Here is a 121299-nt window from a genome sequence, read left to right on the forward strand (position 1 = left end):
TTTTTTAAAAAAAAATTAGTCGAACTAAGCCACCTGAAACGTTGAAATTATAATATAGCCAATGTTTCGTCCAAATTTTCACTATAGCAAAAAATGATGATGTATCTTAATTATGTAAGATGTTAATTACTCTACTAGAATTTGGCTTAAAAAACTTGTAGCCCACGTTTGATCATTCAAAATTTTCGAAATTAATACACGTGTATATATTTCGAATTTAAAAAAAATATATATATTTGGCAAAGTTGGTTATTGAGCGTTTATTTATTTAATGAACATTATAGCCGTGTAAGCAAATACAGTGTAAATGTTTGTAAATTTTTGTTAATCTCCGCTGATTTGTTAATTTCTGTTAATTATGGTAAATTTACATATGTGCACGTAGAGCCGATCAATGCCCACCAGTTTGAAGTTGTCGATGGTATTATCAATTGATATTTCTTTCATTTCCTTTAATACGCATTTAATACGGTGTTATTCACAAGCCGATCAAATTTTCAATACGTATTTATTTAGTTGACTTCTACAATCAATTAATATTTCTTTCATTTCTTATTACATTAACAAATATCCTTTTATGTATTCAAATTCACCAAATTTCAGCCACGTGTAGATTAGAATTCCTTCAAACGTTGGCTACTATTTTCTTCCATTAAATTTGATCAACAATGGTATATTAGGTAATTCATAGCTGTAAATTTCAGTAAATTGTTAGATTTAAAAATTTACCAAACGTGGGCTAGAAACAAAAAACCACGTTTCAAAATGGCTACATTGCTAGTTTGCCCTTTTTTTTATGTATAATGAATTTACTTTTCACTAGACAAACTGCCTCCAGAGTAGGTGATATTGCACCGAATTGAATTATCATTATTTGTGTTATTTACTTTACACACTTCTTTACATTATTTATTTATTGCTTCAGAACATATATATCTAAACGGAATTTCACTCAATAGTCCTTTAAATAGACTCGGGGAACGGTGACAAATCACATACAACATGATCAAACGGTCAAATATCTAGAAAATGCAGAAACATACAAATATTTGTTCTTTTTCCCTTTCTATCTTCTTAGTCTAGTTACAAAGACTATCTCTTGAGTTGATATAAGTTTAAAAATAACACAAAGCATGTTATGTGTGGAATAAATAAATGAACAATATACTCTCGCATAACATTAATTAATATATACAGATATATTATAATTTATATGTATTGATCTTCCTTTCATATATATGTCATATATGTAATGTTCCAACTATGTATTGAGAATAAGGTTGTGTTCCTTATTTTATTGAATTTTAAGAAGGTCAATAACGCTGTTGATCCATAACCGTTGCCCTCCGATATTGGAATATAATTAACTAATTAGAATGCCGTAGTTTAATACGTCACATAACGAAAGCGAAGCAGTGTGCTGGATTTCGCAACACAGTACTTGACTTTTATATTTGTTCTTTTTAATTCTTTGGAAGAATTGATTATGTGGCTTTTGTATTAATCTAAAAAAATTAGATACAAGTCCAATTTGAAATATATTCATGTTATGATCACATTTATAATAAATTAAATACTATTTTTATTTTTAGTAAAATTTTAATAAATATATCAAGACCTCTATTTTTAATAAATTTTATACTAATATGAAACGTACGATTATTTTGATATCATAAAATTTTATTTATGATAAATCGTATATATTTAATTATGATTATATAATAATAATGAATGAATAAAAAATAAACTCCATACGAGTTCAAAAAAAAAACAAAACAAAACAAAAAAACAAAAACTGGACATTTATTTAAGGAGGAGGAGTACAAGATAATGTGAAATCATCACACACACGTGCGCACACAAACAAATGAGAAAATCCCACAAGATCTCAAATTCATCCCCAATTTCTTAATTGGCAACACTCTCTTCTTCTGCCGGATGGATTGGCCTGGAAACTCGCACTACATCGACATATACGTCCAAACAAGAGACAGATATCGGTGTGACATTAGTTACTGTTGCTGGAACATTAGTCCCACCGGAGCTTGTGACTGTCAATCTGGTTATTGTATCCCTTGGAATGTAAAATCACTTCATGGTTGATTTCTATAAATGTTGATAGTATAAATAATTAAATAAATAATGAGAAGCTAAGGCTTACTTATTCTTGATAGTCATTTTTGTTTGAGCCTCTCTATTAATTTTAAAGCACTAAACATATTTGCTTTTACAAATCAAGGCAGATCCCCCCATGCTGGTAATAATTGATGAAGTACTCATCATTTTCTCGTAAGATATAGTATAATAATTTCTCTGTGTTAAATTAAAAACTAAAAGGCTAGGGTATTAAATCAGGAAAACTATAACTTTCAAATATACAAATAAATATTCAAATAATTAGCAAACTAACTGTATTTACACTTTTAGATTGCTATATAGCTAACATTTAGTAAATATTTGGTAAATAACCGCAATGACTATGTGATAGTACATGGATGATTTACGGTTTCCAAGTTTGACCTACTGATTTCATAAATAACCTTTCTTAAATATTTTGTAAATATTATTATCTTATGTCTATTTACCAAATAGTTATCAAAGATTGGCTAAATAGCAAACCATACATGTACATATTTGGTTTTTTTTTTTTTTATCAAAGCCTCATTAAAACTTCTTTAACAAAAACCAGATGTGAAAACCTCTAAAGAGGTATTAAGAGTGCTTAAGATTTCATTAATCATTGGTCTTGTTGTTGGGAAGTCAGATGGTATCAGACACGAAAAATCGGAGGCATGTGGTCGGAGCTTCAAAGAAGAGACAACGTGAGAAATAAAGAGAGAAAGTGAGAAATAGATAGGGAAAGATGGAAATAGAAAGGGAGAGAAACTCACCGGTAGCGTGGACGACGGCGAGAGGCACAGAGGGACAAAATTGGTCGGAGATGAAGAAGAGGCGAAGAAGACGAAGTTACGTTTTTATATTCAGGTCTAACAATTAGAAGCGATTTTATAAGCGACTAAATTTGCAGCCATTCAAAACGACGTCGTTGCGTGAAAAATGAATATTTTAGCGGAAAAAAAACAAAGCACCAAAATTTTTGGGTACATTGAAGCGAATAGTCGCTTCTAATTGTAACCAATACGACGTCGTTTTGCGAAAAACAAGGCACCAATAAATTTGGGAACATAGAAGCGACTAGTCGTTTCTAATTCGGGGGAAAATATTAGAAGCGACTTTAGAAACGACCAGTGTTAAAATTTTGAATTTTTACGTACAGGCTGCTTTGATTTCCATTGACTAGGCTGGAAGCGATTAGTCGCTTCTAATGATCAAATGTTGCTCCTAATTAGAAGCGATTAGTCTCTTCTAAAAGTAGGCGCCGCTTCTAAAAGTACTTTTTGTAGTAGTGATACCAATTGTTGGGTAAACTAAGGTTGTTAGTATCAGACACGAACGATCGCTTCGATGTCATTTGATGGGTATATTACTTCTATAGGGTTACTTACGGTTCCCATGCATTGAACATAAACAATCGTTTCAATACTTCTTATTGGGTAACCGATCTCTTAATCCTACAATATTTTTACAAATGCGAAATAGAATAAACAATCGCTAATCTTTAAAGTAAACAATAATTGCCAAGTTAATCAAAAAAATTATTCAATAATAATAGATCTATAATTGGGACAAGCACAATCAACATAAACCATATGAGGACTTAGTTACATACCTTTCGATACGGATCCTCCACGCTCCTAGCTTTTGGGTCTCCTTGCTTCTCGGATTTCTCGGTTGCTCCTTGCTCTTTGGATCTTCAGATCTCCAAGCTCTCTGACTCTTCGGTGACTCCTCGCTCTTTGTATCTTTATATCTCTAAGCTCTCGGATTTCTCGATTGCTCGTCGGTTGACCGATACCACAATCCTCCAAGATGTAATCTCCGGAAGGATAGAGACCAAAGTATGGGCAAACTCTTTTATCGCTAATTACTATAACAAGGTGTCGGAATAATTCTTTCTTTCTTTGAGAAGTGATATGAACGAATTTCCAACCCCATGAGAGAGTAAAAAGTCCAAGACCAGGGGAGAGGGGTTGCCAAAAATTTCGAGTGGGGAACAAGGCTGATGGGCGAAAATTCTAGAGTGTTTTGCACTTCGTTAGATGATTCTTTCAATTCTCCAAGCCCATATTAATAGCTTTCTAGGTTTCTAAAAACAGAATATACACTTACTTGATTTTCTTTTATCATATTCTAATTAATGTGAGAGATTTATTATAGAAATATATAACAAATCAAATATCTTCAAGATACTTTAATTAATAAAACATCCGGTTCATTTATGATATTTATTTACTTCTCACTTTAGAATATATAATCAGGTAACTATTAATATGGAATATCTCCATAATATTCTTAATAAATAACATCATTAATATATTATTTATTTCTCATTATAGGATATACTATTCCATAAAATGAAAAGCAGATAATATTTTCATGATACTCTCATAAATAATTACTACATTAAATACTCACCAAATCGGATCATACTTAATATATAATATGGGATTATTCCTATTCTATGGCTTGTACCATGATTTTGGACCAAAATCTACTAAACCCAAATAAATCCTAAACTATAACTTAATGAAATAAGTAATTACATATTTATCCTTCATATTTAGTTTATTTTTATTAGTTAATTAATAAAACAAAAACAATTATTTAGTTTGTATTATGAAAACAAACATCATTACAAAAACCCGGAGAGCAGCCCTGGGAATCTCCGACGCTGAAGCTCCTGGGAACGACGGTCATGGCCGCCGGAGAGCAGCCCATGACCATCCCGGTGGCGGCGACCTCGAAGTGTCCGCCGGAACAGCCCGCCATGGATTCCGCGTAGAATTTTTGTGGTTTTTAAAGTTAAAAAACAAAGAAAAAACGATTCTCGGGATTCTGGATAATTTTGAAAAGTTTCTGAAAATTTCTTGGTTTTCGTTGAAGATTTATTGACGTTGATGTCAATAAAAATGCATATTTATTGACATCAATGTCAATAAATCTTCAAATGAATTTTCCAGAATCGTTGAAGATAAATCTTCAACGAAAACTCAGAAACGTTGAAGATTTATTTACATTAATGTCAATAAAAATGCATATTTATTGACATTAATGTCAATAAATCTTCAACGTTTCTGGGTTTTCGTTGAAGATTTGATTCTGGATAATTTTGAAAAGTTTCTGAAAGTTTCTGGGTTTTCGTTGAAGATTTATTTACATTAATGTCAATAAAAATGCATATTTATTGACATCAATGTCAATAAATCTTCAACGAAAACCCAGAAATTTTCAGAAACTTTTCAAAATTTTCCAGAATCCCGAGAATTGTTTTTTTTTTTTTTTAACTTCAAAAACCACAGAAATTCAACGACTTAAACACTTTGAATAGGATCAAATTTTTTTCATGAAAATCTAACCCTAAACTAAAAGGACAAATTGAAAAAACAAAGATGAACCCAAACAAAGATGACGAACTGAAAAACGAAAAGAGAGAGTGGAAGAGAGCTGAACCCAAAAGGAAAAGAAAGTCAAATAATTAAATAAGAAAGAAAATCAAATATTATTAAAAGTAAGGGTATTTTTGTATTTAGTGAAAATAGGTAGTCATAGTTTAGGATTTATTTGGGTTTAGTAGATTTTGGTCCAAAATCTTGGTACAAGTCATAGAATAGGAATAATATTTATTTTCTATATGTGAAAAGCTTTAATATAATTGGGCTTTTATCATCCAAGGCCAACAAATCATGATGCACATGACTACCACAAGCCCTATTGGACCTTGTGGGCTGATTTAACTTGCTCTTTTACTAATTCATTTAAATATTAGTGATATTTCGAAGTTACTTAAACAATTAATAACTTATTCGTAAAATAATTTATTACGAATGCGAAAGAAATTGCAACCAGATTGAAATAGTGAGAGTGTAATCAATTATCTAATGACTGAAGCTCCTACAAATCGGAGCAAAATAGATGAATTCTCTGTTTTCTCTTATTCATTCGATTTGTCAATATCGACGTCACTCCACAAGATAAGTCGATACTGCACTATTCTTGTCACTAGTTTCGGCTACCGAACAATATTAAAAAATAATATCTTGGCAAGAGCATGGGCCACACCACTACTAACTCTATAACAAAATTTAAAAATAATATCTTGTGATAATAAAGCGGAGTTTCTATTAGTTCTAAGAAGATATACAAAGAGACAATTTTTAATAAATATGTAGTGTTACAAGCATTGAGCGATGAATTATTGTCAGAAGTACGTAAAAATTTAAATTTTTTATTTTGATAATCTATTTCACGTCTTTAACTGCAGTTTCATAAATAAATATTGTAAAACATATTCAACATATTAGATATTTTGCTTCTTTCTCATGTTCTCATGTGTTGGACCAGCTATTAGAGGCGACACTAGAGTTAGCGACAATATGTTTCTTCTAAAGTATCACTTCTAAAGTTTAGAAGCAGCATAGCTTTTGAGTCATTTAAAAGCGGACTTTTTTTTTTTTTTAGTAAAAAAGCGAGATTTGAGTCATTTAAAAGCGGACTATTAGAAGGTTCTTAATTTTTAAAAAAATATGTGTACATTCCCTTTAAAATAAAACCACATAAGCTTGAATAAATAAATAAAACTACAGAGTATGTGCAATGTTCACACACACACACAAATGAGAAAATCCCACAAGATCTCATGGATCTCTTCTTAAATAAACTACTAATTTAGGCATATATATATATAAGTATCATCAAATCAGGGAATCATTTAATTAACGAATCCAAAAATAAACACAAGATATGCTTTATAATGGTAAGCAACTCTATAAATACCAACAAGGAAAACACAACTCAATAATCTCATACATAAACAAATAATCCTCACAAGTATTACTATGATCATGTCAAACTATGGTTTGAACACAAAGTATGCTGTGACAATCACAACGGGGTTATTATTAGGGCTCATGATCTCAGGCGCTGTAAGCCAAGAGGTGAGAAAGTTACCTCAACCGCGGCCCCCCACCGCCGTCACCATCAACAACAAGTTGTTCAGCGGAGCTACGCTTTCAGTCCATTGCAAGTCAAAGGAAAACGATCTCGGTCGACATTTCTTGGCACCGGGCAAGGGCTACAAGTTCAGTTTCCACCCCAATTTCTTCATTGCCACCACACTCTTCTTTTGCAAGATTGAATGGCCTGGAAACTCGCACTACATCGACGCCTATGACCAGAAAAAAGACCAGGATCGCTGTCGCAGGGACTGTTGCTGGAACATTGTTCCCACTGGAGCTTGTGACTGTCACACTGGTTATTGTATCCCTTGGCATGTAAAATCACTTGATCGTTGATTTCTATGTATGTTGATAATAGAAATATAATTGAATAATGAGAAGCTCATAAGGTTTTTAATTAATTACTCTTGGTGGCCATTATTGTTTGAGAAAACCTAGTGATGACGAATATAATCATAATAATAATAATAAGGGTAATTAAGCTAAATGGCCTCCCGAAAATAAGCAATTTATTTTTAGCCCACATTTAGTTAATTAATGGTAAATAGCCATTGGGATTTATTTACAGTCAAAATGGGACGGGATTGCCCTTTGTTATTCCCGCCCATTTTGTGATCACGGTTATTAAATATCATCAGCTCAAATATTTGGTCATTAATGATGGCTAAAATCGAGGAAGGTCATTATAACCGTATCTCTGCATTCACACGCTATTTACTGCTTTTCAGAAGAAAAAAAAAAACTGGCCGCCATCAATGGCCGAGCCCGAGCACCCCCCTCCTCTCTCTCATCGTCATCGTCTCCTTCATCTCCTTCTCCTATCTTCTTTTTCATTCCTTGAGCGCCATCAATGGCCGAGACCAAGCACCACTCGCGCGTGTTCCAGCCGAGAAGACGAGGACAGCCACGAGCCGCCGAGGATGCTGGACCGAGAGGAGACACCGGGAAACGACGCAAAGAGCACCGGAGAGTTGATTTCACAGCCTTAAAGGTGATAAATCTTCTTCTCCAAAATGGGTTTTAAATTTAGGGTTCAAGATTAGGTTTTTTCTTATTCCGAGCGTAAATCTTCAAATAGAGGTTAGATTCGGGTTGTGAATTGCTGGATTTGGTGGTTATGATTTGATTTTGGCCGAAAAATGAGAATTGGGGTTTATGAATTTGAAATTGGGGCTTTTTGGATTGAGATTGTTTGTTCTTTCATTTTTGGACGAGCTTGGGTTTAAATTTGGTCTTGGCCATGTGAAATGGTTCTGGCCGTGCGTGCGTGTGAAATGGTTCTCCCCGCCTCCAAGCTCCGCGAGAGGCAGCACCTCCTTCAGGCCGCCGCCACCACTTCTAATCACGACCACCACCACGTCACCAACGCCGTCAAGCGTCACTTCGTCCTCCTCTCCGCGATCTGCGTCCAAGGTCCCGATCGGAATCATGGACACCGCGAAGAACAGTTTTTTTTTTGGTTGTTGCTCACATTAATAGTATGTTCGTGTAAATAGAAAACATATTTACAGTATATTCGTGTAAATAAGAAGCATATTTACAGTATATTCATTGTAAATACAAAACATATTTACAGTATATTCATTGTAAATACAAAGCATATTTACAGTATATTCGTGTAAATAAACTGGAAAAAATTCTGGAAATATGAAAAACAAAATAATATCAATAAATGAAGAATATTTTCCAAATCCACACGTCCAAAATTCAAAAAACCAGGTTAACTACTTTGCTAATCGGTTTGATTCAAAATTTAAAAAAAAAATGCCTAAATGAAACAAATTAGTTAAGTCAACGCTGAAATTTCTCCATATCCACACGTCCAAAAATTCAAATACTTGCCGAATTCATTTTCAAATTTTAAACAAAAAAACTGCCTAAAATAAGAAGTTACTAATCCGAGTATACAAGGGCAAATCTGTAAAAAAAAAATCCTTCATAAATGTGCAGCCACGTAAGCAACTAGGCTATTTACGGATTATTAACAAAACGTTGGCCAAAAATAAATTGCTACACATTCTGTGGCTTAAGCAGCTAATTATTTGTAATCATAATACATGATGTGATATAATCTTCATCTTCCATCGTATGATTTAGCATGATCTCCTAATATGTTAAATTAAAAAACTAAAGGCTGGGTTTTTTAAAAAGGCCTCGTTAAAACCTCTTTAAAGAATACCCAACCGGAAAACTTATATATGTAGTCAATCACTCCGTCAACGGTGTGCTGCGCGGAGATGAGGAATCCCTTGTAGTAAAAACATATTCATAATCCCCTATATTTTCCCACCAAATTATCAAGACCTGTTCAATAATCGATATAGGCAAACCAACAATAAAGTCCAAATAGAAAGTTGAAAATCGGGCCACTCACAAGGTGTTTTAACCTTGCAACGAGAGGCAACCCCAAAGCGCGAGAAAAGTACAATCTTCCATTAAAAAAGAAATCCAAACGTTAGTAATTATTTGGAAACTGTTAACCTTAGGAGGGATTTTGAGTTTCCATATTGTACTCCACCAAGGACAAGGACCTGTGTTGGTAACACACGGCGGAGATTCTATAAACATTCATTTGCGAAGAGAGAATTATGAAAATTATTGTGCTAGTAGAGAAAGAGGATTTTCTAGTTGTCGTTTTTCTGTTATTTATTTTGTCGTTTTCTTACTGTTGTTTTTCTTTTTGTTGTACGGTGTCGTTTTACTAGACGGTGTCTTTTCTTTTCGTCGTTGTTTTCTGTTATTTTTCTTGTCGTTTTTATTTTTATCCTTGAAAGATTTTTTTTTTCTGATTTTATACCCAAGCCTTTAGTGTTTAATTTAAACATAGGATATAATCATACTATATCTTACGAGAAATTGATTACTTCATCAACAATTATTATTATTATTATTATTACATCAGCCTGGGGCATCTGGCTTGATTTGTGAATATTTGTAGTGCTATAAAATTCTTGAATTAGGAAAGAGGGCATAAGTTATTTAATTTTTCGAATTTTTAATTCGAATTATATAGTTATTTTATATTTTTACGACCCCTTAAAATTTATAAATTAGCTCTCCCTACAAAATAAATTCATTAAAACCCCACCAAAAGTTAGGAGTCTGATCACTCCGTCCCTATTTGTAGTGCTATAAAATAAATGGAGAGGCTCAAACAAAAATGACAATCAAGAATAATAAACAAGCCTTAATTAGCTTCTTCTCATTATTTAATTATTTCCATAATCAGCATATATATAGAAATCAAGCATGAAGTGATTATTTATTCCAAGGGATACAATAACCAGAGTGACAGTCACAAGCTCCGGTGGGAACAATGTTCCAGCAACAGTCGCTGTGACAGCGATCTTGGTCTCTTTTCTGGACGTAGGCGTCGATGTAGCGCGAGTTTCCAGGCCATTCAATCTGGCAGAAGAAGAGTGTGGTGGAAATGAAGAAATTTGGGTGGAAACTGAACCTGTAGCCTTCGGTCGGTGCCAAGAAATGTCGACCGAGATCGTTGTCCTTTGACTTGCAATGGACTATGATAATCGCTCCGATGTTCATCTTGTTGTTGATGGTCACGGCGGTTGGGTCCCGCGGATTAGATATCTTTATCGGCTCTTCGCTAATTACAGCGCCTGAGATCATGAGCCCTAATGATAACCAAATAATTGTGATCGTCACAACATAGTTTGTGTTGAAACCATACATGATCATAGTAATATAGTTATATACGATATTTCACTTGTGTGGCTTATTTGTTAATGTGTGAGCTTATTCGAATATGTTGTCCTTGTCCATATGTTGTTGGTATTTATAGAGTTGCTTACCGTTACAATTCATATATTTTTACGTTTGGATTCGTTGAATAATAAGAATTCCTTTATTTCATGGTATTTATGTATATTTATGCCCCTATGATCAAGGTGATCCTGTGGGGTTTTCTCTTTTGTGTGCGTGTGTGTGTGAAGATAGCACATAATCTTTGTACTTCTACTCCTTAAATAAATTTCTAATTCTTAATTCATGGAGTTAATTTTTTATATGACTATGATTAATCAAATATATATTACGTATCAGAATAGAGTTTTACGATTTCAAAATAATATTTCAAATATTTACACTAGTATCAAATTAAAAAAAAAAATAGTGGTCTTGACTAAAAATAATGCCTAATGTGTGAGCTTATTCGAATATGTTGTTCTTGTCCATGTGTTGTTGGTATTTATAGACTTGCTTACCGTTACAATTCATATATTTTTACGTTTAGATTCGTTGAATAATAAAGAATTCCTTTATTTCATGGTATTTATTTATAATTATGCCCCTGAAATTAGTAGTATAGTTAAGAAGAGATCAAGGTGATCCTGTGGGATCTTTTCCTCTGTGTGCGTGTGTGTGTGTGAAGATGGCACATAATATTTGTACTTCTACTCCTTAAATAAAATTCCAATTCTTAATTCATGGAGGTTTTTATATGATTATGATAAATCAAATATATATTACATATCAGAATAGATTATATAACTTTTTTTTTCAGAAATCAGTATGCGTTTATTAGGGAGAAGTCCCAAATGACGAATTCTAATTATCACGTTTCTTTTTTGAATTTTTGAAAATTAATAAATTAAACTAGGCAGTTTTTTTAAGTAAAGACAAAATCGGTATTTTTAAGCGCTAAAAATTTTGACACGTCAGTAAATGGCTATTTGACTAAAACTTATGAAACGTTGGCTAAATTGAAATTTTAACGTTTCGATTTGACTATTTTGTTAGAGCACCATTATGTTCGTCATCACTAGAGAGGCTCAAACATAAATGAGCACCAACAGTAAACAAACCATAACTTCTCATTATTTATTTCTATTATCAACACACATAGAAATCAACGATCAAGTGATTTTACATGCCACGGGATACAATAACCAGAGCGACAGTCACAAGCTCCTGCGGGACCAATGTTCCAGCAACAGTTAATGTGACAGTGATCTTCACTAGTACAATTGATAGCATCAGGTGCGACAAAAGTCGCACCTGAAAGCACCACAGTCGTACCTGAAAGTATCATCAAGTGCGACTTTAGATGCCACAAAGTCGCATCTGAAAGTCCGCACCTGATGATATCAAATGCGACTTGTCGCACCTGAAAGTCATTACTATCAGGTGCGACATTTTAGGTGCGACTAGTCGCACCAAACGTCGCACCTAAATATCCTCCAAAATAAGATATTAAAGCGGGAATTATAGTATCAGATGCGACTGGTCGCATCTGATTGTCTGTAGTTTTTTTTTTAATTCTGATTCTAATAGAATCAGCCTATTAATTATTTAAAAATTATAATTCAAAAAATTATTTAAAAATTAATTAAATAATTTTTTTGTTAAATTAAATAAATAATTTGAATAATATTAATTAGAATAATTATATAAATAATTTAATAGAAATTCTAATATTAAATTCATAAAATTTGATAATTTACGTTCAATAAATTAAAAAAATTACAATCTATTCTTTTTGTTTCCCTGTTTCACTCGAAGTCTGCCAATTCTGGAATGCACGGCCTCCTCTTCCGCCAGATCTTCCTCGTGCGCCTTGGCGGCCTGGTGCGCTGCCGCTCGAACGATGTCGCTGAAATTCTACCGAACCTGGCGTCTGATTAGCATTTGGCATTGAAGCGGATGGCGGCGTCTGAACATTTGGCATTGAAGCGGATGGCGGCGTCTGAACATTCGGCATTGAAGCTGATGGCGGCGTCGTCCCAGGGTGCAGCATCGCGGGGGATGTCTGCATGGGAGACAGATGCTGCTGTGTGTAGGCAAAGAACTGTCGCTGAAACGCCTCAATCTGAGCTCGTTGCTCACGCCTCATCTCTTCCATTGCAGCCTGTTGTGCGACCAACGCTGCTTGTAGCTCGCTAACCACTGGATCTGGAACGCGCTTCGATGAAGAACTTGAGGACGAGCTGTCGTCCTGAGCCTGAGCCAAGAGATACGAGGATCTCGGGACGCGTACAACCACTTCAATCGATCTTTCAGGGGAAAATATCGCAAAATCTTTTGCGGTATCATTTTCTCAGTTGGCTTCCATCTGCTCTCGTTGCATACTGGGCACACGTCGACTTCCGCGAGATCTTTTCGAAATAGGACACAGTCGTTAATACACGCATCGATCATCTCGTATCCCATGCCAAAACGCTTCAGCTTCGCCTTTGCCTCGTAATGCTTCTCCGGAATTCGATTACCAGCTGGATGAGACTTCTTCAAGAGTTGCAAGAGTTCTGTGAACGACTTGTTTGTCCAATGGTTCGTGACTTTGAGGTGCATCAACGAAACCAAGAAGGACAAAGAAGAAAACTCTTTGCATCCAGGGTACAATTCTGCTTCCAACTCGGCGAAAAGGTCTTCCACTTGCTCCTCTGCACGCACCTCGCTCTGGGTCGGCTCCGTAGCATCGTCGAAATCCTCGTGATCCCTGATATCCTCCACAGCACCGTGCAATCCTCCTATTCCTCTCTGATCTGTTCCTCCGATGGAATCTTTTTCATGAGGAAGGACGACACGCTCAAGCTCGCCGTGATGATACCATTTTGTGTAGCCTGGGGTAAACCCCTTGTTCAGCAAATGATTCCTAACAACCCCGATGTCGTGCCATCTCACGTTGTTGCAAAGTTTGCAAGGACACCGATATTTGGCTTTTTCGTTAGGGAATCTTCTTGCAGCGCGAATAAACTCGTTAACACCGGTTTTGTACTGCAATGTCACCCGATTATTCTCAGTGATCCAATCTCTACTTGGATTGGACATTTCGCTGAATGAGAGCGAGAAATGAAAGTTTGGAAGAGTTATTGATAAAGGACGACGGAGAACAAAATGAAAGAGAGATTATGAATTCTATGTTATTTTGAGCTCGGATTGAATAAGTTGGGAGTTTTTAAACTAATTAATTCGAAACTCTAACGAAATTTCGGCAGAGTTTCTCCTATTATACTGACAAACCAAAAACCTGCAAAATTATTTAAAAACATACACAAACCATCCAGAACTATCCTATAAATTAGCTCAGCCCTAAACCGAACCTCCGTGGTTCGATCACAACATTTATAAATGAAAAATCGAAATAAACAAAATATCACAAACTATCAAAACATGTCACAAACTATCAAAGCATGTCACAAAACTATTTTTCTTATTTAAATTACAATTCCATTACATGTTAAATCAACTATACAAACTTATCACAAATTAATTAACTAATTATAAACTAAGCAACATAAATGTAATTATTAAACTAATTACAATTTCTAGGTAATAATTTACTTACAATTAATCTAAATTAATTAAAAGAAATTTTTTTTAAAATGTCACAAACTATATATCAAAACATGTTAAAAAACAATTAAAACTTAATTTTAACCTAATTAATTTACAATCAATTTAAACTTTTAACCTAAACTAATAGAATTATTAAACTTAACAAAATCACTAAACATGTAAAATTATCAAATTAATACTAATTAAGTTACACATTAAAACTTATCTAATCTAATTAAAACTACTTAACACAATATATAAATTATTTATACATATATTATTACACAAATATATGTAAACTAAACACAAATATATCTAAACTAAACATACACATATAATTTAGATATAAACTTATCTAAACTAAACATACACATATATATCTAAACTAAACACAAATATATCTAAACTAAACATACACATATATACATATATTATTACACAAATATACCATATTAATACAAAACATATATATATATATATATATATATATATATATATATATAATACTTATGAAACAGGGAAAAAAATCAGACTAACCTTGCGCCGCGCGTCGGAGATTGAGCAGGGGACGGCGGAGACGGTGAGGTCCAGTGGCTGAGGCGTTGTCGGAGATGGAGCAAGCTTGGTCTTTTTTCTGGTCGTAGACGTTGATGTAGTGCGAGTTTCCAGGCCATTCCATGCGGCAAAAGAAGAGGGTGGTGATAGTGAAGAAATTGGGGTTGAACCTGAACTTGTAGCTTCCGTTCGGTGGCAAGGAATGTCGACCGAGATCGTCGTCCTTTGACTTGCAATGGACTACGAGCCTAGCTCCGTTGCCCAACTTGTTGTTGATGGTCACGATGGTGCCGAGCGGCGGACGAGGTATGTTTATCAGCTCTTGGCTAACAACGCCTGAGATCATGAGCCCTAATAATAACCCCATTGTGATTGTGACAGCATAGTTGCTGTTGAAACCATAGTTGGACATCATCGATCCTAGTATTAATAATACTAACAATATTGTGAGGATTATTTGTTTATGTATGAGATTAATAAGATGTGTTTTCCTTGTCCATATATATTGTTGGTATATATAGATTTGCTTATCCTTACAAAACATATCTTGTATTTAATCTGTTCGGATTCGTTAATTAAAGAACTCCTTGATTTGGTGGTATATGACTAAATTAGTAGTTTTCTTAAAAATATATCAATTGTATTCATCACCTCATTGTAACGACCAATGATTAATGAAATTTTATGCACTCTTTCCTCTCCAGAGATTTTTTCGTCAGTTTTCATGAAAAAAGTTTTAAATGAGGCTTCAAGAAAAAACAACAATAATATATTTATTTTTATCCTTGAAAGATATATTTTTTTTTTCTGATTTTATACCCAAGCCTTTAGTTTTTAATTTAAACATAGGAGATAATGATAGTATATCTTACGAGATATTGAGTACTTCATCAACAATTATCATTATTATTATTATTATTATTATTATTATTATTATTACATCAGCCTGGGGCATCTGGTTTCATTTGTGAATATTTGTAGTGCTATAAAATTCTTGAAATAGGAAAGAGGGCATAAGTTATTTAATTTTTTGAATTTTTAATTCGAATTATATAGTTATTTTATATTTTTACGACCCCTTAAAATTTATAAATTAGCTTTCCCTACAAAATAAATCCATTAAAACCCCACCCTAAGTTAGGAGTCTGATCACTCCAGACCTACTTTTAGTGCTATAAAATAAATGGAGAGGCTAAACAAAAATGACAATCAAGAATAAACAAGCCTTAATTAGCTTCTTCTCATTATTTAATTATTTCTATAATCAGCATATATATAGAAAATCAAGCATGAAGTGATTATTTATTCCAAGGGATACAATAACCAGAGTGACAGTCACAAGCTCCGGTGGGAACAATGTTCCAGCAACAGTCGCTGTGACAGCGATCTTGGTCTCTTTTCTGGACGTAGGCGTCGATGTAGCGCGAGTTTCCAGGCCATTCAATCTGGCAGAAGAAGAGTGTGGTGGAAATGAAGAAATTTGGGTGGAAACTGAACCTGTAGCCTTCGGTCGGTGCCAAGAAATGTCGACCGAGATCGTTGTCCTTTGACTTGCAATGGACTATGATAATCGCTCCGATGTTCATCTTGTTGTTGATGGTCACGGCGGTTGGGTCCCGCGGATTAGATATCTTTATCGGCTCTTCGCTAATTACAGCGCCTGAGATCATGAGCCCTAATGATAACCAAATAATTGTGATCGTCACAACATAGTTTGTGTTGAAACCATACATGATCATAGTAATATAGTTATATACGATATTTCACTTGTGTGGCTTATTTGTTTACGTGTGAGCTTATTCGAATATGTTGTCCTTGTCCATATGTTGTTGGTATTTATAGAATTGCTTGCCGTAACAATTCATATATTTTTACGTTTGGATTCGTTGAATAATAAAGAATTCCTTTATTTCATGGTATTTATGTATATTTATACCCCTAAAATTAGTAGTATAGTTAAGAAGAGATCAAGGTGTGATCCTGTGGGGTTTTCTCCTTAGTATGCGTGTGCACATAATCTTTGTACTTCTACTCCTTAAATAAATTTCCAATTCTTAATTCACGGAGTTAATTTTTTATATGACTATGATTAATCAAATATATATTACGTATCAGAATAGAGTTTTACTATTTCAAAATAATATTTCAAATATTTACACTAGTATCAAATTAAAAAAAAAATAGTGGTCTTGACTAAAAATAATGCCTAATGTGTGAGCTTATTCGAATATGTTGTTCTTAGGCATGGCAATTTGACCCGTTACCCGCGTTCCGGCCCGTTACCCGATTTATTCGGGTCGGGTAATACCCGTTCTTTTTGGGTAAACGGGTAATACCCGTTAAGGTTTTAACGGGTCCGGGTACGGGTAACGGAATAGCCATCCCGTACCTGGTTACCCGGGACCCGACCCGTTAACTTTTAAATATTTAAAAATATAATAAATCATATGTTTACCTAATTAGATGATATATTTTAAATATTGTTTTTAAAAATATAATAAATCATATGTTTACCTAAAGATGATATATTATTTTTAAATTTTATATTGTTGATGGATTTTTATTTTATAAACGGGTAAGCGGGTCTACCCAACCCGCTACCCTTTTTTTAACCGGGTAAACGGGTAACGGGTCCAACATTTTTAACCCGTTTACCCGGCGGGTATCCCCGTTACCCGGCCCGTCTCAAAATCCGGGTAAACGGGTCCGGGTAACGGGTAAAAAATTATAGCGGGTACGGGTAACGGAATAGGTGTACCCGGCCTTAACGGAATAGGACAACTTGTTCTTGTCCATGTGTTGTTGGTATTTATAGACTTGCTTACCGTTACAATTCATATATTTTTACGTTTAGATTCGTTGAATAATAAAGAATTCCTTTATTTCATGGTATTTATTTATATTTATGCCCCTGAAATTAGTAGTATAGTTAAGAAGAGATCAAGGTGATCCTGTGGGATCTTTTCCTCTGTGTGCGTGTGTGTGTGTGAAGATGGCACATAATATTTGTACTTCTACTCCTTAAATAAAATTCCAATTCTTAATTCATGGAGTTTTTTATATGATTATGATTAATCAAATATATTTACATATCAGAATAGATTTTTTCGATATCAAAATAATATTTCAAATATTTATACTAGTATCAAATTAAAAAAAAAATAGTGGTCTTGACTAAAAATAATGCGTTATTTTAGTCTTTATGAAAGTAATAGTAGTATTTGTGAGAGTAAAATTCGACCTTCTTTAATAAAATGACATTGGACCATCAAGCCAATAATCCTGTTTTGTGAAACAATCCATTAAATGATCAAATGACTTGAGATTTCAGTCGTTTATCGTTTGTTGTCAACAGAATAATTACCACGAACTCAGGGTGCCTTCGCCAAAGATCACCACGAAGTCGAAATCAGCGTAGGAGATGCGATCTTGGCTAAAAAACCGGAGACGTCTTCCACTGAGCCAATTTAAACGAAGGAGCGATAGGACAAAAGAAAAGGCAATGAAGAGCGCAGTCGCAAAGACGTGTCTCCGAAGATATCGCACATCGTCATAGTATAAATTCTCTTATTCACAGAAGATTTGCACGTTCTTCATTTACATCCTTGTCTCTCTTTTTCTCTCAATTGTATTCTTGAGTTTGTCAATTGGATTATACTGATCGAGCTCGACCAAGTGTATTTGAGATCGGATATACAATAAAATCGTTTACATTTCTATTTACTTTTCGCAGATATTATTAAAATAATTAATATTCATTTCTATACGATGTCTTTGAGATCCACAAATAAATTAAATCGAATAAAACACCTAAATTCTAAATTGTTTTTTTTTCGTGATCACAAGCTTTGATATACGTTACAATTGGAACTTGTATCAAGTTTTTTTTTTTAGTGCATTGTATTAATCCAAAAAGAAAATTGAGCGTTTGAAATGGTGCATTAAATTCATTAACTTAACTTTTGAACATTAAAGCTATATATCATAGTTCACGCTCACTATAATACACCGAGCACCCCGCTAGAAAGCGCGATTGGTGATTGGTGTGTTAAGCGTTAGTACAATATTTTATACTTTTGGTGTGTCTGTTGTTGAGGATGAATATGTGTGTATCTAGTTATTTAATTGGCTCTTATTCTACTAAAATTAAAATTTGCATGGACATTTATTATTATTTTATTTTAAATTATGCGGGATTTATACTCCTGACATGGCTATGAGTTCTTCCATATAATATATACATACAGGGCCAGAGCTAAATTCTAAACTTAAGTGGGGCTAAAGTGAAAAAATAAATCAGAAGGAGCTAATTTGTAAATTTTTAAGGTAAAAATAAAAGAAAAAGAAATTAAATTTGAGTAAAATCTGTTATTAAAAATAAAAAATTTGAGGGAGGGCTTATGCCCCTTGTGAGCTTGAGCTGGCTCAATTTTTCTGCATATATATATATATATATATATATATATATATATATATTATACATGTACTACGCACGTATTATATTTTGTGCTTTAAGCTTTTCGCTCTAATATGTGACGTAAAACATGGATTTTAGTATTAATTATGCCACTTCAAACGTGTAAATTTTAATCTATATAAAGTTTAGAAAACATTAAACAAATAGTCAACATGCTGTAGAAAGTGAGGTCATCTATTTGTATACCTACTATACTCTTACTAATTAGTTAATTAGATTTATTTTTTAAAGTAAAAATCCAATTTAATTTCAAAATCCCTAATTCTGAGATCTCTCTCTCTCTCTCATGCAGTATTCGAACAAAACATCGAAATTTCGCAAACCCGTTACCCACGCCGTTAAAATAAACGAGTTAACGGGTATTTTACTAAACGGGTACGGATATTGAAATAGGTACGCCCGTTCAAACCTATACTCGTTACCATTCCTAGTCTCAACTCAACAACATAAGGACGTCCATATCCGGACTTGCTGATGTGGCTTTAACCAATACAGTTATAAATACTTAGACCCAACAAATCTTTTGAATTATACATAATTATTGTCAAATATGTGTGTATCTTTTAGATTTTGTTTTATACATGCTTTAACTAAAGTCGTCTTTGGGTAGTTGTCAAATATTCTCCTTCGTTATTACAAATCGTATTATTATTGCGTGGGATCTCAGTTGAGATGTACTTAGCACAACAATTTCAAGGCTTGAATTTCCTTTCATATACAAATTGATCACGTTCTCTAACAATCCGTCAAACCTAGCAAGCACAAAACGAGGTGGCTTTTTGTTTTCTGTGTAGTAGTTGTATGATGACTATGATCACAAGTAATTAATCTGTACATTAAGCATTCTCTTGCACATTTATTTTCCTTATCCGTACGTTGGGCCTCTTGAAAAAAATAAAAATTAAATAACAAGTGTTTCTCAATTTGGAGGGTCGTCGCATGTCCCTAGAGTTCCTCGAGCCTTGGCGATGGCTTCTAAGATTTAAGAAAACAAATTTATAAAAATCATATAACGTTGGGCTAAAATTATAAGAGTTTATCAAAATATTAAGGTAAAAATTAGGGAGGCATTTGACTGCTAGAAGCGTTTCTTTAAAATTTTAGACGACATTCTGCATAGTATGTTTGGTTGTTTTTTATTAACCGGTAAGAGTAATTTGATAAACCGAGTATGTTCTCAGAACTACGTGTGATTTGGATGTCTTCTATATTCGATTGAAAAGCAAAATTTCGTACTCATTTCTTTAATGAAAGATCTACTCCGAAGGACTTGATCACTAGACTAAAGCATACGCACACAATGAAATTTATATAAATTTTCATTCAAAACAATTAACTATTTACACAATGAAGTCATGGCTTTTATTATAAAAAAAAAAAAAAAAAAAAAAAAAAAAAAAAAAAACAATTAACTATTTACATAGTTTAGATAAACGACTTATATTTGAGAATTTTTCCGTTTATGTTTTCTTAAAGTATTGTTGACTTATGTTTGAGAATTTCTCAAGTAAAATAATTAAACTGTGACTATTTTCTTAAAGGGCCTGAAATATGGACAAAAGCAGATATAGTTAAGGAGCTAAATATGCCATATCTTTAATTTTTACTCCTTAATCGAAGATCAAAGATCTAACCACGGACGGATGGTCGACTTTTGATTAGCAATAATATAGCTATTAATATTATTAGTTGCCTTTAGAGGTTATAACTTTTGTTGTTGTAGGGTGTCATGACCGATCTTCATCTCCAAAGATTTAAGCAATTCGTTAAACAACTCTAGGTCACCCTTTGAGTCGTCCATCCAAGCTGAGCTCGAACAAAAGCACTTAGGTTCTTGACGGGTTGAGATCTTTATAGGCTAGGTTAGGATGGAGCTAGACTGTAAACTTAAGTGGGGTTTAAATGAAAAAAAAAAAATCAGGGGAGGACTAATTTGTAACTTTTTAAGATGAAATAAGAGGAAAAAAAAATTGTGTAAAAAATTAAGGTCCATCATGGGCTAGGTCGATCAAGCCCATCTCGGCGTGTTTCAGCCGCGAGCTCGGTCCCTACAAGGCCCATAAACTCGTTTTGCTAAAAAGGACCAAATCCTATACCACACCAGTACCTTGAAAGAAACAAATTTTAATACGTCGATTTAAGTTTAAAAATAATAACAAAAATAAAAACTAACCAAGTTTACTTGATTAAAGCTTTCATTTATATATATTTTTTTATTTTAACAGTTTTATTTTATTGTTAACAATTAACAGTTTCAAATTAAGAAGTCGATATTTGATTGAAAAAAAGGACATTCTGTATTTTAAAATGAATAAAAAAAAAATTGTTATCTGCGAAATAATCCAGATGCTAAAAAAAATATTTCTGAAAAATTCAGGTAAATTTTATAATCTGAAAAATTCAAGTAAATTTTATAATCTGAAAATTCATAGGCCGTGTGATATTCTGAGCTTCTTTTTAAGGTACTCTAAATTTTAATGTTAATTTTTAAGATTGAAACTTTATCGCAACTTTATAGGTATAACCTAGAAACTGGCGTAGGAACTGTTCTAAATTCGGAAAGTACTAAAATCCGTGTGATTAGTGAGAAAGAAAGTACCAAGCCAAAACTAGGATTAACCCACCCGAATTTGCTTCCCTTGTTTTCCATGCCGAGGCTCAAAAACAAAATTGTTATGCTGATTTCGATCAAACATTTGAGACTTGGTTAACATTGAAGAATCGAAACACTTGTCCCTTAATTAGAAAGGTTCACATAAACAGTCTTGTTAATACACATTCAAGATCATTTCCAAATCCTAGACCTGGCCCTAGTAATTCTCAACCCATCCCGATTGTGTATTTTGTATTTTAGATCCGGTACAAAATACACAATCGGGACGGGTTGAGAATTACTAGGGCTATGTCTAGGATTTGGAAATGATCTTGAATGTGTATTAACAAGACCGTTTATGTGAACCTTTCTAATTAAGGGACAAGTGTTTCGAATCTTCAATATTAACCAAGTCTCAAATGTTTGATCGAAATCGGCGTAACAATTTTGTTTTTGAGTCTCGGCATGGAAAACAATGGAAGCATATTCGGGTGGGTTAATCTTAGTTTTGGCTTGGTACTTTCTTTCTCACTAATCACTAAGATTTTAGTATTTCCAAATTTAGAACAGTTCCTACGCCAGTTTCAGTTTCTAGATTATACTATAAAGTTGCCATAAAGTTACAATCTTAAAAAATCCCTTTTTCTCCATGGCAAGAACTGTTAGAAAAAAAAAATACACATCGAGTAAGTATGCTAACCATTTCTAATATAAAAGAAGAAAAAAAGGTATATACCTGAGAGGGCGGCGAGTAAGCTCAGCCGACGAGAGAGAGAATGTTGACGGCGAGTAAGCTCAGACGCGACGCTCAATCGTATCGAAACCCAGAGAGAGAGAGATCGCAAAATCAAATGGGCATGATTGTGGTCTCGTCATGGTTGTGGTGGGTGCGTTCATCAGTTGAAATTGAACCAAATCCTAATCCAAATCCAAGAGGCATGGACACATCATTCCAAATCTCCTCTTCCTCCTCCTTCTCAATCTTCTAGAACTTGAATTTATTGCATATATACACAAACATATATTATTGTATATATATACACATACAGAGACAAGGACAAATGGCATCGCCGCCTTTGATTCACGCGCGCTGTTGTTACTCTTCATCCTCATCTTCTTCCCTCAGATTCTCTGCCAGTCGCAGGAACGGCGGTGTGACTTCGTCGTCGTCTTCTTCTTCATCGTCTTTGGGCTTCTCTTCCGGTAATTCGGATTAATTGAGGCAGAAGCTTCTAGACAATTTCAGACTCACCTTACGTGGCATTATGCGCAAAAGCCCACCCAGCCACAAAAGAACGGCCCAGAAGCCCAAATCCTCCTCTCCTCCTGCCACGCGCCCGCCCAGTCGCGTTGAAGCTTCTGCGCGCGTGAGTACCACGATCCCGGCCAACCCTATTGCTTTCTGCCCTACTCACACTATTTCACAAGATTTATCATTGTAAAAATTTAAAAGAAAAATTGTCAAATTTTTTTAAGTGGGGCCAAAGTGAAAAAATAAATCAAATGAGCTAATTTGTAAATTTTTAAGGTAAAAATAAAAGAAAAATAAATTAAATTTGAGTAAAAACTGTTATTAAAAATAAAAAATTTGAGGGAGGGCTTATGCCCCTTGTGAGCTTGAGCTGGCTCAATTTTTCTGCATATATATTATACATGTACTACGCACGTATTATATTTTGTGCTTTAAGCTTTTCAAACGTGTAATATGTGACGTAAAACATGGATTTTAGTATTAATTATGCCACTTCAAACGTGTAAATTTTAATCTAGATAAAGTTTAGAAAACATTAAACAATTAACTATTTACACAATGAAGTCACGGCTTTTATTATCAAAAAAGAAAAAAAAAAAAAACAATTAACTATTTACATATAGTTTAGATAAACGACTTATATTTGAGAATTTTTTCGTTTATGTTTTCTTAAAGTACTGTTGACTTATGTTTGAGAATTTCTCAAGTAAAATAATTAAACTGTGACTATTTTCTTAAAGGGCCTGAAATATGGACAAAGGCAGATATAGTTAAGGAGCTAAATATGCCATATCTTTAATTTTTACTCCTTAATCGAAGATCAAAGATTTAACCACGGACGGATGGTCGACTTTTGATTAGCAATAATATAGCTATTAATATTATTAGTTGCCTTTAGAGGTTTTAACTTTTGTTGTTGTAGGGTGCTATGACCGATCTTCATCTCCAAAGATTTAAGCAATTCGTTAAAACAACTCTAGGTCACCCTTTGAGTCGTCCATCCGAGCTGAGCTCGAACAAAAGCACTTAGGTTCTTGACGGGTTGAGATCTTTATAGGCTGGGTTAGGATGGAGCTAGACTGTAAACTTAAGTGGGGTTTAAATGAAAAAAAAAATCAGGGGAGGACTAATTTGTAACTTTTTACGATGAAATAAGAGGAAAAAAAAATTAAATTTGTGTAAAAAATTAAGGCCCATCATGGGCTAGGTCGATCAAGCCCATCTCGGCGCGTTTCAGCCGCGAGCTCGGTCCCTACAAGGCCCATAAACTCGTTTTGCTAAAAAGGACCAAATCCTATACCACACCAGTACCGTGAAAGAAACAAATTTTAATACGTCGATTTAAGTTTAAAAATAATAACAAAAATAAAAACTAACCAAGCTTACTTGATTAAAGCTTTCATTTATATATATATATATATATATATATATATATATATATATATATATATATTTATTTTAACAGTTTTATTTAGTTTTTATTTTATTGTTAACAATTAACAGTTTCAAATTAAGAAGTCGATATTTGATTGAAAAAAAGGAATTTTGTATTATAAAATGAATAAAAAAAATTGTTATATGCGAAATAATCCAGATGCTAAAAAAAATATTTCTGAAAAATTCAGGTAAATTTTATAATGTGAAAAATTCATAGGCCGTGTGATATTCTGGGGTAGAGTTGGGGAAAATCTGGGGTAGAGTTAGCCCGAGAGCTTCGACGACGTCGAAGAGAAGAGAGTGGATCGGGAACCGAAGTCCACACGATTCCAACCAAACCTCATAAATACAGCAGTACCCCTCGACTAGGGTATCTGCAGTAGCGAACGGTGGTGGAAGGAGAATCCCGATCTTGGGGGCTATCTTGTATTTGTGTCGGATGCCTGGAAGGTCCGAGCTCTTGACAGCCGAAGGCATGAGGATGTTCTCATTACCCAAGGGATTGGGTCCTGACTGAGGAACCCCGGACCCAGACATTTAATGTTTAAGTATTTGGAGGTTTGAAGTTCGTTTGAGTTCGCTAACCGAACTGAAGGCGAAGTGTTTAAAAAATATGAATCTGTTTGAGTTCGCAGACCGAACGGAAGGAAATTCAAAGCCGAATTTACGAAAAAGCCGAAAGTCTACGAGAGAAAAGAAATAAGTATTTCGAAGAAAGTGAAAGAAGTGAGAAGTTACCTTTACGCCGAAGCTATTCGAAATATAAATGAAGTAAGAAGTCTTTTCGAATTACACTTATTTATAACCATTTATATTAAACCAAATTCCGATAATATGTAATGATTACGAATCAAATCAAATATTCGGTCAGTTAAAATAATATAAAATAATAAATGACATCCGACTCTTCGATTTCGACTGCTGGAGCGCGGCTGACATTGCGCCACGTGTCGAAAGCGTTTCGGATATGCGCTCCACACGCCAAAAGGGAAAATTCAAAAATTTTCTCCCCTTTTATTCCGAGATTTCGAAAGTTTTGCTCAAGTATTTTAAAAAAATATTCGAAACATTTTCAAAATACTCGGGGGCTAATTGTGGGGGTTAAAAATCAATTTTCCAAAATTAAAATCATTCAAGTTGGGCTTCGGTTCGACCAAAGCCCAACAGCAAATCCAACCCGACCCTCAGGACTTATCTGGGCCCAGCTCGACCCCTAAAGGTCGAACTGAGCCCATATAGAAGCCCAATTCGTCAAAGAAAGGATTAGTCAGCCATGTTGACCCAGTCGAAAGAATCAGTCTTGATCAAATAGAAGATCTCGCCGCGAAGACCGAATCTGAGATAAATTCGACTATCGACGTAGCAGAGCCGAACTAATCGACACGTGTCCGCTTTAACGAATCCTCTCCTGCTATAAATAAAAGCTGATATGTTGATTTTCGCACACACGAACACTCACATTTTGTACTCAATCTCTCTCTCTCTTTTTTCTTCTCTGAGTTCGCATGTTTGAGTCCGGCACTTCGTCCTCTGATTGTAATACATTTGATTATCAATAAAAGTATTAAGTTCTTATATTCGTTTCCATCCATTTCTTTTTCAATTCCTTTTGTTTCTTACACGAGACGTCTTTTGAGACCCGTACTTAAATAAATCAAATATATATCATATTATAATTTGAGATTGTTGAAATCGACATCAACAGCCGCTGCACATTAGACCATCCAGTATTAAATTATATACAATCTCTAGGGTTTAGTAAGAATCCAGTTTTAACTATTTCGTTTTCGGTTTTTAAATATTGTTTCACTTTTAGTTCCGAAACAAATATATTATCTATTTACTAATCTAGTGACCAATATTTTTAGAGTCTAACATAGCCTTAATTTTTCTAACGAAAATATAATCTAGTGACCAATTTTTATAGTCTAGCAAAACCTTAATTTTTCTAACAAAAATATGTACCTTGAAATATAATTTAATCAGGAGAAACAAATTCTAAACCCATTATCGACATTGGGGGGGGCTACAACTTAACTTTCAACTATTGTCTTAAAGTGAATACTAAGCAGTTCGTTGGACAATATTATTTATTTATTGTAGCTTCTTGGTTTGTTTATCATAAAGATTAATTATACAATTGCCATTTCTTTGCATTACCATGTATTATACTCTCTTTTTTGTGCTTAAAAACTAAGAAAGGATAAGTTTATATATTGAACTCAAAGAAATAAAGTTTGCGAAGAAAGTGTGTGAATATATTAAATCAATGCCCGATTTAAAAAAAAAAATGTAAAAAATATTTAACAAGTGATAGTCAAATAGCCAAGAAGGTCCACAACAAAAAAACGCCATTAATGACGGTGCGAATTAACGATTATAATCCCGTTATATCAGCTATTCCTTGCAAGTTCCCATATTAAACTCTAGTTACAACCGTCGGATGAAAATACAATCCAATAGCGTAAGATTTAAGCGAGAGTTAATTGGGCACCAAGTCTGAAGTTGTTATAAAAGGGCTATCTCTTACCTTCACCGTTTGAGTTCGCAAAATTCTTTGTTTTCCTTGGGGAAAAAATGGTCGTCTCTTCTCGCTCCCTCCGAATCGCTCTCTCTGCCTTGCCACCAAACCCCGACGCCGTCCCCGGATTCGCAAGGCCGAGCTCGCGTAGACGATCTCCATGTTCGGCAGTGGGGTTTTCAATCTTCTGCAGAGCCTGTCCACCACCAGGTCTCAACCTGTTAGGGCCGAGTTCCTCCACCGTGTTGGGCTGCCACCCACCTTAGTATGATATTGTCCGCTTTGGGCTCAAGTCCGCACAGATTTGTTTTTGGGTTTCCTTCCCAAAAGGCCTCATACTAGTGTAGTTAGGTGGGTCTCTTATATCCAATGCATTCTTTGTATTCACTTCCGATGTGGGACTTTGGTTTGCATCCCAACAATCATTCCCTCAAACCAAGGACCACATACACATGTCCTTCCCTCAAGCGAAATCATCTTGTACCGCCGTTTGGACGCTAACGGGACCCGCCGCCTGACCGGCATCATTGTCAGGAAGACTTTCGACACAAGGCACACCATCGCGAGGTCACCACACAGAGAGATTCTCCTTCCACATCGCAAGCCCAACCCAAACTCCCAGTCTCCTGAACCATCGGCTCTAAACCCATCGCCTCCCATCGTTTTTCTACTTCGCTTCTTCTCCACAAGCCGCACTCCGTTTCAACAAGAAACTGCAAACCTAGAAGCTCTGATAACACCGAGCTCGAGGTGAATCAGCAGACTCCGATCACCGAGCTGCGGAGATCGACAAGAGTCAGAAAACCGGTACACAAGTTTTCTCCGTCTCTCAACTACATCCTCCTTACCGACAGAGGAGAGCCGAAATGCTATGAAGAGGCTATGGAGGTCGACGCCTCGACCAAGTGGGAGATCGCCATGAAGGACGAGATGGATTCATTGATCACGAATCATACTTGGGAGCTGGCGGAGTTACCAGCTGGGAAGAAAGCACTGCACAACAAGTGGGTGTACCAGATAAAGGAGGAGAGCAATGGAAGCCAACGGTTCAAGGCGAGGCTGGTGGTGAAAAGTTTCCAGCAGAATGAGGGAATCGATTTCACAGAAATCTTCTCTCCGGTCATCAAGCTCGTGACGATTAGAACCGTGCTGGGGTTGGTGGCCAAGGAAAATCTGCATCTGCAACAGATGGACGTGAAGACCGCATTTCTTCACGGTGATCTCGACGAAGAGATCTATATGAGGCAACCCGAAGGTTTCGAGGTGAAAGGAAGAGAGGAGCTCGTGTGCAAGCTCCAGAAGAGTCTCTACGGGCTGAAGCAAACTCCACGGCAGTGGTACAAGAAGTTCGACATCTTCATGAAGCGAGCTGAGTTCGGCAGGTGTGAGGCCGACCACTGCTGTTACTTCAAGAGACTTGAAGACTCCTATGTGATTCTTCTGCTCTACGTCGACGACATGCTGATCGTAGGTGCTAACCTACATGAGATCGACGAGCTGAAGAAGAGATTGTCCGAAGAGTTCGCGATGAAGGATCTAGGAGCCGCGAAGCAGATTCTCGGGATGAGGATCAAGAGGATGAGAGAGAGCATCGAGCTCTCACATGAGGAGTACGTGAAGAAGGTGCTCCAACGCTTCAACATGGAGGATACGAGGTCGGTCAGCTCGCCGCTGGCCAGCCACTTCAAATTGTCCAAGCAACAGTCGCCAGTGACAGAGGACGAGCTGGCGTACATGGACAAGATCCTTTATGCTTCGACCATCGGAAGCTTGATGTACGCAATGGTGTGCACGAGGCCGGACATTGCTCATGCAGTGGGAGTTGTGAGCAGGTTCATGAGTAACCCGGGGAGAGAGCACTGGGAGGCGGTGAAGTGGATCCTCCGATATCTGAAAGGCAGCTCGACCTCGGCATTGGTATTCAGGAAGTCCGAACTGGGACTTCAAGGTTACGTCGATGCTGACAATGGGGGCGACATCGACAGTAGAAAGAGCACGTCCGGTTACGTTTACACACTCGGAGGGACGGCTATCAGTTAGGTGTCGAGGTTATAGAAGATTGTTGCCTTGTCGAGCTGCGAAGCAGAGTACGTGACCATCACCGAGGCCACGAAGGAGATGATATGGCTGCAGACGTTTCTGGGCGAGCTGGATCAAGACCATGAAGGGAGTGTGTTGTACAGTGACAGCCAAAGCGCCATTCAGTTGGCGAAGAACCTAGTGTATCATGCGAGGACCAAGCATATACAGCTGAGATACCACTTCATCAGGTCGGCTCTGGAAGATGGTATATTGGTACTTGAGAAAATCGCAGGGAGTCAGAATCCCGCCGACATGTTTACGAAGTCTGTGCCGTATGACAAACTGAGGTTGTGCTCGACCTCAGTTGGACTCCTCGTCTGATGAGTTGAGTCGCCGCTGCAAGAAGGAGACGCGTGATGAGATTAGTCTCCAAGTGGGAGATTGTTGGTGGTGGATGTTAGTGTGGAGCCTAATCTAAGGAATTGGAAAAAGTCTCACATCGGTTAGGGATAGTAACTTTGTACAATTCTTTAGTATATATATAAAAGATGCTATGTGTTGTATTCCTTTGTACCCAAAAATAGAAACACGTGTACTTGTAAACTTTCCCAATTGGGTTTATAGTATTGCAGCGGCAAAGTGGACGTAGCTTTCTCTTTGAAAGTGAACCACTATAAATCTTGTGTTCCTTCTTTTATTTTTCGTTTTCTGTTTCGGGAGAGAGAGGTTTTGACAGAGTTAACCCAACACGTTTGGGCGAACTGACGAACTCGACGAGGTGACGAGAGCTCGACTCGACGAGGTGACGAGCTTGACTGCTCGAAGTGACGAGCTCGACTGGACGAAGTGACGAGGTCAAAATCCCAACACAACCCTACCGCTGGACCATCGGAGCTTCTGCGGAGACGCCTGAGAAGAGCGTGTCGGCGATGGGCTAAAAGCGCCGGTGGAGAGAGAGATTCGCTGCGGAGAGACAAGTCTCGTCCCATTCCATCCATCAAAGTCGATTACAGTATAAACCCTAGATACCCGAAACTCAAGTTGATAGTCTCTCTAATTCCCTTCCTAGGGTTTCGTTTTGACTCCACCGTCGGCCCGCCGTCGCATTCCCCAGTCGCCGCCGGAGTCTTGCGGCTGATCCGTCCCTCTCAGAAGCTCGCTAGTGCGGTCGCGCGTATTAGTTACCCGTCCCGTCCGTGGAGCCTCTGCTTGGGATAGCGGTGACGCCCGAGAAACTCCGGCGAGGCTTGGCTGGAGAGCGACGCTCGGGTGGAGCAGAGAGACAATGTCCTGTCCCAGTTCTCTGATGTCTCACAACCAGTCCCTCTTTGCCTTATCGCCAAACCCCGACACGGTCGCCCGAGTCGGATAAAAGCAAAGGTGGAGAGCCAGATTGGCTGTGGAGCAAATAACCTAGAAATCAAGGCAATGGATGGGGGGATGTGGGGAGTTTTATTGTCGTCATTTACATTAAGATGTTTTGTTGTCGTTTTCTGTTATATTTCCTGTCGTTTAATGTATTACTATCGTTTTGCCTGTGATTATACAATGTCGTTTTGCTATAAGGTGGTGTTTGATTTTCTGGAGAAAATGGCATTTATTGCCCATTTCCCGATTTTTTGTTTGATACAATTGTCGTTTTTATTATTATTTTTTTTTTTTTTGCCTTTTGAGGTTATCTGATGGTTGTTTACTTGTTTTGCATTTGATACGTGACAAGCTGTATTCCCGCGCTTTCTAGCGGGTTGCTCGATGTATTTAAGTGAGCGTGAACTATGATATATAGCTTTAATGTTTAAAAGTTAAGTTAATGAATTTAATGCACCATTTCAAACGCTCAATTTTCTTTTTGCATTAATATACAATGCACAAAAAAACTTTATCAACTATTGGATTTTCGCAACACAGTACTTGACTGTTAAATTTGAACTTTTTTAATTGGTTTTTTGGAAGAGTGTACTACGTGGTTTTCGTATTAATTCAAAATAAAGACGAAATAACTTGATACAAGTTCCAATTGTAACGTATATCAAAACTTATGATCACGATTTTACTCATGTAAATATTGTTGATGTCGTTTATGAGCCTCAATCATGAAAAAAATAATTTAGGATTTAGGTGTTTGATTTGATTTAATTTATTTGTGGATCTCAAATGCGTCGTATAGAAATGGATATAAATTACTTTTAATTATATATGTGAAAAATAAATAAAAATGTAAATGATTTTATTGGATATCCGATCTCAAGTACACTTGGTTGAGATACAATTGACAAACTCAAGAATACAATTGAGAGAAAAAGAGAGAGATGTAAATGATAATAGAGAAAAAGAATGTGCAAATCTTCTCTGAATGAGACAATTTATACTACGACGATGTGCGATATCTTTCGAGACACGTGTTGGCGATTTCACCCTTCATTGCTTTTTTTTTTTGCCACATCGCTCCTTCATTTAAATTGCCACCTCATCGTGATCCTTGGTGAAGGCATCTTGAGTTCGTAATTGAATTTGGGTCAGACTCAAATTATTCTTTTGACGACAAACAATAAACAACTGAAATCTCAAGTCATTTGATTATTTAATGGGTCGTTTCACAAAACAGGATTATTGGCTTGACGGTCCAATGCCGTTTTATTAAAGAGGTAGAACTTTACCCCCACAAATACTATTATTACTTTCATAAAGACTAAAATAACGCATTATTTTTAGTCAAGACCACTATTTTTTTTTATAAATTTGATACTAATGTAAATATTTGAAATATTATTTTGATACCGAAGATTATGTGCACACGCACACAAAGGAGAAAACCCCACAGGATCACCTTGATCTCTTCTTAACTATACTACTAATTTTAGGGGCATAAATATACATAAATACCATGAAATAAAGGAATTCTTTATTATTCAACGAATCCAAACGTAAAAATATATGAATTGTAACGGTAAGCAACTCTATAAATACCAACAACATATGGACAAGGACAACATATTCGAATAAGCTCACACATTAACAAATAAGCCACACAAGTGAAATATTATAACTATATTACTATGATCATGTATGGTTTGATCAACACAAACTATGTTGTGACAATCACAATTATTTGGTTATCATTAGGGCTCATGATCTCAGGCGCTGTAATTAGCGAAGAGCCGATAAAGATATCCAATCCGCGGGACCCAACCGCCGTGACCATCAACAACAAGATGAACATCGGAGCGATTATCATAGTCCATTGCAAGTCAAAGGACAACGATCTCGGTCGACATTTCTTGGCACCGACCGAAGGCTACAGGTTCAGTTTCCACCCAAATTTCTTCATTTCCACCACACTCTTCTTCTGCCAGATTGAATGGCCTGGAAACTCGCGCTACATCGACGCCTACGTCCAGAAAAGAGACCAAGATCGCTGTCACAGCGACTGTTGCTGGAACATTGTTCCCACCGGAGCTTGTGACTGTCACTCTGGTTATTGTATCCCTTGGAATAAATAATCACTTCATGCTTGATTTCTATATATATGCTGATTATAGAAATAATTAAATAATGAGAAGAAGCTAAGGCTTGTTTTATTCTTGATTGTCGTTTTTGTTTGAGCCTCTCCATTTATTTTATAGCACTACAAATAGGGACGGAGTGATCAGACTCCTAACTACTTAGGGTGGGGTTTTTAATGAATTTATTTTGTAGGGAAAGCTAATTTATAAATTTTAAGGGGTCGTAAAAATATAAAATAACTATATAATTCGAATTAAAAATTCAAAAAATTAAATAACTTATGCATTGATCTTTCCTATATTAAGAATTTTATAGCACTACAAATATTCACAAATCAAGCCAGATGCCCCAGGCTGATGTAATAATAATAATAATAATATTAATAATAGTAATAGTAATTATAATTAATTGTTGATGAAGTACTCAATATCTCGTAAGATATACTATGATTATCTCCTATGTTTAAATTAAAAACTAAAGGCTTGGGTATGAAATCAGAAAAAAAAAAAAAACAAAAAAAAATCTTTCACACGGATAAAAATAAATATATTATTGTTGTTTTTTTCTCTCATTTAAAACTTTTTTTCATGAAAACTGACGAAAAAAATCTCTGGAGAGGAAAGAGTGCATAAAATTTCATTAATCATTGGTCATTACAATGAGGTGATGAATACAATTGATATATCTTTAAGAAAACTACTAATTTAGTCATATACCACCAAATCAAGGAGTTATTTAATTAACGAATCCGAACAGATTAAATACAAGATATGTTTTGTAAGGATAAGCAACTCTATATATACCAACAATATATATGGACAAGGAAAACACATCTTATTAATCTCATACATAAAACAAACAATCCTAACAATATTATTAGTATTATTATTACAAGGATCGATCATGTCCAACTATGGTTTCAACTATGCTGTCACAATCACAATGGGGTTATTATTAGGGCTCATGATCTCAGGCGTTGTTAGCCAAGAGCTGATAAACATACCTCGTCAGCCTCTCGGCACCATCGTGACAATCAACAACAAGTTGGGTAACGGAGCTAGGCTCGTAGTCCATTGCAAGTCAAAGGACGACGATCTCGGTCGACATTCCTTGCCACCGAACGGAAGCTACAAGTTCAGGTTCAACCCCAATTTCTTCACTATCACAACCCTCTTCTTTTGCCGCATGGAATGGCCTGGAAACTCGCACTACATCAACGTCTACGACCAGAAAAAAGACCAGGATCGCTGTCACATTAACTGTTGCTGGAACATTGGTCCCGCTGGAGCTTGTGACTGTCGCTCTGGTTATTGTATCCCTTGGCATGTAAAATCACTTGATGGGTGATTCCTAAGTTGATAATAGAAATAAATAATGAGAAGCTATGGTTTGTTTACTCTTGGTGCTCATTTATGTTTGAGCCTCTGTAGTGATGACGAACATAATAATAATAATAACAGAAAATTAGGGAAATAGATAACTTCTTCCTAATACACGCATATTGATTTCTGAAAAAAAAGTTATATTGAAAAATATACGAGTTTGAAAAAAAAACCCTAAAGAACACGATGAAGACGGCCACATGTAGAAGAAATACAAGGAAAAAAAAACTTGTAGAAGAAGATGAAGAAGTCTGCATATTAACAATAATTAAAAATTATTAATGAAAAATTTACAATAATTAACTATACAAGATTAAAAAGTAAAACTTGACCAAAAAACATCAATTAACAAAACTTTACTACGATTAAAAAAAAATGAAAACATACAAACCGATTTCAATTAATTAATAAATCTTTATTTCTCTCGTGCAAAACGTTCCTCTCCGACATTGTTTTCCCGGGGATGCACAAATCGCCCGGCGAGCCCTCCAACGGCCTCCTCTTCTTCTTCGATACACGGTGCTTCTACATCTCCATTGGCCGGTGAACTTTGGTGTCCGACAAAGAACTTCGCTGTTCACTGAACCCAAAATTTTAGAGAAAATAAAAAATTTATCACATACGTACGTGTGTCACAAATAGTAGCATAAATAACAAATGATTATCAATGTGCTTAATTTGAAGAAAAAAGTAGTATATATCAACCAAAAAACAAAAAAGCAAAGTAAAACAGCCATTCAATAATGGATTCCAAGAGGCTCAATAAGAACCAAGAAGACATATTGATAAAAATGGACACTCAACGAAGAGAAAAGAGCATAATATATAATCTCAGTATAAAAATGGCGTAAGAGAAATAGAAAGAGGGAGAGGGATTAAAAAAAAGTAGAGAGGGGGATTAAAAAAGAGAGAGAGAGAGAGAGAGAGAATAAATGTAATAATTTATTGCTATATAAATAGTAGTCAACTTTTTGAATAATTAACAAATGAAAAGTAATTAATTCAGAAAATTTAAAAACCGCACAACGTTATATTAGGAATTTTAAATTATTTATTAAAGTGCTAACTAATCAACGTGGCTATTTATTAAATAAATCCGAAACGTTAGCTATGTTGAAAACATTAAGTTTGATGTGGCTTGATTAGTTATAAATTTTTAATAAGATAATAATAATTGTTGATGAAGTGTACTCAATTTCTAGTAAGATATAGTATTATTATCTCCTATGTTTAAATTAAAAATTAAACGCTTGGGTATTAAATCAGAAAAATATAACTTTCAAAGATAAAAACAAATATATTGTTTTTTTCAAAACATTAGGAAAATAACCAACTTAAACGTTTGACATTGCTAAATAGCCAACGTTTGGTAAATCTTAGGTAAATAACCGTAAATAATGACATGGCCTGCTATGTGGAGGTGACTATTTATATAAGATTTACGTCTGTAAATACATGAAAATTGCTATTTACCTATGATTTACCAAACGTTAACTATTTAACAATATCAAACGTTTAAGTTGATTATTTTCCTAATGAACCCTTGTTTTTTTTCCTCGAAGCCTCATTTAAATTTTTTTTTTTTTTTTCACAAAAACCAATGGAAAAATCTCTGATGAGGAAAGAATGCATTAAATTTCATTAATCACTGGTCTTGTTACAACGAGGTGCTGAATACAATTGGAAATCCTGGCTACTAAATAGTGTTCAAAAATTTGAATCCCATACTTGGCAAGAGCATGGGCCACACCGTTACTTGTTCTAGGACAAAATTTCAAATAATATCGTGTGATAATTAAGCGGCGGTTTAAGAATATACATTTGTCAATAATTTTTTAAACATGTGTACATTTTCTTTAGAAAAAAACTACATAAGCTTTGTCTTTAAGCTATATAGTCATTTGACTTATAGCGTTTTATATAATAGCCAATTTTTTGTTAATTTTCTGTAAATAGTCACCTCAACTTATTTACGGTACTAAAAAGAAGAAGAAAAAAAAACCCAAAATAAGCGGGAATGTTTTTGGGTAATTTTGTCTTTTTGAGTGTCGTAAATAAGTTGAGATGACTATTTACAAAAAAAATTACAAAAGATTGAATATCTAACAATTCTTAGACTTTCGATGTCTTATTTGACTAATTTTCTGTAAATAAAAACTACAGAGCGTATGTGCAATTTTCACACATACACACACACACAAATGAGAAAATCCCACAAAATCTCATGGATCTCTTCTTAAATAAACTACTAATTTAGGCATATATATATATATATATATGTATATATATATATATGTATGTATCATCAAATCAGGGAATCATTTAATTAACGAATCCAAAAATAAACACAAGATATGCTTTATAATGGTAAGCAACTCTATAAATACCAACAAGGAAAACACAACTCAATAATCTCATACATAAACAAATAATCCTCACAAGTATTACTATGATCATGTCAAACTATGGTTTGAACACAAAGTATGCTGTGACAATCACAACGGGGTTATTATTAGGGCTCATGATCTCAGGCGCTGTAAGCCAAGAGGTGAGTAAGTTACCTCAACCGCGGCCCCCCACCGCCGTCACCATCAACAACAAGTTGTTCAGCGGAGCTACGCTTTCAGTCCATTGCAAGTCAAAGGAAAACGATCTTGGTCGACATTTCTTGGCACCGGGCAAGGGCTACAAGTTCAGTTTCCACCCCAATTTCTTCATTGCCACCACACTCTTCTTTTGCAAGATTGAATGGCCTGGAAACTCGCACTACGTCGACGCCTACGACCAGAAAAAAGACCAGGATCGCTGTCGCAGGGACTGTTGCTGGAACATTGTTCCCACTGGAGCTTGTGACTGTCACACTGGTTATTGTATCCCTTGGCATGTAAAATCACTTGATCGTTGATTTCTATGTATGTTGATAATAGAAATATAATTGAATAATGAGAAGCTTAATTATAAGGTTTTTAATTAATTACTCTTGGTGGTCATTATTGTTTGAGCCTCTCTTATAGCACTACAAATATTTGCTCCAAAAATCAAGCCAGATGCCCCAGGCTGATCTGGTGATGGCGATCATAATAATAGTAATTGATGAAGTAATCATAAACGTAGGCATTTGGAATACAAATGGGGTGGAATTCCATTACTTATTTTAACTTTTGTTATATTCTTTTATTTTTTAACGATTCATTTTTCTTCTTCTATAAATATTACTCACATTCACATTATTTTCTCACAACTTTCTCATATAATTTATTCTCCTACTCTCTTCAACTACTCTAACTCCCATACAATATTAATATATATTTGTTTTATTATATTTTTTTAATTTAATTTTCATATATAATTTTAGTATATAGTTTTAATATATGAATTTAGTAAAAATTATGGTTTTCTCCACTTTTTTTTGTTCTTCTTTGTAATATAGTTTTAATATGTAGTTTTCATATATAAATTTATATATAATTTGAAAGATTTTATGTGTTTAAAAAACTAAATTACTCTTCATTTTCTCACTTTACATTCTAGTCCTTATTTAAAAAATATTACATTTTAATCCTTTAAAAATGTATTTATTTTAATTATTATTTTTTATATGTATGAAAATGAAAATTTCCCTTCCATAGTGAGTGGAATTCCGGTCAACATTGGAAAGAATAATTTTTTCCAGTCAAACACGAAATTCCGTGTCCTATGGAAGTTGATTTCCACTTCCTTCCATAAGCCCAGTTTAAGTAATCGTGTTCAAGTAAGATTTAGTATGATCTTTTATGTATTAAATTAAAAACTAAAGGTTTTTGTATTAAATCAGAAAAAATATAAATTTCAAGGATAAAAATAAACATATTCTTGGTTTTTTTATTTAAATGAAGCCTCATTAAAATCTCTTCAAAGAAAACCCAACGGGAAAATCTCTAAAGCGGAAAGAGTGCCTAAGATTTCATTAATCAGTGGTTTCATACTTGGCAAGAGCACACCGTACAGTTAGTAGTTCTAGGACAAAAATTTAAAAATGTTATCGTTGAAACCAGGCACAGAGCCAATAGAGCCTCCACTTTCTTTTAATTTTTTTTATCCCAAAGTTATATAAATCAGCCCTCCATAACTTTTGTTTAACATATGAACCCTTTGTTTAGATTCCTGATTTCGTCCTTCGTTGAAAGCATTGCAAGTCGAAAAAATAGCATCATAGACAAGCCTGATGGAGGAATCGACTGAGATTTGGTGATGCAGCTTGTTAATGACGGTAGTTCATAGTTCAAAAGGCGACACTGATGAGCACCATATATAGAGGATGGCCACGGCTAGCTTTGACGGTTCCTTTATCGTTTCCTTTATCAAGGCTTCTACTTTAATAAATCTAGTACCAATATGAATATTTCGACGGGACGAGCATTTTAACATTGAAAACGTAATATAATTTAAATTATCAAAAAATTAGATAACTTAGTCAATTTAGACGTTTGGGATTACTATATAGCCAACATTTGATAAATAGCCGCAAACATGACGTGACATTTTTGATTTACTCTTTCATTGAAATAAAAAAAAAAGTGAGTATTTACGTCAATTTACGCGTGTAAATACGTGAATGTGGTTACTAACCAAATATTTACACCAACTGTTAGCTAAATAGCAATTTCAAATTGTAAATATAGCTATATATTTAATAGACCCTTAAATTATTTATGATTGATATAAAATTAACTGCGTACAGATTATAAATCAAAAAGTAGACATTTATCAAAGAAATAAAAATACAAAGGTCACATCTATCTCTTCTTAAATAAACTACTAATTTTTGGGGCATACGTTAGAGCACCACGAAATAAAGAAATTATTTAATTTGCGAATCCAAACATTCACAAGATAGGGTTTTTAATGGTAAGCAACTCTATAAATACCAACCATATATATGTGGAATGACATTATATATGAATAAGTTGATACATAAACAAATAAGCCACACACAAGTGAATTACTATTATCATTACTACTACTAGTTTCATGTCGATCTATAATTTCAACACCATCTATGTTGTGACATTCACATTGGGGTTATTATTTGGGCTCATGATCTCAGGCACTGTTAGCCAAGAGCTGATTAAGATACCTCCTCCGCGGATCGGCACTATCGTTACCATGAATAACAAGTTGGGCAACGGAGCGACGCTCGTAGTCCATTGCAAGTCAAAGAACGACGATCTAGGCCGACATTCCGTGCCCCCGAACGGAAGCTACAAGTTCAGGTTCAACCCCAATTTCTTGATCAGAACCACCCTCTTTTTTTGTCGCGTGGAGTGGCCTGGAAACTCGCACTACATCGACGCCTACGTCCAGAGAAGAGACCAAGATCGGTGTCGCTATGATTGTTGCTGGAACGTTGTTCGCACCGGACTTTGTGATTGTCGCCTCGGTTCTTGTCTCCCTTGGAATAAAAAAATTACTTGATGGTTAATTTCCAAGTTGATAATAGAAAAGAATAATGAGAAGGTAGGGGTTTATATTTTCTTGATGCATGGTCATTTTTTAGCCTCTTATTATTAATCTTATAGCACTACAATTATATTTGCTCCACCAATCAAGCCATATTTCCCCAGGCTGATCTAGTAATAATAACAATAATAATTAAAAAAAATAAAATAGTTGTTTGATGAAATAATCTATATATTATATATGTCTGTGTGTGTGTCTATAAACATAAAAATCATAGTTTATAGTTAATAATGTCCAATTTATTGTATATAACACAAATAATAACAAGGTCAACATCAGTTTAGAAATATTTAAAGTTGGTAATATTGAATATAATACCCAAAGCAATGATACCGGCAGAGACATACCACATATAATTAGAATGGTAAAAAACATATAAGTATCGTTTACCGATGATCAAGAAGAAAAGGTTTGCCAACAGGTAAGAGTTTGCTAGTGAATTTAACTCATCTGATCATTTTTCATTGGAATTACAAAAATAACACTCTACCTTCAAATATATACTAGGTGTTAGAGCAAAACAGCGGATTAAACCAACGATCTAAACGATTATCCAAATAAACCAGTTTCGCGATCGAAACTTCCTACGCAAGCAATCAAGAACTCAGCGAGAAAAACAGATAGACAAACAGAATGAAGAGAACTAGGGACACAAGCGATTATCCTGGTTCGGATCAAAGTGATCCTACATCCAGCTCGGGCGTGAGAGGCCCTGAAACGATCCACTAAGAGAAATCACCAACTCCGGTTACAATGATCGAGCTCAAAACAATCTCAGAACGATCTTCACTCTCAATCGCTCAATGTTCTCAAACGCTCTCTCATTTCTTCTCTCAGTAATACAACTCTCAATTCAGCAAAAGTAATAAAACAGTTACAATGACTCAAAGGTCCTTAAATACAAACTAATAGACGAACCACTCGACGCTTGCTTCACTGCTACGCTATCCACCGTGTGGACTCTTGCAACGCTGACGTGGACCAATGATAAGACACTATTAGTTCACAAATATCCACCTTGTCTTGTCATACTGCTCAGCTGCGGATCTTCCTCTCTCACGCCCTTTCTTCAAGTCTTCAGGCTTTGACCAATCTCAGCAAGTCCAACGCAGATTTGAACTTGCTGACTGGTACTGGTTTTGTAAAGATATCTGCAGGATTCACCTTAGTTCCTATCTTCTTGACTCTGACTTGATCACTGTTGATGATCTCTTTGATGAAATGTAGCCGCACATCAATATGCTTGGTCCTCTCATGGTGCACACTGTTTTTAGACAGATGGATAGCACTTTGAGAGTCACAATGTACTGATGTCTCATCATTCACCCAGCCAAGCTCTTTTACAAAACCTTTCAGCCACATTGCTTCCTTGATAGCCTCAGTAAGAGCTATGTACTCAGCTTCTGTGGTTGAAAGAGCCACCACATGTTGCAAGGAAGCTTTCCAACTTACAGTGTTGCCCCCTACTGTAAAGACATATCCAGACAATGACCTTCTCTTATCAAGGTCACTTGCATAGTCTGAGTCACAGTATCCAGTGACTGTGAAACTTTGATCCTCTGAGCCCTTGAACACCATTTTCAAATCCAGACTTCCCTTGATGTACCTGACAAGCCATTTAGCTGCATCCCAGTGTTGCTTTCCAGGCTTGCTCATGAATCTACTGATTAGACTCACACCTTAAGCAATATCTGGTCGAGTACTGATCATAGCATACATGCAGCTTCCAACACAGCTTGAATAAGGGACGTTCTTCATGTACCTTGATTCTGAAGCTTCTTCTTCATCTGTGACTGATCTGAGTTTGAAATGTGCTCCAATAGGTACTGACACACTCTTGGCTTCACTGAGACCAAACAAGTCCACAAGCTTCTTGAGATAGTTGCTCTGTGAAAGAGTTAGCCATCTGTCCTTCCTGTTCCTTGTGATGTCCATACCTAGAATTCTTGAAGCTGGTCCAAGATCCTTCATCTCAAACTCTGCATTGAGCTGAGCCTTCATTTTCATAACTTCAGATCTATTCTTGCAAGCCATCAACATGTCATCTACATAGATCAGTAGATACATGTACTCTTTAGTCTTTAGCTTGGTGAAGTACACACAGTTGTCATGTTTGCTTCTTGAGAACCCTTGCTTGTTCATGAAGTCATCAAATCTCAGGTACCATTGTCTTGGTGACTGCTTGAGGCCATATAGAGATTTCTTCAGCAGACATACCTTATCTCCTCTTGTGAACCCTTCAGGCTGGCTCATATAAACCTCTTCATCAAGCTTACCATGCAGAAAAGCTGTTTTTACATCCAGCTGCTCTAGCTCAAGATCATACATGGCAGTGGATGATAGGATAAGCCTAATTGAAGTATGTTTTACCACAGGTGAGAAAACCTCATGGTAGTCTATACCTTCAACTTGGGAGTACCCTTTTGCCTCTAGTCTTGCCTTGTATCTAGCTTTCTCAATTCCAGGAAAATCTGGCTTCAGCTTGTAGACCCATTTGCACCCCACAATTCTCTTGTTCACAGGTCTATCAACTAAGATCCATGTCTGATTCTTGTTCAAAGAATTCATCTCCTCTGACATGGCCTTGTGCCATTCTTTTCATTCTCTGCAGTTCTGTGCTTCTTTGTAGCTTGAGGGTTCTTCTTCAATGGCTTCTGCAATGTTGAGAGCAAAGGCTATGAGATCTGCCTCAGCAAACCTTGGTGGTGGAAAGGTCTTTCTTCTGACTCTATCCCTGGCCAACTGATAATCACTGAGTTCATCAAGATTTTCAACTAGGTCTTCATCCTGACCATCCTCAGGGTCTTGAGTCTCTTGATCCTGGGGGATGTTGCCTCTCTGATCTTGTCTCTGTGGTTCTCCACCTTGATTTGTGTTCTCATGTAGGTCATTAATGGTAGTTTGTACCTGTTCCTGACCTGCAATATACTGATCAAGTGGTGCACTTGTCTGTGGATCAGAGTTAGTTTTATAAAAAAACTTTTTCATTAAAAACAACATCCCTGCTGATCACTATCTTCTTTTCATCAACAAGACAAACTCTATATCCCTTAACACCATCAGGATATCCTAAGAAAATTCCCTTTCTTGACCTAGGATTCAATTTACCTTGGCTGATATGAACATAAGCCACACATCCAAAAGGTCTTAGATGATTGTAACTAGGTTTGTGTTCAGACCATACCTCTTCTGGCACCTTGAATTCTAGATAGGAGTTTGGTGATCTGTTGATTAGGTAACATGCTGTTGAAGCTGCTTCAGCCCAGAACCTCTGACTCAACCCTGATTTTGAGAGCATACATATCACCTTATCCATGATTGTTCTGTTGAATCTCTCAGCTACCCCATTCTGCTGAGGGGTGTATGCACATGTGTGTTTCCTGGCTATACCATTTCTCACACAAAAGTCATCAAACTCACTATTGCAAAATTCAAGCCCATTATATGTTCTAAGCCTTTTGACCTTTTTGCTTGTCTGGTTCTCTATAAGAGTTTTCCAGGCAACAAACTTGTCAAAAGCTTCATCCTTTGTTTTCAGAAAATAAATCCAAACTTTCCTAGAAAAGTCATCTACAAAGGAGATAAAGTATTGACATTTTGAAATAGACTGAGTTACCTGAGGTGAACCCCATAAATCTGAATGGATGTAATCCAGAGTACCTTTTGTGTTGTGAGTTGCCTTTGTGAAACTCAGCATGTGTGCCTTACCTATAACACACGTTTCACAGAAAGTCAACTCTTTGATTTTCTTGATACTGATGAGGCCCTGCTTGCACAGCTCTTGTAACCCTCTTTGGCTCATGTGACCAAGTCTCTTGTGCCAAAGTTCAGTCTCCTCTGAGGTTGATTGGACTGAGTCTGATTCACCTAGAACTGTGCTGCCTTCAAGAACATATAGACCATTCTCTAGCCTGCCCTTAAGAGCCATCAGAATTCCTTTGAAGATCTTCAGGACTCCACCTTGAGCCTTATAGGAGTAACCTGCAGAATCAAACACTCCAAGAGATAGTAAGTTTCTTTTGAGATCTGGAATGTACCTCACATCTTTGATGATTTTGCAGGAGCCATCATCTTGCTGAATCTTGATACAGCCAATGCCATGAACATCACAGGATTGGTTGTTTCCCATGAGTACTTTTCCAGTCTTCTTTGACACAAAGTCAAACAGCCAGTCTCTCCTGGGTGTCATATGGAAAGTGCACCCTGTGTCCAAGATCCACTGCTCCATTGGATCTTCTTCAGTGACTGCTAGCACTTCTGCTTCATGCAATCCACTTGAGAGATTTGCTGAATCTTCTTTTGGCTTTGCTTGATTTGGATCCTTTTGATCCTTTTTCCTGTCAGGGCAGTTTCTTCTCCAGTGCCCTTCTTTGTTGCAATGCCAACTGACATTCTTGTCCTTTGATCTTGACTTGGACTTGGACTTGCCACTCTTCCCTTTCTCCTTCTTTTCTGATCTTCCTCTCACATTCAGACCTTCACTCTTTGAGGGCTTGAGTTGTGACTTCAGATCCTGTTCCTTTGAGTAAGCTGCAGAGACAACACTACAACATTTACAACATTTACCGACGATTTTATTCGTCGGTAATAACCCTAAAATCATCGCTAAATGTATTTAGCGACGATATTAGCGACGATAAAAATCGTCGCTAATTCGCCGTGCCTAAATATATTTAGCGACGATTTAATCGTCGGTAAATATTTAGCGACGATATTAGCGACGATAAAATCGTCCGTAAATGTTGTGACCTGAAGTTTTTTTTCATTTTGAAACAGACAATTAGCGACGAATTTGTCGTCGCTAATTACCGCGGGAAAAAATCCCGCGTCAATTAGCGACGACTTTTAAATGTTGTGACGAGAAGTTTTTTTCGTTGTGAAACAGAGTTTTAGCGACGATTTTGTCGTCGCTAATTCACGCGGGAATTTTTCCCGCGCCAATTAGCGACGACAAAGTCGTCGCTAAAACGTTGTGTGAATGATATTTAGCGACGATTTTATCGTCGCTAATTATTATTATTATAATTTTTTTTTCGTCGTTAATTATTTATTTTTTACGGTTTTTTGGTTGTGAAATTGTAAAATGAAAAATCATATAAAAACTAAATTATATTATCCAAATCAACAACTATATAAAATCCGGTTACGTACGTTTTCGGTTATCGAGAAATATGTAAATAATAAATACACAAAACAACTAATAAACCACTAGTCGCGACGTTTGCTTTGTCGTCCCGCCACTCGTTTTCCCCCTCCTCGACGAGAAACGCTCTTCTGCTGGCGCTGAAGTTCTGCAGGCTGCGGCGTCGGAGTAGACTGACTTGGTCCGCCGGGCGTCGTCTGCTGGCTGGCGTCGGGAGTCCTTTGCTGGCCGCCCGTCGGAGTGCGGACGTCGGGCGTCGGAGTGTGGACGTCGGCCGTCGGAGTCTGCTGGCTGTGGGATGACGGAGCCTGCTGCGAACTCTGCGGAAATTGGGACATGAACGAGCTAAGGTTGAGGCCGGGCACCTGACTCTGTATTGTCTCGGCGAACGCGGCGAGGGTCGATGCCAACACCTCCTGCGAGACATATCCTGGTTGCGACGTCCCAGCCTCCGAACCGTAGACTTCGGCGACTTCAGCCGCCATCCGTGCTCCCTGTGGCACCAAACGTCCGACGCCGGTCAAGTGATCAGTCCGCGAACCCATAATATCGCGGATCGCCTGCTGCTCTAGAACGGAAATATCAACGTCCGCTCCTTGGTGCTCAGCCTCCGCTCGCAACGTGTTGAACCTAGCGACCAGTCGATCCTGATATAATTAACTAGTTAGTATATATTAATCGAAAAATAAGAAAAATAAATGTAAACTTACATAACGTGCGGAGGCTTCAGGAGTCAGCCATTCAGACTTGTCGGACTGATGTTGGCGCTTGTAGTTCGCAAACAAGCTCTCGAATGCGCCTGTCTCGACGCTCTTCTGCATGTAAACAAAACTTCAAGTGTTAGATAATTTTAACGATTTGATGTATCATATAAACATAAAACTTACGTTTTTCATGCGGTGGGTCGAGAACCCAATCGTCCCCTGTCGAGTCTTCGTCTTCTTCTTCGCGCGATTCACCTTATTCTTCGCTTGTATAGCCTGTTGTAATATAAGTAAACGTACACGTAAATAACAAATCGTTTAATAAACATTCGAGTAACGTAAATGATTCGATATTACCTTAAATTCATTGCTCGTATATCGTTGTATCAGCGTCTCCCATTCGGTGTCGAGCTTAACGGTCTTCGGTTTCAGCGACCGCGCCACCTGTACGCTGCTCTTGCAATCGATGTCGAACCACGACCGCAATGTATGCCTCCAATCGCGAAGACGAGTCTTCGCGTCTCGAATGATTGCCGCATCGACAATCGCCTTCTTCTTCCCGGTTGCATCACCATCGACTCGAATGTCGTACTTGTCTCGAATCGCTGCTCGGATCTCGGCCTCCTTCGCCGGCCCCACGTTCGCATTCGTCCACCTTGGGACCGTAGGCGAGATCTTGTCTCGGACGACCAACCCGAGCGTGTTCGCGAACGTCGCGAGATCCGGATCCATCTCGCGCTCTGGCTGCAAGAACGACTGAAAGTCCTCGTTATAAATAACGACTTCCTTCACCCCGGGGCGCCGTGCACGCTCAGATCGAAGCCCGACCGTCGGCCCACGCACGGCCGGTTCGATATCCTCGTCTTCTTCTTCGACGCCATCACGTACGGGCGCCGACTGGCAATAATTCGGGAGACGGGCTAAGAAGTCATCCCCGCCTCCGCTGCCTCCAGCTCCTGTAGCCGCAGCCATCTGAAATTCAAAAAAAAAATTATTTGGTTATGCATTCTTAATGATTTAAATCAGTTAATTTAGTAAGTAAATGAAAAACGTTATATACTATCAATCATCGTCGTCTGACAAATCATCTTCTTCCATCAAATCTTCGTCCTCAGTTTCTTCATCATCGATAAACTCTTCTTCTTCAATATTCTCCAACAAGTTCACTGCGTCGTTGCTCACGGGCTCTGGTATCGCAGACTGATGATGCGTTGACAGTTAATCTAAATCTAACGGTTCTACTGACAACTGAACTGAAGACGAAGATTGACCAAGAATGAGGTCAATATCAGGAAGATCCCACACATTTCGATGATTACACTCTTCGACGATTCGCCAATCAGGACCATTCAAGTTATCTTCCAAGTAGAAAACTTGTTTCGCTTGAGTTGCCAAAATAAATGGCTCGTCTTTGTACCATTCTTTTGCCACATATACGCTTGTCAAGTTATTGTCGTTGCGTGTCCTTTTCCTCGGATCTTGATCACCGAACCAACAACATTGAAATAAGACGACGCGACAATTGTTCTGATACGTCAAGACAATGACGTTTTCTACTTGACCGTAGAAGTCGTGACCTCCTTCACTTGGTACACATACCCCGCTATTCTGAGTTGTTCTTCTGCTATCACGTTGACGAGAGATAAATTTAACCCCGTTCACTACACAACACGGATACGTCTGTGGTGCGAAATGTGGTCCCAATGCCAATGCATATAATTCGGAGGTAACGGATAATCCGTCTTGGCTCATGCGAAATACCTACATACAACCATTAACGAGTCGGTTAGTAATTATCTCATATTTTTTTAGTTTGGTAGTGAAATACCTTTTCCCAAAACCACTTTGGGAACTCAAGTCGATGCGCTTCTTCAACATCTGGCCGACCTTCTAATTCCATGAGATCTATGTGTTCACTGAAATAAAATTCATGTTCATTTAATACATCACTTCGTATAAATATAATTCAAGTTCATTTATTTCACTCATTTACCTCATGAAATCGTCAATTTCGGGACAATTTCGTAAAATGTACCACTCAGCGAGCAATCGTATATTCTCATCTAAGCGTATCGTGGTCATCTTCCCGTAAGGCCGACAACTTGATGACTGAAACACCGATAACTCCCGTTCGACACCTTCGAAGTTAGACGCGACGTCTGTTCGTTGGGGCATGTTGAAACGATTCTCAACGCCTTCTAGATACCTTGAGCAGAATGTCAATGCTTCATCTACAACATAGGCTTCGGCAATTGAACCCTCTGGTCTAGCTCGATTACGCACAAAGTTCTTGAGCGTTCCAAGGTATCTCTCAAATGGGTACATCCACCGCATATGAACTGGACCTCCGTTAATTGCCTCCTCCGGTAGATGCATTACCAAATTGAACCCTCTGGTCTAGCTCGATTACGCACAAAGTTCTTGAGCGTTCCAAGGTATCTCTCAAATGGGTACATCCACCGCATATGAACTAGACCTCCGTTAATTGCCTCCTCCGGTAGATGCATTACCAAATGAACCATGATTGTGAAGAAATCAGGCGGGAAAATTCGTTCCAACTTACACAATATAAGCTTCACATCCTCTTGCGCCTTCTCAATGTCTGAAATTACCAGCGTTCTAGAGCAAATAAGTCTGAAGAAGTTGCAGAGCTCTATTATGGCATCTCGAATTGTTCGCTCCAGAAAATGACGAATAGCAGGAGCCAATAGGCGCTGCATAATCACGTGACAATCGTGAGACTTCAAACCCGTCAACCTCCCATCCGCGGTAACATTCTTCTTCAAATTCCCCGCAAAACCATCGGGAAATCTGACAGATCTCAAGAACTCAGTAAACCGCTTCCGTTCTGAAGGTGTCAGAGTGTATGACGAAGGCGGTTTCATCCATCTATCTCCTTCTTGGTATAAATGAAGCTCGTGCCTTATGTTCCAGTCCGCCAAAGTCAACCGCGCCTTATCTGTGTCTTTCGTCTTCCCCTCGATGTTCAGCAAGGTACCCAGAAGATTGTCGCATACATTCTTTTGTATATGCATTACATCGAGGTTATGCTTCAGCGTAAGACTCGACCAATACGGCAACTCGAAGAAAATACTTTTCTTTGTCCAATTCAGCTCACTCGCATCGCGCTTTCGTTTCTTCCCGCCGAAGTCAGGGTGCTTCCCCGGGGTTGCATCTCCCACTAATCGCAATTGTCGAAGTATATCGCTCGCTGATTTTCTCACTGGTGGTGGTCGTTTCTCATTTCGTACCTTGTACAGTTTGCTCTTCCTCATCGGGTGTAACAACGGCAAGAATCGACGATGATCGCAGTAAACAATCTTGTTTCGAGCCTTGAAAGATGGTGTGTCGTTGTTACACGTCGGACAAGCAAGGTACCCTTGACCACTCCATCCCGACAAACTGCTTCTCGCTGGAAAATCATTCATCGTCCATAGAAGTACGGAAAACAACCTGAATAGCTCACCGGTCGAACCATCTCTCAACACAACACCGGTTTCCCACAATTCCTTCAGCTCATCAATCAGCGGTCGTAAGAAAACATCCATGTCTTTACCCGGCGCACTACGACCTGGTATAAGCAATGTTAACATCAAGTACGATGTTTTCATGCACAACCACGGCGGTAAATTGTACGCAGTCAAGACTACCGGCCACATACTGTACGATAAACTCATGTCACCAAATGGGTTGAAACCATCGGCGGCAAGTCCAAGCCGGACGTTCCTCGGTTCTGCCGCAAAAATGGGATATTTTCGGTCGATCTCCTTCCACGTTGCTCCGTCAGCAGGATGTCGCAGTACACCATCCTCTTTAATGCGTTCATTCTCGTGCCACTGCATCTCTAGAGCTGTGTGCCGACTCGCGTACAGTCGCTTAAGTCGATCTTTCAGTGGAAAGTAGCACAACACTTTATGCGCTACTTTTTTTCCACCGTCTTTCATCAGCCACCGGCTCTCATTACAAACTGGACACTCGTCTAGATTGGCGTTGTCCTTCCAAAACAACGCGCAATCGTGTTTGCAAACGTGAATCGACTCGTAACCCATACCAAATCGACGCAATTTCGCCTTTGCTTCATAATGTGACTCTGGAATCGTGTTGTCGATCGGATGAGATTTTTTCAGTACTTTCAGAAGCTGATCAAACGACTTATTCGTCCACTTGTTCATCACTTTCAAATGCATCAACGTGACAACAAATGAGAGTGACGAATACTCCGTACAACCCGGCCATAATTCTGTGTTCAGGTCGCTGAAAAGGTCATCAAACTGTCCACTCTGGTATTCTGCATTCGGGTCAATACTGTCATCGTCACCGTCTACGTCGTTGTGATCTAAGATATCGTGTACAGCATCAAACATCCATCCTCCTCTGTACTCCGTCTGATACTGCATTACGTCATCTTCTTCCTCCCCGTGAAAGTTCCACCTCGTGTAATTCCTCTTAAATCCTCTGATAAAGAGATGATTCTCTATATAGGGAATTTTTTGCATCAACACGTTGTTACACCTCTTGCATGGACACTTAACTCGTCCTTCGACATTTACGTGTTGTCGGGCCATTGCCATGAACTCTGTCATGCCAGCCGCAAACTCAACGCTTAAACGTTGGTCCTCGATTATCCAATTCCTATTTGGATAACTCATTTTACCTATAGATTGAACATTTCAAAATTTAGTAGTTTTCGGATTTTATTTTATAATTTCACGATCGATCCTACCGAAATTTCGACAGAACCTCCCCTATAAACTTAACAAACCGGCATCAAGCCTTTAACTTTAAAACCTGCATAGAAACATCCTAAAACTAACAATAAATCCAACCTCAGTGGTTCGATTATTAAAATTCATAATCCATCACATTTTTAATCATTTCTAACAACAATTAAATACAATTCCATTTAATTTACATAAACTAACTAATTGTTTTTACATAATTTTACCAAATATAACATTTATAACAAATATATAATTCATTTATAATTTATAAAATTTATAACAAATATTTATAATTCATTTATAATTTATAAAATTTATATTTGGTATAACAAATATATAATTCTAAAAATATAAATTATAACAAATTTATAAACTAAAAATATATAATTCATTTATAACTAATTTATACTTATATAATTCATTTATAACTAAAATTATAACTAAAAAATATATAACAAACATTTATAACTAAAATTATATAATTCATTTATAACTAATTTATAACAAATATATAACTAAAGTTTATAACTAATTTATACTTATATAATTCATTTATAACTAAAATTATAACTAAAAAATATATAACAAACATTTATAACTAAAATTATATAATTCATTTATAACTAATTTGTAACAAATATATAACTAAAGTTTATAACTAATTTATACTTATATAATTCATTTATAACTAAAATTATAACTAAAAAATATATAACAAACATTTATAACTAAAATTATATAATTCATTTATAACTAAATTATAACAAATATATAACTAAAGTTTATAATCCTATAACTAATTAAAATAAATTTATAACTAAAGTTTATAATCCTATATATATTAATCATATACAACTATATAACTAATATATACATAAATTTATAACTAATATATATTAATCCTATAACTAACTAACTAATATATATATATATATATATATATATATATATATATAGTTTTTAAAAAAAAAAACTTACCGATCAAGATCAAGAGGGAGAGCGCGCGCGGCCAGAGAAGGGGAGCGGCGTCGGCGTCGGTGGTGGAGCGGCGTCGGTGGTGGAGCGGCGTCGGCGTCGGCGGCGGAGCGGCGGAGGAGCGGCGGAGGATGAGCTGTAATGGGAGAGAGAGGGACTTTAGGAGAGAGATGTGAGGAGAGAGAGAGAAGTAGTGAGGAGAGAGACTTACCGGCGAGGCACACGGCGGAGGAGCGTCGGCGACACACGGCGGTCGTTTCTCACAGCGGAGGAGGGAGAAAGTAGAGAGAGAAAGTAGAATTTAGGGTTTCTGAGCGAATGGGGAGCTGGGTCGCGTTTCTGGTATTTAAAGACCTTTACCGACGATTTTTTCGTCGCTAAATGATTTCGGTTCGTCGCTAAATGAACTTACGTTAACCAGACATTTAGCGACGATGAAATCGTCGCTATTAGTAAATTTCATACGTTTAGCGACGATTTTATCATCGCTAAATCATTTCGTTTAAATTTAATGGGAGGGATTTTTCCCTCTTTAAAATTCGTCATAAACTGGATGACCTTTAGCGACGATTATTTCGTCGCTAATTGTATAGCGACGATAAAACAATCTTTAGCGACGATTTTATCGTCGCTAAATGTTTTCGTCTTAATTAAATTGGTGGGATTTTTCCCACTTTAAAATTCGAAATTAATTCAGCATTTTTAGCGACGAAATTGTCGTCGCTAAATGCATTCAGAAATAATTAGCGACGAATTTATCGTCGCTAATTATTTTCCCGCGAACTTAGCGACGACAAAAAAGAATTAGCGACGATTAAGTCGTCGCTAATTATCGTTGCCGCCAAACTTCAATATTTTTCGCACCAAAGAATTAGCAACGATTTTATCGTCGCTAAAAGGGTTATTAGCGACGATTAAGTCGTCGCTAATAGTTTCGTCGCTAAATGTGGTATTTCTTGTAGTGCAACCTCATCCAAATACAATTTATCTCTACCATATTTCAAAGTATCACGTAATTGTTCATACGCTTTAGGGAGAGAGTTGAGGAGAAATATAGCTTGATCTTCTTCCTCTATCTTGACGTTCAGGCTCTCCAAATTTGAGATCAGTTATGTGAACTCATCGATATTGTCATCGATTGACTTTTGCTCGTCCATCTTGAAGCTATAAAACTTCTGTTTCAGATAGATCCTGGTAGGGAGAGACTTTGTCATGTACAAACTCTTGAGTTTTTCCCACATGTCAAATGCGGTCTTCTCCTTCACCACCTTCCTGAGAATCTGATCGCTTAGACTCAAGATTATCGCATTCTTGGCCTTTTTGAGAATTTCTTCCTTCTTGTCAGATTTGAGAGACTCTGACATTTTTTCTGCTTCCTTCAACGCTTCGTCGAGCCCTAGATTTCCTAGATGTGCTTCCATTTTGATTTGCCATAATCCGAAGTCGTTCTTCCCATCGAACTTATCGAAGTCTGTCTTGAAACTTGCCATTGTCGGATCTTGATCAGGGATTCGATTCAGACTAGGGTTTCAAGATCTTGATCGTCGATGAGATACGCGTTGATCAACCTGTTTCTACACAAGAAAAGGCTCTGATACCAATTTGTTAGAGCAAAACAGCGGATTAAACCAACGATCTAAACGATTATCCAAATAAACCAGTTTCGCGATCGAAACTTCCTACGCAAGCAATCAAGAACTCAGCGAGAAAAACAGATAGACAAACAGAATGAAGAGAACTAGGGACACAAGCGATTATCCTGGTTCGGATCAAAGTGATCCTAAATCCAGCTCGGGCGTGAGAGGCCCTGAAACGATCCACTAAGAGAAATCACCAACTCCGGTTACAATGATCGAGCTCAAAACAATCTCAGAACGATCTTCACTCTCAATCGCTCAATGTTCTCAAACGCTCTCTCATTTCTTCTCTCAGTAATACAACTCTCAATTCAGCAAAAGTAATAAAACAGTTACAATGACTCAAAGGTCCTTAAATACAAACTAATAGACGAACCACTCGACGCTTGCTTCACTGCTACGCTATCCACCGTGTGGACTCTTGCAACGCTGATGTGGACCAATGATAAGACACTATTAGTTCACACTAGGAAAGGATAGGTTATATGACTTCTTAATGCAGCCCAAACAAATTAATTAAACACATACTCACTAACCATTAAACCCCAATCCGAGAATTCTCTCAAAATACGTATCTAACTTAAATCTCAATAGTCCTTTAAATAGACTCGCGGACTGGTGACTTACACACCAAGTCACTTACAACATTATCCAACGGCCGAATCGATCATGAGAAAAGCAGAAATATACAAAGATCCGCGCTTTTCCCTTTCTACATTCTTACAAAAACTAATCCTGAGTGTGTCCAAGTTTAAAACAACACATTGTTTTCTGTGGAATAATAAAATAAAATAAAAATAAAAAATAAAAACATTACATTCCCACGTATAACTAATATACACATATATCGTATTGGTTTTCTTTTTCATATGTAATGTTCCAACTATTTGTTGAGAATAAGGGCGTTTTTTCCTTTTATTACTGAATTTTAAAAAGGCCTGTATCGCTGTTGATGACTGTTCTCCTCCAATATTGGACTATAATTAACTTAATGGTATGCAATTTAATACGTATGTGAATGCAAATCGGTGTACTGGATTTTCGCAACAAAGTATTTAACTGTTATATTTGTTCTTTTTTGGTTTCTGGAATAATAATGGACTATGCGGTTTATGTATTTATTCACAATAAAAACAAAAAAGTGGATACAAGTTCCAATTATAACGTATATTAAAGCACGATCACGGTTTTACTAAATTAAATACTATTATAACTTTTCATAAAGGCTAAAATATATAACGCAGTAATTTAATCAAGACCACAATTTTTTTTTTTATATAAATTTGATACTAATATAAATATCTCGAAACGATTATTTTGATATCGTAAAAATCTATATCTGATCTGATATATATATATATATATGTATATATATATATATATGTATATATATATATGTATGTATATATTGACTTAATCATAATTAATAAAAAAAATTAACTCCATGAATTAAAAATAATTTTTTTTTTTTGAAATATATTTTAGGAGTAGAATAAGTACAAACATAATGTGCAATCTTCACACTCGCGCAAAGGAGAAAATTTCCCACAGGATCACATCGATCTCTTCTTAACTATTTTAGGCATATATCTACATATAATAAATACCACGAAATAAAGGAAATCTTTATTACTCAACGAATCCAAACGTACACAGTATATTGCATTGTAACGGCAAGCAAACTCTATAAATACCAACAATACATTGACAAGTTAGACAATATATTTTCATAAGCTCATACACAAACAAAATAAGCCACACAAGTGAATTACTATTAATATTATTTCTACGATCATGTCAAACTATGGTTTCAACACAAACTATGTTGTGACGATCACAATGGTGTTATTATTAGGGTTCATGATCTCTTGCGGCGCTGTTAGCCAAGAGCTGATAAATTTACCTCCTCCGCGGATCGAAACCACTGTGACCATCAACAACAAGTTGGGCAACGGAGCTACGCTCGCAGTCCATTGCAAGTCAAAGGACGACGATCTCGGTCAACATTCCTTGCCACCCAACGGAAGCTACAACTTCAAATTCAACCCCAATTTCTTCACTGTCACCACACTCTTCTTTTGCCACGTGGAATGGCCTGGAACCTCGCACTACATCGAGGCCTACGTCCAGAGCAGAGACGAGAAACGGTGTCGCAAGGACTGTTGCTGGAACATTGCTCCCACCGGAGCTTGTGATTGTCACTCTGGTTTTTGTATCCCTTGGAAGTAATGTGAAATAATCACTTCAAGCTAAGGCTTGATTTCTATATATGCTGACTATATAAATAATTAAATAATGAGAAGCTAAGGCTTCTTTTGTTCTGGACTGTCATTTTTGCTTGAGCCTCTCTATTAATAATATTATAGCACTATAGATATTTTGCTCCACAAATATAACCAGATGGTCCCAGGGCTTATCGAATGATGACGAGGATAATGACAATAATAATAGTCGATGAAATAATCTTCATTTTCTCGTAAGGTTTAGGGTTTAGGTTCCACAACGGTTTTCATTAAGTTTCCACGAGGATAATTCTTCTGCTGTGTAAAAACGTTTACACGATGGTCTTATTTCGTCGTTGACACCTAAAATTTACACCACCGTTTTCGCTGTGAAATGTTGTAACAGCGAGGTTTCCACGGCGGAATGGATTCCGTCCTGAAAATGATAAAATAAAAATAAATAAAAGTCTTTTCGTCCCGCCAAAATTGAAATTCGCTGAGTCGAGAATATGTTAATTCACGACGAAACTTACTAGCGTCACGACAATTCTCTCACTCAAAATGTTGTGTATCTAACCTAACTCTCAATAGTCCTTTAAATAGACTTGTGGACCGATGACTTACACGCCAAGCGACATTATTATCCAACGGCCGAATTATAAGAAAAGCAGAAATATACAAAGATCTGCGCTTTTCCCTTTCTACCTACTTACAAAGGCTAATCCTGAGTTAACATAAGTTTAAAAACAACACAAAGCATGTTAAAACAATACACTTTCGCATATAATTAATATATACATATATACTATATCATATGTATTGCTTTTCCTTTCATATATAATGTTTGTATTGAGAATATAAGGGTATGTTCTTTTTATTAGTAAGTTTTAAAAAATTCTGAAGCGCTGTTGACCAATGTATGCCATTTAATACCTATGTATAACGAAGGTATACTGGATTTTGATACTTGACTGTTATATTTTCCCTTTTTGGTTTATTACTAGAATTAACTAGACGTGATTTATGTTTAAATTAAATATATACATATATATATATATATATACAAGTCCATCCCAAAGTATATTAAAGCTTATGATCACGGTTTCACTAAATTAAATACTGTCACTAAATAACACATTATTCTTAATTTAAACCACTATTTTTTTTTATAATTGATACTAATTAATGTAAATATCTCGAATCAATTATTTTAATATTGTAAAAATATATTTCCGATATGGGGTATATCTTTTAATTTTATCATAATTATAAAAAATTAACTCCATGAATTACAAATAAAATTAAAAAATAGAAATTTATATTTAAGGAGTAGAAGTACAAAAATCTTCACACCCACACACACACAAAGGAGAAAATCCCACAGGATCACATCGATCTCTTCTTAACTAACCTATTAATTGTAGGCATATATAAATACCACGAAATAAAGAAATTCTTTATTATTCAACGAATCCAAACGTACGCAATATATGGATTGTAACGGTTAGCTACTCTATAAATACCAACAATACAATAAGCTCATACACAAACAAAAATAAGCCACACACGAGTGAATTATTATAATTATCATTTCTATGATCATGTCAAACTATGGTTTCAACACAAACTATGTTGTGACAATCACAATGGGGTTATTATTAGGGTTCGTGATCTCATGCGAAGCTGTTAGCCAAGAGCTGATAAATTTACCTCCTCCGCGGATCAACACCGCCGTCACAATGAATAACAAGTTGGGCAAGACGCTCGTAGTGCATTGCAAGTCAAAGGACGACGATCTCGGTCAACACTCTGTGCCTCCTAACGGAAACTACAAGTTCAGTTTCAACCCCAATTTCTTGATCAGAACCACCCTCTTCTTTTGCCACGTGGAATGGCCCGGAAACTCGCACTACATCGACGCCTACGTTCAGAAAAGAGACCAGGATCGGTGTCCCCATGATTGTTGCTGGAACGTTGTTCCCACCGGAGTTTGTGATTGTGTCACCAATTCTTGTCTCCCTTGGAATGTTAAACCTCTTGATGGCTGATTTCTAATAAGCTGTTAATATTTAGCAATGAATAATGAGAAAGCTAGGGCTTATATTATTATTATTATTATTTTTCTTGATGGTCATTTTCAGCAACTATTTGTCCACCAATTAAGCCAGCTGGCCCCGGGGCTGATCTAGTGAATGATTACCATAATAATATTATAATAGCTGTTGATGAAATAATCTTCATTTTCTTGTTAGATAATATGATCTCCTGGGTGTTAGATTAAACAAAATAAAGGTTTGGGATTAAATCAGAAAAGTTATAACTTATTTCAAGGATAAAATTTAATATAAAATTAGATTATACAATGTAAATTATTTTCTTACGGTTCATGATGCGCTTCTGTTATATTATAGTTTTTTTTTCTTTCAATTTTTTACTATAGGATTATAATTGGTTTAAATAATGGTACATGATCCTAAAATCTACTATCTTAGTATAATAAAGTTGAATTATAAATAAATGGACTCCAAAATTTTAATTTCTAACAATATATCATTATACTATAAATATCTACTTTCTTAATTCAATTTTAATAATTTATTAATTTCTTAAAATTTTAATTTTATGTTGATTAAAAATAATTGATTTCTTTTTGTTGAATTTGGACGGAGAAGAGGGCCAGGGGCGGAGTGAGCCGGGGGTGGAGAAAATCGTCGAGCGCGCATAATCTAGGGTTTTGTTGGAACTTCCATCACCACACAGAGGAGAGACTCATCCGAAAGATTTTTGGTGGTGCTGTTAGGAATTGAAGTCATGGGCAAATTTGGGAAAAAAAATAAAAAAAAGGATAAATTTGAGCTAAAATTATAAAAATAGATAATAATAAAAAAAAGAGTAAAATTTATAATTGTTAAAAGTTCAGTGGTGGAAATTGGTCACCATGGGGTCCCATGTAGGTCTGCCCTTGACTGATTATATCCTTAAAAAAAAAAAAGAAATACACTGAATTGACAAGACATCCAAAACAATGTTAATAATGGATCATGGATCGTTTCTGGTTAGATGGGCCTTGTAATGAATGGGCCCACATAGAATGAACCGTCTATTACAGCCCATCTCGCTAGCCCAATCATCAGTTTCGTTCTGGCCGTATGTCATTAAAGTCAAAACGGTCATTGGCGGAATAATTACCAGAAAATGACCAACGACTAAACCAATATTGGTTGTTATCAATTTGGATTTTGGAGTATCAGATTCTATAATTAAGAGTCAAACAGAAAAAGCCTATTAGGTAACAGACACTTCTATTTAAATTATAGTAAAAAAGAAAATAGACCCACAAAGTGGTCCTATTACTCCCTGTAATAAAGAGAGAATCCAAGAAATGTAAATAAATAAATAATTCAGTCAAAAAAAAAAAATGTAAATAACTGCCAAATTTTGATAACTCTGAGTTTCAGGCTTCTGAACAATACTTCGTTTAGATTTTTATTTATTTATTTTACTACCTTTGTCTCTATTTAGGCCAAATTTTGGTTCTCGTAAAAATATTTCCACACATCATAGGGATAATTAATACATGCCGTGAATATAGCTAATATTTATTTATATGTATATATATTATAAATATCTCAGTTGATCCAAAAAAAATATCTCAAATATTTCGCATGACAAATACAAGTGTCGGTAATTTTTTAAATTTTGATTTAATTTTATGATTTTGCTGGAGAGTACTTGTGCATGTTTAATATATATAGTGCTGAGTGACACTAGTAGTGGACAATATTTTTATTATTTCTCTCAATCGCTCTTCTGCTTTGTTTAAATTTTAAAACACAAAAAAATGTATCATCATTGAGGTGATATGGTAGTAGATGCTGAAGCTAAACTTTATTTTTAGGTTGAAAATTCGTGAATTTCATGGCTTACCTAAAAGTAAGAGCACATATGTACTCTTTTATCCTTGATTGTTATAATCATAGTATATGTCTGTCTTTAGCACTTTTAAAAGAAACAGAATCTTTTCTAACTTTTGACTCAGTTGTGATTTGTATGTTATTTGGCTCTCTCTCTCTCTCTCTCTCTCTCTCTCAAAATTCCTTCATTGATTTAGATGTTTCATTAGGTTCTAAAGCATACTGAAGGAACTTATTGCCTTTGGGACAATAGTTCTAGACTTTCTAAATGTAAATATTGATGAAGGACAAGATTTTTTTTTTTTTTTTTTGCATGGGAATGTGTCTACGTCATTTGTTCTTTTTTATTAACTTTACCTCTTTGGAATTATTAGTTATTGAAGAATATTAATTTTCATGAGAATGTAGCATAAATGAAATTCTTTTTCCCGATGTACTTTATTATAATTTTGAGCTTGTTTAGTGTGTATATATATATATATATATATATATATATATATATATTGACGGAGGCAATAATGAAGGGTTAAGAAAATAATCAATTTAAATGTTTGACATTATTAAATAATCAACGTTTAATAAATTTTAAGTATATAATCACTTTCAGACCTAAATTTTAGATAAATAATCAATGTTTGATGTATAAAAATGATTATTTATCTATGATTTGCATCGGAAAATGATTATTTACTTAATATTTACTAAATGTTAGTTATTTAACAATGTCAAATGTTTAAATTGTCTATTTTTCTAATGGACTGTGTATAATGTATATATCATATATGGATATCGCGTGTTTTAGCAAATTGAGTGTGTAGCTTAGCAATATATTTGGCTCACATAAATAAATGTAAAATGTGAGTGAATCCATAAGGACAAAAGAACAATAGCAAAAGTCCAGCTCAGATGGGACCTTCAAATAATCCAAAAACCAACATGTCTTACTTTTATTTATTATTTTCTTCTTTATTATTTGTTACAATTAGAAAACAATTTCCCTAGTAAAGCCAAAAATCGAGGCTCATGAGCGTGGAAACTCAGACAGTAAGAACAAATCAACACTAACAACAATGTGTCTGAATTCGTGCACTCACAGCACAACCCACTATTTACTCTCTCTGCCACCATTTAACTTCCACTCGCACTCACACCTAGACTATTCACACTGTCACACATATTGCCTCTACCAGTGACGGAGCCAGAAAAGCCCATCAGGAGGCTAATTTGAAGAAAAAAAATCAGGTGAGGCTTGATTGTAAAAAATTTATAAAAATTAGATCAAAAGTATAAATTTTTAAGGGAAAAAAATGTAATTTTTTTAAAAAATTGACAAAAAATGCAAAAAAAAAAAAATTGAGGGGGTGCTTAAACCCTGCTGGCCTATACTGACTCCGTCACTGGCCTCTACACACCAATACATAATTACATATACATATATATAGAAGATATTTTTTTTTTGGCATATCAGGATTTCATAAGCCAGTTCAACGTAATTCATATAAAACATTTTATTGATTATACATGATTGAGGGATGTGATTCTATTCGGGTTTTCACTGTCGGATATGTCGGTTTTTGGACATAAAAATCGTCGAAATATTTGTTTAACGAATTTTTTTCCCCAAAACTTTAAAGTTCACTCGTATTTTATAAATAAAAAATTAGAAGAAAATGCTCTGGAGGCCGGAGAAAAAAGTGAGAGGAATACTTTTTTTTTTTTATAACTTTATTGCAGAGGATTTTTTTTTTTATTATACAAAATAATTTATTAAAATTAATTAATTTTTTTCAAATAGTCAAAGTCGTAAGTTCTCATCAAAACAGTCAATAAATTTGACACTATTATTAAAAAATTAACAATGTCAATTTATCACTTTTAAAAAACTAATCCAAAGTTAAAAGAATTATTAAAACTTGGTATTTACACATTTTTATAAGACTGTTTAACCAATTTTAGACCAATCATAGTTATTTTATAAATTTATCAACTATTTAGCTACAATACCATTTTCTTTTTTCTAAAATGCTTGCCGCTATATGATATCCACAATACGTGAATGGTACTGATATTTCATAAAGCTTTAAATTACAAAGTCAAGAGAGTTTCACGTGATATACATGTATTGTCTTTTTATTGTTTTTCTAGGATATTTGTATAATTTTCTCAAGTAACATGGTTTTGATTTATAACAGGCTGGCTGTACTTTGGCCAAATATTGGATCCCATGGGTTGTGTTATTTTTATCCTTAATGTCCCGTAACATCCTAATCGTACAAGCAAATTATTAGTTAATCATGTCTTTATATATGTTTAAAAGTTAAGTCAATCTTAAAACACTAGTGTGTCTTAACTCTGTGAAGTTGTATATTGACAGGTGACAAGTTGAAGAATAAGATCTCAAAACAAGAAGATTAACTTTGCATTTATTATCTCTTAATTAATTATAAGAAGCTCACCTAGCATATAAACTCTAGAAATATTATACTGAGCATGTTAGGATTCGTCATATTGAAAGAAATTAAATGTAAAAAAAAAAAAACCCACCAATATTCTTGTTCACCACTACTGACTAAACTATACAGATCTCAAACTCAAGCGTTCAACAGCATGTTATTTTTTTATTTTTTTGTCATTAAATTTATAGCATAACGGTAACAAATTATCAGGAAAAGTGTCAGTTTGGACAAAAAGAAAATAAAAAAGCACAAAATACCAAAGAGAAAAAGAGACTAAGTCAGGGACATCATGTCTGCATCTGATGGCAATACTGTAATTATACGCAGAATCGGAGGACAAAAATGATAAATATGCAATAATTTTGGAGGCAAATAATAACGAACTTTCCGCAATATTTTACGGCCTTCTTTCATAAATTTCACAAATATCAAATTCTCTCTCTCTCTCTCTCTCTCTCTCTCTGTTACTATGGATATACTTTAGCTTAGCTTTGCTTTGCTTCTTCATTTTGTTTCTTAGAAGAAAAGAAGACCCCATTAATGTCAGAAGGGAAAATTGCATTTGCATATATAGTTATTTAAGTGTTATAACTGCTTTGTACGTCCATTCTCCAACTACCGCCATTAAAGCTCGCTTTTCCTGAACTCTAATTCCAAACTCATTTACTCAACAAAAAAGAAGAAGAAGAAGAAGAAATCGGAACGTTTATATCATAACTTCTGTTACTTTGAATTCTTCTTTCCAAGGTTCGTCTTTCTCTATCTTCATTTACTTTTCCGCTCCTTCGTGGCTTGTTATGTGTCTCTTGATTTTCGTTTTATTTATTATTTATTGAATGGGATTTCTAATTTTAGTTCCTAGTTTATGAAAGTTCAGACCTTTGGTTGGTTTAAGCTTTAAATGCGTTTATTTTTATTATTTTTTTTAATTATTATTACTTCCATTATTTTCAGAGCATCTGATGAGTAAACACTGGACTTCAATCACTTGATTTTTTGGGGTTTGAATGAAATTCCTCTAAGAGAGCGAGAACATTATTTCTCTGTATATTAAAGAGAAAAAAAAACTAGTTTTCCGAAAATGGGACTATTTCCGTGCTTAGTTTTGGCACCTCTTTTGGAGTCAATAGACACTATTTGAGTCTATTTCCTCGTACAAACCAAGGTTCGTAATTCTCTATCTTCATTTACTTTCGATGCTATCAATTTTACTTTGAATGATTCTTCTTCCTAGAGAACATTGCTTTGTAGGGTTTTCCTAATAGAGTGCCTATAGTTTATGAAAGCTCAGACCTTTACGCTTTAAATGCACTTGAGTATATTCTCTAATTTTTTTTCTTACTCGTATAATTTTCAGGAGCATATGAGTAGACATTGGACATAAATTACTCGACTTTCGATAGAGAGCGAATTGACATAATTTTCTGGGTTTGACTGAAATTCTTCAGAGAGAACAAGAAATATTTACAAGCTTTTCATCATTGAAAGATTCTGTGTATATGGAAATGAGGCTATTTCGGTGCTTCTTGTTGGCGATTCTTTTGGAGTCACTGACACTGATTCCTCGCAGCCACCAATTGCAAAGCTCTCAGATTGCGGTTTTGCAGCAGATAAGGAAGCATTTGGAGTTTCCTCTGCAACTTGATTCCTGGGATAATTACAATCAAGATCTCTGCAATTTGCCTTTCTCTCCACACACCACCGTAACCTGCGAGGAAAACTCGGTCTTCGTGCTCAAAATCGCCGGAGACAAGTCCTCCTCCGACGAGGCCAGAAGGGACTCATTTCAGGGCTATCCGATCCGAAACGGGACTCTCTCGGAGAGATTCTCCATCGAGTCCTTCGTCACGACGCTGACGAGACTCCCGGGCCTGAAAGTCCTCAGCTTGGTCTCTCTGGGTATATGGGGACCGCTTCCGGATAAAATCCATCGGCTTTCGTCGCTCGAGTTCTTGGATTTGAGCTCGAACTTCATGTTCGGCTCCGTTCCCGCGAAGATCTCGACGATGGCGAGGCTTAACGCACTCGTCTTGGACAATAACTACTTCAACGGAACCGGAGATCTCGACTGGATCGACTCGCTGTCAAACCTCACCGTTCTGAGCGCGAGGGAGAATCGGTTGCAGGGTCGGTTTCCCGGCTCGGTCTCGAGAATCAAGACGCTCGCTCAGATCTCCATGTCCGGGAATGAGTTCTCCGGAGAATTGCCCGATTTGAGCCGCTTGACAGGCCTGAGAGTGTTGGACTTGAGAGAGAACTACTTCGATTCGGAGCTTCCGGTCATGCCTAAAGGGTTACTCACGGCTCTCCTGAGCAAGAACTTGTTCTCGGGGCATATTCCCGAGCATTTCAGAAGTCTGACTCAGCTTCAACATCTCGATTTATCGTTCAATTCGCTGACGGGAACGCCGCCGCCTTCTTTGTTCTCGCTTCCGAACATGAGCTATCTGAATCTGGCGTCGAACGAGCTGACTGGTTCACTTCCCGGTGATCTGATTTGTGGAGAAAAACTCGGGTCTGTGGATATCTCGAGAAACAAGCTGAGCGGAGATCTTCCTCGTTGTTTGGCCGGCGATGATTCGGACGGAAGAGTCGTCGATTTTGAGAGAAACTGTCTGTCCGTCGATTCGGGAAATCAGCACCACGGATCGTTCTGCAAAGTAGAAGCCTCGGATGAGGAGAGATCGAGGAGGAGAACGGTGGTGGCGGTGCTCATTGTCGTGATCATCGGATCGCTTCTTTTTCTGGTGATTTCAGCGATCGGGGTTTTCTTCTTCTGTCGGAGATCTCGTTCAAGGAAGGCTTCGTTGCCGAAGAATCAAGACAATTCCGCTTCAATCGCTGGCTCAGATCTCGTTGCAACTGCAAGTGAGTTGGTCCTTATAATATCTTCAAGGATCTAGTTTGATTTTTAGATCCATGCAAGCTTGAAGATTTACATGTTTTGTTTGTTTTTTGTTTTTCAGGGTACATTTCTCAAGCGTCGAAGTTGGGAAAACAAGGATCGCCGGCTTGTCGGGTATTCTCTTACAAAGAAGTAAGAGAAGCAACTGAAAACTTCCATGCCTCTAAATTCATGGGAGAAGGCTCGATCGGGAAAGTAAGCTTTCGAATATCAATGATTTATATGACTTCTCTTAGAGTTTTGGTGACCCAAATCGATTTGGTCGGGCCTGAGATGTCCACATTGTGGGTTTCGTCACTTTTCTCTTTCTCACTCTCTCAAGAATCATAGCATATTTTTCGACATCGTGTATTTCTCCCGCCTGAACATAGTTGTGGATTTTTCAAGTACATCTTTGTGTTCATGTTTTTCGTATTCTATCGTTTTGTTGTCATCGCTTTTCGACAGCTTCTTTGAGAAAAATGAAATTTGGTTGAAAAGTAACAAAAAGATGTCGTCTTTTTCTAGTATATATTCATTTCTACTTATTTTTGCAGCTTCACAGCGGAAAGCTGGAAAACGGGACGTGTGTCGCTGTACGATCCATGGTCTTCACGAAGAAGTACTCGGTCCAAAGCCTTAGAGCTCAACTCGATTTCCTCTCGAAGCTTCACCATCCAAATCTAGTGGGCCTCTTGGGGCATTGCACCGAGAGCTGTGATGGCCCGAGCACCGCCAACAAAGTCTACCTCGTCTACGAATTCGTTCCCAATGGCTCTTATCGCTCTTATCTCTCAGGTATTCGATTCCCTCGCGCTTCTCTCGAACCCTTCTCTGCATTATTAGTTTTGAGATGAAACCCCATCGTACTTTACTTGACGCTCTGGTCACTGTATTCAGAAACGAGTCCGGAGAAAGTTCTGAAGTGGTCCGATAGATTGGCGATTCTGATCGGCATTGCCAAGGCCGTTCACTTTCTCCACACCGGAGTCATACCCGGCTGCTTCAACAACCGATTGAAGACCAACAATATATTGCTCGACGAGCACCGGATCGGAAAGTTGAGCGACTACGGGATTTCCGTCATCAAAGAAGAAACTGAGAAACTCGAGGTGTTTTGTCTAAGAGCTATATATTATATATGAAATAAGACGTACGATAATTTGTAACTAACACGCCTCTTGTCCTCTCCCATTTATAGGCCAAGGCAGAAGGACAAAAATCAAGGTAATTTCGATATTTGAGAGTGAGAAGAGATCAAACTGATTCCAAGTATTGAAATTTAATAATGCCACTTTGTTTTGTTCCGCAGCCATAAGAAAAACCTCGAGGATGACGTTTACAACTTCGGGTTCATACTGCTCGAGTCTCTTGTTGGTCCGATAGTACGCGGAAAAGCCGAAACGTTTCTGCTTAATGAAATGGTAACTTAAAATTGTTTTACACCGAAATATCTTACGATATTGCACTTAAAAAAAAAAACTCTCAATTTTCTAAAGAAAGACAACTAGCTCTCTCTCACAAAAGAAAGAAACATTTTTTTCCCTAGCCTTGCTTAACTTACGTTGCAAGTTACTTGCCTAGTAAGTTTTCCAGATGGTTAATTTTTGGCCAACGTTGTTGTACCAAGTTTTTTTTTTCTTTTTGCTCACGTGCGCAGTTATAGGTTCCAACGCAATCCTTAAAATCCTGACACAGTCCTTACAATCCTGACACGATCCTTAAAATCCTGACATGGCTAATAAATAGTACTTCCTTACTATCACATCATCATTTTATCGGGTTTTAATTCGAGCTGTGTTTGTTTGTTTTATTGTGAGCTACAGACATCCTTTGGAAGCCAGGATGGACGAAAAAAGATCGTGGATCCGATAGTGTTAACGACGTGTTCGCAAGAATCTCTGTCAATCATGGTGTCGATAACCAGAAAATGCATATCTCCCGACCCGGCTTCTCGTCCTTCGTTTGAAGACGTGCTTTGGAACTTGCAATACGCTGCGCAAGTACAGGCCACGGCAGACACGGATCAGAAATCTGATTCCTAACTTGTTCGCAACGATATGGCTTCTTTTATCTCCTTTGTCAATAGGCAAAAGCTCATACAAAAAGATCTATGTGCAAACACACTAGTGAACTTAGTTTTCTTGATAGTTTCTAAGTAGAAAAAACATAATATTGTGGTTATATGTAAAGCTTGTAAAGATCATACACTTTTTCCCAAAAAAAAGGGTCATAAAATCTTGTTGCATATTATGGAATAGAGTGTTTTTGTGCAGTTATATTCTGACGAGTATAACTGCACATGGGCTTCCCTCCCCTATTTCCAATTTTTCTTTTTTCAACTAGTGATTTAAGCAAATAAATAGTTCATTGTTCACTTACAACACATCATCAAAAAATTAAAAAAAAAAATCATTTTATTAGCTAAATTTAAACTTGAGTTTAGCAAACTAACCAACGTCTATTGACCAAAATAAACATACTAGACTTGGCAAAATCACCTTCAGTAACTACTAATTAAAATTAAAAAGAAAAAAAAATACATAAAATAAATTGTCTATTTGACTTCCAAAATTTCAAAATCTTGCAGAGGAAACCATCCTAAACGGAAACAAATCAAATTAATTAGCAAAAAAATTAACTCATTCAAAACTTGAAGCCCCTGATTTCAAAGGTTAATATTGGTTAAAATATGCTAATAAGAGTTTACATAAAAATATACTAGTAGATATATGTCTGGCCATCTTTTAATTTTAATTAATTTATACATAAAAGTTTGTGGAGATTTGTGCAATATGAGTACCATTATAAAAGAAAATTATAAAGCTTTAAATTTCCCACGATAAAATGAAAAATTCAAGTTGTTATCCACTTAAATATGAGCCAACTCGGTGAGGCGCAAGTTTGCGAGCTAGTCGGTGAGGAGATAGAACGGTAAGACCAGGAAATTCACGAGGATGTGAGCGAAGAATAGCCACTGGAAAATACTCAACCCGGCAAGCATAAGTTCAACATTGATGCTTCGTTTCAAATATGGTTAGGTAGTGGTGGAGATCGTGACAAAATAGAGTTGGATACTCTTCAATCCAACTCTGTTTTCTACTTTATTATAGGGTCTCTGAATAGAACTTCGCATTTGGAGTTCTACTATTTACCAACACTATAATAAAGGAGATTATAATAGTATTGAATAGGGTGTTTGAGTATAATAGCTAATTTGAAACATAAAATTGTCAAAATAGTCAACGTTGGATCTTCGTCAAATTTGTCAAACGGGAGTTCCAATGAGTAAAGATACGAAGGAAAAACGACGAATCATGGTGGTGAACGACGATGAACGATGGTCTTCGTCTCGGATGTCATATTCTTTCCCAACAAGCCAAATAGTAAAAGAAAAACTAAAACAAAACCTAACTTTTTTTATAAAAAAAATCTGAGAGTCTAATTCGTATACAAGAGGTTTAGGGTTGTTTTCGGACTATTCTAGATCATTGGATATAATCCAATGATGTAAAAATCTTCAAAAATACGAAATCGGCTGAGCTAGAATCGCATCTGCGCGTCGCACATTATACTCCACGCAACTCGCAAGAGCCATTGCGCGGTGCGCAATACGAACCGCGCGACGCGTCCTTTCTGCGCGTTGTCTACGCATAACGCGCAAAATGCTCTGAAAGTCTAATGTAACTCTGAACGACACGTCGGAGGCTCTGCACGATGCGCAAACCTCATTTTCTTCGCTTTGACTTGTCTAAATTTTGTTTTGACTTGTTTTGATGCCCCGCTCGCTCCATTACTTCACGATATGCTCCAATCACATCTTTTACACCACAACTCGCTCTCAAACCTGTAAATGACTCCAAAACACACTAAAAGACATCAAGCGCCCACGAGAACTCATAAAATTTAAGTCGGGTAATAAGAGTTTAACGCGTACAAAACGCACCAAATACTCTCATGACCCACTTTGTTAGAGTTACTCTTAGTGATTCACTAGACTCTAGACAACCTAAGTGGATTTGATCAAATCTACAGATGAAAAGTGTGTAATGTACCTCAATACTACCAATAGGCCAACTAACTTAAATAATGTAATTTGTATTTCATAGGTTGAGGCGTTGAGCTCGTAATGAACTTATTGTTAACACCAAAGCTTGATAACCTCCGGTTGGAATTGTGTAGTGGACATATGAACCAATAATGTCGTGTAATATATGATGCTTTGAGTTCAAGCCTATGCTTCACTTTAATTTGGTATAATTTGATACAACTTCCTCCAACCATCTTTAGTATTTTGCCAAGTGACATTTGGTGAATCAAAATTCATAATGAATTTGGGCGATCAAGATAATTCTCAATAAATTTTTTTTATTTTATTCATATACTTATTCTATAAATACTTTTTTTATTTAATATTTATCATGGCACATATATTGTATATATATGTCCCATCCCATGGACGTACAAAACTAACTAGTGAGTTTTAATTCCCGGCTTTTAGGTCTAACTTTATAAATGTGAAAAATATGGTACTCAATAATAGTTAAGTTCATAATCGAAAAAGATCCAACATCTCTACCCTCTTTCCTACTTTATATTTCTTGTCCTTATATTTCTGGGAGATTGTGGGTTGTGGGGTTGGTTTTTTAAATAATGAAATGTTGCTTTTACTTTCTTTCAAGTTTTTGGTCCGGTTGTCCCATTTTATCTGTTTGTATTGTATCCGTAATTTGGTGTGGTTCGTGAATTGACTAGTAAATGAGAAAATAGGACATCAATAAGTAGATGAAGCATTGCCCTTCGTACCCGGGAAATTAAATGATAATAATACTAATAATAAAACCTTCATAAAATTATTAATGAAACAGCTCAATTTCTAACAAATCAAAATTTATCGTGACATGCATTTTTTTTGTGGAGAAAAGGATTTTAGTGCATAATTTTCTTTGGGGATTATTCCTATTCTATGACTCCCACAATAATTTTGGACCATAATCCAATAAGTCCAATTTATTCCTAAAATATGACTACATGAATTGAGCTATTACAATTATATCCTTTCAATTTAGTTTCTCTTTATAAGAAAATTAAAACCTTTTTCTTTTAATTTTATTACCTATATCAATTAATTTGATTTGGAATTAAAATTTGAAACCGTCCAAAATATTTTCTTTTCTTCTTCTGCGTTTTTTTTCTTCTTCTTCTTCGTCCAAAAAGAAACCCTATACAAACCCACTGAAACTAGTTCTCTCTCTCTCTCTCTCTCTCTCTCTCTCTCTCTCTCTCTCTCTCTCTCTCTCTCTCTCTCTCCATATCGCTCACCATCTCTCTCCATTTCGCTCTCTCTCACCGAAACCCTAAACAAACCCACCGACACCTCTCTCTCACTCCAGTTCATCTTCTACATTTCTTCGGCCGAAACCCACCACGCCTCTCACCCAGACCTCACCGAAACCACCGCGCCTCTCTCGCTCTCTCTTTCTCTCTCCAGTTCTTCTCCATTTCTTCGGCAAAAACCACCGAAATGACGAACACCCAGACCCCTAACGACGAACACCAAGACCAAAACCCTAAAACCATACCCATTTTGGCCGAAACTCAAACCCAAATACCCGACCCAAACTCAAACACGAAGAAGAAATCCCCCGCCAAGAAACCTCGCGTTTCCCATCCCTCGCCTGAGAAATCTCCCCCGGTGGTGCGTAGAAGTCCTCGCGTTTTCCATCCCTCGCCTGAGAAATCTCCTCCGAGCGTGGCGAAGAAGAATCCGAGCGCTGCGAAGAAGAAGCCAAGTGTTGCAAAGAAGAAGAGGAAGACGACCATCTCAAAGTTGCCGAAGTCTCCGGCCAAGCGACCAAAAATAGATACCAATGTGGTATCCGAAGATGATTCCTTTGCCGATTTCGTCATAAAAAAACCATCCTCTAAGCCCAGAATCACAAAGTTGTCCAATAAAAATCAAAAGGTTAGAGATTATTTTTTATGTTGATTATAGTGTTGATGTTGATTATAGTTTTATGTTGTTGAAGAAAAACCCAAATGTGAGATGTTAATTATAGTTTTAATCCGTTGACGTTGATGTTAGTTCTAACTCTTGGCGCCCAAATGTGTGTTTTTATACAATGTTGTTGTTTCTCATGTGTTTGGTGTTGCCGGGGTCGTTGACATTAGCTGGTTTATTGACATTGATGTCAATAAACCGTCTGTTTTATTGACATTGATGTCAATAAACTGTCTGATTTATTGACATTTATGTGAATAAACCGTCTGTTTTATTTACATTGATGTCAATAAACTGGAAGGTTTGACATTGGTACTTCAACGATATCATGTTCTAAGTAATGTTTTTTTTCATTTAGGGATGGAGCAGAGTCTTGGACGATGACCAAATTGCCGGGGTTACGTTCAACTTTTTGGGCGGTATTCAAAAGTTCAATGAGGTCATGAAGAAATCAATGTCCGAGGAAGAGACCAATATATTCAGGCAGTCTTGTTTTGGGCATTTCCTTGACGTCCCCGAGATAGCCAATTCTTCGGCGATAGTCAACCATATTATCTCGCGGGCTGGACAATACAAGGACTCATCTTCTGATGCTTTGTTTTTTGAAATTGGCGGTGAACCTCGGTCATTCAGTAAGGAGAATTTTGCGGAGATCACCGGCTTACGGTTTGTTGACGACTACACTAAATGTTCTTATTCGGAAGTTGTCAAGGATGGTCTCTACGAAACTGCCTTCCATAAGGGTGCCTTAAATAAGAGGGACGTCGTGCAGTCCTTGGTCTCTGAGAGCGAAGAATGGCAGACTGAGAAGAAGGCGAAGTTTAAAATACTATATTTTTTGCTGAACGTGCTCATCCCCGACAACACGAATTGTTTGGTAATCATAGTAATTATGAGTATTGCATTTTGATAAACCTTTTTGTATGTCTAACTTGATAGTGTTTTGTTTAGGTACCGAACATGAACTATGTCAAGTTGGTGGATAACTTGGACGAGTTCAACCGATACCCGTGGGGAAATGTGGCTTGGAATTTCCTCCATGAAAAGATTACAACATTCATTGAGAAGTCAAGGTCGAGGGACACAGGTAAAGTGAGACTGCCAGGTTTCTTTTTGCCTCTTCAAATATGGGCATTCGAGTCTTTTCCCATCCTCTCGGAGCAAAAAATTTGCCACAAAGTCTCCGACACGGTCATTCCTCTCATGCTCCGATGGAAATCTACATTTAAGGTTTCTGCGCTAAAGATGCGAGAAATCGATTTCTCAAGCTCGCAGGTAAATCTAGTAACATGTCCTTTGATTAATGTATCACCATTGTTTATTCATCATGTTCTTGAATTCATGTACCAGATTGTTTACACTCCACTTCGCTCATCCACTGTGGCGGCGAAAGGAAGAGTTGTCAAAAGTCATGAAAAAAAATCAATGAAATCCACTGTGGCGGCGAAAGAAGCCTCGAAGGTGCCACCGACGAGTACTGACCAGACGAGTACTGACAAGCATTCCCAGGTAAATATCACACGACTTTTGACTATATTCATGTCAATAAAAACTTGTGTTTATGACATTCATGTCAATAAACAACCAGTGTTTATTGACATTCATGTCAATAAAAACCTGTAATTATTGACATGAATGTCAATAAAAACCTGTGTTTATTGACATGAATGTCAATAATTACAGGTTTTTATTTACATGAATGTCAATAAACACTGGTTGTTTATTGACATGAATGTCAATAATGTCAATAAAGACATGTTTTTATTGACGTTCATGTCAATAAACACAGGTTGTTATTGACATGAATGTCAATAAGAACCTGTGTTTATTGACATGAATGTCAAATAAAATTTGTGTATATTGAAATGTTTTTTCATTCTATTAGGAGCGGTTGCATGCTTTGGAGAATCAAATGGCTAGTGTAAAGTCTGATTTGAAGGACATATATGGCAAAATTGACGAGTTAAGCCAATATGTCAAGGGCCTTGATGAAAAGATCCAATTGATCTTTCCAAAGAATAAGGACCCACGAGATTATGACGAGAGAGGACCAACAACACATGATGACGAGAAAGGAGAGACACATGAAGAAGAGAAAGAAAGAGAGCAAGAAGATGATGACACTCAAGCCAGCGATGGAGATAGGGAGAACAAAGAGAAGCGGGTATACGGAGAGAACGACATTTTTACTCAATCTCAGGTAGTCATTTTTACTCAACATTCCAAATTTATTTATTTATTAATTTATTTATGTTTGTTTATTCAATTCCAGGTAGTTGTTTATGGAGAATGGGGTTTTTTGAACCATACTTCACAAGAACTGAGAGATATGGAAGTGGAAGAGGAGGCCGGCATGTACGATGACGATGTAGTTGTTACCCAGGATATTGTAGACCGGGTCAAAGAGCAAGCTATCATCATTTCCGATTCGCCGGAAAAACATCGGATCCGGAGGCCCCCGGCAACATACACTCCTACACCGAAGTCACGGCCATATGTTCTTTTCACCACCGGCCCGAAGAAAATGCCCTCTCCTTATCCACTCTCGGATCCAACGGCACCGCCTTCCGTTGATGATGTTGATGTGATGACCAAGTGGTTGGAAGTTGGTCTAAAACCCGGATACAAGAAGACAAATGTCAAGATTAAATACAATGACTTTGAAGAGTCGTTGTCTCCATCTTGGGACTTCCGGGACGTATGCATTAGCTCAAAGACATGGTTTTACACCTTGTGGACGGCAGATGAATGGCTGACCGATGAGGTACCATAATTCATGTGAATAAGTCATAAGATTTATTTATGAGCATATCAATAAAAGAAGTGTTTATTGACATGAAATCTGATTTATTTCTATTCATGTCAATAAATAATCTGATTTATATCTATTCATGTCAATAAATCATCTGAGTTCTATTTGATTGCAGCACATGAGTGTACTATTCTACTACCTTAGGAAGAAGAGGAAGTACACGGAAGTCAGCCATGCATACACGACCACCAACACGCATTTCACCAAATATGTCGAAGAACTACACAACGAATGGAAATCTTGTGAGAATCCCGACAAGTTTGACTGGTCCAAGCAATCAACTGCGCAGAAGATCGTTTTAGGGATGAAATCAGCAGGGAATTGCGTTTGTCCATGGGTAGATGTGGGTATTATTTACGTCCCGTTTCACTCAAAGGATCATTGGATTCTTTTGGTTATCTCCCTCCCCGCCAAGTCAATCACTGTTTATGACTCATTGAGCTATCGAAAGGGAACGAGAGATAGTATAGCCGGTTTGGCTGAATTCCTTCCCATCATGCTAGGCTCAATTGGTGCGTTTGGAAGCTTAAAAATTGAGGATCAGACTTCTGAGCCATTCAAAATTATATTCGCCGATGATATGCCTCAACAACATAACGGGTAGGGATTGTAAATGTCTACTTTTACATAGTAATTATATTTTTAAATTTAATATTGTGTATTATGTTGACAGCGGAGACTGCGGGATGTTTGTCATTAAGACCGCAGAGTTCTTGATGCACGGGCTTCCATTGACGGATTTGAAGCAAGATGACATGGTCATGTACCGTCAAAAGCTAGTGATCGATCTTTATAGGCACGGCAGTTTGAAGCAAGAGAATAGATGCATGTCCGACATTGATGTATGATGTGTTGTATTAGCTGACATTGATATGTATGTTTTTATTTTGCTATCCCACAACTATGATATTAGGTAGGATTTGACTGAACAGGTATGGTAGTTACATGTGGGTAACCTTTTGTATGTTGTATTATGAGAAGTGTTCAGGTACACTATTTAATGTCTGAACAGGTATGGTAGTTACATGTGGGTATGTTATTTTGATATTTACTGAGGTTTATTGAGATCATATTTACTGATGTGTTTAGGTATGGTAGTTATTGAGATCATTGTCTATAAAAATTATTATTTATTGACAGGTTTTATTGACAATAAAACTGAGGTTTTATTGACATCATTGTCAATAAAACTGAGGATTTATTGACATCATTGTCAATAAAACTGAGGATTTATTGACATCATTGTCAATAAAACTGTTGGTTTTAAGAGAAGTAGAAGAATTTCATATTCACAAAAGACGACATCCATAATTATAAACTATTAGATCATATTCAGAATTACAAAATGGTTACAACATTAAATTAAAACTTATTCAACGACTGCTTCTCTGAGACAAAGGAACGGGATCATCACATGTCTTTCTATTGTGTCCTTCTTTGCCGCACCTGCTACATTTACGCCCACTAGGCACTTCACCTTGGGATAGTATCCTTCTCTTCTTAGGTCTACCTGCCGGACGGCTGTTGAAGTGAGGAGGAAGTAATTTGAATTGTTTAACTTCAACAGGAATGTCACATGCTTTAGCACTGCCATGGGGGTGGATGACACCTAAATAACACCCTTTCCAGTACTCGGTGGTATAATAGGCAGAACAAAAGTCCACAGGTGGAAGGTTACGAATATGACATGCCGCAATCGCATGAGCGCATACAAAACTATCTGTTTGAAATTCTAAACATGAGCATGTTTTATGCTGCAAATTCACAGCCCATCTCTCTCCATCTTTATCTAAAACCTCAAACTCGAAAACAGAAGAAGGTCTCACCTACAATGAACAAGTATTTATTGTCAATAAAAAGTCACAGTGAGTTATTGAAACATAATTAATTCCTGTTCTTTTTTTATTTATATTAATGTCAATAAACATTGGAACTTATTTGTATTAATGTCAATAAAAAGTCACAGTGAGTTATTGAAAAATAATTAATTCCTGTTCTTTTTTTATTTATATTAATGTCAATAAATCTTGGAACTTATTTATATTAATGTCAATAAAAAGTCACAGTGAGTTATTGAAACATAATTAATTCCTGTTCTTTTTTTATTTATATTAATGTCAATAAATCTTGGAACTTATTTATATTAATGTCAATAAAAAGTCACAGTGAGTTATTGAAACATAATTAATTAATGGGATTCCTGTTCTTTTTTTTAGAAAGAGCATATTACATTAGTATAGATCTTACCAGCATTAAAGTAGAAAGAGCATGAGAGTCATCCATTCGCTTTTGAAATTTTGGAGTGAGCACCTTCGTTGAAGCCGTTGCTAATTCTCTTCGGTCGTAGAACCACTTTTGCATTCTCTCTCTCAACCAATCAATCAACTTCGAAATTGGAAAATCTCTAGCTTTGGAGTCCATTGCATTCATAGACTCGGCATTGTTTGAGGTCATGATTGAGTACCTTGTATTGGTAATGTAGCAACGAGCCCATTTTTCATGTCTCACTTCATTCTCAAGGTATTGTCGAATTTCAATATTTTCCCGGTCGATCATGCGCATATACTTTTCAAATTCCATACGAGTATATGCCTTTGCTGCACCATAAAACTTCCAGTTGAAACTCTTGGTGAGACCCTTGAAATTGTTCTTCACGTTTCCAAGAAGATGATGCGCGCAATACCCATGTCCCGAATTTGGAAAAACCTTTGCCACAGCGTTACATATTCCATTGTTCCTGTCAGATACAATGACTTGACGTGGCCTCTCCCCTATCGCTGCCTTTAACGTGCTCAAAAAATTCAACCATGACTCATTCGATTCAGAGTCTCCAACACCGAAGGCGAGGGGAAAACATTGTTCATTTGCATCCATCGCTACCGCTGTAAACAAAGTTCCACGATGATAGTTCTTCAAGAACGTAGCGTCGATAATGATGATAGGCCGACAAAACTTCCATCCTCTTATGAAGGGACTAAGAGACATAAAAAAATTTATAAATCTGTGTTCACGGTCAGCAGTAAGCTCCAGAACAGACCCTGGATTTATTGTCTCAATCATATACTTTAAGGTGGGCAGAAATGCGTACGACTCAGTGTCAGTTCCGTATAACAACCCAAGGGCCTTTTCTTTTGCTCTCCAAGCCTTCTTATACGTCATACGAACTCCATAATCTGTCTCCATGTAACCAAGGATTTCTTTCGGTTTACAATTCATTTGTCGAGGATTTACAAACTTGTGTTTCACAACATCTCCTGTGAATAGCGCCGTGGCTTTTGGATTCTTTCTAGACTCTACGGAACATGTATGCTCAGAATCAAACCTATATTAAGAATAAATGAATGTCAGTTGATAGATCACAAACCTATAACATAGATTGTTAATAAATCATAGTATTTATTTACATTGAAGTCAATAAATCACAGTGTTTATTGACATTGAAGTCAATAAATCACAGTGTTTATTGATATCAAAGTCAATAAATCACAGTATTTGTTGAATTTAATGTCAATAAATACTGTGCATTAAGGTTCGTGAATATAACTAAATAATGATGTAAAAAAGAGAAAGATAGGGAGAAACACATACCTCCTAATCTGAAAAACCTCGGTCTCCCTTAATCTAACCGCACGAATTGCCCACACACAATTGTCACCCGGGCAAACGACGTGGAGATACTTCTTACAAGAACTCTTTGTCGTGAATGCAAAGTGGTTACTTATCGCATACATGTTCAAATGCTTCTTCAAGGCCTGTTTGGTAGCGTATAGAGCTCCTAGCTCGACTCTGATAGGCGAGTTCAAATCCATCACTTCATTCTCCCCAATGTGCTCACGACCAATCCTGGACGGTTTGGTAGGGGGCTGTGGAGGTCGTTGTGTCGAGGGAGTGGGTTGATAGGGTCCTTGTGTAGATGAATGAGGTTGTGGAGATGGTTTATGTGTCGGTGGAGTTGGCTGTGACGGTCTCTGTGGCGGGGAAGGGGGCTGTGATGCCAACGCACGCGGCTGTTCAAATGTGTATTCTTCCAATCCAATTGTGGACGGAGATGCAAACTCTTCAAATCGAGACTCCCCCTTCATTGGACTTAATTCTAGGCGAGACGAGGACGGCTGATTTGCTGCCTCATCGGGCGTTAGCTTAACTATCTCAATAACAAGATGATAATTTGACATGGAAAGGTCTCGGCTCCTCAAATACAAGTAACTTTTGACGTGGCTATCGTTTGTAATCTTTATTGGCAATGCCGAAAATGGTGTCTCATATTTGACCACAATGGAATGAGTGGACGGTAAGAGCCCCATCTCAGCGTACAAGGCGTCCATGAGATGGTGGTATTCAAAACCATCCGAAAGCACAAGTACAAACGATGCACCCTCCTTGTATACACATGGTTTCACCCATGTACCACTATGCTTGACATACACTAAAATATCACCCATTACTGCATAAAAGAGTGTAATCGGGATGTTAATTTCATATTTTAAACGTTTAAAATTCCTTTATAAATATTTAAAATCATAACAAAAAAAATTAAAAAACTGTGAAGATTTATTGACATTGATGTCAATAAAAATGTATTTTTATTGACATTGATGTCAATAAATCTTCAAAGGATTTTCCCAGAACCGTTGAAGATTTATTGACATTAATGTCAATAAAAATGCAACAATGTCAATAAATCTTCAACGATTCTCAGAAATTTTAAGAAATTTTTCCAGATTTTCCAACCTTCGAAGAATCGTTCTTTCATTGTTTTTTTAACTTCAAAGACCACAAAAACTCTTTTTTTTCATGAAAACCATTAAACCCTAATCAAAGTGACGAACTTTTTTCATGATGAAGCTTTTCCATAATCAAAGTGACGAAATTTTTCCAGATTTTCCAACCTTCGAAGAATCGTTCTTTCATTGTTTTTTTAACTTCAAAGACCACAAAAACTCTTTTTTTTCATGAAAACCATTAAACCCTAATCAAAGTGACGAACTTTTTTCATGATGAAGCTTTTCCATAATCAAAGTGACGAACTTTTTTCATGATGAAGCTTTTCCATACCTTTTTTCCACGAGCATGAAGCCAGTGGAAAACGAGTTCAAGATGAGAGCAGAGAGAGAAACGAGATGAGAGACACGGGTTGATAGAGAGAGACGAACATGAAAACAGAGGAAGACAGAGTACACACGCGAGAGAGAGAGGAAAAGAGAGAGAAGTCTGACTAAAATAAAAAGTAATCTCATTTGTAACAGAAGTCAAATACTCCAATAAAATAAAAATAAAACAAAGTGGGGTTATTTTTGTACTTTAGGAAAATAGGTAGTCATAGTTTAGGGTAAAATTAGACTTATTTGATTTTGGTCCTAAATCATTGTAGAAGTCATAGTTTAGGAATAATCCCTTTTCTTTGTTTCTTTTGGGTGGCCCAAAGAAGATAAGAGAATCACGGGCTTTAAAAGCCCATATATTAAGAAATGGGCTTTGAAAGCACAAGCTGACGATGAGAGAGAGAGAGAGAGAAGCGTGGGAGCCACTCTTTTGGGGTTTGTGTATTTTGACTGCTGCCAAACAGCTTTGTTGTGTCGGTGAAGAAATACATTTCCACTGCAGATTCACTCGACCACGCGCCTTGCACTCACATATATCCCACGCGCTATCTATCTATTTTTTCTTCTTCTTTTCTTGCATAACCTGTACGTTTGCCTTCTTCTTCTTCAATAAAAATCCACGTAATTAGTTGAGAGATTCATTCATAAAATATTACATCCACTAATTAATTTATTGTTCCAGAACCAGTATATGTAAATTAGTGATAACAAAGAGTTATGTCCATGTTGTTATTAACTCATTTGTAAAGTACTTAACAAAGTTTAAGAACATAATAACACTACTACTCTATGGTTTCTTTTTAGCATATAAATAAGTATTTAACTGACACAACAGCTGTATGTAGATAGAGTAAGAGTAGACATAAAAGACCAACTATGAACCTTTTAATTTATTTTTTTTGGGGTTGTCATGAGTGTTGCATTTACGGAAAATAAAACGCTATACTATATTCACCAAATAATCTGTGCCGGAACAAAAAATATAATTAGATACTGAATGCATTTAAAGGTCAATATCAATTCCTTCAATAAAAAAAAAAAGAGCTCAACAATCCTTCCATATAAATAAATAAAAATATTAAAAGAAAGTCAGAAGTCTTCATAGACGTTCATCTCAAAATGCCGACAGATATTTTTTTAGAGAGATTTTATAAAAGGGAAAGAGACTGATCTATTATCTCTTACAATAATTTTTCTCATAGTCAATTAAAATTATAATTTTAACAATTTTATTTGTAAATTTAAGAACGATAATATATTATGTATAATTGTACCCCTCTTATTATTTTTTCTTTACTTTTTCTCTTCTTTTTTTCCTCTGAATCTCATATATTTCAACAAATCTGAGCTTGTTTGACGATTTGTTAACATATATATGTCAATAAATGACACAATTTGTTGATATGTCAATAAATAATATAATTTGTTGATATATCGTGTTGACATAATTCCATGTTTTAAAATCACTGTCACTGTAATTTGGTGCACAAATGTATCATAAAAATGAAATTCCAACTTTGAGAAACAAAAACCAAATAAAGTTTCACTGTCATTTACCCAACATTCATATTCTATTTTGCTTGTTCAAAAGCAATAGAAGAAAATGGATGTATCGGCATTATTTATCGGAGATTTCACAGCGGCTCTAGAAGTTGCGGAGGAAGGTGACAAACAACGATTTGCTGCCAGCGGGACGTGAGGAGGAGGTCGACCTCGAGGCTGGTGCTCGCTTATCGGCTTCGAAATCCATTATCTGTCCATTTCGAGATTGCTCAAAGAAGCTCTGAACCTGTTCCATTGAAATAAGCAACGAGCTCTTGTCGATCTTAGCCCAGTTGTTCGAATACTCGAAGCCTTTGAGACTCCGAGAAGAAATATCGGCCAAAGATGAAGTCATTGAACGACAAAGATTTGGCGCCGAGCCGCCCAATACATCAGCCAAATCGTTGGATATGTTGGCGAAGATCAAATAGGCGTCACCACCTTCGCCAAAGAAGGAGTTCAAAGCGGGACGAATATAAACTAAAGGCTCTGGTTATTAGAAACCCTATATTTGAAACATAGCTTTGAAACAAGAGCTCCGACAGCGGCCATGTCTGAGCGCGAACAGCGGAGCCACCGCGTTCTCCCCAATCGACTTCGACCTCGAATTCATCCACTTCCGGACTGGACGACCGAGACTTTGTTGGGCTTCTCGAGTGAGAGGTTGAACATCACTGAAGACCGAATCACAACGAATTCTAATTTTTTGGGTGCGTGGGTACGTTTCTTTCATAGAGAGAGCTATAGTAAGAGACGGAGATAGCGAAAGAGAAAATGAGAGAAATATATATATATATATATATATATATATATATATATATATATATAAAGATGGTAAAAACGTATGTATAAACTTGGCTCACTAATAAAATTAGTAAAATTATCATTGTGATTGATTATGAGAAATTGATTTATAAATGATAATAGATCCGTCCATTTCCGTTTATAAAATCTAAATGCCTTATTTTTTATTAATTAATTTATATAAGGAGAGTGTTTCACACAATAATTTAGGAACGCGTGAGGAATAAATTGCGATGACAAAAATGGGCATATAGAAATATGATATCAAAATTAGGTGGTAAGTCGCCCTTTCCTTATCAAGGCAACGTCACAAAACGACATCAACCAGCCAAAATTTAATATATTTATAAAATTATATCAAACGCCACCGTTTTAGCCCACGGAGCTCAGTAATTGGCTACAAGGCAACAATCTAAGCTATAATTAAAAAAAATAAAATTAACCGATTGATAAATTATTTATTTTATTTTTAAACAAGGAAATTCTCTTTCATGTAAGTATGTCAGCTTAATATTTAATACTTTAATGGACGCTTTCTGGTTCTCCTTCACTCTCAGCCTTTGAAGCTCTGTGAAGTTCTGAAATGGCGAAACATTCTTTAATAGCTCATTCTCATTCTCTGCTCGTCGTATTTGCATTTCCCCTACTCTCCGGCTCTTAAATATATAGCTGAAATATACATACACTCAGTTGCTTTTTTTGCCTCTCTCTCCTTTTTCTTCTTCTATTTCAGGTATTATCTATTTTCATATCTTGGGCGAAGTTTCTTATTTTTGCTTTTTTAATGTGCTCTGTTTCTCAAGAAATTCATTCGCTTTGAGCTGGTTTTGAGTTGGAAATTGATCAGCTTTGAAGCTCTTTGTTCATTGCTTACTCGGATCTGATTTTTTGCTCCTCTGTTCAACATTGCGTATCTATTCATTCACATGCTCTTACATAAATGAGCTTACTTTTTCTTTTTTTTGAAGCTCTTTTTTTAATGTGTTGATATTAGATACCAATCATGATTCCATTGAGCTAAAAGCCACTCACCACTCACCAATTATGGCATCAGTCTTTTTATTTCTTTCCCTGTAACTTTTCATGTGCAATCATAGCCCTAAGCTAACTTTATTTGAAGGAAATAAATGCGGATATGGAGATATATGCAAATCTTGTTCACTAAATCACATGGCATTGTGGTGAATTTACAGGACTTGTAATACTGTTTTGATCGGAGTTACAGAGTTCCTTTTCGGCAGAAAAAAGCTTGTGATAAGAAGAGCTGTTTGGTGACTCTGCAACAACAATGGTGCTAGGATTGAGGGGTAAGAATAACCGGAGAAGCTCAACGGTGCACATCGATTACCAAATCCACATTCACGAGGTCAAGCCATGGCCTCCTTCCCAGTCCCTCAGATCGCTCCGCTCCGTTTTAATTCAGTGGGAAAACGGAGACCACCGATCATCCGGCTCGACGAACTCGGTTGCTCCGTCGATCGGGTCCATCGTCGGAGAAGGGAAGATCGAGTTCGACGAGTCTTTCAAAGTGCCCGTGACTCTGGTACGAGACTCGAACGCGAAATCCTCGGACGGCGGCGATTCGTTCCAGAAGAACTGCCTTGAGCTGAACCTGTTCGAGGCTCGGAGAGACAATACCGTGAAAGGTCAGTCCTTGGCAACCGCAGTGATCGATTTCGCGGAGTACGGTCTGCTCAGAGAGGGTTTGAGAATCGATGTCCCGATGAACTGTAAGAGGAGTTTCAGGAACACGGACCGGCCCGTTCTCTGCGTCACGGTTCAGCCGATCTTCAAGGCTCGAGCCGGCTCGTCGTCGAGGGATAGCCTGTCGAGAGTGATGTCGATGGAAAGCAACGGCCGCGGCGGCGGAGAGTCCGTGTCGGCGTTGATGAACGAAGAGTACGCCGAGGAAGCTGAGAGCGATGAAGATGATTCATCTCACTCCTCCGCCGCGGCTTCTTCTTCTAATGGAGGATTGCATAATCGGAATGAAGAGGTTAATATTGTTTACGCTCTAAATATTGTTGAGCTCCGGAGCCCTTTTTTTTTTACGCGTATTACTAACGCTGAATTAAAAAATTTCACGTGGTATTGAATTGCAGAACTTGAGCAACAAGCGTAGTGATGTCACCGAAGGGACTAATGGGAATCGTGTCACGGCCTCAAAGGTACATCAGGACCCGCCGCTTGAAGATATGAAGAGAAGCTTATCCCAATCATCGTCACTAGACTTGTCTTCTGATTTGGGTAGTCCTCAAAACAACCATGCCTCAAAACCCCACTCTCCCAACTCAAGCACCGGAGAATTCATTAAGAGTATCGAGTCCGACGGTGGTCATCATTCTTCTTCCTCTTCTCCTTCTGCAGAAGAGGGTTCCGACATGAAAATGGGAAGTAACGGTAATGAACATCTAGCCGAAGTTACGAATAGTGCACAAGAGCATGAGAGTTCGGTTCCGAATGGTAATACTCAAGATAATGGAAACGGTAATGAGAAAGCCAAGGAAATCGGTAGAGACTCATTTGAAGAAGAAAAAATTGACTCCATAGATTCTAGAGATGATGAATTGCTCAATGCACAAGACGTTACGAGAAGGAAATCATTTGGAAGCGATACATCTTCAGGCCAGGGAAATCTCGGAACGAGTGAAAACACCCCGAAATCCGAAAGATCAAAGCTCGTCAAATCCGTGAGAGCGGACTCGGGTAGAAATGGGCATCACGCGGATATTAAGGAAAGTAGCGGTCACGGTCAGAATGGCCTCGCTAGCCTCAGGCTCAAGGAAAGAAAAGACGCCAAGGTGTTTCCGAGGGATACGAGGAGTGCCATTTTGGAAAGCAAATTGCAACAATTGGAACTCAGAATAAAAATGCTCGAAGGAGAGCTGACCGAAGCCGCGGCGGTCGAGGCGTCGCTTTACTCGGTGGTGGCCGAGCACGGAAGCTCGGGGAGTAAAGTTCACGCTCCGGCTCGGCGACTTGCTCGGATGTACCTTCACGCCTGTAAAGAGACTTCCTTGTCCAGAAGAGCCAACGCAGCTACGAGCGCTGTTTCGGGGCTAGTTTTGGTTGCAAAAGCGTGTGGAAATGATGTCCCTAGGTACGTATAGATCTCTCCCACTCTTAGAACAAATTCAAATAGCCAAAGTTATGGTAAAAGCAGAAATTTGAAATGTGAGAATGTAGATCTGTGCTTATAGTTTTACCCTTTTTTTTCCTATATTTTAGTTAATTGTTTGTTTCTCTATCAAAGTATTTCATTCAGATCTTGGTGCTGTGCTATGGATATATTAGTAAAGTACACAATAAAAAACTTAGCCTTTAGCTGATAGGAATAAATTATATTCTTAATAATATGAGAAGATGGGTGTTTTTTGTTATTCATTAATAAGATGACAAGTTGGAAACCCTGATGGACCAAAAGTTGGATGTGTTTATGTGAGATAATATGTATTTTCCCCTGTGGTTTATTCTAATCTTCAGGTTAACATTTTGGCTGTCTAATACGGTTGTGTTGAGAACAATACTAGTCCAAGCTTCTGGAAAACTGGATCAACTTTGTTCTGGTTCGGCCAACGGTGTCAATGCTCGGAAGATGATGGACGGAAGACATTCTCCATTGAAGTGGAAAATCTCTTCGTCCGGAAAAAGAGAAGGAATAAAGCTTTTGGACAGCCGGTCCACTGATTGGGAAGAGCCACATGTGTTTACACGTGCCCTTGAAAAGATCGAAGCTTGGATCTTTTCCAGAATAGTTGAATCTATTTGGTGGCAGGTCCGATAGAACCCTACTTCAATGCTAAATTTATTCGGAGGAAAACTAATTCTTTTTCCTGTTACTTTTCAGACTTTGACTCCGCATATGCAGTCCGTTGACTCAAAGACGACCGAGAAAGAAAGTGATTCCGAGCCGATGAAAAACTATAACAGGTCATCCAGTTCTGGTGGGCAAGAGCAAGGGAGTTTTTCGCTAGACCTTTGGAAAAAGGCTTTTAGAGATTCCTTAGAGAGGCTTTGTCCTGTTCGTGCCGCCGGACACGAATGTGGTTGCTTGCCCATGTTGGCTAGAATAGTAAGTAAATTTTTTATGTATTTATTATTATTTAAAGTGGGATTTTTTTTAAGCTGAGAACATAGAGAAAATTATGGGGTAACTTTCGTCTAAAATATTTTTACTTCAACTAAGGTTATGGAGCAGTCTGTTTCGAGATTAGATGTCGCAATGTTTAATGCGATTCTTCGAGAATCCGGTGACGATATTCCGACCGATCCTGTATCCGATCCCATTGGCGATCCTCGGGTCCTTCCTATTCCAGCTGGAACGTCTAGCTTCGAGGCTGGTGCACAGTTGAAAAATGCTGTAAGCTCTCCGAGTTAGTATGTCAAGTTAATTCGAATTTCAGGTGTCGAAATCGTTCCTAGTTGCATTTGCTAGAGGTTATGATGAGCTGTAATTATTCTTTGTTCTATTTTTTAAGATTGGAAACTGGTCGAGATGGCTTACTGACACATTTGGAATTGACGACGACGACCCTCTCGAAGAACTGAACAGCAACGAAGATGAACGCCATGAAAAAACCTTCAAGTCCTTCCATTTCCTCAACGCTTTAAGTGATCTCATGATGCTTCCAAAGGACATGCTCCTAAATAAATCCATTAGAAAAGAGGTCTGTTCGATCATATATCTTTCCTCTGCTCGGTTTGCATCTCTAATACTATAAGATTTTATTTAAATATTTATTTATTTTTTTGTTTTGAAGGTATGTCCAAAATTCGGTGCACCGTTGATCAAGAGGGTTCTCGACAATTTCGTCCCGGACGAGTTCTGCCCTGACCCAATCCCAAATGTCGTTTTCGAAGCATTGGAGTCTGAGGTCAGTCCAATCAAATTATATCAAATATCCACTCAAAAGCATTTCTTTACCCTATCGTATCATAATAATAGGATACCACCGAGGAAGAAGAGAGTTCGACAAACTTCCCGTGCGAGGCGGCTCCGATCCTCTACTCTCCACCTTCCACCGCTTCGATTGCAACCATTATCGGAGAGCTTGGAAGTCAATCCCATTTGAGAAGAAGTGGATCGTCGATTCTCAGAAAGTCGTACACCAGCGATGACGAGCTCGATGAACTGAATTCTCCGTTAGCCTTAATCCTCAACGACGGTCCTCGCTCATCTCCGACGAGGTCTGGCTGGATTTCCAAGGAAAGAAACAGTCAAAGTGCTGTGAGATATGAGCTACTTCGCGATGTGTGGATGGAGAGTGAAATATGAAGACCCCTACTACAAACGTGTTTTTGTCTCTTGTAAATCTTATGATGTTTCTTAGTCTTAGGTTTAGCTGTTATTTGAACGAGGAAAAAAAAAGGGGGTTAATTATGGACGCATTAAGAGTTCAAACGATTCTAAACCTATGTGTGTAATAAGTATCAGATAATAAATTTTGATGGCAACGGTTCGTACACAAAAGAGGAATAAGAAGGTACTCCACGAGACACAAGCGCACAATTATTGACTCGCGTATAGCTTTTCAATACAGAAAGCTCAACCATAAGATCAATTCGCGGTAGAAAAAAGTCCACAACTTATAGAATATTTCTTTCCAATTTTTCTTTTCTTCTATTCCATTCTGCGTAGATAAAAAAAAAAAAAAAAAAAAAGGGCAAACTGCGATTTCCATTTCATGAAGGTGACAAAAATTATTATTATAAAGGAGAATAAAAAGAAGGCATCGTTCACTTCTCGTAGTGTCACTCTCATTGTCGAGTCATTACAAAGCTCTTTAAGCCAAAATGTTCCACATTTTACTATATAACAATACATATAAGAAAAAGGACCATCAAAATTTTGCAAAAATTAGCTGGAATTTTCACGGTGGAAAACCCCAGCGTCTCTCAACACATATATATTTACTATTACGCCGGGCAAAAATATAACAAAAAATGGTTAAAAAAAAAAGGAGACTCTTATGGGCCAAAAATCAGGCAGTTAGTTTCTGCGACGAAGAACTGATGGCATTGATGTGTTGAAGACGCAGGACGGCCAACAGACCCTGCCAGGTGTCACTGGGTTGACCCGTTACTTCAAAGTCAATGATTTTCCTCTGTTTTCTGTAGTAATCTTCCAATGCCTGACTCTGCGGAGAAATAAGTTAACAGCGAAAGAGAATATCAAAACCTCGACGAAAGAGCACGCAAACCCGTGTCCGAAAAGTGAAGAAGAGGCATTAACGATACCTGCTTCGTATAGACCAAGTTTTGGTTGTACAGTTCTTTTGAATCGGATATTTCCGAAAGGAGATTGAGATTCCCAGTTGCTAAATTCTTCCCCTGAACAAGCTCTTTGCTTTTGAGATTCACCACTAGATCAACATCCGCAATTTGGTCAAGTATCTCCTGCACAGAAACAAAAGATACCAATTTAACCCAACATCTGAAGCAAAGAGATCGGCTTTAACATATCAAATGATCTTTCAAAAGTGCTGTGAAGTTTCAATGTGGTTGAAACTTACAGCTTGGAGTCTTGAACGAGGGATTCCATCGAGAATGAACCCAGTTTCGCCTCTGTTGTACCCTTCTTCAAGTCTCTTCGACAAGAGAGAAAATATGATATCCTCGGGAACGAGCTTTCCCTCGCTCACCGCATTCGCAATCTACATCGTACAAAAGGGTTTAAAGCTCAGAAACTGTTAAGATTGCTAAAGCTAACAGTCTTATCGAGATTTAAGACAAATTGCTATGGTGGTGGCGTAATCTTTCAATATGCTTCGCTATGAAAACGCTTAGATATATCACAACATGAAGACAAGGTCGAAAGTTCACTCTTTGCACGTTTAGACTCCATTGAACAATCCAAAATAAAATTATTTTTCCCTATTAATAAAAAGTATGTCAAACTGAACACAAAAATAAAGAAACTAAGAAATTAAGTTGGGTATTTTTAGGAGAAGTGATTTGATGTCCACTTCCTTGCCAGCTATTGAAATAAGGTCTTTTGAAAGTCTAAATATCATAAAAAAAAGTAAAGATCGGTGAATTCTTAATAAAAGACTATTAACTTAAATTACAAAATTAATTGAAAAAAAAATAAAGAAATGTTGAATCGGAACGAATTCGAATTCCTACCTTCTTGTAGATAGAAGAACCCGGATTAAGCTCATGGCGAAGAAGAGTTCCCATGGAAATATGGGGAACTTCTAGAAGCTTCGATAGCCTCTGGGCGTAGAGATTTTTCTTGGCGCCTCGGTCTCCGATCACCACCCACTGCACTCCTCTCGGTGGGACCCACCCAACCGCGTCAACCAGCTCCGACCGATTCCACTCTTCCTCTTCGCAGTCGGAGTAGTAATCGTCGTCGAGCCGCGCCGCCGAGGCCGATCCGAAGGCTCGGCGCGTGACAGAGACGCCGAAGAGTCGGCGCGCGAGAGACGGCGCTGCTGAGCTGAGGCGGCTGATCGTTCCGGCAGCCATTGCGGCGCTAGAGAGAGGGTTTTAGAGAGATCGAGAGAGAATTGGGGTTTTGTTTGGCTGTTGAGAAAAGAGAGGGTTTTTGGGAGGAGAGAGAATGGAAAGTTCAAGGAAAAAGAGGGAATATGATATATACCCTTGGTTTCGTTGGTTATTTATGGTTGTGCCATTTGGCACGTGGGCGAGCAAACGCGGGAGGTGGTCCTCCTCACCTCCGGTTTCGTAGGATTGGAATCGGGTACGACTCAGTCCACGTGTTATCTACTCTTACTATGATTTGTTTTTTAGGTGGTTATTTTCCTATATTAATGACAAGGGAATTAGAATCAAATACTCCGAATAGAAGTAGAAGAAAAAAAAAAAGAGAGAGACAAGTTATAATTTACATTTATTTTTTTAATTTTTTTTTAGGAATTCTCATTAAAGAAACAGAATTTGACTACAGCCTTGCAAAGATTTTGGATAAAGTCCATTATCTCATTCAACATTCAAATATCTTGAAACGAAAATAAAAAGCAGAAGACAAATAAAACATATGAAAACAATGGATGATTTAGCCGAGTATAAACGTACTTGTCAAGAACATATTCGACAAAAATTCTATTAGGTTTCTTCAATAAAGATCTCTAGCAAATCATGAAATGGGGAAATTAGCAATGCCAAAATAGTTCAAACCTCGAAACCTACATCATCTTGGCACAAATTTAGACCGATTTGGCTCTCCAAACTACAACACACACACACACACACACATGTCTTTCGAAACCTGATCAGGCTGGAGCAGTGCTGCACGAAGTACAAGTCGGTGATTATGAAGAAATGGCAGAGAGACAATTTCCTTTTTGATATAAAATCAGCTCATATATTTCTCATTACATAGTTTTCCTTTTATGCACATAATGAAGATAACAATTGCTATATGAGCGGGAAAACAAAAATATAAAAGACAAAGAATGCTGATAGAATTATAGTTGTCATCTCTGTCAAATTGTACGAAGAAAACCGTTGCCCAATAAGACTTATCCAGCGTTGTACAAGGTATGTAGAGAGGATAAGAACGAGTGAGTCACGTGTTCTAAAACTCAATAGAAGCTTTATCATTTTAGGCACAACTTTGAATAACAAAAACGATTTTATTGCGAAAGTGTGTTGTTTTTGTTATTTACTCCGGAGTGTTGTTTTAACAGTGTTACTTCATACACGGTGGAATCTATGCAAGAGCCGAGTGATATGGACACGGCTCAACGTTGACGACGCTACTCGCTTCAACGGCCTCTACATCGACACTTGAGTTGAGGAGAATTTCTATGTCGAGCTCACCAAAAACGTCGGCACTGAGAAAGTTGATGGCACACTTATCGGAGGATTCTTGTGCGGGACTATTTCAAACACCCTTGGGCTCTCATTTCCATTAGCGCTGCCTTTATCGCTCTTATATGCACCTTCATACACTATTTATCCTCTAATCAAACGCTAATTGACGATAAGAAGATTAATTCATAATGTTTATAAGAAGTACAAATGATAATCATCTTACAGGAAGTCATGTGGAATCCAAAGGGGCTTAGTTTTTTCTAAATGAACTTTAGATGCTCATACACATTTAAGTTATCATGAAGTCAAGGTGGGCTAAAGCCACTGCCACAAAATGAACTTTTAGATGCGATGTGTCGGATCTACTACTTATGTTTATATGCTTATACATACCGTTATGTACTCATGCTTATGAATTTATATGAACGTTTTTATATAAATGTGTTTCTATTAGTTTTTATGTTTTACAATATTTATAATTAATTTAAATGTATCTATATAATTAATTAATAAATAAAATAATAAAAAAATTATAAATAGATGCGAAATTTGTCGCATTTAAATACACCAATTCTTGTGCTCCGAAATTAGTTTAGATGTGGCAACATATGCGCCTTGTCGCCTCTAAATTTTAGTGGGACAAATGACGCATCTAAATTTCCTTTAAATACAACATTTCGATTTTTAAATATTTATCGCATCTATTAATCTCTTTTTTCTTAGTAATAACCGAGAAAAATAATCAACCGCATCAACATTAATAATAGACTTGTCTGAGCAAAGCGAGCCATCCGGTAACTTCACCTGAGAAAGGATATTTGGCATTACGTTCTCTAAACGTGGCATGAAAAAAAGACAGAATTATTATCTCCTTCAGGAGTCCTATTTTCACTCTTATTATTTTTTTTTACTAAGCAACATATTTTCCCTGTCAAGAGCAGTAATCAGATCCGGACAATAACTCTCAAAGAATTTTGGACGCCACACAAATATTACATTACAGTGCACTTTTAATCATGATCCCCACCACATTATTCTTCTATTTACCCCATTTCTTTATCACCTCGCACTCCTACATTCACCTTCTGCAGCTTTTCTCATAGGTTACAGCCAGTTTCTCATGAATTAAACTCTTGCATTCACATAAACTACGTGTCGTTTTGATTTCGTGTTGTTTACTCAAGTCTTTTATTGTCGTTTATTGTAAGTCTGAAGACACTGGTATTTAAAAGGGAATTCTTTTTATTAATTCCTTTTTACACAACACAATTTGAAATACAATTCTCTCTCGTTTCTTACCGATCGAGATTTCTTTTGTTCATCTTCATCTTCTTCCATTCTTCAGTTCTCAGTTTCAATATATTTTGTTGTTAATATTATTATTATTAAATTTAGTGACTAAAAATTGAGAGCTAATTATATATATACATATATGTTTATTAAATTCGTAAATTAATGCATTCTGGCCTATAAAAGTATACCTTTAAGAAATCATTTAAAGGTAAAGGACCCACCACCACGTAGAAAAGTAAAGAATTCATTTGTTTTTTTCTCTTGTTTGAATCGTTGATCAATCGTGGTTCTGTGGAAAAGTGTATATATAAAGGACCCACCACTATCTGGAGCACAATAATACATTGTTAAGCCAGATATATCTGTTGAACTTGAATCGCATATCCTTCATAACATTATATTTAGAAAATTCCGATCGATCAGGAAATCCGTGGTTTATTAGTCGTTTTGTCCCATTTTTTAAGGTATGCAGTGATTGATATCATCAACCCAACCCAGTCACCATGGAAAAGAAGGACAAGGATAGCGACGTGGATTCCTTAGTGGATAAGCTAAGTAAAGAGATACTAGGGTCGCAAGAAGAGGAAAGACTGCCATTCATATTTATGGGGAAACGGATTAGTTGGATTGGTTGCATCCCCAAAATTCCGGAGGAAGTGTCCAAACACAACAACAGTGCATACTCGCCTTATGCCTTTTCCATCGGTCCCTATCACCGTTCAAACCCCCTCACAAAGGCTACACACAGAATCAAGATCAGGTACTTTGGCCATCTACAAAATTTGATCACAAAATAAAATAAATGTACGTGCAAGTAATTAATCTTTTTAGAACTTGAACAACATATTTCCACATTTGTTACGGAACATGATATCTTTAATTCGAACACATTGACCCTGTTACTCAATCGTGTCTTGAATAAATAGTTGCGCAGAATCTTGGACAACTGGAACGTTTTTCCAAATTAAAACCATTCTACATACAGGACTTGACAAGTTTGTTTTGTTTTGTTTTTTTGTTTTTTTTTTTTTAAGTTCTTCAGATTTTGAATATGAATGCTGTAACATAAATGAAAGAAACTAATAAGATTAGAGAATTAACATAAATAACCGATATTTGAAATAAAATTCCATGTCGAACAACAAAACAAAGAAAATAAATAGGAATACATAATTTAAAGAAAAATTAGTCGATCTAAACCACATCAAACGTTGCAATTGTAATCTAGCCAACGTTTCGTTTAATTTTCGAATCTAGCCAAATTTGATGACGTGTCATATTTATGTAAGACGGTATTTACTATATTAGCCTTGGTTTGGTTTAAAAAATACTAGCCCACGTTTTGAAACTTGGTTTTGTAGCTGAATTTGTTATATTTGGTTTATAATTCGAATTTTAAAAAAAATTCTATATTTGGCAAAGTTGGTTATTGAGCGTTTTTTTCTTTAATGAACATTATAGCCGTGTAAGCAAATACAGTGTAAATGTTCGTAAATTTTTGTTAATCTCCGTTGCTTTGTTAATTTCTGTTAATTATGGTAAATTTACATATGTGCAGGTAGAGCCGATTTCTTTCCTTTCCTTTAATACGCATTTAATACGGTATTTTTGTTTTCTAAATTTATTTTCTAATTTTGAACGGAATTCTATCATAATTACGTGTATTCATTATCTTGTTTGACTTTATTCAATCAAATAAATATTTCCTTTCCCTTTTAATTACATCACCGAATCTCCTATTATGAATTCAAAAAGCTGAAATAAAATTGCTGAAATTATAGCCGTGTAAGCAAATACAGTGTAAATGTTTGTAAATTTTTGTTAATCTCCGCTGATTTGTTAATTTATGTTAATTATGGTAAATTTTTTGTGCATTTATTGCATTAAATTTTCTCTTTTAATTACATCACCGAATCTCCTATTAAATTAACTAAATATCCAATTAAATTGCGAAAAAATATGAAATTAATTGGCTGTATACAATTCAAACTGGTCAAACGTGGGCTAGTGTTTTGATCAAGTAAGTATAAGAAAAAGGGTAAATTAGGTATTTTATATCCGTAAATTTCAGTAAATGGCTAGATTGCAAAATTTACCAAACGTTGGCTAGATTCCAAAAACCATGTTTCAAAATGGCTACGTTGCTAGTTTACCCAAGTGAGGGCAACATATGGCTTCATGCACTTTTATTTTAATTAATGGTTAGATTATAAAATAACAAAATGTGAGCTAATTTGCAAATCTATATTTTTAATTGACTAGTTTGCTGAGCTACTCATACTAAAATTATATTTTATCTCTAAAAAAAAGAATATAAAATGTTTACGAAAGTGAACTTATAAAAAAAATTGAGATATCAGGGAATCAGCCCGAGGGCCTTTAAAACCAAAGTAACACTCACCAACTATCAAACCGATACCGATTTCGTGATAGAGAATGTGCACGTGCCATGTAGTATATATATATATATATATATATATATATATATATATATATATATATATATTATATTATGCTAAACACTAATTAATTATACACATAAATTTTGTATTATATCAGATGGTACCTTCTAGTTGTTGATTGAATTAGAATCTCAAGCATAAAGTCTTAATGCGGAATAATGCAAGGGTATTAGTATTACACAAAGTAAGTTGGAATAAAAAAGAATTCTAGTGTTCACATCTATATTTTCCAATTATTTTAGTGTAGGCACTTGGCCCGTTGTCTCTATGAGGATCCGTTCCTACGTACTATCTAACACGTTTTTATCTTAAACTGATTTATTCTCAAGAGTAACATATCATTTTTTTTCTTTCCCTAACAATTCTTGCGCTTGATATTCTATTTATGGGCGTGACGTGAGTACTACAAGGTATAATAATACCAATCCATTCTATTGAGATCAGACTGAGAGAGTGTTTGGGAGAGAACCATCTCGACTCAATGTGAGATCGAGTATGCAAAATTCACATTGACCAGAAAATGTACAGTGTATGTGTTTATATATACGGAGCAACTAACATAACTGACTTAGCCTATCCGCGCTATACACGTGTCTATACACAAGATAAAATAAAACAAAAGCAGAGACTAAAACGACTGCGTTTCATCTCTAATACGCCCCCTCAAGGTGGACGATACATGTAAAAGAAGGACATCTTGCCCATAAGAAAACGTAGAACAGGCGTGCCAAGAGGCTTCGTCAGCAAGTCGGCGAGTTGCTGAGTAGTTCGGACAGGGAGAAGCTTCAAAGCGCCAAGTTGGAGATGATGCCGGACGAAATGACAATCCACTTCAATGTGCTTTGTGCGTTCGTGAAACGCAGGATTAGTGGCAATATGAATCGCCGCAGTGTTATCACAAAAAAGACCCGCCTTCGCAGATGGCGTGATCTGGAAGTCACACAACAGTTGCTGAAACCAAAGAACTTCACTCGTGGCGGCGGCAATAGCACGATACTCTGACTCGGCAGAAGAACGAGCGACAGTAGACTGCTTTTTGGATTTCCAGGAGATGAGAGAATCTCCCAAGAAGACACAGAAGCCAGTCACTGACCGCCGAGTAGCATGACACGTCGCCCAGTCAGCATCCGAGAAAGCCTTGAGCTGGAGCGTGGAAGAGGCAGGATAAAGTAACCCCAACCCGGGTTGAGACTTGATATATCGAAGCAAGTGATCAAGATCAGGAGAGTTCTCAATAACTGGATCAGGATCCTCATAGGCCTCAGCTAGGACACAACTAGAGGTAGGGAGTGCCAAATCTGCAAAGGGATCAACAGGGTCTTCCAGATTTGTGAGAGTGATAAAAGGAAAAATATTCTCATGAAAGATGACATCTCGTGAGATAAATATTTCCAGTTTATCAATATCGAATAACCGATATCCCTTCATTCCCTGAGGATACCCAAGCATAACACACCGGCGAGCCCTTGGATCAAACTTTGTTCTCTTAGCTGTGAGTGTAGAGGCATAGACCAAACAGCCAAAGACTTTGAGCGTGGAATAGTCAAAATCCTTGTCAAAGAGTAGTTGATAGGGTGACTTGTTTCCCAAGACATGAGACGGCGCGCGATTGATCAGAAATACAGCTGTCAAGACACATTCTGACCAAAACTTGAGGGGCACTCTAGACTGAAAGTACAGGGCGCGAGCAACATTGAGAAGGTGTTGAGGCTTGCGTTCAACTACCGAGTTCTGTTGTGGAGACTCAACACATGAGAACTGATGAGGCCTGTTTTGGAGAAGTACTCAGCAAACACTAACTCACGAGCATTGTCTGTGCGAAACTGTTGGATTTGTTTGCCAAATTGTGTCATCACCATAGCACAAAATCTTGGAATCAGAACATGAACATCAGACTTTGCCTTCATCAAGTATATCCAAGTAAATCGAGAGTGATCATCTACTATGGTGAGAAAAAATCTATGTCCAGAGTGGGAATCCACATGATATGGACCCCACACATCACAATGAACCAAATCAAAACGGTAATCAGATAGTCTATTTGAAGAGACAAATGGTAAACGTCGTTGCTTAGCCAGTGGACAAACACTACACGGACAAGCTTTACTATTGGATGAGTAATTCAAAACGTTTTTCAAAGTCTCCATTTTCTTGAATGACAAGTGACCTAATCTATCATGCCATAGCTGTGATGAAGCTTGATGAACTTGCACGTCTGTTGTAGCCGGTCCATCTATGACATAAAGGTCTCCACGCTTCTCACCCCTGCCAATCGTTGTCCTGTTGCGAGTATCCTGAATGACGAAATCAACATCTGTAAATGTAACTTCAACACCAGACTGCTCAGTGATAGCTCCAACTGACAGTAAGTTGAACTTGAATCCAGGGACATACAACACACTTCTCAAAACCAGATTATTGTTGAGTCTGACATCTCCAAACAAATGAACTGGTATGACAGTATGGTTGGGTAGTGTAACAGTAGCACCACTGATGGGCTTGAGGCTTATGAACTGAGAGCTATGAGTACATATGTGCTTGGAAGCTCCAGAATCTGAAAGCCATACTGTATGTGTATTTGACAAATAATCACAAGAGTTGGCATAGTAACAGGCACCTGTGACATAGGTAGTCTGATTGACATCTGAATTGGATGAGCTAGGCTTGGAGGTTTTCATGTGACTGGAGAGCATCGCCATCAACTGGTTGCACTGCTCATACAACTGAGCCGTTGTTAGCTGGTCTTGATCCTCATGCTTGACTGCCTGATCTTTAACCTCAGCACAATTGACCTGACTCTTCGGCTTCCTGCTCCCCGGGGGATAGCCATGGAGTTTGTAGCACTTGTCAGCAGTGTGGCCTGGGATCTTGCAATGAGCACACGTCGGTTTCTCCTTGTCCTTTTTGTATGTCTTCTTCTGCAAGTCATCTTTCACTGCCATCGCCACAGTACTGGTTTGTTCCACATTGCCGTGCTCGTTTCCAACACTTCGCTGTTTCTCCTCTTGTGTAATTAATGCAAACACCTTGTTGATTGCAGGAATGGGATCCATGAGTAGCACTTGACTCCTCACTGCTGAGAATGAGTCATTGAGTCCCATAAGGAAGCTCATGACATACTCATTTTGGAAGAACTCATTAAGTTTCTTCACACCTCCACATTTACACGTTCCACATGTGCAATTTGGTCGAAAATTGTTCAACTCCTCCCAAATCGCTTTCAACCTTGTGAAGTACATCCCAATCGATCGCTGATCTTGAGTTAGGTTTGTGAGTTCTCGTTTCAATTGGAAAATGCGCGGTCCATTGGATTGCTGAAATCTCTCGTTCATATCATTCCAGATCTCCGCAGCTGATTCTCCGAACAAAATGCTCGATGAAATTTCCTTCGAAACAGAGTTCAACAACCAAGAGATCACGATATGGTTGTTGCGTCTCCATGAATTCAATAGGTGTGGATCAGATCCATCAGGTTTCACGATAGATCCATCAACAAACCCTAACTTGTTCTTCACTGACAGCGCAATCAACATCGATCGATTCCACGACGCATAATTATCTCCATTCAGCAATTGAGATACGAGAACTGTACCTGGATTGTCTGAATGATGAAGATAATATGCACTCAGTGGATCATCGATTACTGACCTTCGTGAAGCTCCGAACGCTGAATTCTCCGTCGAGGTGTTGCTCTGTTCCTCCATTCACTTAGTGCCAGAAACAGAGTATCGCCGATGACTCGAGTTCAGGTAAAGACGAAGCTCCAAAATGCTCTAACAATGGCGGAATTTAGAGCTCTGATACCATATTGAGATCAGACTGAGAGAGTGTTTGGGAGAGAACCATCTCGACTCAATGTGAGATCGAGTATGCAAAATTCACATTGACCAGAAAATGTACAGTGTATGTGTTTATATACACGGAGCAACTAACATAACTGACTTAGCCTATCCGCGCTATACACGTGTCTATACACAAGATAAAATAAAACAAAAGCAGAGACTGAAACGACTGCGTTTCATCTCTAATACATTCATCTAGGAACTCTAGTAGAAATTGTATTAAGAACTAACTTAGAGGTTCCCAGATTACGTTTTAAACTAGTTGACAGTTACATATAATAATTAGCTTAGTGCCGAAAACCCCTTTCCTTATGAGTTTGTACGTGAGGTGTTTGAAATTTTGGTCATACATTTAATTTGTGTGAACTATAGTAGAATGATATAATATTTTCCTTCAAATGTTATAGCTACATGCTGGCTCTCATTACTGGACAGAGCAAGGATCGTCAAGAAATTCTAAAAGCTGTCGTGGAGGCCGTGAGAGGAAAAATAAATGTACTTCGCATGTACTACAACAAAATGATGAACACTTTCTCTGACACAGAACTCACTGAAGTTTTGGTAGTAGATGGGTGCTTCATCCTGGAGCTATTTTTTCAGAACGCTGATCGAAGCACTTTTAGCAATTGCCCATTGTTCAACATGCCACGTGTGCGCCAGCAACTGAATCACGACCTCATTCTGCTGGAGAACCAAATTCCGTGGAAAACTCTTGAGATACTGTGGGACTGCATGGATAATATCCAACGCACCGATGAAGTGAATCTCACTGCTCTCGCCCTCGACTTTTTCCGCCCAGTTTTGGTCGGAAAAGTGAAAGATGAATCCTGGGATATTAAATCACGTTTAACATGCGCTGTTAGCTATGAAATGGGATTCTGGCCGAATCACATTCTCGATTTGCTTAGAGCATTTTTAATTAATTCTAGATTTAGGTTTCACGATATAAATATGATGAGTTGCGATGACCTCGAGCCCGCCATGCTCTCAGCCACAACCCTTGACGAGTCTGGAATCAAAATCGAGACCGAAGTAGTAGACAATGCCAGGCGATCGATACTCGACGTGAGATTCAAGGACGGGCATCTGGTGATCCCGCAGCTAAAAGTCCACGGCGTCACCGACGCTCTCTTTCGCAACATCGTAGCTCTCGAGGTCTACGCACCAAAATATCACAGCGCCGTCGTCACCGCTTACGTCAAGCTCCTCAACGACCTTGTTCAGACCACGGCAGACATGAATCTGTTGTGCCGCAAAAAGGTCATCCACAACATGTTGCGCAGCGACAAGGCCACCCAAATCTTCAGCCAATCCTCCGAACACAATATGCACGTCAAAGATGATTACTACTTTTCACTCATTCAGGAGATAGACGAGTATTGTCTGCGCAAAAACAGTTACTGCCTACGCCGCTGGCGGGTCTACGTGCGAGACCTTAAGATTGTCTATTTCAGCCACCCGTGGGCCGTCATGTCTACCTTCGCCGCGTGTTTTATACTCGTTATGACTTTCTTGCAGACCTATTTTACATTTATGGCCTATAAGATGCAGACCTAATGCTCTTGTTCATTGTAGCCCATTTTTACTGATTGTTTTCAATTAAGACATATCAAGTGTGTTTGAGACTCTTGCTTTTTATTTTTGCGTTATTAATTCGTAACCTACCTCTTGGCGTTTGTAATCTTGTCTTGGATTGATGTTGTTATTAGCTTAGTTTATTTGTGTTTCTTGAAGATATTTTGATGGATATGTTTTGCCCAATATTTAGACTGATATAGGATATGCATATACGAAAACAATGCGCTTTATGGAAACAGGGTAAGGGCTCTGGTAGGTAACACGTTAAAACAAGTAGTTATTATCTAGGACCTATGTCCCAATTAGCAAACATTTCTATGTCAATCCACACATTATGCAGCTTGCAGTGTTCTATTGAAAGCCACTTTGTTAATTGAGAATTGTAAAGCACTAATCCTATTAAAACATGAGTATTTCATTCTAGCCTACGTTTCTTTTTCTTTTGAAAAGTAGCCATTCGCTGATGTGGCAGGATAAAAAACATGATGAAATCTCTCTTTTATCCTTTCTTTATTGTACGATTTTTATTTTAATTTTTTTGTCTAGAAGTTACTATTTTATTGTAACGTTGAATACATTAAATAACTGATATTGTTCCCTTAATGTTGGAAACGGTTATTGCTCTTATTTGACACGGTTATTTCCTTCGTATGAATTTGAATTGTTATTTCAGCGTTTTTCTATTTGGTTTACGATTTTATTCAAATTTATACAGTAAATATTCATTAATAATCGTTAATAGTCTACTATTAACCATGTTTCTAGTTTTTTTTTCCTTAATCCTGTATAGTTAATAATCGTTCATAATATTATGTGTAGACATTTGTTGTCTAGTGTTTTTCTTTTAAGTAATAATCGTTAATAATTTTTTGCGTTTTCATATTTTTAATTTTGCAATTTTGATTTGCTTTAAATTTGCATTATGTAGTTTTTTTTTTGTTTCTTTCCGAGAGTAGATTTAAAAGAAAAAAAAAACTAATTAATGGTTGCTTAAATTAAGGAATTAGTTACAAGATTATTTTTTTTTCCTTTTTATTTCTTAATTATATCACTTATACATGATGGAATTTATTTAGGGGTAATGAAGTCTTTTTTCCGACGGTAATAAATTCGCCTGGCTAATAAACATAAATTACCTAAACGGTGGCTAAAATGCAATTTTAAATTTGAAAATGGCTAAAAATCTACACTGGCCATATGTGAGAGAGTGCCTAATGACAATCTCTAGGCTACATAATAATTAATATTGGTTGATTCTCATATCATGTGCAAAAGACTCTTTCCCATATAAAAATATCACAAACGCACTACTTTATTTCATTTACTTTTTTTGTGAAAAAATTATGCGGACTCGGTACTCCTCATGACCTATGGTTTCGTCGAGGTTGGAATCAGGCACGACTCAGTCCAAGTGTTATCTGCTCTTGTATATTTATTTTACTTTATTTTTTCGGTGATTAATTTACTCTAGCGAATAGCGATGAGAGTGGAATAGCAGAATCTAAACAATTTGTTATACTTCGAATAAAAGAAAAAGAAAAACAAAAAAATCTCTCAGACTATACCAACGTTGAATTTCTAATTTAGCCAACGTTTTAAGCATGTTTAAAATCTAGCTATATTTGCTGACATGACTTCATTTTAGACGAAAAAAAAAAAACATTTCAAAACTTACAAATGTTTATGTTAAAGGAAACAAAGTCTCATCCCATTAATAAGATCAATACAAACTGTCACCTTCAATGTATTTTTTTTTTAGTTTTTAACGACTTCAATAGAAGCTGGGCATACTACAGAAGAAGCAACGCGTCGAAGACTTAGTATTAATTTATTTTAATGCCACTTGGATTTTCTTTTTCTCTTGTATGAATTAGCCAGTCATAGTCTTATTTTATTATTATAATTATTTAATAGCATCATATGGTATGGATGTAAAGTCAACGTACATGCAGAGTTGAGCCAGATGTATTTGTCAAACCATATGCTTCATTATCGATCCAACCTCACATCGCATCTATTGAGCTTCTTATAAAAAAAGCCGTGTGCCATATTTTGTGATACTCAGAGATTGCTAGCTAGCACCACAAGGATCACCTTATATCAAGGAGATGGAAGTAAGCAATAACTACGGCGATGTTGATTTCATTGTGGATTTGCTGCATAACGAGTTACCCATACCGGGACGGAGTGATGATAAATTGCTTCTCTGGAGGATTGGGAAGGGTAGTATCGCCAAAATCCCAGAGGAAGTGTTCAAACTCAACGAAAAGGCATACACGCCTTATGCCTTTTCCATCGGCCCCTATCACCGCTCAAACCCCCGCACAAAGGCTACCCACGCAATCAAGCTCAGGTATTTTTGCGTAACCACATTTTATGTTAAACCTAACTGACTTTTAATTAGTAATATATTGTCTATTCTTACTTTGTACATCGTTTATTCTTACTTTGTATTTACAAATTTATAAGTAACTAAGCCACCAAATTAAATAGTCATTATTATAGTGATGTGTTTGTTGAATAATTAAACTTGATTTTGGGTTATAGTATTTGGGCCTAGTTATTTCTAGTTGTAGTTTGGGCTTTTAGTATTTTGGGCCCATTTTAGTTGTCATCTTTCTAGAATACTCTTGATGCGTCTAGAGTCTTTAGGTGTAAAAAATTCTAGAATAATCTTGTATTTTCCTAAAGTGTCATTAATTAGGAGAATTCTCTAGAAAATGTTGTATCTAGAGAATTCCATAGACTAGTATAAATAGAGATGTAATCCTACATTTTGGGATCAAGCCAAAATAAAAAGTTCTCCTTTCTACAAATAAATTTTCTACATCTCTAGTTCTTACCCAAGCCTCCAAATTTTCAAACCTCTTCCCTAAACACCCAAAATACTTAAACACTTTCTCCACATACCCAAAACTTCCTTCCAACAAAGTGGTATCAGAGCTACAAGATCCTCCTAAAGATGGCGAATAGCGGTGTTCCCTTCCAAGTCCCTATGCTCACGAAGAGCAACTATGAAAACTGGAGTCTTAGAATGGTGGCTCTCCTTGGTGCACACGACGTGTGAGAGATAGTCGAGAAAGGCCACGCTGACCCGGAGAACGAAGGTAGTCTATCTCAAACTCAAAAGGATAGTTTGAGAGACTCAAGGAAGAGAGACAAGAAGGCTCTCTGTCTAATCTACCAAGGGTTAGATGAAGACACGTTTGAGAAGGTCTCGGGAGCAAAGTCGGCCAAAGAAGCTTGGGAGAAGCTTCGAACCTCTTACAAGGGAGCGGATCAAGTCAAGAAGGTACGTCTTCAAACTTTAAGATGAGAGTTTGAAGCCTTGCACATGAGAGAAGGTGAACTCGTCTCCGATTATTTCTCGAGAGTCTTGACGGTTACCAATTACCTCAAAAGAAACGGCGAGAAGTTAGATGACGTGAGAATCATGGAGAAGGTTCTTAGATCCATGGATTCGAAGTTTGAGCATATCGTCACTGTCAACGAAGAGACGAAGGACTTGGAGGCCATGGCAATGGAGCAACTCATCGGGTCGCTTCAAGCTTATGAAGAAAAGAAAAAGAAGAAGGAAGATATCGTGGAGCAAGCACTCAAGACACGAGTTGATTCGATAAATGAAGATCGCGGTGGAAGCCAACAAAGAAGAGGTGGCGGTCAAGGACGAGGATGTGGACGAGGTTGGAGGCCCAATGACGACAACAACAACCAAAGAGGAGAAAGCTCATCCAGAGGTCGTGGGAAAGGAGCCACAAAACCAAGGTAAGACAAGTCACAGATCAAATGCTACAATTGCGAGAAGTTTGGGCATTATGCTTCCGAATGTAGAGCTCCACGCAACAACAGAGTTGAAGAGAAGGCCAACTACGTTGAAGAAAGAACTCAAGAAGACGCGACGTTACTGTTGGCTCACAAGGACAATGAAAGGGGTGGAGATACACAATGGTATCTCGACAGCGGCGCGAGCAACCACATGTGCGGACGAAAAAGCATGTTCATAGAGTTTGACGAATCGGTGAAGGGGAACGTTGCTTTCGGAGATGAATCAAAGGTGGCGGTGAAAGGTAAATGAAACATTCTCATTCGACTGAAGAATGGCGATTATCAATTCATTTCCAATGTCTACTACGTACCAAACATGAAGAGCAACATCTTGAGCCTAGGACAACTCTTAGAGAAAGGTTATGATATTCGATTGAAAGATAGTAACCTTTCTATAAGAGACAATGCGAACAAATTCATTGCTAAGGCGCCGATGACAAGAGATAGGATGTTCATCCTCAACATTCAAAATGACGTCGCACAATGTCTCAAGATGTGCTACAAGGAGGAGTCGTGGCTTTGGCATCTTCGATTTGGGCATCTCAACTTTGGAGGATTGGAGCTGCTCTCCAAGAAGGAAATGGTCAAAGGATTGCCCTCCATCAGCCACCCAAATCAAGTCTGTGAAGGATGTCTACTCAGAAAGCAATTCAAAATGAGCTTTCCAAATGAGTCAAGCTCAAGAGCACAGAAGCCGTTGGAACTCATACACACAGATGTGTGCGGTCCGATCAAGCCAAGATCACTTGGTAAGAGTAACTACTTCCTTCTCCTTATTGATGATTATTCAAGAAAAACATGGGTATACTTCTTGAAGAAGAAATCCGAAGTGTTTGAGAACTTCAAAAAGTTCAAAGCCCATGTTGAGAAGGAAAGTGGCCTTGTGATCAAAGCCATGAGATCCGATCGAGGATGAGAGTTCACTTCAAACGAGTTCCAGAAGTATTGCGAAGACAACGGTATTCGTCGACAGCTAACGGTGCCAAGAACCCCCCAACAAAACGGAGTGACGGAGAAGAAGAATAGAACAATCCTTGAGATGGCGAGGAGCATGCTCAAGAGCAAGAGACTACCAAAGGAGTTATGGGCAGAAGCAGTAGCATGCGCGGTTTATCTATCAAACCGATCCCCGACGAGAAGCGTCTTGGGAAGAACTCCACAAGAAGCATGGAGTGGATGAAAGCCCGGAATTTCTCATCTCAGAGTTTTTGGAAACATAGCTCACGCTCATGTACCGGAAGAAAAGAGAAGCAAAATAGATGACAAGAACGAGAAGTACATCTTCATCGGCTACGACACCAACTCCAAAGGCTACAAGCTCTACAATCCAGATACGGGGAAGACGATCATCAGCCAAAATGTCATCTTCGATGAAGAAGGAGAATGGGATTGGAGATCGAGCAATGAAAATTTTAACTTCTTTCCATGATGGGAATTTTCTTAACTAAAGAAAAATTCTACACGACGCAAGCGAACGTGTCGTCAAGTAATAGAGTGCAAAAGCACGGATATCGATCCCACAAGGACTCTAGACTATTTCCGAAGCAAACTCACTAGCTTTCTTTTTCGAGTTATGGAAAATGAAAAATGGGGGTTTTTGATTGTTTTGAGAACAAGATGAAAAGTAAACAAAAGTGAAAACACTATTTAAGCACAAGTTAAAAGGAAGGGGCACGATTTTGTTATTTCATCGAGTCGGTCGGTCAAGAACGATTCTAAGCTCGGGTTTAGAGTGTTAAAACTTAGTCTCAATCCCTCCTATAACATTCACTACTCTCTCTCGAGTCTTTAGGAATCTAGCTATGTGTCAAACTTACACCTCTCGGTTTGGGTTCTATTAAAGCACAAAACCGCATTTAGCCCGGGATTTCAATCAACTACAACTACCCCCTAGTCTTTCTATAGCTCTAGGAAGGTAAAAGATGAGATTGGGTAGAGCTCACTCGTTTATTACCTCTCGGTGTCTAAACTCGTCTAAGATTCACTAACTAGGTAGCTACTCTAGTTAGCGCTAACACACACCCATACCCATAGAGTTTCACTCTCAACCCAACCATGAAGCACCAATCTAATCCAAATGTTTGACCAACCAACTCAACTACTCAACTACATCGCACCCCAAATCTATTTAGCTACCCATCATTAAGAATAAACAAAGTAAAATTGAAATAAGTAAAAGAAGTAAAACAATAAAGAAACAAGACATTGAATGCTAATCTCAACAACCAAATAAAGCTTCCATTAAACTCAAGCACTACTTCAATATTCCACTTAGATAAAACAATAAAGTAATCACAATACTCAATGCTCAATAAATAAAGGTAGTTAACCAAAAACTCAAATAGAATATTTGAAAGCTTAAAATATGTTCAACAAAGCAAAAAGTGAAGTAAATAAATAAATAACTATAAATAAAAGAGATAGAGTTAAGGATGAACAAATGGAGGTGATGAGGATGATGGAGGTTGTCACTTCTCCCTCTTCTTCTTCACTCTCAAGCTCATGAACCAAATGAGTGCCAAACCCTAGCTTTCCCTCTCTCACTTTCTCTTTCTAGTTTTTCAAACAAAAGTAAAAGTGTTCTATTCTCGAGCCTCCTCTCCTCCCTCTTTGAATAAGTGTATAAGAGGGTTTAAGAGAGGTTTTCGGAGCAAATATGGACCCTTGGATGAGATCCAAGGGCCAGAAATGATTTAAAAGACGAGCTCCAAAATGCTGAAAAAGCAAATAACAGGCGCGCCGCGCCACTCGTGAATTTCTAAAGGCGCGCTGCGCCTCTCTTGCGCGTCGTCCGCTCGAGCTCTCGGTGTAAAATTTAAGCACCAGGGCGCGGCGCACCATACAATAGGCGCGGCGCGCCAACCTTGAAACGTTGACTTCTTGTTTGACCGTCGTTGACTTTTGTTGACTTAACTTCAAAAGGCCATAACTGCCTCGATTTAGCTCCGATTCAGCCCGTTTTCGCACCACAGCCTTCTCTCACTCTCTTTATCCTGAAAACATAATAAAACTACAAAATAACATAAAAAAAACTAAGAACAAGTTCCGATCCTTATCTAAGAGCCATAGATAAGTGTGAATGAATCTCACTTATCATTCCACAATTTGAAGAAGATGGTGTGGAGCAGCCAGAGCAACCAAGAGAAGATGCGGCTACCCCACCGACTTCACCAACTCCGAGTTCTCAAGAAGGCGAAAGTTCAAGTGAAAGGACTCCCTACTTTAGAAGCTTGCAAGAGTTATACGAGGTAACAGAAAATCAAGACAACCTCACCCTCTTTTGTCTATTTGCGGATTGCGAGCCTATGAACTTTCAAGAAGCCGTAGAAAAGAAGACTTGGAGAAACACCATGGATGAAGAGATCAAGGCAATAAAGAAGAATGATACCTGGGAGTTAGCTTCACTTCCAAAAGGGCACAAGGCGATCGGTGTGAAGTGGGTCTACAAGGAAAAAAAGAATTCCAAAGGAGAAGTTGAAAGATACAAGGCGAGATTGGTGGCGAAAGGATATAGCCAAAGAGTCGGCATCGACTATGACGAGGTATTTGCTCCTGTTGCTCGACTAGAAACTGTTAGACTAATCATATCGTTAGCGGCTCAAAACAAATGGAGGATACATCAGATGGATGTCAAATCCACATTCTTAAATGGAGTTCTTGATGAAGAAGTCTACATCGAGCAACCACAAGGCTATGAAGTTAAAGGAGAAGAAGACAAAGTCTTGAGGCTGAAGAAGGCGCTCTATGGGCTGAAGCAAGCCCCGAGAGCTTGGAATGCTCGAATCGATAAGTACTTCAAAGGAAGAGGCTTCATCAAGTGTCCATATGAGCATGCACTTTATATCAAAATTAAAAACGATGATATATTGATTGTATGCTTGTATATAGACGACTTGATCTTCACAGGGAGCAATCCAAGCATGTTTGAGGAATTCAAGAAAGAGATGACGAAAAGAGTTTGAGATGACTGACATTGGATTCATGTCTTACTACCTCGGTATTGAAGTGAAACAAGAAGACAATGGAATCCTCATTAGTCAAGAAGGCTATGCCAAAGAGGTGCTCAAGAAGTTCAAGATGGATGACTCAAACCCAGTCAGCACGTCAATTGAATGTGGAATCAAGCTGTCAAATCACGAGGAAAGAGAAAACGTTGATCCAACATTCTTCAAGAGTTTGGTTGGAAGCCTGCGATACTTGACGTGTACGAGGCCTGATATCTTGTATGTTGTGGGAGTCATCAGTCGACACATGGAGCATCCGACTACCACTCATTTGAAGGCGGTAAAGAGGATTCTTCGCTATACGACAAACTTTGGCTTGTACTACACTGCTTCTAATGATTACAAGCTTCTTGGATATAGCGATAGCGACTGGGGTGGAGACATAGACGATCGAAAAAGCACAAGTGGCTTCGTGTTCTACATTGGAGACACAGCCTTCACGTGGATGTCGAAGAAACAACCGATTGTCACTCTTTCTACTTGCGAGGCGGAGTACGTAGCTGCCACTTCATGTGTCTGCCATGCAATCTGGTTATGAAATCTATTAAAGGAGTTGAGTGTACCGCAATAGGAGCCGACCAAGATCTTCGTGGACAACAAGTCAGCAATAGCCTTGGCGAAGAACCTAGTCTTCCATGATCGGAGTAAGCACATTGACACACTCTATCACTACATTAGAGAGTGTGTTACCCAAAAGGAGGTGCAAGTGGAGTATGTGAAGACCCATGACCAAGTAGCCGATATCTTCACCAAGCCCCTCAAGCACGAAGACTTTGTCAAGTTAAGAACTTTACTTGGAGTAGCAAAATCAAGTTTAAGAGGGGGTGTAGAATAATTGAACTTGATTTTGGGTTATAGTATTTGGGCCTAGTTATTTCTAGTTGTAGTTTGGGCTTTTAGTATTTTGGGCCCATTTTAGTTGTCATCTTTCTAGAATACTCTTGATGTGTCTAGAGTCTTTAGGTGTAAGAAATTTTAGAATAATCTTGTATTTTCCTAAAGTGTCATTAATTAGGAGAATTCTCTAGAAAATGTTGTATCTAGAGAATTCCATAGACTAGTATAAATAGAGATGTAATCCTACATTTTGGGATCAAGCCAAAATAAAAAGTTCTCATTTCTACAAAGAAATTTTCTACCTCTCTAGTTCTTACCCAAGCCTCCAAATTTCCAAACCTCTTCCCTAAACACCCAAAATACTTAAACACTTTCTCCACATACCCAAAACTTCCTTCCAACAGTGTTATTGTTTTGAACATTTCTAGCCTTTCACTTAAGTTGTTGGAGTCTATGATTTATTTACAATTATTAACGATTACTTGCAATTATTAACATCTTTTTTGGTTTTGTTAATAAAATCTTTTGGTTATTTACTTCAAATTTATATAAAAAAAAAAATTGACTATATGGTAAAACTTGAGTTTTTTTTTTTTTTTTTATTTATAAATATCTAATGAGCCCTTGTATATATAATCTGCATGCAACAAGTGATTTCGAAGAAAATAGAAAATCCCTAAAGAATATTTTATCTCATATAATAGCTCAAGTTGAGGAAATTATTTGAGTGAGACGCCACACATCGGAAAAAAAATGATGGGTTTGACCGGATTTTTATTCCTTGTCGCAAGAGATCTGAAATCCGTTATTAACTGAGCAAGATTAAAGCTAATATGAATGAGAAAATGATGACCGAAGACTAATTATAGAGGATAAATAATTTAAATATCGTATTATGATATCTTTAGCGTTATCCATTGTAACCCTAAAATGATAACGTATTACTTCAAACTTTGTAGGTACATGGCTGATCTCCTTCGTCGTAAGGATGCCGATCCTCGTGTAACTCTAAGAGCTATCACGAAGGCAATGATGAGCATGTTACATAACTTTCGCCTTTACTATGACAAAACGATAGATTTTTTCTCAGACACAGAACTCACTGAAGTTTTGGTACTAGATGGGTGCTTCCTCATCGAACTCTTTCTTAAGAACCGTGATGAATTAACATGGGAAACAAGTGATGACCAAATATTCAGCTTGCCTCACATACGCCAACAACTATACCACGACCTCATACTCTTGGAGAACCAACTTCCCTGGACAACGCTAGAGACTGTGCATATGTGCATGAACTTGCACATGTGTCCTATTTCTCTCGTCATCGACTTCTTTCCCCCCGTTTTCTTCCGAGCAACAAAGGCCCAAATTTCTCATATTTGGCTCGACGACGATCCTACACGGATGATACCGAATCACATTCTTGATTTTGCTAGAACATCACTAGTTCATGGAGTATCGGACTCGTTTAAAGGATTGGGGGCTGGTGATTGTCTCGAGCCCGTCATGCTCTCAGCCACAACTCTTGACGACTCTGGAATCAAAATTATGACCGTCCCAGGTGCAGAGGGGTGCGTACTCAACATCGAATTCAATGACGGGGTTTTAAGGATCCCACAGTTATACGTCAACGCCGTCACCGACGCTCTCTTTCGCAACCTCGTAGCTCTTGAGCTCTATGCCTCGGACTACAGGGCCTTAATCAGCTCTTACGTCAAGTTCTTCGATGACCTTGTTCAGACCACCGCAGACATGAAACTGCTGTGCGACAAAAAGCTCATCCACAACCTGTTGCGCCTCGACCAGGCCACTAAGATCTTCAACCATATATCCGAACATAATTTGTACGTCAAAGATAGTTTCTATTTTAGACTCATTTACGATATCGAAAACTATTGCCAACGCAGAAGGGGTTACTACCCGCGTCGTTGGAGGGTCTACAGACGAGAGCTTAAGACTGTCTATTTCAGTCATCCATGGGCCGTCATTTCTGTCTTTGCCGCGTCTTTGATACTCATTATGACTTTCTTGCAGACCTTGTTTACAATCAAGTCGTATAATATTCACTAGTGTTGATAATGTTCTCTTGACTACACTATTCTGTTTACAAGGCTTAGCACATTTTCTTACATTTAATTTTCAATTCAGACAAAATGTCACTTACTGTCACGCGTCTCCATGTGTTTTTTCTTCTTCTTCTTCTTTTCTTCTAATCGGTTAAGGTGTCTGTAAATTAACCTTGTATTGGCTTGATGCGGTTTGGTTAGATTAATGGATCTACTTTCAACTAGATCGGAAAACTTCTTGATCAATACTTAGTATGGTTGTTTTTAAAGGATAATCACAATGTGCTTGACCTCTCGCCTTAATGATCGCACATTAAGATATAAGTAAGCCATGTTTCTTAAACTATGAATTCTCTATCACCAACTGGTGACCTTAGGCCGATCCCACACTCTTCTTCTTTGCGAGTCATGATCGACGTCATCGAGCTGCGCGAGAGACGTGGCAGTGCAAAGGAGTGTTTTAGAGAAGAAAATGGGGGTAAGTTGTTTTTGCTGCCGAGAAAAGTGAGGTTTTTTGTGAGCGGGGAGCGAGAATGAAAGGTTCCAGGAAAATAGGGAATGGGGTTAATATTTCATTATTGCATTTACATACATACACAATAACAGAGTCAAACATATAAATTAGGGGCTAATAATATGTTAAAAAAAACAAATCAGCGGGCTTATTTGTCATTTTTAAAAGTAAAATAAAAAGGATAAAAACTAAGAAATAGCAAAAAAAGTAAAAGAGATTTGTTTGAGGGGGGGCCTTCCCCTAGACAATTACATATTAGTATTTAAGCTTTAAGATTAACCTTATGTTCAATAATATAAACAGTTTTTTTTTACATTCTTGTGGGGTTGAATCTAACCCTCACAAGAGAAATACCTCGCATGAAAGAGGTGGTAGGGCATCTGCTCCATATCCCAACCAATTTAGCACGAGATTATTTCATAAACTATGTACTTTTGAACCAAAATTCAATATGTCAAAATCAATCCAAAAATAAGAATTTTTTTATATTTGTTTGGTATAAAACTACCAATGAAAATATTCTTTCTATTTTTCTTTTATATTTCGTCTGCGTAGTTTATTTACATGATCGTCAATAATCTATCTGATTTATTGACATTGTCGACATTACAAAGTTTTTTTGGAAAACTTAGAAAATTTGGATGTGGATTCAAAATTCCAAGCAAACCAAACGAAATCTACAACTACACATCCAAAATCAATCTCGTTTCGAGTCTCTCTCCATTTACCGACGGATATTTAGGTTTATTGGTCATGACTTTAACTTTAGGGTTTATGTTTGGGTTTTGGTGTTTTTTTTAATCATTTTTGACGTAGAAGAAGAAGACGAAGAAGAAGAAAAAAAAACATAAATCGTGACGGAGGCGAAGAGAGAGAGAGAGAGAGAGAGAGAGAGAGAGAGAGAGAGAGAGAGAGAGAGAGAGAGAGAGAGAGAGATTTATGTCCATATCAACGTGCTTCACGATTCCACTCCCTCCAAAGTTCGTATATACCTAATATTTTGAGAAATCTAAAAAAAAAAAAAAAATTTGAAAAATCTAGAAATTCGTTTGAAACTTTATTAACATTTGTCTTTTTATTGACATAAATGTCAATAAATCTTCAAACGATTTCTGAAAATTCTTTGAAAATTTATTGACTTCGTTGTCAATAAATTTTCTGGATGTCAATAAATCTTCAACATACCAAATTCTTTGAAGATTTATTTACAACGATATCAATAAATTTATCGACAACAATGTCAATAAATCTTCAAAGAATTATCCAGAATTGTATAAATGTTCAAACGAATTTCCAAATTCTTCAAACCAATTTTTTTCTTTCAAATTTCCCAAATTTTCCAATTTTTTTTTTAACTTCGCCGACTAAACGAAAAATGATCTCTAACTTTGGTTTTGTGACCATTAAGTAAATAACAAAAGTAAATACAAATAAAAATAAAATAATATTTTATTAAGGGTATTTTTGTACTAACACATATAAATAAATTATACTTTTGGATTAATTTTGACTTATTAAATTTTGAACCTAAAATATTGAGGATGTCATAGTTTAGAAATAATCTCATTTAGCATTACGCCAGCATCTCATTAATATATTTGTCATTTCCTTACTTGCTATGTCATTAGTTAATATGAATTCATTGTTAATGATTGTAAATTAGTAATATTTCGTGGCCGTGGCGTTTATACTTTGTAACATTTTTTCTTGCTACTATCAACTAAATACAGCAAATAATAATAATAATTGATAAACCGTCAATATACTGTCACGAGGAAGTAAAATATATTTATATATTCAAATTGTCAAAATAAGAAATTTTACCTAATTTTTTTATGCCCCAAGTTAATTATTTTTTCCCCTTTTTCAATTAACCTATCAATCTTCATACACTGCAATAAAAGGTATTATCATTACTGCTCTTCGAAGCAAGGAACCACGTTCTAAATTTCACGCATATAAAAATTGTCAAGTCAAGTATTAGATTCTCTTTAAAACAAAGAGCAATGTGTTCCCAACTGCAAAGGTTTTCTTTAATGGCCACTGAAACTTACTTTCTAATTATTTAGACAGCAATTAGGCTACTTTAGTTTTTTGAGTCTCATGCCGACCAAGTACGTATAAGTTCAACACAGAGCTTCCACATCTAATGCACCATCACAATACAGACAATCTGACTTTGGTTTCTCATAATTTCATATTTTTTTTCTTCCATTATTATTTGAGAAAATGTCCGAGGCCGTACGAGACGATAATCACGATGTCACCATCGACGTGGCGGCCTTGAAAGATGACTTCAAAGAAAAGATGGCCGGAAAATTATCAATGCCGGCGAGTTGCAGCATATTCCGAGTCCCGAGCATTCTGTCGAGGCACAAACAGAGCGCTTACAAACCCAACCAATTCTCCTTCGGCCCGTTCCACCACAACAACGAGAAAACCAAGCCCAGCGAGCCAATCAAGCTCAAGTACCTCCGCGACCTCCTGTCCCGCGTCGCACCGGATCAAAACCCCGACGGGACTCTCCTCCGCCTGATCGAGCCCATCGCCAAAGTCTGCTCCGAGGCGAGGGACTACTACGCGGGCCCCACGGGGATGGAGCCCGGCGAGCTCGTCCACGTCATGGTCCTAGACGGAATCTTCATAATCGAGCTCTTCCGCAAGAAAGCCTACGAGATCCTGAGGGAACAAGACGACCCGGTCTTCTCGATGTCGTGTCTCCACCAGTTTCTGTGGCACGACCTGATCCTTCTGGAGAATCAGATCCCGTGGTTCGTCCTCGAGATCTTGTTCAAGGAGACCTCGACCGGGGTCGACGAGAAAGAGCTCGTCCAGATCGCGATGGAGTACTTTTCGACGATGTTCTCGACCACGCCTCCGCCGATCGAGCCGCTCCTGAAAAACGCCGAGGGAGGGAATAATAAGCACAAGCACATCTTGGACCTGCTCAGAAACTCTTTGGTCAACCCATCCCATGTGATGGACAAGAAGCAGCGAGGATGGGCAACGATGAGGTCGGTCTCGACTCTGGAGGAGTCTGGGATTAGGTTCAGGACTATGAACTCACGGTCGATACTCGACATCCGGTTCAAGAAGGATGGGGTTCTGGAGATACCCACGCTTTTCATTCAGGTGAACAAAATTTGACAAAATATAATTTAGAGAGTACAATATTTAGTCAGTTTTACTAATATATATATATATATATAAAAGAACATTCTAAGTTAAGGCCTTATTCGGTAAGATGGACAGATGTAAGGCATGGATGGAATAATTTTGAAGGAATGGAAAATATATACATACATACATACATATATATATATATATATACATACATACATACATATATATATATATATATATATATTTAACGTCAAAGGATATATTTGAAATTTTCAAACTCTTTTGTTCTCTATGGTGGCCCATGTATCGTAGTCCCTCTAAATCCCTCGATTTACTATTTATTCAGCCTACTAAAGACACGAATCATTACAATCTTTCGTATTTTTTTATAGCTAAATAATTAATTACAAATGAAATTGCAAAATAGCTCATTTTTTTTTTATATAATATTAGTGAAATAGCAGAAAGTAATTATCTGGTCTCAATAATTCTTCTGATCTGGTGATTAATTTTTTTTTAAAGCGATAAATTACTCAAATAAATAACAAACAAGTTAATTACAGTGTCAAAAAGAAATTGATAATATAATTTTTGACTATGCAACTAATCAATTAGTTTCGATATAACTTTTTTTTTCCAATTTTTTATTCACACAAAGCCTAATGAAGTGTTAAGGTTAATCGAGTATAACCTTTTTTTTTCATGTCTCTACACTCAGGAGACGACCGAGACGGTGTTCCGAAACCTGATCAGCCTGGAGCAATGCTGCCCAAAGTACGAGTCGGTGATTACTTCTTACGCAGTCCTTCTCGACAACCTCATCAACACAAAAGAGGACATGGAGATTCTGTGCAAGAGCGGAGCGATACAGACATGGCTCAATGTCGACGACGCGACTCGCTTCTTCAACGGCCTCTACATCGACACATGCGTTAAGGAGACTTTCTACGTCGAGCTAACCAAAGACGTCGACAAGTATTGTCGACGCCGGTGGCACACTTACCGGAGGGTTCTTGTGCGCGACTATTTCAAGCACCCTTGGGCTCTCATCTCTGTCATCGCCGCCACTATCGCTCTCATTCTCACTTTCATACAGACTATCTATCCCATGATCAAACCTAACTGACATAACTGACAATAAGAGAGGAGTAAGTCATCATCTTTATATAAGAAATACGCATCAAACTTCATGATAATTATGGTAGATACATTTATGTCTATGAGGTATGAGAGTTACTACATGTTTTGACTTGTCTTCTATATTCCTATGCTCTATAGTACAAACTACAAATTAAAGCGAACCATCTCTTGTTACATAAATTCCATGAAAATTACGGTATTAGTACACTACTTTAAATCCATCTCCTGCGAAAAATTAAGATATTTGTACTGCTTTCCAAATCCATAACTCCGCCTCTAATATATACACTACTTTAAATTATTGCTTTCATTTTTTAATTCTTTATAAAGTTGTAAAGCATAAATCATCCATGAAACATTAATGAGGGTTTAACAGCTATATCCAGGGTTGCTCCATTACACTACTTTTTCTAGGTTTACTCGTGGTTACTAGCTTTGAGAAAAAGAACTACTAAAAGTGGAAAAGTAGTGACTCACTTGCACTGGATGTTGAAGTTGATGGATAACTTAGCGGCTTAGCCACGTCGATTTGACGAATAATAGAAAAAACAATATAACGCAACGTATCAACTTGCTTATCTTCAAGCAAACTGGCCATCATATATTACTCTGCATATTATCTATATTTCCAACGGGGATTCAGACAAAGACACACACATATACATAGGCACACACAAATTAGATAGTATAGCTCTCTTTAGGAGAATATATGTTTGTAACATATATATATATATATATATATATATATATATATATATAAAATATAATAAGTGCAAATCCGAAATCACTGTTCATAATGATCTACCAATTAAAATACGACATGTAAGCAAATTCCGAAATGAATGTTCACACCTCGCTTTGAATACAAACCGTTTTATTTTTTTTTTTACTTTGTCACCGTTCATTTGGGTTTGTACGGTTTCATTGTAGGCTTCACCATTTTCTCTCGTCTCTTTCTTTCGCGTCTCTTTCTTCTATATTTCTTTTTCTTCGTTGCTCTTCGCCGTTGGGTTTGTACGGTTTCATTGTAGGCTTCACCATTTTCTCTCGTCTCTTTCTCCTATATTTCTTTTTCATCGTTGCTCTTCGCTGCTAGCGAAACACTTGCCATTATTGGCTCGCGCATCATCGTCGGACATCGTCTCCGCTTCTCTTCGGTGAGTTCATCATCTCGACCTCGTTTATGTCTCCTCGTCTTCTTCTTTAGGATTTCTTGTTGGAATTGAGGGGTTTTCAGATTTGATAATGGTTTTGTTCGAATTTAATTTGAAAAATAGGGTTTTCAGATTTTATATAGGTTTTGCTCGAATTTACTTTTAAATTTACTTTTATGATTTTGTCGTGCCGGAGACGCCTGAGAACAGTGCGGCAGTGATAGACCTTCGGCTAACAATCAGCCTCTCTAATTGGGTTTTCTAGGGTTTCATTTTGACTACACCGTCGCACGCCCCAGGCTGCCACGACGCTCGGTGAAGCTTTTCAATGGTAAGTGTTTTTCCTTCATTCAATGTTAACACTAATTCTTTTCAAATTGCTTTAATAATCGTGCAGAACAAGTATCTGCTTCTTTTTTAAGATCCACTATTCTTTACTGCGAAGTCTAACAAAGTACGTTTCCTTTTCCCTATTGTTTTTCCCATAATTCGATTATTTTTTTTTTTTGCAGTTATCAATCCGTGTTGTAGTTTTTTTTTTTGGGCTCGTGCTAAAATAGATAATTGCTTGTTTTTTTTCCCTTTCTTTTTCTTTTGTTTTTCGTACTGTTGAGTTTGTTGTGTTTGTCTGGTATAATATTTGGGATCTTGGATCTGAGTTTGTTGCTGAATTTTGATACTATTTTGATCGCTTGGGTTGGTTATGGGTTTCTTCAACAATGACAAAGGTCTTAAATTTTTTTCGTCCTCTTTAACACAATTTCCATCATCAATTTGTAGATTGTATTTCGGTTTCCTTGGAAGGAAAACTCGAGTCTGCAACAGATTTAACTCTGTTTTGATACAGGACACGTGGTATAATCATATCGTTTTGAGATATGGGGCTTTAGAACAAAAGGCTTATATTTTTATGCATAATTTCACTATTAATGTCTGAAGTTCTTAACATCGAGAAGGTCTTAACTATAAAATTCAACGCTACAGTGATTTCTTAGTCTCAAGGCATAATACTTTCTGTACCAATTATCCATAACAGCATCCTGAATACTTATTAGATGATCATACTTAATTCACTATGATTCTTCTGGTTTTGATGGAAAGCTCTGATCGCCTTTTGGATTTTGTGAAGAGTTAGTAAGGCAATCAGTCATATATGTTTATGGAGCACTTGAAGAAGCTCGATAGTGTTTCAAGTGCCAAGGTAACTATATTTACTATCACGGCATTAACTTGGAATTAAAATTTTGTTACACTTTTCTGATACAATTATTCTAACGGGAATGACGTTTCAGCTGGTTACGGGTTTGTCGAGTTTGATTCAGTCGAGACCGCCACAAATGTATAGCCAACATATACTTGCAGGTGAGTCGATCGAGAGATCATCTCGAGTCCAAAATTTATATGATGTGGGGAATTTGTGTATTGGTTCTACGAATCTAATCTCAAACGCTAGGGCACTTTTTTTGATGGCTGTCCTCTCAACTTGGAACTTTGTTCGAATAAAAGAAATGAATAGACTGTGAAAAAGGCTAAGCATAAAAAAGGCTAAGTAGTATTTTTTGGGAAGAGAATGGGATCAAAATCAACAAACTTGTCAAAGAAGAACAAAAGCACCCTAACAGTGAGTTTTTTATTTAGAATTTTGTGTCCATATTAAAGAACTTTTGGTGGTTTGTTGATGTTATTTTGTTCCTGATTAGTGCAGAAAAGACTTGTGATTCGTCTAATCCACGGGACGTGAAGGTAAATTCGTTAGCTTTGATCGAAGCAATCGGTGATTGGAGTTGTCAAAAAAATCGCAGTCAATATAAAGAACCTCAAAATCTCGAGACGAGTCAAAGGAGATCGTTGGTAAGCTTAACTATTAGTGAATGTTCACTGGTTCATTTTGTTTGCTTATTCGATTACGGCATTTCCTATTGCTATCTCGTACGCTGCTCCACTTTCAACGTTCCGCCTTCTACCTCTATGACGAGCTCTTAAGCATGGCCTTATCCACGAATTCAGGTTCATATTTTTCCTCTCTCTATATTACAAACTCACTTTACCCCTTTCCTTTAATTGCAGTCCAAATAATTTGATTCGGTGTTTTCTCTTCTCCAAGGTACGTACATTGATGTCTCAAGCATTTTCTCCTCACAGTTCATTGATTGATGTCCTGCGTAATTTCTCCTTGCAGTATCCGGTTCTAGGGCATGATTTCGGTCTTCACAAATTTATAGGAGTTTTCTTATTTAAGGTGGTTGTTCATTAAATTAAAATTCTAGCTTTACCATTTAGTATGATTGAGAAACGTATGAATTAAATACTCATTCTTTGGATTCCAGTTCAAAGTTAGCCTATTTATGTACAAAAAAATTAATTTACTTATATATTATCAAGTTTGAAAGCATAACTTATATATTAGCAAATTTTATCGAGCCATGCTGAGCGCAAGAACATAGCTTCCGGTAGGTAATATAATATGAGCTTCATGTACTTCATGTACAATGTCTCTCTGTTGCTAGGACTAATTGTAGATCACTCCTTGAGAATTACTCTGTCAAATCCTGTTTTATTAATTTCATTTATAATTTTCTCTGTTTTGGATTTTGGATGTTAATTTCAAATGGATCAGTTGATGTTTTGTTCTTGAATTTGGGTTTGTTTCAGATTTTCCAAGTATACACCTATATAACCCATTTGTAATTATAGTTCGTTTTCTGTATAATGACGAAGTGGTTAATCTCATCAAAATTCAAGTGTAAAGCAATGGTGCAAATAATTGAAAGTTCATAATTATTTAGAAGGTCATGGTACTAATGCTTCTTCCACATTGCAATGATGCTTGTAGATTGCGCTATGAAATGAGTAGCTCTTGCACCATATTTGGCGTCAAGCTCATTGTGTATGACTTTGCGGAAGAGGAGGTTGATCAAGATTGAAAATTCTAGAGATGAAGAATCAAAATCTATTATCTCTTACTTAATTTGAATTTATTTTACTCCCACGGTTTATTATGGAATATTATCTCTTACAATTTCAAATTATTTTTCAATTGTATTTTACTTTGACGAATACTGGTAAAACTCTTTAACAAAGATGTATTAAAAAGTAATAACATTATTTTAAAATAAATTTACCAATTAATATCTATAATCACCACGTGCGAAGCACGTTCTACATCCTAGTATATATATATATATATATATATATATATATATATATATATATGTACTGTACGTATAATATAAATACTCCTAAAGAAAGCATGAACTATTTAATTTTTGTGATCATCAAAAGAAAAGAATAGAGCGTTTGGTAAGTATACGTTAGAGTGTATTATTCTTTGAGTTGACACATTATTGGACTCTTTTTGCATTCCGGTGGGTTATATATATATATATATATATATATATATATATATATATATATATATCATTTTAGAATAAATTACTGGAATGCCCCCTGAACTATGACCCGAGTCCACAATTGCCCCCTCATAAAAAAAAAGTGATCGTCTGTTTACTTTTAATTCATATTTTGTGTCGAAAACAGTCCTTTCGTCTAATTTTTTCTCATTATGTTATGTTTTGAGGGTAATATAGTAAATGCCTTGATTTCATTTCTTTATTTCATTTCTCACCCACAAAGAAACAAAGAACAAAGTACCAGAGAGATAAGGATCTGAGATTTTAAGGTTGTCTAATTTTTTTTTAATTTTTTTTTTATCGAGAAAAAAAGTATGGGATCGATTTGTTCTCTGGAGCTTGGGCTGGATTTGAGACCGAGTTTCGTTCCGAAGACGATCAGCGATTTTCTCAGAGCCTCGTTGGCGATTGAAAATGTGACTGAGAGGGGTTCGAATCTTGAGGGTTATATCCAGAGATTGGAAGAGGAAATGAGAAAAATCGACGTCTTAAAATGCGAACTTCCTCTTTGTATTACGCTATTGCGTGCTATCAATCAATGAATACAGCAACCGTATTACTACCCGTATTAATTTTATAAATAAAGAAAGGAGAGATTAGTACCTGGTGACCACTCTCGTTGACGAGATCGGGATCGGCAGACCTGTGTTAAAGAAAGACCAACTAACCTCATCTTTGACCAAAAGCTTCTTCCCAAAATCGATGAATTTACTTTGAACCTCTTTGTTCTGAACAAAAAATAAAAATAAACCCATTGAGGCAATCAGTCAAACAGGTTCTGGGCATATGCGAGGGAATAAGGTGTTCGTAAAGAATCGTGCTTTGAAACCTGCCGGAGTATCGTCGAGAAGCCTGAGAGGCTTCGAATTCAGATCCAAAGAAATTTCGACATAGGCAGAGGAAGAGTAATCCATAACAGCCTCTGAAGTCCCTCTATTCAAATTCCAAGCACCAACAGCCTCAGATTGACCCAGAAAGTCAACCATGAATATGTATTTCTATTTCTGTGTGTGAATTGTGGATATTCCCAGCTTCTTACTCGCAACTTTCAATGAAAATCTAAATCAAGTTTGTAGCTTTAGGAAATGAGAGAGCTTTGGGACGTGTATATATATATATATATATATGTGTGTATATAGCTCTCAGAGTCTCAACTAACTTGGAACTTGGAAGGAAGCTTGGTCGAAAAAGAGATACAGAGGAGAGAGAAGGTCTTTTTAGGGAATATTTTAGTAATGAATCGTTGAAGTTTTAAATACAACTTGTGGTATCCTAATGTTTATATAATATCTAGATATATAATAATATAGATGTAGATATAGATAGAAAAACGTATTTATAGAAAAACGTATTTAGGGAGAAGTTCATTAAGGACATTTTAGACATTACACCAAGAAATAAGCTCACGTGGTAAAAAAACCGAACAAAAACATAACAGAATGAGAGAAAATTAGACGGAATGACTGTTTTCGACACAAAATAAGAATTAAAAGTAAACAGACGATCACTTTTTTTATGAGGGGGCAATTGTGGACTCGGGTCATAGTTCAGGAGGCATTCCAGTAATTAATTCATCATTTTATGATAAGTTATATATATCATCAAAGCATCCATGCCATTTCATATTATAACGGCTTGATATCAAGGGTTGCTTTACTATGCCTGTTGCTACGCATATCAAACTTCACGCACTGATCAAAATTATATAATCAAATTAATTAGTGGTGTTGTTATGTTTAAAGAAAAAGATTCGCGTTCATAGTTTATGATAATGCACGTTCTAAAGTAGGCATATTAAAACGATAATTATCACCAAATAATCTAATAATAAACAAACTTTATTTAGGTGACCATTCAGAACATATATATAGCCAATCAAGCAAAGTAAATATTCCCCAAAACCAGCTATATTTGTATAATAATTAATTAATCTCGTGCTATATATCCTCATTAATTCACAAAGCAATTATAGGATATGTAGCAAGAGAAGGGGAAATGATGAAGGACGTAATGGACATGGATGAAGTGGAAAAGGGGTTGGTGAGAGAGAGCAGATCGCTCGAGATGGAGTGTTGTATCTTCAAAATCCCGAGCGAAGTCTTAATCCACAACGACAAGCGGCTTACTCGCCTTACGCCTTTTCCATCGGCCCCTTTCACTCTCGAACCCCCTATGGCTACTCGTACAATTAAGCTCAGGTATTACACACTCTTATTAAAATTTAAGTAGGAGATTTTTTTTTTCTCTCAAAATCAGTTGAGAATGACATAAATACTTTGTAATGAAGGTCTTATATATATATATATATATATATATATATATATATATATATATATATATATATATATTTTTTTTTTTTTTTGGGTCTTTTCTATCCCTTTTTTTTGTTGCACTGGATTTGGACCGAAACTTGTTTGAATAAACGAAAGGCAAAGCGATGAATTTTTTATCTTAAAATCAATTGACAAATTAAATGATCTTTTTGTATATGTAGTATGTATTTGTTGGTATAGCAACCACCAGTGTGTGTGTGTATGTTTTTTTTTTTTTTTTTAAATTTATTAAAGGCTGAAGCATTCTATTTATTATTATCATAGGAGAAGTGTTTTGATCGTCGAATTAATTCATCAACAAAAGATGGTTCTCGATTGTATTGATTTTGTAACATTTAGTCAATTTTACAAGGAAACATATTAATGGGCTTTTAACGGACATGTGGTACATAACTAGGACTGTTGTATC

General features: G+C 36.8%; 15 protein-coding genes, 3 long non-coding RNA genes and 1 pseudogene across 20 annotated transcripts; 15 read left to right on the forward strand and 4 right to left on the reverse strand.

Annotated features, from left to right (window-relative positions):
• Positions 1-6962: 6962 nt before the first annotated feature.
• On the forward strand, positions 6963-7412 carry LOC149406322 (S-protein homolog 5-like). The gene has a single exon (XM_089612029.1). It carries the CDS (start codon positions 6963-6965, stop codon positions 7410-7412), a length of 450 nt encoding a protein of 149 aa, XP_089468155.1.
• An 8799-nt stretch (positions 7413-16211) lies between these two features.
• LOC149406323 (uncharacterized) lies at positions 16212-23259 on the reverse strand. Of its 3 annotated transcripts, none has more exons than XR_016296002.1 (3): positions 23042-23259; positions 22731-22912; positions 16212-16599 (listed from the first exon to the last, which is right to left on the reverse strand). It is a non-coding gene; the product is annotated as an uncharacterized LOC149406323 (long non-coding RNA). The 3 variants fall into 3 exon arrangements; XR_016296003.1 differs by lacking the exon at positions 16212-16599 and adding an exon at positions 19763-20376; XR_016296001.1 differs by lacking the exon at positions 16212-16599 and adding an exon at positions 21700-22653.
• Positions 23260-32288: 9029 nt separating this feature from the next.
• On the forward strand, positions 32289-32726 carry LOC149406324 (S-protein homolog 5-like). The gene has a single exon (XM_089612105.1). It carries the CDS (start codon positions 32289-32291, stop codon positions 32724-32726), a length of 438 nt encoding a protein of 145 aa, XP_089468231.1.
• Positions 32727-33633: 907 nt separating this feature from the next.
• On the forward strand, positions 33634-34077 carry LOC149406325 (S-protein homolog 4-like). Its single transcript, XM_089612117.1, has one exon. The coding sequence runs from the start codon at positions 33634-33636 to the stop codon at positions 34075-34077; it is 444 nt and encodes a 147-aa protein (XP_089468243.1).
• A 1215-nt stretch (positions 34078-35292) lies between these two features.
• Positions 35293-39725, forward strand: LOC149406326 (uncharacterized). Its single transcript, XM_089612140.1, has 5 exons — positions 35293-35340; positions 35878-35900; positions 36507-36976; positions 39199-39472; positions 39671-39725. Exons 1-5 carry the CDS (start codon positions 35293-35295, stop codon positions 39723-39725), a joined length of 870 nt encoding a protein of 289 aa, XP_089468266.1.
• A 5017-nt stretch (positions 39726-44742) lies between these two features.
• On the reverse strand, positions 44743-45691 carry LOC149406327 (uncharacterized). Its single transcript, XM_089629200.1, has 3 exons — positions 45642-45691; positions 45465-45569; positions 44743-45401 (listed from the first exon to the last, which is right to left on the reverse strand). Exons 1-3 carry the CDS (start codon positions 45648-45650, stop codon positions 44820-44822), a joined length of 696 nt encoding a protein of 231 aa, XP_089485326.1. The 5' UTR covers positions 45651-45691; the 3' UTR covers positions 44743-44819.
• Positions 45692-54585: 8894 nt separating this feature from the next.
• On the forward strand, positions 54586-55020 carry LOC149406328 (S-protein homolog 4-like). Its single transcript, XM_089612238.1, has one exon. It carries the CDS (start codon positions 54586-54588, stop codon positions 55018-55020), a length of 435 nt encoding a protein of 144 aa, XP_089468364.1.
• A 1639-nt stretch (positions 55021-56659) lies between these two features.
• LOC149406329 (S-protein homolog 5-like) lies at positions 56660-57061 on the forward strand. Its single transcript, XM_089612255.1, has one exon. The coding sequence runs from the start codon at positions 56660-56662 to the stop codon at positions 57059-57061; it is 402 nt and encodes a 133-aa protein (XP_089468381.1).
• A 4748-nt stretch (positions 57062-61809) lies between these two features.
• LOC149406330 (Leucine-rich repeat protein kinase family protein) lies at positions 61810-66563 on the forward strand. The gene is made up of 9 exons (XM_089629983.1): positions 61810-62130; positions 62338-62548; positions 62741-64251; positions 64350-64483; positions 64825-65065; positions 65168-65379; positions 65469-65494; positions 65580-65691; positions 66094-66563. The coding sequence occupies exons 3-9, from the start codon at positions 62883-62885 to the stop codon at positions 66310-66312; spliced, it is 2313 nt and encodes a 770-aa protein (XP_089486109.1). The 5' UTR covers positions 61810-62130; positions 62338-62548; positions 62741-62882; the 3' UTR covers positions 66313-66563.
• Positions 66564-71524: 4961 nt separating this feature from the next.
• On the forward strand, positions 71525-72359 carry LOC149406331 (uncharacterized). The gene is made up of 3 exons (XR_016302019.1): positions 71525-71543; positions 71619-71777; positions 72154-72359. It is a non-coding gene; the product is annotated as an uncharacterized LOC149406331 (long non-coding RNA).
• A 238-nt stretch (positions 72360-72597) lies between these two features.
• LOC149406332 (uncharacterized) lies at positions 72598-74131 on the forward strand. The gene is made up of 3 exons (XM_089612278.1): positions 72598-73032; positions 73196-73680; positions 73754-74131. Exons 1-3 carry the CDS (start codon positions 72598-72600, stop codon positions 73926-73928), a joined length of 1095 nt encoding a protein of 364 aa, XP_089468404.1. The 3' UTR covers positions 73929-74131.
• Positions 74132-81034: 6903 nt separating this feature from the next.
• On the forward strand, positions 81035-86037 carry LOC149406333 (EEIG1/EHBP1 protein amino-terminal domain protein). Its single transcript, XM_089630173.1, has 9 exons — positions 81035-81261; positions 81722-82524; positions 82631-83628; positions 84012-84303; positions 84376-84600; positions 84715-84888; positions 85007-85195; positions 85289-85402; positions 85474-86037. Exons 2-9 carry the CDS (start codon positions 81817-81819, stop codon positions 85801-85803), a joined length of 3030 nt encoding a protein of 1009 aa, XP_089486299.1. The 5' UTR covers positions 81035-81261; positions 81722-81816; the 3' UTR covers positions 85804-86037.
• A 210-nt stretch (positions 86038-86247) lies between these two features.
• LOC149406334 (P-loop containing nucleoside triphosphate hydrolases superfamily protein) lies at positions 86248-88082 on the reverse strand. The gene is made up of 4 exons (XM_089630292.1): positions 87654-88082; positions 87041-87181; positions 86766-86924; positions 86248-86665 (listed from the first exon to the last, which is right to left on the reverse strand). The coding sequence occupies exons 1-4, from the start codon at positions 87996-87998 to the stop codon at positions 86510-86512; spliced, it is 801 nt and encodes a 266-aa protein (XP_089486418.1). The 5' UTR covers positions 87999-88082; the 3' UTR covers positions 86248-86509.
• Positions 88083-90975: 2893 nt separating this feature from the next.
• Positions 90976-98588, forward strand: LOC149406335 (UPF0481 protein At3g47200-like). Its single transcript, XM_089626080.1, has 2 exons — positions 90976-91362; positions 97314-98588. Exons 1-2 carry the CDS (start codon positions 91106-91108, stop codon positions 98461-98463), a joined length of 1407 nt encoding a protein of 468 aa, XP_089482206.1. The 5' UTR covers positions 90976-91105; the 3' UTR covers positions 98464-98588.
• A 2858-nt stretch (positions 98589-101446) lies between these two features.
• LOC149406336 (uncharacterized) lies at positions 101447-101836 on the forward strand (annotated as a pseudogene).
• On the forward strand, positions 101819-102559 carry LOC149406337 (uncharacterized). The gene is made up of 2 exons (XM_089612400.1): positions 101819-102249; positions 102316-102559. Exons 1-2 carry the CDS (start codon positions 101819-101821, stop codon positions 102557-102559), a joined length of 675 nt encoding a protein of 224 aa, XP_089468526.1.
• A 5554-nt stretch (positions 102560-108113) lies between these two features.
• Positions 108114-109220, forward strand: LOC149406338 (UPF0481 protein At3g47200-like). Its single transcript, XM_089612482.1, has one exon. It carries the CDS (start codon positions 108114-108116, stop codon positions 109218-109220), a length of 1107 nt encoding a protein of 368 aa, XP_089468608.1.
• A 2607-nt stretch (positions 109221-111827) lies between these two features.
• LOC149406339 (UPF0481 protein At3g47200-like) lies at positions 111828-114272 on the forward strand. The gene is made up of 2 exons (XM_089626187.1): positions 111828-112862; positions 113572-114272. The coding sequence occupies exons 1-2, from the start codon at positions 111960-111962 to the stop codon at positions 113977-113979; spliced, it is 1311 nt and encodes a 436-aa protein (XP_089482313.1). The 5' UTR covers positions 111828-111959; the 3' UTR covers positions 113980-114272.
• A 4433-nt stretch (positions 114273-118705) lies between these two features.
• Positions 118706-119632, reverse strand: LOC149406340 (uncharacterized). Its single transcript, XR_016301786.1, has 3 exons — positions 119387-119632; positions 119161-119285; positions 118706-119085 (listed from the first exon to the last, which is right to left on the reverse strand). It is a non-coding gene; the product is annotated as an uncharacterized LOC149406340 (long non-coding RNA).
• Between the last annotated feature and the right edge of the window lie 1667 nt (positions 119633-121299).

This window comes from Urtica dioica, chromosome 1 (assembly GCF_054948205.1).
Source record: "Urtica dioica subsp. dioica isolate 48M chromosome 1, U.dioica_male_clone48M_v1_H2, whole genome shotgun sequence".
NCBI classification, from domain to species: Eukaryota; Viridiplantae; Streptophyta; class Magnoliopsida; order Rosales; family Urticaceae; genus Urtica; species Urtica dioica.

What these genes read in the sequence shown, in the direction of transcription:
- LOC149406322 (XM_089612029.1), top strand. Translation starts at nt 6,963, where the DNA reads ATGTCAAACTATGGTTTGAACACAAAGTATGCTGTGACAATCACAACG.
- LOC149406324 (XM_089612105.1), top strand. Translation starts at nt 32,289, where the DNA reads ATGTATGGTTTGATCAACACAAACTATGTTGTGACAATCACAATTATT.
- LOC149406325 (XM_089612117.1), top strand. Translation starts at nt 33,634, where the DNA reads ATGTCCAACTATGGTTTCAACTATGCTGTCACAATCACAATGGGGTTA.
- LOC149406326 (XM_089612140.1), top strand. Translation starts at nt 35,293, where the DNA reads ATGAAGTGTACTCAATTTCTAGTAAGATATAGTATTATTATCTCCTAT. An exon ending in AAAATTTCAAATAATATCGT is followed by an intron (nt 35,901 to 36,506) that starts GTGATAATTAAG and finishes AATACCAACAAG; the next exon opens with GAAAACACAACTCAATAATC. An exon ending in CAGAGAAGAGACCAAGATCG is followed by an intron (nt 39,473 to 39,670) that starts GTGTCGCTATGA and finishes TTAATCTTATAG; the next exon opens with CACTACAATTATATTTGCTC.
- LOC149406327 (XM_089629200.1), bottom strand. An exon ending in CTGAAGCCTCCGCACGTTAT is followed by an intron (nt 45,402 to 45,464) that starts GTAAGTTTACAT and finishes TAATTATATCAG; the next exon opens with GATCGACTGGTCGCTAGGTT.
- LOC149406328 (XM_089612238.1), top strand. Translation starts at nt 54,586, where the DNA reads ATGTCAAACTATGGTTTCAACACAAACTATGTTGTGACGATCACAATG.
- LOC149406329 (XM_089612255.1), top strand. Translation starts at nt 56,660, where the DNA reads ATGGGGTTATTATTAGGGTTCGTGATCTCATGCGAAGCTGTTAGCCAA.
- LOC149406330 (XM_089629983.1), top strand. Translation starts at nt 62,883, where the DNA reads ATGGAAATGAGGCTATTTCGGTGCTTCTTGTTGGCGATTCTTTTGGAG. An exon ending in TTATCGCTCTTATCTCTCAG is followed by an intron (nt 65,066 to 65,167) that starts GTATTCGATTCC and finishes CACTGTATTCAG; the next exon opens with AAACGAGTCCGGAGAAAGTT. An exon ending in CGTTTCTGCTTAATGAAATG is followed by an intron (nt 65,692 to 66,093) that starts GTAACTTAAAAT and finishes TGTGAGCTACAG; the next exon opens with ACATCCTTTGGAAGCCAGGA.
- LOC149406332 (XM_089612278.1), top strand. Translation starts at nt 72,598, where the DNA reads ATGGAAGTGGAAGAGGAGGCCGGCATGTACGATGACGATGTAGTTGTT. An exon ending in ATGAATGGCTGACCGATGAG is followed by an intron (nt 73,033 to 73,195) that starts GTACCATAATTC and finishes ATTTGATTGCAG; the next exon opens with CACATGAGTGTACTATTCTA. An exon ending in ATGCCTCAACAACATAACGG is followed by an intron (nt 73,681 to 73,753) that starts GTAGGGATTGTA and finishes TTATGTTGACAG; the next exon opens with CGGAGACTGCGGGATGTTTG.
- LOC149406333 (XM_089630173.1), top strand. Translation starts at nt 81,817, where the DNA reads ATGGTGCTAGGATTGAGGGGTAAGAATAACCGGAGAAGCTCAACGGTG. An exon ending in GTGCACAGTTGAAAAATGCT is followed by an intron (nt 84,889 to 85,006) that starts GTAAGCTCTCCG and finishes CTATTTTTTAAG; the next exon opens with ATTGGAAACTGGTCGAGATG. An exon ending in TCGAAGCATTGGAGTCTGAG is followed by an intron (nt 85,403 to 85,473) that starts GTCAGTCCAATC and finishes TCATAATAATAG; the next exon opens with GATACCACCGAGGAAGAAGA.
- LOC149406334 (XM_089630292.1), bottom strand. Translation starts at nt 87,998, where the DNA reads ATGGCTGCCGGAACGATCAGCCGCCTCAGCTCAGCAGCGCCGTCTCTC. An exon ending in GTTCTTCTATCTACAAGAAG is followed by an intron (nt 87,182 to 87,653) that starts GTAGGAATTCGA and finishes TGTACGATGTAG; the next exon opens with ATTGCGAATGCGGTGAGCGA. An exon ending in CTCGTTCAAGACTCCAAGCT is followed by an intron (nt 86,925 to 87,040) that starts GTAAGTTTCAAC and finishes GTTTCTGTGCAG; the next exon opens with GAGATACTTGACCAAATTGC.
- LOC149406335 (XM_089626080.1), top strand. Translation starts at nt 91,106, where the DNA reads ATGGAAAAGAAGGACAAGGATAGCGACGTGGATTCCTTAGTGGATAAG. An exon ending in ACACACAGAATCAAGATCAG is followed by an intron (nt 91,363 to 97,313) that starts GTACTTTGGCCA and finishes CAAATGTTATAG; the next exon opens with CTACATGCTGGCTCTCATTA.
- LOC149406337 (XM_089612400.1), top strand. Translation starts at nt 101,819, where the DNA reads ATGAGAGAAGGTGAACTCGTCTCCGATTATTTCTCGAGAGTCTTGACG. An exon ending in AAAGGAGCCACAAAACCAAG is followed by an intron (nt 102,250 to 102,315) that starts GTAAGACAAGTC and finishes TTCCGAATGTAG; the next exon opens with AGCTCCACGCAACAACAGAG.
- LOC149406338 (XM_089612482.1), top strand. Translation starts at nt 108,114, where the DNA reads ATGGCTGATCTCCTTCGTCGTAAGGATGCCGATCCTCGTGTAACTCTA.
- LOC149406339 (XM_089626187.1), top strand. Translation starts at nt 111,960, where the DNA reads ATGTCCGAGGCCGTACGAGACGATAATCACGATGTCACCATCGACGTG. An exon ending in TACCCACGCTTTTCATTCAG is followed by an intron (nt 112,863 to 113,571) that starts GTGAACAAAATT and finishes CTCTACACTCAG; the next exon opens with GAGACGACCGAGACGGTGTT.